The sequence below is a fragment of the Mesocricetus auratus genome, unplaced genomic scaffold (assembly GCF_017639785.1).
Source record: "Mesocricetus auratus isolate SY011 unplaced genomic scaffold, BCM_Maur_2.0 Super-Scaffold_6730, whole genome shotgun sequence".
NCBI classification, from domain to species: Eukaryota; Metazoa; Chordata; class Mammalia; order Rodentia; family Cricetidae; genus Mesocricetus; species Mesocricetus auratus.
The window spans coordinates 49,114,309-49,238,349 of record NW_024429184.1 but is presented as its reverse complement, the minus strand read 5'-3'; the positions used below and the strand labels follow the sequence as shown (position 1 = coordinate 49,238,349).

Here is a 124,041-nt window from a genome sequence, read left to right as displayed (position 1 = left end):
CCAATGTCCAGGGTTTTTCATTGGATAGTTCTGTCTTAAGTACTAACTACTAATCTATATATTTTTACAAGGACTTATCTTTCCAAGGATGCTAGCCTCATGTGTCTATTCTTCCCAGGATCACATGGCAACTCTGGTAGAATTTTGCAATGAAATCATCTTGCTCTGGGCTTTTATTGTTTGGGAAACTTTTAATACCTGCTTCTATTTCAATAGGGGTTATATATATAGATTTAATTTTTCTCTGTTCTTGATTTAATTTTGGTAAATTATATCTCCAGAAAATTGTCCATTTCCTTTAAAGTTTTGAATTTTGTGGAGTACAGGTTTTCAAAGTATGACCTGATATTTCTCTGGATTTCGTCAGTGTCCAGTGATATGTTTCCCTTTTCATTTCTGATTTTGTTAATTTGCATGTTCTATCTCTGCTTTTTTGTTAGTTTGGATAAAGGTTTGTATATCTTGAATTTCTTGAAGAACCCACACTGCATTTGATCAATTCTTTGTGTTGTTTCTTCTGTTTCTACTTTATTGAGTTCACCCAGAAATTTGATAATTTCTTTGCATTTTCCCTTCTGTGGTGAATTTTTTTCTTTTTGTCCTAGAGCTTTTAGTTGTGCTTTATTCTGTAGTATGACTCTTCTCCAGTTTCTTCATGCATGCATTCAGTGCTATTAAGTTTCCTCTTAATATGGCTTTTAAAGTGTCCTGTAATTTTGGATATGGTGTGTCTTCATTCTCATTGAATTCTAGGAAGTCTTTAATTTCTTTTTTTATATCTGCCTTGACCCAGAAATGGCACAATTGCACATTTTTCAATTTCCATGAGTTTGTAGTGTTTCTGCAATTTGTGTTGTTGTTGACCTCTAACTTTAAATCATGGTGATCCCATAAGAAGCAGGGAGTTATTCCATTTCTTTAAAAAAATCTGTTTAGGTTTGCTTTGTTACTGAGTATGTGGTCAACTTTAGAGAATGTTCCATGTGGCACTGAGAAGAATGTATATTCTCTTGTGTTTGGATCGAAAGTTCTATAGATAACTGTTAAACCCAATTGAGTCATAACTTCCATAGTTCCTTTGTTTCTTCTTTGAGTTTCTGTCTGGAGGTCCTGTATAGAGATGAGAGTGGGGTGTTGAACTCTCCTACTGTAAATGTGTGAAGTTTTATGTGTGATTTTAATTTTAGTAATGTTTTTTTACGAATGTGAAAGCCTTTGCTTTTGGGGCATAGATGGTCAGAATTGAGAACACATCTTGAAGAATTTTTGCTATGATGAATATGAAATGAACTTCTTTATCTCTTTTGAGAGCCTTTGGGAAATGTCATTAAATAGATGATATCAAGAGTTAATGGTAACTCTAGAGGGACAAGAAATAACTGTTACAATACCTTTATAAATTAGGGAAAATAAATATAATAAAATGGGTTATTTAGTGCTAAGTATTAAGTATAAATTTCCAAGTTATATTGCCTAGAAGATAAATGGAAAAACCTGGAATATTCCTAGAGAAGTCAGAGTAGTACAGAATGTAGAATGGACTTATTGATTTTGACTGGTGAGATAATCATGATAACTCAGACCTTAACAGATGTAAATATTAACTACAAGAGACAAAATTGTCTCTTACCTTGCATGACTTTATAACAGTATATGCTGACAACTGGGCACACTGTACTCCTGTAAGTGTTCCTAATCAGAAAAGTTCCCTTGTAGCATGAAAAACTTCTGATGCTTCTGATGATAAGAGATATAGATAAAAAAGTAATGATTACTGCTAGGAGAGTTGGGGGACTGAGGGAGCAAAAGCCAAGGAACAAACTGATAATTATTGTAACCTTTTTTTTAAAAACAAGATTAGCAAGTAAAAACTAATTTTAAAACTGTTCATGCAAGTCATTGAAACTGTATAAATAAAGACACCCCAGGCTATCTGGAGCCACTTGTTTGAACAACAGGTGGTCACAGTCTCTTCTAAGCTCTGACTTCACACCTCTATCCCAGGTCATTGAACCCACCAGAAGCTGTGGTAAGATTGCTGGCATTTAGTAGAGACATACTGCCCTGGATGTGATTGATTGTGTTTTTACAATGGTGTCTATGCATCTTAGATTGGAGAGATTATATATCTAAGTTCTGGTATTTGGTCTACTTTTTGTGGGGTGGCTGTTTTGTTCCTGGGTTTTTGTTTTCCCTCTGGTTCTTAGGAGAGTACAATGACTGTATATTGCCTACAGGAAAATCACATGGGGGTCATGAGAGGTGTGTGCACTTGGTGTTCCATGAAAAAAATAAGTTTCTGGGTATTAGGACCTAAGATCTAGAAATGAGGAAAGGGCTGAATGTGATATATTGGGCATCACAAGAAGGAGGAAATAAAAAATTTCCACCAGAAACTTCTCAGTTAATTTCCTGAGTATTGGGGCAGAGCATTAAGAGAGGTTACAGCAGGAAATTTGATAATGAGAGATGAGTATGAGGGATCAGATTTGGAGTAGCAGCAGAAGAGATCTGTTCCTTACCTTCTTCCCTGGCAGGTGTGTCTCGTGACTTCCTGTGGAATGCCTGTTGTAGATATAATTTGGGCAAAACAGTGTGGTGAGGGAGATAAGGAGTGGAGGATAAGTGAGCTCTACTGGACATGTGAGAGCACACTTGAAGAGGAGAGTTCAGCTTGTGGTCTGATGCAGAGCTATAGATGAGCCTGGGGAATTGGATTTGGAGAAGTAGAATGGAATAGTAGGATTTGGAGAATAGTGAATGTCTGGAGTTAGCCTACCTGCATCCCTGACCAAGGACAATCTTCCATTTTATTTTCAGTCTCTAAAATTCACAATGTCTCTTGAAAAATCAATGCTACTATATGCTCATTTTACCAAAATGAGAACCATCTGCAATCTGTGTAGAATCACATGTATAAAATGTGTCAATAACTGAGTGGACAGCATTATATTTTTCATACTTAAAAAGCAAATCATCATTAAATTGGTACCCATTTTGACTCACAGGTATCAGCTGTTGAAGTTGAGCATGTTTAGACATTCCTCTTTCTTGCTCCTTTCTCCTCTTTTCATCTTATTCCTCCTCCCCTCTTCTTCTCTTCTTCCTTTTCTTCCTTTCTTGGTACTCCTCCTTCTCATTTTCTCTTCTTCATCCTCTTCCTTTTATCTTCTTCTGACTGCTGTTCATCTTCTTTCTCTCCTTTCTTCTTTCTTGGATTTGGTCTCACTATGATGCATAGGGTACCCCCAAAGTTTGGGATAATTACCCTTCATCAGCTTCTGAACTGGGCCTGTAGGTGACTGCCACCATGCATAGCATGTGATGGTTAATTTTACTAAGCTTTTGCGTAGGTCACAGTGCTCAGATATTTTAAAACTTTATTCTGGATGTTTTCAAAATGGTGTGTGTGTGTGTGTGTGTGTGTATGTGTGTGTGTGCATTTGGCTTAAATAGGTGGACTTCATATAAACTAATACATCTCTCTAGTATGGTTGGAATCCATCTTGTCAGAGGATTCCTTTGTCTCTATTAAAGGAAGTATTATATCCAAAACCATCTACCTGAATAGGAGGGAAATGTCAGTGGTTGGCCATAGAAATCTTCCTGGATCTTCAGCCAGCCCACTGTAGGTTTACTTGGGAGTCATTTTCTTGAGAGAAATCTCCCCTTTCCTATGAATAAATGTTAAAAAGCAATGAATAAATTCCATAAGGAAAAAACATAAAAATAAAGCAAATTTATCTCAACATATCATTTCTTTTTTCAAAAAGTATGCAGAAGAAATCCAAGCAGAATGGCAACACACAGGCTAACATGAATCTTGTCTTATAGATCTGATATAGGTGGTGACTGCCTTCTCATCCCATTCTTGAAAACTCAACTTCAAAATATGAACTTATTGACTAGTTGCAAGAAGGGGAAGCAGAGGGTTCAGCAAATATTAGTTCTTTCTAGGGTAAGATTCTATAATTAGAAAAAATCTTACATTATTCATCCATTGTTTCTATTTTCTTTGGGGAGCCCTGAATAATATGCAGTGTTCCCAGTTAAAGTAGATTTTCTTTTATTGCATACTAATTAAAACATTTTTGTCAAACACTACTCAAATATAACCAGTTATATATTGAAGATATCTCAAAATAACTAGTATCATTCCTAATTCACCATAAAACTGTCACATCTATTATGCAGAATAAGGCACAGTACTTCTTGTCTCTGCAGATTAGAATCTGAGATCTCACCAGCACAGACATTGGGCTGAGCAAGCTCCTTAGCCCTCATGATGTTTGACCTTGACCCATGGCCACACACCAGTCACAGTGCCTTGCTGCTGACACTACTGTTGGGTCTCACAGGTAAGCATGTTCCAGGAGTACAGTCTTCTCTCTGCCTCTATCTACCCCTGCCAATTGACATCAAGGAATCCAGGTAAACACATGAACTGCCACAAGAGTGGTCAGATAATGTCTGAGGGGCTAGAGATGGTCCTGAGAACTGCTCTGAGAGTCCATCAGTTAGAAAAAGTGGCTGTAAACAATTTATCAGATATTTCTTCAAAAATATTTAAAGTGTCTAATTTTTCAGAAGAATCCCACTTAAAATCAATAAGCAGCTAATGGTTTGGCTCCATGCTCCATATTCTCTGCTCACTTCCAGAGACACTTAGGCTATCATGCAGGCCAGTAACATGCTTAGAGGTGAAGAGTCTCTGTTAATGCTCAGCCACTGTCCTTCTCACTTAGGTTCCTCCAATTACTTCCTCTGAACACACTCTTCTCACTGAGTGCTGCTGTTTTAAGACTATGCTATCATTTTGTGTTCCGATGCCTGGGTTCTATTGTTAGGGTTGCTATGACATGGTGCCACTGGCAAGAGGCCAAAACTATAGACATTCATTCACTCATTTCTGAACAATTTCCCAAAATTGATATGTTAAAGTCTTTCTTCTCAAATAATGGCATGACTGTGAGATAGTTTGAGTGTTCACATGGTAAGGTGGAGATTAACAACACTGTTCTATTACACACTGTCCCCATAATAAGAGTCTGCCTCACCTGAGACCACAAAAATGGCATTGGTCAACTCATTGATCCCTGAACTCTATGAAACAATGAGCCAGAAGAAATGTTTATCCTTTTGAACTGCTGTTCCCAGGTAGTTTTCAAATCAATAAGAAGCTAATTTAGTGACCTTCAACAATATCCATATCCACGTTCATGTCTAGAGCTAGTTCCAGCTACATAATCTGGACCCAACTCCATGAAACTCTGCTGACTATCCAGTGTCAGTTGAAGCCTCCATGACTCAGAAAATCAGCTGAGAAATTAATTTTCAGTGTTGTGAGACCTTATCATGTTCCAGATATTATGGGACGTACTCAGTGGTTCTGCCTCTTATGGACTTAAAGCTCAGGTTAATGCTCTTATCATTCTGCCACAGATATAGAAAATGAAGTAGACACATTAACAACCATAATGGCAATATGTGGTTTGAACTCAGACTGTTTGGTTGAGTCATGGACTTAACAATCACTGTTCCCAGAAGCTTACATTTATCCAGTGATTTTTGTCCTGATAAAGTGTGGACAAGTTCTATGGTTTTGTTCTCCTTGACTCTTAACCTTCTCTTTACAGGAAAGCAGTGGTATTTTGATTTTTGGGTTTTCTAAAGTTTTTTCACATGGAAAACTGTATTTGTATTTCTAGATAAATTTCCTATTTATCATGGGTTTCGGTGACATGGGAAGATGTAACACTGATCAAATCATGTGTAGGGAAGAATTTGTTGAATACTGACTATGAACTAGAGTGTGTTGTAGGAACATGTGTTGCCCTACAGAATAGAAATGGCAAGACAGTCATCCATGTAGAGCTAGATTCTACTAGAGAAGTAACAATAATTAAGGAAAAGGAGAACTATGATATATTAAAAAGTGATTCATGGGAATATGTCCAGCTGTCTAGAGAAATGAGGATCTTTTGGGAGTTACTTATTGAAAACAGTGTGTTGCATCACTGATAAGGGTCAATATGAACAAAGATGAAAAGAAAATGTGAGAGTGAGGCACACAACTCAACATTATAGAAGAAGAATTTCACCCAAGTCTGTAAGTGGAGATTTCTGCTATGTTTCTTCTAGGTGAACCGGAGCCACTGCAAGCTTGGCCTGATATGAGTTTTAAACTGATTTTCTATCTAATGGATGCAAATGCCATTCAGTAGAAACAGCAAGCATCTTAGGAAATCATGGAATATTGCCTAGTATTCAGAACAATCACACTGGGTGAGCCATGGGGAGGCACAGCACTTGTGGTCACTAAGGCCCTCATAATCTATGAATTGTATGTAAACCCCAAGAGAGTTCTAGGTCCTCACTGAGCACTGTTCCTAGCACTTAGAGTATTAGTGATGGGCTTTTTCTCAGTATTGCCGAGGGAGCAGATTAAGGATTCAACCATCATCTTTAAATACATTTCAAAAACTTAAATTGTTAGTAAATTTAGGTTCAGATATTTTTGTTAATGGCTTTGGTGTAGAAAACCTTGGTAATGATTTAAACTCTAGAAGGGCACACTTTTGATATCTGAGGAAGGGACTCCTTGATTTCAAGAAAATGAACAAGGGCAGACTGATTATTATTAGCTGACATGACTTTCTTGGTAAAGATGGACTGGTGACCAAAGGCGATGATTAATTACTTGTGCTCATTTTTTTGCACTCAGATTCCTAATATGCTTTAATAAAAATTGTTGATGAGTGGGTTTATATTCTGAACACTTAAATTAGAAATGATTGACATGTGTGTGATTATATTAAGATTTTTATATGATTATCTTTTGAAATAGATAATAAAATGATTTTTCCTTTTTTTGTAACTACAAAGTACAGCCTGACAGTAAAAACACTAACTGAGAAGACTCCCTTGCTTGTTTCCTCTTTATTAATCTACAAGTTTCTTAGACATAAATTTATGGGAGTTCTTGGGAATAATATGATTTTCATGTGTTGTACATAAAAAGTTTAATCATGCAAGAGTATTTGAGAACATGCTGATTTTTGCTTGTATTCATTATAATCATTCACCTAAAAAGTAGAATCTAACTACATTGTACTTTTTAAATTGCTTGAAAGATTTTGCTGAGTTATCCAAGCCATAATGAAAAAAAAAGTTATAGGAATACAGCAGAAAAGAGATAAATAGCAAACATCAGGAAAGCCGTAAGGGAAAAAATAAAGATGAGATACCCTGACATGCTGAAGATGTGCCTGGGGTGGTGGGGTGAGTATGTTCATGGGCAGTCACCTTATTTGCTGGAGCCAACATATTATGGTTTTGATTGCTCAGAGAAAAAAGTACATTGTGTGCTTAGATACCAACTTCATATCACCTCTTCAGTTACTAACATGCTAAACGCTGCCTTTCAGCAGCAATGACTGAACACCTACTCCCTCAGGACAGACAGAAGACAGTTATTGTGTTTGGGCAAATGAGAGATGGTGGCTTGTACAGGACAGTGGCAGGAGAGATACAAGAAAATGGTAAGAGTTTGGATGCAAGCTTAAGTCCAGCCTACACTGTTTCCTGAAGGCTCAGACTTGAAATGGGAGTATAGACATTTTGGCTAGGGGCCTGAGCATCTAGAAGAAGAAAAGAGCATCATCTGAAATGCATAGGTCATTCATGAGCTTGCTTTTGGACTTCTTCACACTGAGATATCCACTTATCTTTTGAAACACCTCAAGCACATCACTGGACAAACGTGTTCAGAATCACAGAGTATGGGACTCAGATCCAGTTATTCCTTCCAAGATTATTCTGATTTCTATATTAACTTTCCTATCTTTCCCAGACTTTAAAACTCAGACAACCCAAAGACAATGTAATACCAGTCCCTGCCCTGTAAAGCTACATGCTCCCTTGGGGAAGGCCTATCTGGAATAAGATTCATGTACACTTCTAGTGTTCTTGAAACATTGAGACCATATATTTTTTCTTAAAGTTCTTTGAGAATACTTGAATGAATATGATGTCCTTCAGGATCTGTTGTGTTGTTCTCTAGAAAGCATCATGCAGTCATGACATCTTTGAACTTGAACTTGAGATGTATGTACTGGGTGGTCATTTTTTCTCTGCTACACTGATGAAAGACATTTATAGTAAGGACTTTTTCTTCTGAAGATTATCAGTTAATCAATGTTATCTTTGTTTCCAGCCTGGCACTATACCACAATACCCCTGCACCTTTTTTTAATTTCAAGCTTGCTTCACATGAAATCCCAGTTCCCTCTTCCTCCCTTCCTCCCCTGACTACCCTCTAGCTCCTCCAAGTCCCTACCCAATCCCAACTCTATTCCCCAGGGAGGCCAAGACCCTCCGTGAGGGATTCCCAGAGTCTGTCATTTCATTCAGGGCAGGGCCCAGGTCCTTTCCCCAAGAGATGAGGCTGAGAGAGCATTCCTCACTGTGTGAGGGAAACCCAAAGTCCATCTGTATGCCAGGGATAAACAACAATTCACTGCTCAAGGCCCCATAGAATGTCCAGGTGTCCACACTAGCACCCACATTCAGGGAGTCTGGATCAATCCCATGCTGGTCTCCCAGCCATCAGGCAGGGGTCCAAGAGCTCCCCTGTGTTCAGTAAGCTGTCTGTGGGTTTCAACAGCCCAGTCATGACCCCTATGCTTATCACTCCTCCCTCTCTGTCACTGGGTTTCAGGAGTTCAGTTCAGTGTTTAGCTGTGGGTGTCTGCCTCTGCTTCCATCAGTCACTGGATGAAGGTTCTAGGATGGCATATAAAGTAGTTGTCAAACTCATTATCAGGGACAGGCAGTTAAGGTAGTCTCTCCATTATTGCTTAGTTTGCCAGTTAGTGTCATCCTTGTAGATCACTGGAAATCTTACTAGTGCCAGGTCTGTCCCCTAACCTATAAAGACTCCCTCTATTATGGTACCTCTTATCTTGTACTCCTCTATTCTTTCCCTGACTTATCTTCCTGCTCCCCCATGTCCTCCTTTCCTCTTTTCCTCTCCCCATTTCTTCTTTCCGGCTTCCCTTCTCTCATGCTTCCAGTCTTTTCAGGAGATCTTTGCTCATTCTCCTTATCTGGGGCACCATGGATATCTCTCTTACTGTCCTACCTGATTCCCAGATGGTGGGATTGTAGGCTGGTACTCCTCTGAGCCATGTCTAAAACCTATATATGAGTGAGTACATACTATTTTGTTCTTTGTGTAACTGGGTTACCTCACTCAGGATGGTGTCTTCTAGTGCCATCCATTTGCCTGCAAATTTTCCCACTGAATAATACTGCATTGTGTAAATGAACCACATTTTCTTAATCCACTCTTCAGTTGAGGAGCATCTACGTTGCATCCAGTTTCTGGCTATTACAAATAATGCTGCTATGAACACAGTGGAACAGACATCCTTGTTGTATGAATGGGCGTCTTTTGGATACATGCCTAAGAGTGGAATCACTGGGTCTTGTGGCAGATTGATTCCCGTTTTCCTGAGGAATCTCCATACTGATTTCCAACATGGGTGTATGAGTTGGCACTCCCACCATCAGTGGAGTGCTCCCTCTCTCCACATCCTCTCCAGCAAAAATTGTCATTGGTGTTTTTTATTTTAATCATTCTAACAGGAGTGAGATGGTATCTCAGAGTTGTTTTGATTTGCATTACCCTAATGACTAAAAATGTTGAGCACTTTCTCAAGTGTCTCTCAGCTATTTTAGACTCCTCTATTGAGAGTTATATATATATATATATATATATATATTTCTGTACCCCACTTTTTAATTTGATCTTTTGGTGTTTTGGAGACTTGCCTTTTGCATTTTTGTAAATTTGGACATCTACCCTCTGTCAGATATGGGGTTTATGGCCAGGCAGTGGTGGCACACGCCTTTAATCCCAGCACTCGGGAGGCAGAGGCAAGTGGATCTCTGTGAGTTCGAGGCCGGGCTGGACCGACAGCCTCCAAAACAATACAGAGAAACCCTATCTTGTAAAACCAAAAAAAAAAAAGATATGGGGTTTATGAATATCTTTTTCCATTCTTTGGGCTGTCTTTTTGTCTTGTTGATTGTGTCCTTTGCCTTACAGAAGCTTCTTCTCAGTTTCAGGCAGTCCCATTTGTTAAGTGTTGATCTCAATGTCTGTGCCACTGGTGTATGTTCAGAAAGTGATCTCCTGTACCAATTCATTCAAGAGTACCTTCTACTTTCTCTTCTAAGAGGTTCAGAGTGGCTGCATTTATGTGGAAGTCTCTCATCCATTTGGACTTAAGTTTTTCCATGGTGATAGACATGGATCTATCTGCAGTCTTCTACATGTCAATATCCAGTTATGCCAGCACCATTTGTTGAAGATAATTTTTTCCATTATATAACTTTAGCTTCTTTACTAAATATCAATTGTTCATAGGTGTGTGGGAAAATATCAGAGTTTTTGATTCCATTGGTCTACCTGTCTATTTTTATGCCAAGACCAAGCAGTTTTCAGGACAACACCCCTATAATAGAGCTTAAAATCAGGGATGGTAATGCCTCCAGAAGTTCCTTTATTGGACAGGATTGATTTGGCTATCCTGGGTCTTTTGTTTTTCCATATATAGTTTATTATTGTTCTTTCAAGGTTTGTGAAGAATTGTGCTGGTATTTTGATGGGGATTGTGTTGAATCTGTAGATTGCTTTTGGCAAAATTGCCATTTTTACTATATAGATCCTACCTATCTAAGACCATGGAAGATCTTCTTTAATTTCTTTCTTTAAGGACACAAAGTTCTTGCTATACAGTTCTTTCACTTGTTTGGTTAAAGTTATTCCCAGATATTTAATGTTGTTTGGGGCTATTGTAAAGGGTGATGTTTCTCTGATTTCTTTCTCACCCATTTATCATATATATATGGGTTACTGATTTTTTTAATTGATATTGTATCCTGCCACTTTGCTGAAGGTGTTTATCAGCTGTAGGAGGTCCCCTTGTAGAGTTTTTCAGGTCCCTTATATAAACTATCAGATGCAAATAGTGAAATTTTGACTTCTTCCTTTTCTTTCCAATTTGTATTCCTTTGATCTCCTTTGTTGTGTTATTGCTCTAGCTAGAACTTCAAGTACAATGTTGAAGAGATATGGAGAGAGTGGACAGCTTTGTATTGTTCCTAATTTTAAAGGAATTGTATTTTCTCTCCATTTAGTTTGATGTTAACTGTTGGTTTATTGTACATTGCTTTTATTATGTTCAGGTATGTTCCTGTTATTCAAGATCTCTCTAGGACCTTTATCATGAAGTGGTGTTGGATTTTGTCAGAGGCTTTTTCACATCCAGTGTGATGATCATGTGGCTTTTCTTTTTTAGTTTGTTCATATGATGAATTACATTGACAGATTTTCGTATGTTGAACCATCCCTGCATCCCTGGGATGCACTGCACTTGATCATGGTGGATGATTTTTCGGGTGCTTTCTTGAATTCAATTTGCCACTGTTTTGTTGAGTATTTTTGCATCAATGTTCATGTGGAACATTGGTCTGTAATTCTCTCTCCAATTGTTTCTTTATGTGGCTTGGGTACCAAGTAATTGCAGCCTCGTTAAAAGAATGTGGAAATGACCCTTCTTGTTCTATTGTGTGGAAACCTTTGAGGAATATTGGTCTTAGCTCTTCTTTGAAGTTCTGGTAGAATTCTGAAGTGAAATAGTCTGGCCCTGAGCCTTAATTTTTTTTTGGTCTGGAGACTTTTGATGACTGCTTCTATTTCTTTAGGGGTTATGGGTCTATTTAAATTGCTTATCTGTTCTTTATTTAATTTTGGTAAGTGATATCTAAACAGAAAATTTTCCATTTTCTTTAAATTTTCAAATTTTTTGGAGTACAGGTTGTCAAAGTATGACCTGAAGATACTCTGAATTTCCCCAGGTCTGTTGTTGTGTCCCCTTTTCATTTCTGATTTTCTTATTGTGCAGGTTCTCTCTCTGTCTTTAGGTGAGTTTACATAATGGTTTGTCTATCTTGTTGATTTTTTTCAAAGAACCAAGTCTCTGTTTCATTGATTCTGTGCATTATTTTATTTGTTACTACTTTACTGATTTCAGCCCTAAATTTGACTATTACCTGGCATTACCTCTAGGATGAGTATGCTTTTTTTCTAGTGCTTTCAGCTGTGCTGTTATTTCTGTAGTGTGACTATTCCCCAGTTTCTACTTGTGAGCACTTAGTGCTATGAATTTTACTCTAGCACTGCTTTCAAAGCATCTCATAAGTTTGGGTATGTTGTGTCTTCATTCTCGTTGAATTCTAGCAAGTCTTTAATTTCTTATTTTATTTCTTCCTTGACCAATGGAGGGTACAATTGCATATTTTTCAATTTCCATGAGTTGGTACTGTTTCTGCAATTTGTGATGTTGTTGAATTTTAACTATAAACCACAAAGATTTTATAAGATACAGGAGGTTATTCCAATTTTTTGTATCAGTTGAGGTTTGTTAAATTCCCTTAGAAAATGTACCATGTGACACTGAGAAGGTCTATTCCTTTGTGTTTAGATAGTAGGTTCTATAGATGTCTGTTAAACCCAATTGAGTCAAAACTTCTGTTAGTTCATTTGTTTCTTTGTTAAGTGTCTGGCTCATGGTCCTGTCTAGTGGTGAGAGTGGTGTGTTGAATTCTCCCTCTGTAAGTGTATGATAGTTTATGTGTGATTTGAGTTTAAGTAATATTTATTTTATGAATGTGGATGCCTTTGCATTTGAGGCATAGATGTTCTTATTTGAGACTTCATCTTGATGAACTTTCCTGTTATGAATGTGAAATGGCCTTCATCTCTTTTGATTGATTTTATTTTGAAGTCTTATTTGTTAAATGTTAGGATTACTATATCAGCTTGTGTCTTTGGTTCATTGGGTTGAAAAACCTTTTCCCAACCCTTAACTCTGAGCTAATCTCTGTCTTTGAAGTTGAGGTGTGTTTCTTGTATGCAACAAAAGGATGGAATCTGTCTTCATACCCATTCTGTTAACCTGTGTCCTTTTATAGGGGAGTTAAGAACATTGATATTGAGGGACATTAATGACCATTGTCTGTTAATTCTTGTTTGTTTAGGGTTTGTTGTTGGTGGCAGTATAGTGTGTGGAATTCTACACCCCCTTTTTTCTTTAGGCTTTTGGTAATGAGTGATTATCTATTGCCTATGTTTTTTCGAGTGTACTTAACTTGTTTGGGTTAGTGTTTTCCTTCCATTACTTTCTGTAAGGCTGGATTTCTGGACATGTATTTTTTATATCTGTTTGGGTCTTGGAATATCTTGTTTTCCCATCTATAGTTATTGAAAACTTTGCTGGATATTGTAGTCATGTTGGCATCCATGGTCTCTTACCCTTTGTGGAACATATATATATCTTGGTTAAAGGATATCTATCTAGGGTAAAGACTTCAATGTCTGCAACTCTACATGGTCAGAGTTCCCTTGAAGTTCTTAAGCAGAGAGTGTAGGTGGCCAAGACTGTAAAGAGGGCAACTCTGGATGATGTGGCATACTGGGGCAGATCCACTCAAGCAGAGGGCGTGGGGGGGCAAGACTCAAGCAGAGGGAGTGGAGGGGCAAGACTGTGCTCAGTGCAGTCTCTGGATGGTCTGGCGTGGTGGGGCAGGTCCACTACAAAGAGTGCCAACCCAGGAAGTTCCAACGAGAGGATGAGAGATGCTGGACCTGAGCAGGCCGCACACTCACTTCAAGTGGAGGGAACTGGGGGAGTAAAATTACAAGGTGGGCAATCTCTAGGTGGTCCAGCATGCTAGGGCAGGTCCACTACTCATGGAGCCGAGCTAGGAAGTTTGAAGAAAAGGAGGTGGCAGTTGGATCTGAGCAGACCCACACTCACCTCAAGCTGAGAACAAAGATGGGACTAAGACAAGAGATCATGTTTACCCACTAGCGTTGTACCTAAAGTTTCACCATTTGTAGAATCTTCGTTTTTTTTTTAAATTCCAAATGTATTTTTTTTTTGGTTTTTACGAGACAGAGTTTCTGTGTATTGTTTCGGAGGCTATCGGTCCAGCCCGGCCTCGAACTCACAGAGATCCGCCTGCCTCTGCCTCCCGAGTGCTGGGATTAAAGGCGTGCGCCACCACCGCCCGGGCCAAATGTATTTTTTTTAACATTCAGCATCTCACTCTCTTCTGCATGTTGACATTTCTGATATAAGCTGTGTTCATAGCATTTTGCTGCTGAATGAGATGACTAATGCTGTAGGCTGCTCTCTGAATTCTCTCACTACATTTGTCACATGAATTATGGTGTGTACTGGTATGGTTCTCTCTGAGATAATCACAAATTAAATTAAGTCAGTATGGTAGATTTATAGTTCTTACATTTTATCAATCCAGGAAGGCGAGACAACACTTTTTTCCCAATAATCTTACCCCTCACAACAAATTCTTCAACTTCTCTTCTTTATTGTACCTCTGGGCTTCAGTGATGACTGAGTAATGTTATTGAATCCATTTCCATCATTTTATCTCATTATTTTAGAATTTGCTAAATCTTATGTGGTCCCTGTCCATGGCACTTCTAAGTTTTTTACTTCTCCACTCACCAATGCTATTTTTTTTATCATTTTTTATTTTAATTTTAAATAGCTTGTTTTACATGTCAATCCCAGTTCCCTCTCCCTCCCCTCCTCCCGTACTCCCCTTCCCCCCCAGTCTCCCACCCTATTGCCAAATCCTTCCACATAGGGGATATCTAGAGTCTGTCATTTCACTCTGGGTAGGGTCCAGGCACTCCCCTAAGAGTCCAGGCTGAGAGAGTATCCCTCTTTGTGCTATGGGCACATGAAGACTGTTTGTATTCCAGGGATAGACACTGACCCACAGCTCAGGGCCCCATAGGTTGCCCAGGCCTTCTCACTGACACTCACATTTGGGGAGTGCAGATCAGTCCCATGCTGGCCTCCCCGCTGTCAGTCTGGGGTTCAAGAGCTCTCCCCTGTTCAGATCAGCTGTCTCTGCTGGTTTTGCCAGCCCATTCTTTGCCAATTTGCTCATCACTCCTCTCTCTGTCACTGGGTTCCTTGGGTTCAGTTCAGTGATTAATTGTGTGTTTTCCTCTGCTTCCATTAATTACTGGATGAAGGCTCCCGGATGGTTATAGACATCAAGTTCATTATCAGGAATGGGCATTCGAGGTGGTCTCTCCACTGTTGCTTAGCTTGCCAATTGGTGTTATCCCTTTAGATCACTCGAGGTCACTCTGGTGCCTGATCTGTCTTCTAACCTATGATTCCCTCTTCCCCCTATTCTACCCCCACCCAATCAACTTCCTGTTCCCCCATGACCTACTCTCTTTTCCTCTTCTATTTTATTCCTTCTTAGTTTATCTCCATTAGCTATTCTTATTTGGCTATCCAGACTCTTGACTTTTTTAGTACTTTTCCATAGATTTTATTGATCTTTTCATGTTTCCTATAAATGCTGTAGTCTTGCTCCTTTAGAATAATACAGGGAAGTGTAGTCCAGTCATACTAGCTCACCAAATTCCTGGCAAAAAGAGGAAAGAAGTGTCACAATTGTGGGAGTGAAGGTACTGAGGATATAACATTGGAAAGACAGGTAACAAGGAAAAAGACATCCAGATGACCACATCATATACAAAGAAATAAACAGGCCCTCTTGTAGAGTGGGGTGCTATCACAACATGCTAATTACCTTGTCATAGCAAACTAGAACTTCTGACCTCCAAAACATGAAAAAGAAATCTGTTTCTGTTGTTTTTAAAAACTAACTTTATAACAATATCTTACTTCAGCCTTCAAGTGTATAATGTTGGATCTGGAGAGCTGGCTCAAGAATTAAGAGCACTTTCTACTTTTCTAGAGAACCAATGTTTGATATTCAGCATGCACATGGTGGCTCAAAACCATCTGTAACTTCAGTTGGAGGGCATCTTGGATACCTTAATGCCTTACTTGAGCATCAGGAATGCATTTGATGCAACAATATACCTGCAGGCAAAACATCCATAAACATAAAATTAATTAATTAATCAATTACTTAATGCGATTATAGTACACATTTTAAAATGAGTAACTTAGACTGAGGCTTTATTTCTCTAATTAAGGTGTATGTTCTTTTATATTGGGAGCTATCTATATGGTATTATCACTAAATCAACACTATCCTGATCCTGGCACTTGACCCCGAGAATCTTGTAATCAAATACACATCTCAGTAACCATACAAAGCACTTGAATTCATGTCTCACTAGTCAACAACAGTCAAGCAATCACATCTGACTAATACTACTACACAAGTAGTGTCTCATGCCATGTGAGCAGAGAACTGAAATCAAAACAGATACTGGAAGAAGCATGAGCATTTGAAACAGAATTGGGACTTCAATCAGGATACTGCCAAGTTCTTAGTGTCTCTGTGATTCATTATCTCATCTTTGCAATATTTCATTAAGGAACCCAGGTGATGTGAACAATGACCACATGCATGTTATGCTCTAGTAAGTAGCAGCGATCATAAACTTGAAGAGCTTACAGGTTCCCTTTAAGATGAGTACTAATGGATGTTTCCTGCAGGAGCAGCCACGGAAGAGCTGAAGGTGATTCAACCTGAGAAGTCAGTTTCTGTCTCTGCAGGAGAGTCAGCCACTCTGAACTGCACTGTGACCTCCCTGCTCACTGTGGGACACATTGTGTGGTACAAGCATGTAGGACAACATCAGCAGATTTTCTATAGGTTCACAGGAGAGCAGTTCCCCAGAGTCCAAAATGTTACAGATGTTTCAATGGGAAATAATATGGACTTTTCCATCCTCATCAGTAATGTCACATTTGGGGATTCTGGCAACTACTACTGTGTGAAGCACAACACATCAGGAAATGACACTGAGCCTCAGTCTGAGGGAGGCACAGTGTTGTATGTTCATGGTGAGTACTGCCTTGTCCTCTTCATCTTCCTATCTCCAACAGATCAAAATGTGTCCAAGATTCTGTGAGCAAAAAGGTAGAAGCAAGTCTATAAGTGACCCTCATTTTCATAGGGTGATGTTACCCTAACTGTGGACCAAGGAAGCAGGGGCTTATGCATGTTATTGGCTAGAGGTCCTCCTTCTGGTAAATGTGAGTAAATTCACACCACTGTATGTCTGCCCACTTGTGCTTACCTTTCTCAATCTCTCCTGGCCTAGTGTCTGCATGAAGACCCTGAATGCTGCCTGTCTTGTCCAGTGAGAGGGTCAGACCTGTCCTACCATCTCCAGAGTGGACTTCTTCATATGAGAAAGTCTTCTCTTTCTGCCCTAAAGTCTTAGGGTCTAGTTGTGCCAGGTTCCACTCTAGATGTCAATGGAGATGCCAGGAAGCATGCAAGCAGGAGATCTTTATCCAATATGTGTTTCTTCTCCCTCATAAAAGGAAAGCACATCATCACAGAAAATCACAGGGGCATGTCTAGGTGTGCATTTCTAATTTATCCTTCATCCACAGAACACTGAGAATTTTCAGAGTGTGCCAGCTTTTACTGTGGAATCTCTCAGCCCTGGTTTAGACTTCAGCACTAAGCTAGGCATTTGTCATTGGTATGTCTGAAGTTGTTTTTTTTTTTTTGTCAGAGACAAGTTCTGACAGGCACTGAAGCTCAGAGCAATGCAGGCAGATACCCTGGACAGTGTGACCAAGTAGACAACCTCTAATCACTAACTGAGACATCAGGACACTCACTTGGACTTTCCTGACAGAGGCATGGATTCTGTCTTACTAGCTCGTGATTTTTGGAAAATGCAGCAAAAAGGACAATAAGATTATTAATTTCAACCCTGTTAAGATATAAAACTTTGTGTTCCAGTGTCTTGTCCATAATCCCATAGCCAGTAAGTGCTGGTATCTGGCCTTGAGCCCACACCTGAATCCACATCAGCTTCTTGCTGTCTAATCCAGAGATGTAATTTCTACATAGGAGCCACTTGCATAAAAGACTCAGAAGTAGAGTTTTCTGAAATCACCTGGTAGCATTTTGATTCATCATGTCCCCCATGTTTCAAGATGTTGCTCACACAGATGCTAATATTCAATAGTGATAAGAAAGTAACCCCAATGTAACTCATACTCACAGCCCACACTGGAACTGAGAATTGTTTCCTGTGAAAAGATAGAGTATAATATTCACACAGTTAGAGACACTCTAAATCAAATTTTAGATCATCAATGTTTTCATTTGTTTGTTTTGTGGGTGCTATTGTAGTATTAATGTGGATAAACTCATGTAGCCACCATCCTGGATGTAAGGCACATTCCCTCTGGAAGAGGGCTAATTAATTAATAAGGATATTACAAATTTCCCACATTGGTGTAGCAGTTCAAGTCTTCTCACAACCCCTCAACAAAGAGATATATGGAGATTGACTTCATACTGACTTTATAGACATCATAAATCAGTACACAGAAATTCTAGGTAATACAATGTTTAGGCAATCAGAATCATCAGGTGATTCAGGTAAGATGGAATCCCTAGCCTTCCAGGGATTCAAGCTTCAACTGCCATATTATTTGACCTAAGAATGCCCTTGATGCCCAAGTAGGTAGAAGAAGGGGAAGAAAGCAGCAATGTGCTATGTGTGACATCTATGTTATTGCATTTTTCACCCTAAGCATGTGATATAGGAGTGAGGTCATTTGTTCCCCTTAGAGAATAAAACCCCCAGGTTCACAAGGGCAGTAGGTGAGAAAGAATCAATATTTGACTATACCATTCTGCCCTATAGAGTAGCACAGCATAGATGCTACACTAACGAAAACTTATTCTCAGCAGCAGACACAGACTAGAATTACCTTCTGTGAAGTCTTGAAATGTGATCTGTCTATGGGGAAGGAGAAAGATGGATCTGCAGGAGCATCAGAGCTCTAGATCTAGAGCCTACTGTCCTGAGACATTGGAGCAGAGATCTGGTTTAGAATACTTCAATTCAAATCATTAGAGAAGAAGCACCAGAGTCAGTAGCAGAGTAAATGAAAGTGAGGGCACAGGAGATGGCCTCTGAGACCCAGAAGGGAAGAGGAGACAGAGTTTCTGCTTCAGCCTCAGTGTCCTCTTCTGTGACATGGTGATAACCACACATCCTTTAGAGGGAAGGTTTCATCCACTGTATAACATCTGACACAGCAACATTCCCAAACCCGGTGGAATGATAGTTGCCCAACATTAGGTAACTTATTGAATATGAACCTCAGTTTCCCCTTCTGTAGAATGTGGATACCTTCACCCAACTTTCCAGTATGCAATGAATTCCTAGGTAATTGCTTAGAGATGATCATTTAGTAAGCCATGATGAGAAAACCTTGCAGTGTGTGGAGTCCTCAGTTTCCCTTTTTGTAATGATGACAGTCATGTTTCCTGGTCAATGTTATGGACACATCCTAGATGGTGATTTTACAATTATTTCAGGGAATCCTTAGTTCAGTGCTTTGCAGGAGAGAGGATTGTGACTATGCTTCTTGATATGCATCCCAACACCATATTCTGATGTTTGCTCAGGGCAGTCCTTGACAGAAGGGTCTCATATGATAGCCTCTCCCTGCTAACACAATATATACACAGACAATATGGAAGGAGTTCAGTCATATATCACACTTAGAGAAACTACTGACATGTAGGAAGTATTTCAGCAATGTTAGTTGTGTTACTCAGAGATTATGTGACCTTGAACATTAAACTTTTCCTATCTAGTCCTTAGTTATCAATGAAGATATGGTGGGGTTGGCTCTTCTCCATCTAGACGCTCTTTGGAATAACCTTGGATATAAAGAGAAATTCCAGATCCATGTTCCTTTAAATGGTCTGTTATGACTTTTGGCATCTGAAATATCTAATGACTCAAAAAGTTCAAACAAACAGCCAGAGTTAAAAATCCACTCATACATTTTGTGAAGCATCAGGAGATATTTGTGATTAATCCCTTGACTGCTCTTCAGGTAACCAAGTTGTAGCATGACAGCCCCATATGTTTCAGAATAGTAGGTCCAAGCCTGCTATACACAACCCCTGGAAGCACAAGTAGTATGCCTGTTATATTATCCAGAGAGGAACAAATAGACCCTAAGGTTCAGCCAAGACAGAGGCCCATTCAGTTCAAATCTCAGGTCACAACTTTTCTTTTTTCTTTTCTTAAAAGATGTATTTTTTTTAAAGAAAAGAGCTTACTTCACAAGTTAATCCAAGCTCCCTCTCCCTCCTCCCGCATCCCTCCACCAACTCCCCCAGCTCTCACCCCATCCCCACCTCCCTCCAGACAGGGGATATCCAGAGGCAGTCAACTTGCTCAGGGCAGGGTCCAGACCCTCTACCAAGAGTCCAGGCTGAGAGAGCATCCCTCCCCATGTAATGGACATACGAAGTCCATCTGCATGCCAGGGACAAATACTGATCAACTGCCCAGGGCCCCACAGATTGCCCAGGCCTCCCCACCTACTCATACACTCAGGGGGTCCAGAACAGTCCCATGCTGGCTTCCCAGATGTAGGCCCAGGGTCCAATAGCACCCCTTGATCAGGCCATGTATCACTGCTGGCTTCACCAGCCCATTATTTACCCATTTGCTCATATTTCCACTCTCTCTGTCCCTGGATTTCAGGGGTTCAGGTAGTGTTTCACTATGGGAGTTTGCCTATGCTACAATCAGTCACTGGATGAAGATTATAGAGGACATATAAGGTAATCGTCAAGTTCATTATCAAGAATAGGCATTTAGGGTAGTCTCTCCACTAGTGATTATCTTGCTCATTGAGTGTTATCCTTGTAGATCGCTAGAGGTTTCACTGGTGCCAGATCTCCCTTCTAACCCATGACTCCCTCTATTATGGTACTTCTCATGCTGTTCTCCCACTAATCTACCCCAACTATAATTGTGCAGTTCTCCATTAGAATAATTTCTCTTTTAGACATTTCCCTTTCCTTCAGAACTCTATGTAAATGACACAGTAGGTCAATGAGCTCTGTCATTTTTCCTTCTCATGGTCATCAACTCTCTATAATCACCCCCTGTGGAGGAAGCGCTTGTGGTTCTGATTGTATTGTAAAAGCCACTGGCCAAGTGAGTGAAAGGATCACTAGGAAAACAGAGGATGCCAGGGCATAGAACAACAATTCACAACCTATGGGTCAGGACCCCTTTAGAAGATAGACTACAATTCAGGTTTTATTGTATGATTCATAACAATAACAAAATTAGAGTATGACAAAGCAACAAAAATAATTAAACATCTGTGTCACCATACTTTATGTAGTATAATTTGTCCACACATGTAGTCTGATCTTCATGTAATCAACAATTTGTTCATTGGAATCTGGGTAGTATTACCATTCCCAAATGCTGACTGAATAAAGTTCATCAAACCTGTAGGGACATAAGGTGCTCTAATATTTAGTTAGATTGATTAACACTTGTTTACACACCTTGTTTGATGCACATTTGATAAGGAGTCACATATGTACAACATCAAAATGGGTCTGAAGTTGCCAAATACAACATAGTAACATCAGCATGAGGCATTTACAGAGCACACTGACTTCCTTCCACTAGTCCCTCCTTATGTGTGCTTTCACCTATGGTGTGATTCTGTCTGCTCAACAGGCTGCTGTCTGTATCTGCTGTGATTAAACATCATAAAATGCACAACCGTTATATTAATCATAAGAGTATAATCACTGTTTTAAAGTCCAAACTAAATTCAACTGAAACCATTTAAAGATGCAGACCAGGTGGCTCTCAATTTTAAATTCAGACTTGGCACACATGGTACCTACTAGCACATAGGGAAGAGAAAAGAGGTCAAACAACTGGGAGAAGCATGAAGCGTTCCAGCTTTGTGACCCTACTATGATATCATTTATTTCCTGGGTGACAATGTATGTATATCTATAAACATATTTCCTGAATTTACAAGGATTCCAGAGGAAGCCAGCAGGAACAGATGGCAGAAAATATAAAACATACGGAAACTTGCTTTCCTTTGCCCAGGCTGAGAGCAAAACCTAGCTTTGTCCTTCCTCATTTTACCCTTCCCATGGATGCAATACTGTAGACACAACAGAGGAAGGGATACCACAGAAGGACATGGAAAAAAGCACATAAAATACTAAAAACCAAACAAAACAAAAGAAGCCTTGAAGAGTATGAAGTGTTAAGGACTGTAGCTAGAACACAGCTATAGCCTTGGATTAGACCAGGTCCTCATGTGGCTGAGGCTCTGGTGTTTTTCCCAAGCACCACAATAAACATTGATGATGGCAGTTGTGTCTAGGAAGGTTCTTCACAACATTATGTTATGAGTGGTGGCTATCACAATCACATCCTTGTCTATATGCTCATTTTTAGCTAAACCATCTGTTCCTGTGGTCTTGAGTCCTGGAGCCAAAGGTGCACCTCAGGAGATTCTGAACTTCACATGCACTTCTCATGGCTTCTCGCCTAGCAACATCACAGTGAAGTGGTTCAAAGATGGAAATGAGCTCTCTGACATCCAAACTACTGTGAAGCCTGAAGAGAATAACAACACCTACAGCGTCTTAAGCACAGTCCACGTGGTGGTGAATACTTCAGAAGTAAAGTCTGAGATTATCTGTGAGGTGGCCCATGTCACGTTGCAAGGAGGCCCTCTTCGTCGGTCTGCCATTTTGTCTCATACCACACAAGGTAAATAACTCAGAGGCCAAGCATAAGCTCATATCTGTTCAGAATGTTCTAGTACGTAGCATCCAGCAAGAATTTATGCATATCACAACCAGTGGAGATCATAGACTGTGAAAAGCACATAAATCAAATTTTATATATCTTAGCAAAAAAACCACAGTTATTTAGATTAGGGTTACCCAAGGTATCCAGCAGTTTCATGTGTTTTACTGGTGGTGTTGTTGTTTTCCCAGTACACAGGGGAGTTGTGCTTATTGGTTTCACTTACTATAGCAATACTGACCACAACACTGCCTCTGATCCTCTTTCTTAGGGGTTATGTAGTGGCCTCGCCCAGCATAAATGTCCTTCCTGTCCGAAAATGGAATCGCAACAGTCTTGTATCCTCCTCACTCCAGTACCCAATTGGGGGTCTGGCCATCTATATTCTGTCTGTCTCAGTTTCTGCTTCTGCTTTTTCCGTTTCACCTAACCTGGATATGAGTCAACAGCCATCAGAGGTTACATATCTGACATATGTTGCCTGCCACACGAAGAAGTTCTATCCTTCTCTTCTAACATTCAGTTGTGTGTCATCCTTATAGATTGCTAGAGGTGTCACTAGTGCCAGATGTCTCTTCCAACCTATGAATCCCTCTGTTATGGCATTTCTCATGCTGTTCTACCCCTATATTATCCCCCACTATATTGGACTGTTCTCCATTAGTAATGTCTCTTTTAGATATTTCCCTTTCCTTCAGATCTCTATAAAATGACACAGTAGGTCAATGAGCTGTGTCATTTTCGTTCTCATGATCAACAACTCTCTATAATCACCCCCTGTGGAGGAAGAGCTTATGGTCCTGATTGTATTGTAATAGCAACAGGCCAAGTTAGTGAAAATATGTCTAGGAAAGCAGAGGATGCCAGGGGATAGAACAGCATTTCTCAACCGGGATGTCAGGACCCCTTTAGAAGATAGACTAGAATTCAGGTTTTATTGTATGATTCATAGCTGTAGCCAAATTAGTGTATAGGAAAGAAAAAAATAATTTTATAATCGGGGTGATCATACTTTATCCACTAACTTGTCCACACATGTCCTCTGGTCTTCATGCAACCAACAATTTGTTCACTGGAATCTAGGTAGTGTCACCATGCCCAGAATCTCCTAATGAATGCTGATTAACTATAGTTCATCAAACCTGTAGGGACAAAAAGTGCACAAAGTTTTAGTTAGCTTAATTAACACGTGTTTACATGCCTTATTTGATGGCAATTTAAGAAGGAGTTGCATATGTATAAAATCAAAACGAGACTGAAGTTGCCAAATATAAGAAAGTAATATCAGCATTAGTCATTTACACTTCTATCCACTAGTCCTCTGATATGTGTCCTTTCAACTAAGGCTTGAATCTGTCTGCTTATCTCTGTGTCTGTTATGGTTAAAAATTATGAAATGTTCTCTCTCTGTATCAATCAGAAGAGTATAATCACTGCTTTAAACTTTAAACTAAGTTCAAATGAAGGCATTTAAAGATGCAGACCAGGGGGGCTCTCAATTTTAAATTCAGGCTTGGCACATATGGTACCTACTAGCACACAGGTAATAAAAAAGAATTCAAACAACTGGGAGAAGCAGGAAACTTTCCAGTTATGTGACCCTTCTATGATGTCATTTATCTCCTGGGTAACTCTGTATGCATATCTATAAACATTTTCCCTGCATTTGCAAGGTTTCCAGAGGGAGCCAGCAGGAACAGAAGATAGAAAATATAAAACATATTGACAGTAGCTCCCCTTTGCCCAGGCTAAGAACTAAACCTAGCTTTGTCCTTCCTCATTTTCACCTTGTCATGTGTGCAATACTGTAGACACAACAGAGCAAGGGATACCACAGAAGGACATGGAAAAAAGCACGTAAAATACTAAAAACCAAACAAAACAAAAGAAGCCTTGAGGAGTATGAAGTGTTAAGGACTGTAGCTAGAACACAGCTATAGCCTTGGATTAGACCAGGTCCTCATGTGATAGAGGCTCTGGTGTTTTTCCCAAGCACCACAATAAACATTGATGATGGCAGTTGTGTCTAGGAAGGTTCTTCATACATTATGTTATGAGTGGTGGCTATCACAATCACATCCTTGTCTATATGCTCATTTTTAGCTAAACCATCTGTTCCTGTGGTCTTGAGTCCTGGAGCCAAAGGTGCACCTCAGGAGATTCTGAACTTCACATGCACTTCTCATGGCTTCTCGCCTAGCAACATCACAGTGAAGTGGTTCAAAGACGGAAATGAGCTCTCTGACATCCAAACTACTGTGAAGCCTGAAGAGAATAACAACACCTACAGCGTCTTAAGCACAGTCCAGGTGGTGGTAAATAATTCAGATATCAACTCTGAGATTATCTGTGAGGTGGCCCATGTCACGTTGCAAGGAGGCTCTCTTCGTGGGTCTGTCATTTTGTCTCATGCCATACAAGGTAAATAACTCAGAGTTCCAGCACAGCCCCTTATCTGTTCAGAATGCTCTAGTTCACAACGTCCAGCAAGGACTTGTTGATCACCCAACCAGAGGAGATCAAAGACTGTGACAAGGACGTAAATCAAGGTTTATTTGTCTTAGTAAAAGCAACCACATCTATTTTGATTAGGAGTTACCCAAGATACCCAGCAGTTTCATGTGTTTTACTTTTGTTGTTGTGTTTCCAGTACACAGGGGAGTATTGATTATTGGTTTCACTTATTATGGCACATACTGACCCCAACACAGCCTCTGGTCCTCTTTGTTAGGTGTTATGTTAGTGGTTCTACCCCAGCATAAATGTTCCTCCTGTCCCACAAGGCAATTGCAGCAGTCTTGCATCCCCCTCACTGCAGTGCCCGATTGGGGGTCTGGCCTTCTAAATTCTGTCTGTCTCAGCTTCTAGAAGCTTATGCTTTTTCAGTTCCACCTACAGTTGAGATGAGTCAACAGCCTTCAGAGGTTAGGAATCTTTCATGCATTGCCTGTCACGGGAAGAAGTTCTATCCTTTTAACATTCAATTGAGTGTCATTCTTACGGATCTCTAGAGGTATCACTAGTGCCTGATGTGTCTGCCAACCTATGACTCCCTGTGTTGTGGTATTTTTCTTGCTGTTCTACCCCTACATTACTCCCAACTTTATTGGACTGTTGTCCTTTAGAATGGTGTCTCTTTTAGACATTTCCATTTCCTTCAGAACGCTATGTAATTGATACAGTAGGTCAAAGAGCTCTGTCATTTTTCCTTCTCATGATCATGAACAGTCTTTAATCACCCCCTTTGGAGGAAGTGTTTGTGGTCCTGATTGGATTGTAAAAGCCACTAGCCAAGTGAGTGAAAGGATCACTAGGAAAGCAGAGGATGCCAGGGCATAGAACAACAGTTCTTAACCTGAGGGTCAGGACTACTCTAGAAGATAGACTACAATTCGGGTTTTATTCTTTGATTCATGACAGTAGAAAAATTAGAGTATGACAAAGCAACAAGAATAATTTTATCATCGTGGTCACCGTACTTTATCCAGTATGTCCTCTCCTCACATGTACCCTGATCTTCATGCAATCAACAATTTGTTCACTGGAATCTGAGTAATGTAACCATGCCTAGAAATTCTTTATAATTGCTGACCAACTATAGTTCATCAATCCCGTAGGGACATAAGGTGCTCTACTATTTAGTTAGCTTGATTAACACTTGTTTATACTACTTGTTTGATGAACATTTGAGAAGGAGTCACATATGTAAAACATCAAGATGCAGCTGAGGTAGCCAAATACAACATAGTAACATCAGGTGAGGCATTTAGAGAGCACATTGCCTTCTTTCCACTAGTACACCCATTTGTGTGCTTTCAACTAGGTTGTGATTCTGCCTGTTTACAGGCTTTTCCCTGTGTCTGCTATGTTTAAAAATTATGAAATGTTCTCTCTCTGTATCAATCAGAAGAGTATAATCACTACTTTAAACTTTAAACTAAGTTCAAATGAAGGCATTTAAAGATGCAGACCAGGGGGCTCTCAATTTTAAATTCAGGCTTGGCACATATGGTACCTACTAGCACACAGGTAACAAAACAGAATTCAAACAACTGGGAGAAGCAGGAAACTTTCCAGTTATGTGACCCTTCTATGATGTCATTTATCTCCTGGGTAACTCTGTATGCATATCTATAAACATTTTCCCTACATTTGCAAGGTTTCCAGAGGGAACGAGCAGGAACAGAAGATAGAAAATATAAAACATATTGACAGTAACTCCCCTTTGCCCAGGCTGAGAACTAAACCTAGCTTTGTCCTTCCTCATTTTCACCTTGTCATGTGTGCAATACAGTAGACACAACATAGGAAGGGATACCACAGAAGGACATGGAAAAAAGCACGTAAAATACTAAAAACCAAACAAAACAAAAGAAGCCTTGAGGAGTATGAAGTGTTAAGGACTGTAGCTAGAACACAGCTATAGCCTTGGATTAGACCAGGTCCTCATGTGGCTGAGGCTCTGGTGTTTTTCCCAAGCACCACAATAAACATTGATGATGGCAGTTGTGTCTAGGAAGGTTCTTCATACATTATGTTATGAGTGGTGGCTATGACAATCACATCCTTGTCTATATGCTCATTTTTAGCTAAACCATCTGTTCCTGTGGTCTTGAGTCCTGGAGCCAAAGGTGCACCTCAGGAGATACTGAACTTCACATGCACTTCTCATGGCTTCTCGCCTAGCAACATCACAGTGAAGTGGTTCAAAGATGGAAATGAGCTCTCTGACATCCAAACTACTGTGAAGCCTGAAGAGAATAACAACACCTACAGCGTCTTAAGCACAGTCCAGGTGGTGGTAAATAATTCAGATATCAACTCTGCGATTATCTGTGAGGTGGCCCATGTCACGTTGCAAGGAGGCTCTCTTCGTGGGTCTGTCATTTTGTCTCATGCCATACAAGGTAAATAACTCAGAGTTCCAGCACAGCCCCTTATCTGTTCAGAATGCTCTAGTTCACAACGTCCAGCAAGGATTTGTTGATCACCCAACCAGAGGAGATCAAAGACTGTGACAAGGACGTAAATCAAGGTTTATTTGTCTTAGTAAAAGCAACCACATCTATTTTGATTAGGAGTTACCCAAGATACCCAGCAGTTTCATGTGTTTTACTTTTGTTGTTGTGTTTCCAGTACACAGGGGAGTATTGCTTATTGGTTTCACTTATTATAGCACATACTGACCCCAACACAGCCTCTGGGCCTCTTTGTTAGGTGTTATATAGTGGCTCTACCCCAGCATAAATGTTCTTCCTGTCCCACAAGGCAATTGCAGCAGTCTTGCATCCCCCTCACTGCAGTGCCCGATTGGGGGTCTGGCCTTCTAAATTCTGTCTGTCTCAGCTTCTAGAAGCTTATGCTTTTTCAGTTCCACCTACAGTTGAGATGAGTCAACAGCCTTCAGAGGTTAGGAATCTTTCATGTATTGCCTGTCACGTGAAGAAGTTCTATCCTATTAACATTCAATTGAGTGTCATTCTTACAGATCTCTAGAGGTGTCACTAGTGCCTGATGTATCTGCCAACCTATGACTCCCTGTGTTGTGGTATTTTTCTTGCTGTTCTACCCCTATATTACTCCCAACTTTATTGGACTGTTCTCCTTTAGAATGGTGTCTCTTTTAGACATTTCCATTTCCTTCAGAACGCTATGTAATTGATACAGTAGTTCAATGAACTCTGTCATTTTTCCTTCTCATGATCATGAACAGTCTTTAATCACCCCCTTTGGAGGAAGTGCTTGTGGTCCTGATTGTATTGTAAAAGCCACCAGCCAAGTGAGTGAAAGGATCACTAGGAAAGCAGAGGATGCCAGGGCATAGAACAACAGTTCTTAACCTGTGGGTGAGGACCACTGTAGAATATAGACTACAATTCGGGTTTTATTCTTTGATTCATGACAGTATCAAATTAGTGTATGACAAAGCAACAAAAATAATTTTATCATCGTGGTCACCGTACTTTATCCAGTATATCATCTCCTCACATGTACCCTGATCTTCATGCAATCAACAATTTGTTCACTGGAATCTGAGTAATGTAACCATGCCTGGATATTCTTTATAAGTGCTGACCAACTATAGTTCATCTTCCCGTAGGGACATAAGATGCTCCAATATTTAGTTAGCTTGATTAACACTTGTTTATACTCCTTGTGTGATGAACATTTGAGAAGGAGTCACATATGTAAAACATCAAGATGCAGCTGAGGTAGCCAAATACAACATAGTAACATCAGCTGAGGCATTTAAAGAGCACATTGCCTTCTTTCCACTAGTACACCCATTTGTGTGCTTTCAACTAGGTTGTGATTCTGCCTGTTTACAGGCATTTCTCTGTGTCTGTTATGCTTGAAAATTATGAAATGTTCTCTCTCTGTATCAATCAGAAGAGTATAATCACTGCTTTAAACTTTAAACTAAGTTCAAATGAAGGCATTTAAAGATGCAGACCAGGGGGCTCTCAATTTTAAATTCAGGCTTGGCATATATGGTACCTACTAGCACACAAGTAATAAAAATGAATTCAAACAACTGGGAGAAGCAGGAAACTTTCTAGTTATGTGACCCTTCTATGATGTCATTTATCTCCTGGGTAACTCTGTATGCATATCTATAAACATTTTCCCTGCATTTGCAAGGTTTCCAGAGGGAACCAGCAGGAACAGAAGATAGAAAATATAAAACATATTGACAGTAGCTCCCCTTTGCCCAGGCTGAGAACTAAACCTAGCTTTGTCCTTCCTCATTTTCACCTTGTCATGTGTGCAATAGTGTAGACACAACAGAGCAAGGGATACCACAGAAGGACATGGAAAAAAGCACGTAAAATACTAAAAACCAAACAAAACAAAAGAAGCCTTGAGGAATATGAAGTGTTAAGGACTGTAGCTAGAACACAGCTATAGCCTTGGATTAGACCAGGTCCTCATGTGACTGAGGCTCTGGTGTTTTTCCCAAGCACCACAATAAACAGTGATGATGGCAGTTGTGTCTAGGAAGGTTCTTCACAACATTATGTCATGAGTGGTGGCTATCACAATCACATCCTTGTCTATATGCTCATTTTTAGCTAAACCATCTGTTCCTGTGGTCTTGAGTCCTGGAGCCAAAGGTGCACCTCAGGAGATACTGAACTTCACATGCACTTCTCATGGCTTCTCGCCTAGCAACATCACAGTAAAGTGGTTCAAAGATGGAAATGAACTCTCTGACATCCAAACTACTGTGAAGCCTGAAGAGAATAACAACACCTACAGCGTCTTAAGCACAGTCCAGGTGGTGGTGAATACTTCAGAAGTAAAGTCTGAGATTATCTGTGAGGTGGCCCATGTCACGTTGCAAGGAGGCCCTCTTCGTGGGTCTGTCATTTTGTCTCATGCCACACAAGGTAAATAACTCAGAGGCCAAGCATAAGCTCATATCTGTTCAGAATGTTCTAGTACGTAGCATCCAGCAAGAATTTATGCATATCACAACCAGTGGAGATCATAGACTGTGAAAAGCAAATAAATCAAATTTTATATATCTTAGCAAAAAAACCACAGTTGTTTAGATTAGGGTTACCCAAGGTATCCAGCAGTTTCATGTGTTTTACTGTTGGTGTTGTTGTTTTCCCAGTACACAGGGGAGTATTGCTTATTGGTTTCACTTACTATGGCACATACTGACCACAACACTGCCTCTGATCCTCTTTCTTAGGGGTTATCTAGTGGCCTCCCCCAGCATAAATGTCCTTCCTGTCCGACAATGGAATCGCAACAGTCTTGTATCCTCCTCACTCCAGTGCCCAATTGGGAGTCTGGCCATCTATATTCTGTCTGTCTCAGTTTCTGCTTCTGCTTTTTCCGTTCCACCTAACCTGGATATGAGTCAACAGCCTTCAGAGGTTACATATCTGACATATGTTGCCTGCCACACGAAGAAGTTCTATCCTTCTCTTCTAACATTCAGTTGTGTGTCATCCTTATAGATTGCTAGAGGTGTCACTAGTGCCAGATGTCTCTTCCAACCTATGAATCCCTCTGTTATGGCATTTCTCATGCTGTTCTACCCCTATATTATCCCCCACTATATTGGACTGTTCTCCATTAGTAATGTCTCTTTTAGATATTTCCCTTTCCTTCAGATCTCTATAAAATGACACAGTAGGTCAATGAGCTGTGTCATTTTCGTTCTCATGATCAACAACTCTCTATAATCACCCCCTGTGGAGGAAGAGCTTATGGTCCTGATTGTATTGTAATAGCAAAGGCCAAGTTAGTGAAAATATGTCTAGGAAAGCAGAGGATGCCAGGGGATAGAACAGCATTTCTCAACCTGGATGTCAGGACCCCTTTAGAAGATAGACTAGAATTCAGGTTTTATTGTATGATTCATAGCTGTAGCCAAATTAGTGTATAGGGAAGAAGAAAATAATTTTATAATCGGGGTGATCATACTTTATCCAGTAACTTGTCCACACATGTCCTCTGGTCTTCATGCAACCAACAATTTGTTCACTGGAATCTAGGTAGTGTCACCATGCCCAGAATCTCCTAATGAATGCTGATTAACTATAGTTCATCAAACCTGTAGGGACAAAAAGTGCACAAAGTTTTAGTTAGCTTGATTAACACGTGTTTACACGCCTTATTTGATGGCAATTTAAGAAGGAGTTGCATATGTATAAAATCAAAACGAGACTGAAGTTGCCAAATATAAGAAAGTAATATCAGCATTAGTCATTTACACTTCTATCCACTAGTCCTCTGATATGAGTCCTTTCAACTAAGGCTTGAATCTGTCTGCTTATCTCTGTGTCTGTTATGGTTAAAAATTATGAAATGTTCTCTCTCTGTATCAATCAGAAGAGTATAATCACTGCTTTAAACTTTAAACTAAGTTCAAATGAAGGCATTTAAAGATGCAGACCAGGGGGGCTCTCAATTTTAAATTCAGGCTTGGCACATATGGTACCTACTAGCACACAGGTAATAAAAATGAATTCAAACAACTGGGAGAAGCAGGAAACTTTCCAGTTATGTGACCCTTCTATGATGTCATTTATCTCCTGGGTAACTCTGTATGCATATCTATAAACATTTTCCCTACATTTGCAAGGTTTCCAGAGGGAGCCAGCAGGAACAGAAGATAGAAAATATAAAACATATTGACAGTAGCTCCCCTTTGCCCAGGCTGAGAACTAAACCTAGCTTTGTCCTTCCTCATTTTACCCTTCCCATGGATGCAATACTGTAGACACAACATAGGAAGGGATACCACAGAAGGACATGGAAAAAAGCACGTAAAATACTAAAAACCAAACAAAACAAAAGAAGCCTTGAAGAGTATGAAGTGTTAAGGACTGTAGCTAGAACACAGCTATAGCCTTGGATTAGACCAGGTCCTCATGTGGCTGAGGCTCTGGTGTTTTTCCCAAGCACCACAATAAACATTGATGATGGCAGTTGTGTCTAGGAAGGTTCTTCACAACATTATGTTATGAGTGGTGGCTATCACAATCACATCCTTGTCTATATGCTCATTTTTAGCTAAACCATCTGTTCCTGTGGTCTTGAGTCCTGGAGCCAAAGGTGCACCTCAGGAGATACTGAACTTCACATGCACTTCTCATGGCTTCTCGCCTAGCAACATCACAGTGAAGTGGTTCAAAGATGGAAATGAGCTCTCTGACATCCAAACTACTGTGAAGCCTGAAGAGAATAACAACACCTACAGCGTCTTAAGCACAGTCCAGGTGGTGGTAAATAATTCAGATATCAACTCTGAGATTATCTGTGAGGTGGCCCATGTCACGTTGCAAGGAGGCTCTCTTCGTGGGTCTGTCATTTTGTCTCATGCCATACAAGGTAAATAACTCAGAGTTCCAGCACAGCCCCTTATCTGTTCAGAATGCTCTAGTTCACAACGTCCAGCAAGGATTTGTTGATCACCCAACCAGAGGAGATCAAAGACTGTGACAAGCACATAAATCAAGGTTTATTTGTCTTAGTAAAAGCAACCACATCTATTTTGATTAGGAGTTACCCAAGATACCCAGCAGTTTCATGTGTTTTACTTTTGTTGTTGTGTTTCCAATACACAGGGGAGTATTGCTTATTGGTTTCACTTATTATGGCACATACTGACCCCAACACAGCCTCTGGTCCTCTTTGTTAGGTGTTATGTAGTGGTTCTACCCCAGCATAAATGTTCTTCCTGTCCCACAAGGCAATTGCAGCAGCCTTGCACCCCCCTCACTGCAGTGCCCGATTGGGGGTCTGGCCTTCTAAATTCTGTCTGTCTCAGCTTCTAGAAGCTTATGCTTTTTCAGTTCCACCTACAGTTGAGATGAGTCAACAGCCTTCAGAGGTTAGGAATCTTTCATGTATTGCCTGTCACGTGAAGAAGTTCTATCCTTTTAACATTCAATTGAGTGTCATTCTTACAGATCTCTAGAGGTATCACTAGTGCCTGATGTGTCTGCCAACCTATGACTCCCTGTGTTGTGGTATTTTTCTTGCTGTTCTACCCCTACATTACTCCCAACTTTATTGGACTGTTCTCCTTTAGAATGGTGTCTCTTTTAGACATTTCCATTTCCTTCAGAACGCTATGTAATTGATACAGTAGGTCAAAGAGCTCTGTCATTTTTCCTTCTCATGATCATGAACAGTCTTTAATCACCCCCTTTGGAGGAAGTGCTTGTGGTCCTGATTGTATTGTAAAAGCCACTAGCCAAGTGAGTGAAAGGATCACTAGGAAAGCAGAGGATGCCAGGGCATAGAACAACAGTTCTTAACCTGTGGGTCAGGACTAGTCTAGAAGATAGACGACAATTCGGGTTTTATTCTTTGATTCATGACAGTAGAAAAATTAGAGTATGACAAAGCAACAAGAATAATTTTATCATCGTGGTCACCGTACTTTATCCAGTATGTCCTCTCCTCACATGTACCCTGATCTTCATGATATCAACAATTTGTTCACTGGAATCTGAGTAATGTAACCATGCCTAGAAATTCTTTTAATTGCTGACCAACTATAGTTCATCAATCCCGTAGGGACATAAGGTGCTTTAATATTTAGTTAGCTTGATTAACACTTGTTTATACTACTTGTTTGATGAACATTTGAGAAGGAGTCACATATGTAAAACATCAAGATGCAGCTGAGGTAGCCAAATACAACATAGTAACATCATCTGAGGCATTTAAAGAGCACATTGCCTTCTTTCCACTAGTACACCCATTTGTGTAATTTCAACTATGTTGTGTTTCTGCCTGTTTACAGGCTTTTCCCTGTGTCTGCTATGTTTAAAAATTATGAAATGTTCTCTCTCTGTATCAATCAGAAGAGTATAATCACTACTTTAAACTTTAAACTAAGTTCAAATGAAGGCATTTAAAGATGCAGACCAGGGGGCTCTCAATTTTAAATTCAGGCTTGGCACATATGGTACCTACTAGCACACAGGTAATAAAAAAGAATTCAAACAACTGGGAGAAGCAGGAAACTTTCCAGTTATGTGACCCTTCTATGATGTCATTTATCTCCTGGGTAACTCTGTATGCATATCTATAAACATTTTCCCTACATTTGCAAGGTTTCCAGAGGGAGCCAGCAGGAACAGAAAGAAAGATAGAAAATATAAAACATATTGACAGTAGCTCCCCTTTGCCCAGGCTGAGAACTAAACCTAGCTTTGTCCTTCCTCATTTTCACCTTGTCATGTGTGCAATACTGTAGACACAACATAGGAAGGGATACCACAGAAGGACATGGAAAAAAGCACGTAAAATACTAAAAACCAAACAAAACAAAAGAAGCCTTGAGGAGTATGAAGTGTTAAGGACTGTAGCTAGAACACAGCTATAGCCTTGGATTAGACCAGGTCCTCATGTGGCTGAGGCTCTGGTGTTTTTCCCAAGCACCACAATAAACATTGATGATGGCAGTTGTGTCTAGGAAGGTTCTTCACAACATTATGTCATGAGTGGTGGCTATCACAATCACATCCTTGTCTATATGCTCATTTTTAGCTAAACCATCTGTTCCTGTGGTCTTGACTCCTGGAGCCAAAGGTGCACCTCAGGAGATACTGAACTTCACATGCACTTCTCATGGCTTCTCGCCTAGCAACATCACAGTAAAGTGGTTCAAAGATGGAAATGAGCTCTCTGACATCCAAACTACTGTGAAGCCTGAAGAGAATAACAACACCTACAGCGTCTTAAGCACAGTCCAGGTGGTGGTAAATAATTCAGATATCAACTCTGAGATTATCTGTGAGGTGGCCCATGTCACGTTGCAAGGAGGCTCTCTTCGTGGGTCTGTCATTTTGTCTCATGCCATACAAGGTAAATAACTCAGAGTTCCAGCACAGCCCCTTATCTGTTCAGAATGCTCTAGTTCACAACGTCCAGCAAGGATTTGTTGATCACCCAACCAGAGGAGATCAAAGACTGTGACAAGCACATAAATCAAGGTTTATTTGTCTTAGTAAAAGCAACCACATCTATTTTGATTAGGAGTTACCCAAGATACCCAGCAGTTTCATGTGTTTTACTTTTGTTGTTGTGTTTCCAGTACACAGGGGAGTATTGCTTATTGGTTTCACTTATTATGGCACATACTGACCCCAACACAGCCTCTGGTCCTCTTGTTAGGTGTTATGTAGTGGTTCTACCCCAGCATAAATGTTCTTCCTGTCCCACAAGGCAATTGCAGCAGCCTTGCACCCCCCTCACTGCAGTGCCCGATTGGGGGTCTGGCCTTCTAAATTCTGTCTGTCTCAGCTTCTAGAAGCTTATGCTTTTTCAGTTCCACCTACAGTTGAGATGAGTCAACAGCCTTCAGAGGTTAGGAATCTTTCATGTATTGCCTGTCACGTGAAGAAGTTCTATCCTTTTAACATTCAATTAAGTGTCATTCTTACAGATCTCTAGAGGTATCACTAGTGCCTGATGTGTCTGCCAACCTATGACTCCCTGTGTTGTGGTATTTTTCTTGCTGTTCTACCCCTACATTACTCCCAACTTTATTGGACTGTTCTCCTTTAGAATGGTGTCTCTTTTAGACATTTCCATTTCCTTCAGAACGCTATGTAATTGATACAGTAGGTCAAAGAGCTCTGTCATTTTTCCTTCTCATGATCATGAACAGTCTTTAATCACCCCCTTTGGAGGAAGTGCTTGTGGTCCTGATTGTATTGTAAAAGCCACTAGCCAAGTGAGTGAAAGGATCACTAGGAAAGCAGAGGATGCCAGGGCATAGAACAACAGTTCTTAACCTGTGGGTCAGGACCACTGTAGAATATAGACTACAATTCGGGTTTTATTCTTTGATTCATGACAGTAGCAAAATTAGTGTATGACAAAGCAACAAAAATAATTTTATCATCATGGTCACCGTACTTTATCCAGTATATCATCTCCTCACATGTACCCTGATCTTCATGCAATCAACAATTTGTTCACTGGAATCTGAGTAATGTAACCATGCCTGGATATTCCTTATAAGTGCTGACCAACTATAGTTCATCTTCCCGTAGGAACATAAGATGCTCCAATATTTAGTTAGCTTGATTAACACTTGTTTATACTCCTTGTGTGATGAACATTTGAGAAGGAGTCACATATGTAAAACATCAAGATGCAGCTGAGGTAGCCAAATACAACATAGTAACATCAGGTGAGGCATTTAAAGAGCACATTGCCTTCTTTCCACTAGTACACCCATTTGTGTGCTTTCAACTAGGTTGTGATTCTGCCTGTTTACAGGCATTTTTCTGTGTCTGTTATGCTTAAAAATTATGAAATGTTCTCTCTCTGTATCAATCAGAAGAGTATAATCACTGCTTTAAACTTTAAACTAAGTTCAAATGAAGGCATTTAAAGATGCAGACCAGGGGGCTCTCAATTTTAAATTCAGGCTTGGCACATATGGTACCTACTAGCACACAGGTAATAAAAAAGAATTCAAACAACTGGGAGAAGCAGGAAACTTTCTAGTTATGTGACCCTTCTATGATGTCATTTATCTCCTGGGTAACTCTGTATGCATATCTATAAACATTTTCCCTGCATTTGCAAGGTTTCCAGAGGAAGCCAGCAGGAACAGAAGATAGAAAATATAAAACATATTGACAGTAGCTCCCCTTTGCCCAGGCTGAGAACTAAACCTAGCTTTGTCCTTCCTCATTTTCACAATGTCATGTGTGCAATAGTGTAGACACAACAGAGCAAGGGATACCACAGAAGGACATGGAAAAAAGCACGTAAAATACTAAAAACCAAACAAAACAAAAGAAGCCTTGAGGAATATGAAGTGTTAAGGACTGTAGCTAGAACACAACTATAGCCTTGGATTAGACCAGGTCCTCATGTGGCTGAGGCTCTGGTGTTTTCCCAAGCACCACAATAAACATTGATGATGGCAGTTGTGTCTAGGAAGGTTCTTCATACATTATGTTATGAGTGGTGACTATCACAATCACATCCTTGTCTATATGCTCATTTTTAGCTAAACCATCTGTTCCTGTGGTGTTGAGTCCTGGAGCCAAAGGTGCACCTCAGGAGATACTGAACTTCACATGCACTTCTCATGGCTTCTCGCCTAGCAACATCACAGTGAAGTGGTTCAAAGATGGAAATGAGCTCTCTGACATCCAAACTACTGTGAAGCCTGAAGAGAATAACAACACCTACAGCGTCTTAAGCACAGTCCAGGTGGTGGTGAATACTTCAGAAGTAAAGTCTGAGATTATCTGTGAGGTGGCCCATGTCACGTTGCAAGGAGGCCCTCTTCGTCGGTCTGCCATTTTGTCTCATACCATACAAGGTAAATAACTCAGAGGCCAAGCATAAGCTCATATCTGTTCAGAATGTTCTAGTACGTAGCATCCAGCAAGAATTTATGCATATCACAACCAGTGGAGATCATAGACTGTGAAAAGCACATAAATCAAATTTTATATATCTTAGCAAAAAAACCACAGTTATTTAGATTAGGGTTACCCAAGGTATCCAGCAGTTTCATGTGTTTTACTGGTGGTGTTGTTGTTTTCCCAGTACACAGGGGAGTTGTGCTTATTGGTTTCACTTACTATGGCAATACTGACCACAACACTGCCTCTGATCCTCTTTCTTAGGGGTTATGTAGTGGCCTCCCCCAGCATAAATGTCCTTCCTGTCCGACAATGAAATCGCAACAGTCTTGTATCCTCCTCACTCCAGTGCACAATTGGGTGTCTGGCCATCTATATTCTGTCTGTCTCAGTTTCTGCTTCTGCTTTTTCCGTTCCACCTACCCTGGATATGAGTCAACAGCCATCAGAGGTTACATATCTGACATATGTTGCCTGCCACACGAAGAAGTTCTATCCTTCTCTTCTAACATTCAGTTGTGTGTCATCCTTATAGATTGCTAGAGGTGTCACTAGTGCCAGATGTCTCTTCCAACCTATGAATCCCTCTGTTATGGCATTTCTCATGCTGTTCTACCCCTATATTATCCCCCACTATATTGGACTGTTCTCCATTAGTAATTTTAGATATTTCCCTTTCCTTCAGATCTCTGTAAAATGACACAGTAGGTCAATGAGCTGTGTCATTTTCGTTCTCATGATCAACAACTCTCTATAATCACCCCCTGTGGAGGAAGAGCTTATGGTCCTGATTGTATTGTAATAGCAACAGGCCAAGTTAGTAAAAATATGTCTAGGAAAGCAGAGGATGCCAGGGGATAGAACAGCATTTCTCAACCTGGATGTCAGGACCCCTTTAGAAGATAGACTAGAATTCAGGTTTTATTGTATGATTCATAGCTGTAGCCAAATTAGTGTATAGGGAAGAAAAAAATAATTTTATAATCGGGGTGATCATACTTTATCCAGTAACTTGTCCACACATGTCCTCTGGTCTTCATGCAACCAACAATTTGTTCACTGGAATCTAGGTAGTGTCACCATGCCCAGAATCTCCTAATGAATGCTGATTAACTATAGTTCATCAAACCTGTAGGGACAAAAAGTGCACAAAGTTTTAGTTAGCTTGATTAAAATGTGTTTACACGCCTTATTTGATGGCAATTTAAGAAGGAGTTGTATATGTATAAAATCAAAAAGAGACTGAAGTTGCCAAATACAAGAAAGTAACATCAGCATTAGTCATTTACACTTTTACCCACTAGTCCACTGATATGTGCCCTTTCAATTAAGGCGTGAATCTGTCTGCTTATCTCTGTGTCTGTTATGGTTAAAAATTATGAAATGTACTATCTCTGTAACAATCAAAGGAGTATAATCACTGTTTTAATTTTTAAATTAAGTTCATATGAAGCCATTTAAAGATGCAGACCAGGGGGGTCTCAATTTTAAATTCAGGCTTGGCACATATGGTACCTACTAGCACACAGGTAATAAAAAAGAATTCAAACAACTGGGAGAAGCAGGAAACTTTCCAGTTATGTGACCCTTCTATGATGTCATTTATCTCCTGGGTAACTCTGTATGCATATCTATAAACATTTTCCCTACATTTGCAAGGTTTCCAGAGGGAGCCAGCAGGAACAGAAGATAGAAAATATAAAACATATTGACAGTAGCTCCCCTTGGCCCAGGCTGAGAACTAAACCTAGCTTTGTCCTTCCTCATTTTCACCTTGTCATGTGTGCAATACAGTAGACACAACAGAGCAAGGGATACCACAGAAGGACATGGAAAAAAGCACGTAAAATACTAAAAACCAAACAAAACAAAAGAATCCTTGATGAGTATGAAGTGTTAAGGACTGTAGCTAGAACACAGCTATAGCCTTGGATTAGACCAGGTCCTCATGTGGCTGAGGCTCTGGTGTTTTTCCCAAGCACCACAATAAACACTGATGATGGCAGTTGTGTCTGGGAAGGTTCTTCACAACATTATGTTATGAGTGGTGGCTATCACAATCACATCCTTGTCTATATGCTCACTTTTAGCTAAACCATCTGTTCCTGTGGTCTTGAGTCCTGGAGCCAAAGGTGCACCTCAGGAGATACTGAACTTCACATGCACTTCTCATGGCTTCTCGCCTAGCAACATCACAGTAAAGTGGTTCAAAGATGGAAATGAGCTCTCTGACATCCAAACTACTGTGAAGCCTGAAGAGAATAACAACACCTACAGCGTCTTAAGCACAGTCCAGGTGGTGGTAAATAATTCAGATATCAACTCTGAGATTATCTGTGAGGTGGCCCATGTCACGTTGCAAGGAGGCTCTCTTCGTGGGTCTGTCATTTTGTCTCATGCCATACAAGGTAAATAACTCAGAGTTCCAGCACAGCCCCTTATCTGTTCAGAATGCTCTAGTTCACAACGTCCAGCAAGGATTTGTTGATCACCCAACCAGAGGAGATCAAAGACTGTGACAAGCACATAAATCAAGGTTTATTTGTCTTAGTAAAAGCAACCACATCTATTTTGATTAGGAGTTACCCAAGATACCCAGCAGTTTCATGTGTTTTACTTTTGTTGTTGTGTTTCCAGTACACAGGGGAGTATTGCTTATTGGTTTCACTTATTATGGCACATACTGACCCCAACACAGCCTCTGGTCCTCTTTGTTAGATGTTATGTTAGTGGTTCTACCCCAGCATAAATGTTCCTCCTGTCCCACAAGGCAATTGCAGCAGTCTTGCATCCCCCTCACTGCAGTGCCCGATTGGGGGTCTGGCCTTCTAAATTCTGTCTGTCTCAGCTTCTAGAAGCTTATGCTTTTTCAGTTCCACCTACAGTTGAGATGAGTCAACAGCCTTCAGAGGTTAGGAATCTTTCGTGTATTGCCTGTCACGGGAAGAAGTTCTATCCTTTTAACATTCAATTGAGTATCATTCTTACAGATCTCTAGATGTGTCACTAGTGCCTGATCTGTCTGCCAACCTATGACTCCCTGTGTTGTGGTATTTTTCTTGGTGTTCAACCCCTATATTACTCCCAACTTTATTGGACTGTTCTCCTTTAGAATGATGTCTCTTTTAGACATTTCCATTTCCTTCAGAACGCTATGTAATTGATACAGTAGTTCAATGAGCTCTGTCATTTTTCCTTCTCATGATCATGAACAATCTTTAATCACCCCCTTTGGAGGAAGTGCTTGTGGTCCTGATTGTATTGTAAAAGCCACTAGCCAAGTGAGTGAAAGGATCACTAGGAAAGCAGAGGATGCCAGGGCATAGAACAGCAGTTCTTAACCTGTGGGTCAGGACCACTATAGAAGATAGACTACAATTCGGGTTTTATTCTTTGATTCATGACAGTAGCAAAATTAGTGTATGACAAAGCAACAACAATAATTTTATCATCGTGGTCACCGTACTTTATCCAGTATATCATCTCCTCACATGTACCCTGATCTTCATGCAATCAACAATTTGTTCACTGGAATCTGAGTAATGTAACCATGCCTGGATATTCTTTATAAGTGCTGACCAACTATAGTTCATCTTCCCGTAGGGACATAAGGTGCTCTAATATTTAGTTAGCTTGATTAACACTTGTTTATACTACTTGTGTGATGAATATTTGAGAAGGAGTCACATATGTAAAACATCAAGATGCAGCTGAGGTAGCCAAATACAACATAGTAACATCAGGTGAGGCATTTAAAGAGCACATTGCCTTCTTTCCACTAGTACACCCATTTGTGTGCTTTCAACTAGGTTGTGATTTTGCCTGTTTACAGGCTTTTCTCTGTGTCTGTTATGTTTAAAAATTATGAAATGTTCTCTCTCTGTATCAATCAGAAGAGTATAATCACTGCTTTAAACTTTAAACTAAGTTCAAATGAAGGCATTTAAAGATGCAGACCAGGGAGCTCTCAATTTTAAATTCAGGCTTGGCACATATGGTACCTACTAGCACACAGGTAACAAAACAGAATTCAAACAACTGGGAGAAGCAGAGCAGGAAACTTTCCAGTTATGTGACCCTTCTATGATGTCATTTATCTCCTGGGTAACTCTGTATGCATATCTATAAACATTTTCCCTGCATTTGCAAGGTTTCCAGAGGGAACCAGCAGGAACAGATGATAGAAAATATAAAACATATTGACCCTTTGCCCATGCTGAGAACAAAACGTAGCTTTGTCCTTCCTCATTTTCACCATGTTATGTGAGCAATACTGTAGACACAGCAGAGCAAGGGATACCACAGAAGGACATGGAAAAAAGCACGTAAAATACTAAAAACCAAAGAAAACAAAAGAAGCCTTGAGGATATGAACAGTTAAGGACTGTAGCTAGAACACAGCTATAGCCTTGGATTAGAGCAGGTCCTCATGTAGATCAGGCTCTGGTATTTTTCACAAGCACCACAATAAACATTGATGATGGCAGTTGTGTCTAGGAAGGTTCTTCACAACATTATGTTATGAGTGGTGGCTATTACAATCACATCCTTGTATATGCTCATTTTTAGCTAAACCATCTGTTCCTGTGGTCTTGAGTCCTGGAGCCAAAGGTGCACCTCAGGATATACAGAACTTCACATGTACTTCTCATGGCTTCTCGAATAGGAATATCACAGTGAAGTGGTTCAAAGATGGAAATGAGCTCTCTGACATCCAAACTGCTGTGAAGCCTGAAGAGAATAACAACACCTACAGTGTCTTAAGCACAGCCCAAGTGGTGGTAAATAATTCAGATATCAACTCTGAGATTATCTGTGAGGTGGCCCATGTCACATTGCAAGGAAGTCCTCTTCGTGGGTCTGCCATTTTGTCTCATGCCATCCAAGGTGAATAATACATAGTCCCAGCACAGCCCCTTATATGTTCAGATTGGTCTAGTCCTTAGCATCCAGCAAGAATTTATGCATATAAAAACCAGTGGAGATCATACACTGTTTCAAGGACATAAATCAAGTTTTATTTATCTTAGCAAAAGAAACATCTTCTTTGATTAGGAGTTACCAAGATACCCAGCAGTTTCATGTGTTTTACTGTTGTTTTTGTTTTCTCAATGCACAGGGGAGTTGTGCTTATTGGTTTCGCTTATTATGGCAATACTGACCCCAACACTGCCTCTGATCCTCTTTGTTAGGGGTTATGAAGTGGATCTACACCAGCATAAATGTTCATCCTGTACCACAATGCAATTGCAATATTAATGTATCCTCCTCACTGAACAGCCCAATTTGGGGTCTGGCTATTTACATTCTGTCTGTCTCAGCTTCTACTTCTGCTTGCTTAGTTCGAACTTTCCTGGAGATGAGTCAACAGCCATCAGAGTTTACGAATTGACATATATTGCCTGTCACGTGAAGAAGTTCTATACATTTAACATACAATTGACTGTCATTCATACAGATCTCTAGAGGTGTCACTAGTGCCTGATGTGTCTGCCAACCTCTGACTCCCTGTGTTGTGGTATTTCTCTTGCTGTTCTACCCCTATATTACTCTCAAATTCATTGGACTGTTCTCCTTTAGAATGGTGTCTCTTTTAGATATTTCCCTTTCCTTCTGAACTCTATGTAATTGAATCAGTAGATCAATGAGCTCTGTCATTTTTCCTTCTCATGATCATGAACAGTCTTTAATCACCCCTTTGGAGGAAGTGCTTGTGGTCCTGATTGTATTGTAAAAGCCACTGGCCAAGAGAGTGAATAGATCACTAGGAAAGCAGAGGATGCCAGGGCATAGAACAGCAGTTCTCAACCTATGAGTCAGGACCACTTTAGAAGATAGACTACAATTCGGGTTTTATTCTTTGATTCATAACAGTAGCAAAATTAGAGTATGACAAATCAAAAAATTAATTTTATGATTGGGGTCACCAGTCACCATGCTTTATCCAGTATAACTTGTCCACACACGTACTCTGTTCTTCATGCAATCAACAATTTTTCACTGGAATCTGGGTAGTGTCACCATGCCCAGAAACTCCTGATAAATCCTGACTGAATACAGTTCATTAAATCTGTAGGGACATAATGTGCTCTAATATTTACACTCGTTTATACTCCTTGTTTGATGAACATTTGAGAAGTGTTGCATATGTACAACATCAAAATCTGTCTCAAGTTGCCAAATACAACATAGTAACATCAGCATTTACAGAGCACACTGGCTTCATTTCAGTAGCCCACCCATATGTTTGCTTTCAACTAGATTGTGAATCTGCCTGCTCAAGAGGCTTCTCTCTGTGTCTGTTATAGTTAAAATTATGAAATATATTATCTCTGTATCAATCAGAGAGTATAATAACTGTTTTAAACTTCAAACTAAGTTCAACAGAAGCCATTTAAAGATGCAGACCAGGGGACTCTCAATTTTAAATTCAGGCTTGGCACAGATGACACCTACTAACATATAGGTAAAATAAAAGATTTCAAACAACTGGGAGAAGCAGGAATTGTTTGATGCTTGTGATTCCTCTATGATGTCATTTATTTCCTGGGTGACTATGTGTGTAAATCTATAAACATTTTCAAATGAATTTATTATGTTTCCAGAGGAATCAACCGTAATAGCTGACAGAAAATATAAAACATATTGATAGTTGTTTAACTTTTCCAAGATGAGAACTCCACCTAGCTTTGTCCTTGCTCTTTTTACCCTTGCCATTGTCCTATACTCTAGACACAACAGTACAAAGTATTTCACAGAAGGTTATGGAAAATAGCTTGTAAAAAATTAAAAAACAAACAAAACAAAGCAAAAGCCTTGAGGAGTATGAACAATTAATTTCTAAAGCTAGAACAGTGCTATAGCCTTTGATAGAGCAGGTCCTCATGTGGCTGAAGCTCTGGTACTTTTCCCAAGTACCACAATAAACACTGATGATGCCAGTTGTGTCTAGGAAGGTTCTTCACAACGTTATGCTATGAGTGATGGCTATCACAATCACATCCTTGTCTATATGCTCATTTTTAGCTAAACCATCTCTTCCTGTGGTCTTGCGTCCTGAAGAAAAAGGTTCACCTCAGGAAATGGTGAACTACACATGCACATCTCATGGCTTCTCCCCTAGCAACATCACAGTGAGGTGGTTCAAAAATGGAAATGAACTCTCTGACATCGAAACTACTGTGAAGCCTGATGTAAATAACACCTACAGTGTCTTAAGCATGGTCAAGGTGATGCTGCATGCCTCAGATATCTACTCTGAGATTATCTGTGAGGTGACCCATGTCACATTGCAAGGAAGTTTTCTTGGTGTGTCTGCCAATTTGTCTGATATCTTACAAGGTAAATGACTTGGAGATCCAGCACAAGCTCATATCTCTTCAGAATGATCTAGTCCATAGCATCCACCAAGTGTATAGTCATATCATAACAAGTGGAGATCCTAGACAGGTGATCAGCATATAAATCAAGTTGTATTTATTTTATCAGAAGAAACCACAGCTATTTTGATTAGGAGTTAACCATCAAAGCCAGCAGTTTCATGTGTTTTACTCTTGTTGTTGTTTTCCCAATACACAGGGGAGTCGTGCTGATTGGCTTCACTTATTATGGCACATACTGACCCTTACACTGCCTCTGATCCTGTTTGTTAGGGGTTATGTAGTGGTTCTACTCCAGCACAAATATTCTTCCTGTCCCACAATGCACTTGCAACAGGCTTGTTTCCTCTTCACTTCAGTCCCTGTTTTGGGGTCTGTCTGTCTACATTCTGTCTGTTTCAGCTTCTGCTTGTGCTTTTTCAGTTCCACCAATCCTGGAGATGACTCAAGAGCCATCAGAGATTACAAATATGACATATATTGCCTGCCACGTGAAGAAGTTCTACCCTCTTAACATTCGGTTGAGTTGGTTAGAGAATGGAATTGTATCCCGGGTAGAAGAGCCTTCTATATTTACACTAAACAAAGATGGAACCTACAGCTGGACCACTTGGCTCTTGGTGAAGGTATCTGCTCAGGAGAAAGACCAGGAAGTCCATTGCCAGGTTGATCATGATGGAGATCCACCAGTCACTAAAACCCATGTTGTGTTGCCCAATGAACAGCAGAATGATGAGGACGATGATGACAAGATATCTGATCAATATCACACTGTTCCTGGATGTTACTAAGTTTTGCCTCTTTTATTTTCAATGTCAATGTAGCACTTATGTTTGTTTTGTAATAATCCTAATACCTTCAAAATAAGTAGAATGTTTTAAGTCAATTTTTATTGGTTCTGTATGGAAGGTATACAGTGTTGACATTCATAGATATTAACTAAGAGAGACAGGATAGCAACGTAGTCTATGATTGGTATATGAAGGCATGCCCTTCCAGAACACTGTCGATATCAACTAAGGTATCAACCGACTGTGTTGCTGACAGAGGCATGGAATTACAATTCAATGACAAAAAAAAACCCAAAAAACACATCAGCTCCTTAAATATCTGTAGCAGGGGATGGACATTGAGAATTGTTTCAGACTGAAAAGGAGGAAAGAAGGCAACAGCATTTATATTCTCAGCTCTGCTGCATACATTTAGGTGTCTTCTTTCTCCTAAGGCCCCACAGAGACCATTTCTCATTTGTGTATTATTATTTGTTTTTCTGTTTATATTTGTCTGGCTGGTGGCTACTGGTTTGTGATTTCAGGAAATGTTATAGTATCTTTGGAAACTCATGAAAAGAATGGTATTGTTTAGCTTGCAATTGGGGGATACACAGGAAATTCAAAAGAGGAACACAAAATATCAATCCATCATCAAGAGCAAAGAGAAATAAATACCTTGTTGCACAAATAATAAAAACCCAGAGACAGATATTGGAGTTAAAGTTGAAAAAGTAGAGAAGCAGAGCTGACAGACACTTGAGAGTTCTTACTGCTATCAATGCTCAGACTAAAGAGGTGATCTAGTCTAGCGGTGACCTCACAACACTGTCCATGCCCAAAGGGGTGGGGACAGGGGATGGACACAGGTGAGATATTTAAGGAAAGGAAAAGGAAAAGCTCTCTCTCTTGGAAGACTGCCATGCTTCTTCTGGCCTTTCAGCTTTTGTGTAAGTTCTTTCTCAGGTAAATAAATATATTGTGTTACATATGGCATTGACCTCTCTCATCAATCAAGTCCTCAGACTGCATCTCCTTACTGCACTGATTACCACCAAATCTCAGATTGCAATGACTTTATGTCTCCTCCATCCTTATATGCCCCTCTAGTTCTGGGATTAAGGGCATTGTACCCAAATGCTGAGATCACCTTTTTGTGAGGTCTGTTTCTCTTTTACACTGAAACAATTTCATGTAGCTCACAGTGGCCTTGAAGGAACAGAGATCAGTCTACCTCTGTCTCCCAAGTGCTGGAAATAAAGGTGTGTGTCACTACTTCCAGGCCTCAATGGATACCTAGTGTGGTGAGCTTTGCAATCTGCTCTTCAGGCAAACTTTATTCATTATATCATAAGCAAAATATCATCAATCTTCTTACTATGTGATATTCACCAAATTTGCTTCACATTTCTTACACAGTGTGGGGCCCAGTGTCTAATAAAATAGTGCCACTGACATTCAGGGTGCTGCTTTTCTGTTTCAGTTAACAACCAACCCAATCCTCCATAGACCCATCAAAAGGTCAACCATGTCTCCACAATTCCTTAGTTGAAATGCTCTTCCTATAATTCTAGGTTGTGGACTTGGACATTTAAAACTAAGTATGACAGACAGTGTCTAAGAAAACCTGGGCTATTAAAAACATGTTTGATCTTGTTTCCACCTTCCAAGTGTTAAGATTATCATCATGGATTTCCAACTTCTTTATTCATAGTGGTCATTGTGTGCTGGGGATGAACCCAGGAAAATTACCTATTGTTATGTGTTGCTTGAACACTGCACCTAATGAACAGCCTATCCAACCGGTTTCTCTTCTTGAAAGGTAATTTTAATTACTGACTAACTTCAACATTAAAACTTCCCCTTCCTGAATAGCAGAAAGATTTCAGATGGTATCTATACTGCAATAGACATGGGCTGTATGACATTGGATGCTGTAAACCATGACATCTATTCTCCATTCGTCTCCTACATGTTTTCCAGCAAGTGGTTTTATCAGGTTGTTTGAAACTTCGTCTGTCTCCCTTCATCCTCCAAGACTCTGGAGTTGTACACAATGCCTTTTACCTAAACAAAGCAGTATGTCAATTCTTTCTTTCCATCAACCATGTTCATTCCTGTACCGGCTCTGTTCACAACATTCTTGTGCCTTTGAGAGGCAGATTCTGTCAGTGTCCAAAGATACTGTTTCATGGATTATCATAAACTCCACCAAGGAGGATCTTCCCTGGAACCCACTTACTTCGTACCCCTCACTAGGGCTCCGTTTCCCCAAGAGAGTGGGAATAACAATCCCAGAACCAAATTATATGGAAGTTACACATTTAACTGTTGACATAACACTACTACTCCATCCTCAAAGGATGAAGAAATGGATCATTCTGGAACCAATCATCAGTGGTCATGTCCCAGAAACACAGATCTGCATCACTCCAAAACCACTATTGAAACAGTTCACTAAGTTTTCATACTAAAAGAACAAAGGAAGTCATAAATTAAGACATGTTTGTAATACCTTGGTGGAAACATGGAAGAGGTGGTTTACAACACAGCACAGAAACCTGTTAGAGGCTTCAGATGCAGTGTAATTACATGCTTAACATCTAGGTAGGTTGAAGCTAATGGTCTCCTTCAAAGGAAAGCTAGTGTTCTGCTAATACATTCCATGTGATTGACTTAATGGCTATGGCACTGTTAGGTCAGTTACAGAAAAAGAAAACATTATAACAGTTATGAGGAGAGTTAAGTATGGTTTAAGATAATTTGGCTCTGGACGTGCAACATGCCAAACTCTTCAATTCACTAAAATTCAAAACATTGGTATTCATTACAAAAGATTCAGTTTGAAGGTTCCGCTTAACTGGGGTAACTTTTCTTCATAATACTAAGGGTTATATAGTATTAAGGATGACTTCTTACTCAGTCTCTCTAAAAGGGAAACTTTGTGACCTATAGGAGGGTAAACAGGGAACTAGAAATCTCTTTATCATGTATTCTGCATTGAAGTATTGGATTTGGGATATGTTCCAGATTCAAAGTCCTCAGAACTTTGATTGGCTTGGGTATACACAGCTGGGTCAAGAAAAGATACCTGATGATAAACTCCTTGATTCCTCTGTAATTGTTCCATTTACCACTTGATTTCCAGAACTGAAAACCTCAGATACTGCTAAAAGCCTTTTAACTGTGCTCCCTGAACCTAAACTGCTACAAGTAATTGGTTCCTCTGACATCTATATGTGCAAGAAGCAGAAGCTTGACTATAAATTAGGAGGATGGTGGCTGTATTAGTTACTTTTCTGTTGTTGGGACAAAATGCCATGAAAACAATGTCCCAGGCATACTGGAACTGTACTGTTCCAGGCGTTTTTAAGTCCACCAAACCTAAGAGCCATGGAAGACAGAAAGGGGTGCTGGGCACTTACATTCTCAGTGAAAGCATGAAAGAGTGAGAACAACTAGAAAGTAGAAGACTTTTTAATCTCAAAGTTCACCCCAGGGACATACATCCCCTAGCAAACCTGTTCCATGTATACCTTCAAAAACAGTACCACCAGCTGGGAAACAAGTATTCAAATATCCTACAATGTAGAAATAATTTGTCATTCAAAGCACTGGGACATATCAGTCTATGGACTAACAGAAGTGAAAGGAGCTGTAGGAGGAACAAGGCATTTGTCAAAACAAATTTAGGATCTGTGGTGATGACATATTGCTGAGGATCCTCAGGAATCTCTTATAACCCTTTAACACATCCCAATTTCCAGGATACGTGCCTGCCCTGCAGGAATCTTTAAGTCATGGATCAATGAAGATGCCCAAAGGGCCCTAAAGGATGTGAAGGATATGGGCCCTGGAGTAGAATGTAAGGTATTAGCCTCACTGCTACTATTGGAGGTTACCAGAGGGCTCCTTGGGGGATAGCTATTTACATTGTGTGCCAATTTTTAGACGTTTCAGATGAGCTATAATAAGGACTGTTTCTGATTTGGACTCCCTGTGATTCTGAAGTATGGACTCAGAAAGAATCAGGAGCTGGGTGTTGTTGACACATGCCTTTAATCCCAGCACTCAGGAGGCAGAGGCAGGCATATCTCTGTGAGTTCAAGTCCAGCCTTGTCTACAGAGCAAGTTCCAGGACAGCCTCCAAAACAATACAGAGAAACCCTGTCTGGAAAAAAAAGAAAAAAACAAAGAATCAATGACCAGACTTAGATGACATATGACCTGGTCATCTCAGTCACTTAGGATAGGGAGAGAGAAGTACCAGGGACACTGTAGCTCTATGATACAATGTGTAAATGATGAAGAGTATTAAGTGAAAGACAATTTACACATCTCTTCATCTTATACCACAGAGGACCTTGAATATCTGATGTTACATTTATCAGACAGGTCAACCTACAAGAAGCTAGTGAGAAGTTGTAGAAGGCTTCTTTCAATCCCTCCCTGAGAAGGACACATCCAAATCAGAATTCCCTGTTGCTCCTCTGCATCAGAGCTGTGATGCTGTGGTTATTGGGTTCTATTCTTGGGTTTCATTAATAAAAGGACTTAAAAATGGACTCAAGTGAAAACTCAAAATAACTTATTCAAGTTATGACAGAAAATTCCAAGTTCAGGCACATATACAATTCAGCAACCTCACAGGTGAGGAGAATGGAGGATTAAAGGGAAAAATATAGTCATGCTTTTTTTCAGTTTCTATTTATTTATTTAATTAATTTTTTATTTAAATAAAAAACTATCTTATTTTACATACCAACCCACTTCCCTCTCCATTCTTTCCTCTCACTCCCCGTCCCTCTTCCTATCCCAACCCCATCCACTGCTCAGAGAGGGTGAGTCCTCCCAGGGGGATTATCATAGTCTGCCATATCATTTGGGGCAGGACCAAGGCTCTCTGTCCTGTATCTAGGCTTAGAGAGTATCCCTCTACAAGGAATGAACTCCAAAAAGTCAGTTCATGTACTAGAGATAAATACTGGCTCTCCTGACAGTGGTCTTGTAGATTAAATTGATGGAACTAGAAGAAGGTGTCCTGAGTGAGGTAACCCAGACACAGAGAGACAAGCAGAATCAGAGTGATGGGAGAGTCCTGTGTATATGTCAATAAAGCACTGTTGGCCAATAGGGAAGCAAGATGGGTGGGACTAGGAGTCTAGGAAGATTCTGGGAAATGTAGTGAATAGCAGTGACCATGTGACTCTCTGGAGGAATGGATGCAGCAGGAGTGTGTCCTAGCAAAGATAAATTCTTATAAAATATTTATTATGGGCTAATAATCAAGATAGAGCTAGCCGATAAGAAACCAAGCAAATGGCCAAGAAATTTATAATTAATATAGCTTCCTGTTGCGACTCAGGGACCAGGCTGGTGGGAAGGCAGAATGTGAGAGCAGAGAATCACTGCTAAGTAGTGAGCTAAACACCTGGAATCAAGTTGTAGAGAGGGAGGAATGATGAGCAAAGGGGTCAAGACCATGCTGGGCAAACCCACAGAAACAGCCGACTGTCTGTTCAGATTTGTATCCCCTTGATCTCTTTTTTGCCTCCTTTTTTATGTAAGTTCAAACAAGCTTGCTTTACATGTCAATCCCAGCTCCCTCTCCCTCCCTTCCCCCCCCCACCAAGCCATCCAGTTCCCCACTCAATCTCTACTCCATTCTCCAGGGATGGTGAGGCACTCCATGGAGGATCTCCAGAATGTTATTTCATCCAGGGCAGGGCCTAGGCCTTCCCCAAGAGTCCAAGCTGAGAGAACATCTCTCATTATGGGATGGGCAGTCAAAGTCCATTTGTATGCCAGGGATAAATACTACCCAAGGCCCCATAGATTACCTAGGCCTCCTCACTGACACCCACATTCAGGGGGTCTGGATCAGTCTCATGCTTTCCACACAGTCATCAATCTGGGGTCCAAGAGCTCCTTGTTCGGGTCAACTGTTTCTGTGGGTTAAATCAGCCCAGTCTTAACTCCTTTGCTCATCAGTTCTCTCTTTCTGACACTGGATTCCGGTTCAGTTCAGTGTTTAGCTGTGGGAGTCTGCCTCTGCTTCCATCAGTCATTGGATGAAAGTTGTTTCCCAGACTCTCTGGATTGTAGGCTGGCACTCCCCTGATTCATTTCTGAAATCCATATATGAGTAAGTACATACCATATTTCTCTTTTTGTGACTGATTTACCACACTCATGATAGTTTCTTCTAGTGGCATCCATTTGCCTGCACATTTCAAGATTCCATTGCTTTTTTCCCACTGAACAGTATTGCTCTATCTAGAAGTTCAAGGACTATATTAAATATATATGGAGAAATTGGTTGGTGTTCTCTTGTCTCTTATTTTAGCTGAATATCTTGGAATTTCTCTCCATTTAATTTGATGTTGGCAATTGTCTTTCTGTATATTCCTTTTGTAATGTTTATGTGTATCCCCTGTAGCCCTGATCTCACCAAGATTTTTATCAAAAGGGTTGTTAGGTTTTATTAACGGCTTTTCCAGCATGTAATGAGATGATCATGTGGTATTTTTTCTTTTAGTTTGATTATATGATGAACAAAATTGACAGATTTTCATATTTTGTACCACACCTGTATCTCCAGGATGAAATCTGATTGATCAAGGTGAAAGACCTTATTGATTCATTCTTGGATTCAGTTTGCAAATACTTTCTATTTTCTATTGTTTTTTTAAAATTTAAGTTAGAAAGACGATTGTTTCACATGTTAATCCTTGCTTCCTCTCCCTCCTCTCCTCCCCCACCCTCCCCCCCAAGTACCCCAGTCCCCCATCCAATCTCCACTCTAATCCCCAGGGAGAGTGAGGCCCTCCATGGTGGGGGTCTCTGTCATTTCACCCAGGGCAGGCCCTAGGCCCTCCCACAGGAGTCCAGACTGATATTTATGACAGAAATTAGTCTCTAATTCTCTTCTTTTATTGACTATTTGTGTGGTTTGGGTCTCAGGGTAACTGTGGCCTCATAGAAAGAATTGGACAATATTCCTTCTGCTTCTATTGTGTGAAGCAATTTAAGGAAAATTGGTATTCCGTTTTTGAAAGTCTAGTAGAATTCTGTGACAAAACAGCCTGGCCCTTGGCTTTATTGTCATTGTTTTTATTGTGAGAATTTTAATAACTGCTTTCATTTCCTTAGGGGTTATAAGTGTATTTAAATTCTTTTTCTGATCTTGATTTAATTTTGGTAAGTGATATCAATCAAGAAATTTGCCCATTTCTTTTAGATTTTTCCAATTTTTTTGAAGTACAGGTTTATGAAGGATGACCTAATGATTCTCAGCATTTCCTCACTGTTGTTTCATTTTTCATTATGTTTCCCTTTTTGTTTCTGATTTTGTTAACTTGGATATTCTCTCTCTGTATTTTAGCTAGTTGGTTTAAGGGGTTGTCTATCCTGTTGAGTTTTTCATAGAACAAACTCTTGGTTTCATTGACTTAACATATTCTTTTCTTTATTCCTATCATATTGATGACTTCCCTGAGTTTGATTATTTCCTGCTTTCTACTCTTCTTGTGTTTAACTGCTCTTTTTTATTCTACACTTCCAGGTATGCTGTGCACTTAGTGCTGTGAACTTTCCTCTTAGCACTACTTTCATTGTATCCCAAAGTTTTGATAGCTTGCATATTCATTTCTATTGAATTCTAGGAAATGTTTCTTTTTTTCAATATATATTTTATTTAAATTAAAAACATTCTTACTTCACATGACAATCTCAGCTCCCTCTCACACTCCTCCTCCCTTACCCCTCTAGCAGCCCCCCAGATCCCCACCAAATCTCCACACCATTCCCCAGGGAGGGTGATGCCCTTCATGGGGGATCTCAGAATCTGCCACTTCATCTGGAGCAGGGCCTAGGCTCTCCCCCATTTGTCCAGGCTTATAGAGGTTCCTTCCATATGGAAGGGGCTCCCAAAGTTCATTCCTATGCCATGGTAAACACTGATCTACGACCCAAGGCCTCAGAGATTGCTGAGGTCTCCTCACTGCCATCATATTCATAGGGGTCTGTATCAGTCCCATGTTGGCCTCTCAGCTATCAGTGTGGGGTCCAAGAGCTCCCCTTTGTCACATCCGTTGTCTCTGTGGGTTTCACCAGCATAGTCTTGACCACTTGGCTCATCACTCATCCCTCTTTGTCACTGGGTTAGGAAATGTTTTTAAGTTTTTATTTATTCATTCACCCTGTGGTAATTCAGCAGAGGGTTGTTCAGTTTCCATGAGTGTGTAGGCTTTCTCTTGTTTCTGTTGTGGGTGAAATCCATCTTTATTCCATGCTTGTCTGATAGGATGCAGAGAGTTATCTCAAATTCTTGTATCTATTGAGGTGTGCTTTGAGACTGAGTATGTGCTCAGTTTTGGAGAATGTTCAATCAGGTGCTGAAAAGTAGATATATCCTTTTAGTTTGGGTGAAATGTTCTGAAGACATCTGTTATATTCATTTGATTCATAATGTCTGTTAAATCCAATATTTTTTCCTTGAATTTTTCTCTGGATGATTTGTCCATTGATAAGAGTTGGGTATTAAGTCTATTAATTTGTGATAATCAATGTGTGATTTAAGCATTAGTAGCTTTATCTTTATATAGATCAGTGCCCTTGTGATTAGTACATGAATGTTGAGAATTGAGATGTCATCTTTGTGGATTTTTCCTTTGATAACTATGAAGTGTCCTTTACCATCTCTTTTGATTAATTTTTGCTTGAAATTATTAAAATGGTCACACCAAGTAGCATCAAGGAAGTCATGAAACTCAAACCTGGGAGTAGCGTCAGAGGCACGTTTGAGCTACAGGCTCTGAGCAGCTTCAGTGAGAGACCCAAATCCCAATGCAGATGTAGTGTTAGAAAAAGGCACAAGTGCTGGTTTAACCCCCCAGAAACAGCTGACCTGACAAGGGTTAGCTCTTGAATCCCAGACTGATGCCTGGGAATCCAGCATGGGAATGATCAAGACCCCCTGAATGTGGGTGTCAGTGAGGAGGCCTAGGTAATCTATTGAGCCTTGGGTAGTAGATCATTACTTATCCCGGGTATACAAATGGACTTTGGACTCCCATCCAACAATGAGAGATGCACTCTCACCCCGAACTCTTGGGGGAGTGTCTAGGCCCTGCCATGGATGAAATGACAGGGTATGGACACTCCCATGGAGGGCCTCTCCCTCCCTGGGGAAATGAGGGGATATTGGAGGGGGTTGGTGGAAGGGCATGGGAGGAGGGGAGGGAAACAGAGAGGGACCTGGAATTGATATGTAAAGCAAACAAGCTTCTAATTTAAATTTAAACATTATATATATATATATATATATATTTTTTTTTTTTTAAGAAAAAGGCCCAAGTTTCAGGCCCAGAGCAGTCTCAAGAGAGCCATGAGCCTCATAACTGGGAACCTCATCAGAGCCTGGAAGTCACCTCAAGCAGAGGCCCAAATCCTAGCTTGAAAGAAGCATCAGAGGAAGACCTGAGATTCAGACCCAGAGCAGCATCAAGGGAGCCATGATCCTCAGAACCAGAAGCAGTGTCAGAGGGAGGCCCAACCTCAGACTGGGTAACTGCTTCAGATGAGGATCACCAGAAACTCAACTCTACTTGTGCCTGAAGGAGAGGTCAAGGGAGCCACAGCCTCCAAGTATACTGGAGAAAGAGAAGCCCCCTGAAGCACAAGCTCTACTAGTTACCAATTAGAGGAAGAGATGCACAGATAACAATGTAAGAACACACTCAACAATATAAGGAGCAATAACACACCACTAGAAACTAGTGGTGCTACAACAAGAAGACCTGAATATCCCAAAACAGATGAAGTAGAAGAAAATGACGTAAAAATAACTTTATGAGGATGATTGAGGCCCTTAAAGGAGCAAATGAAAAATTACCTTAAAGAAATGAAGGAGCAGTCTTCAGCCACCACCAGCCCCTGCCCTGTGCTTGAAAGAGGACTTGCCCTGCCCAGAAGGATCACCCTGAGTCTGGCCACACCTCACTCTTCAGTGTCCTCTGGTCCCTGCCCTGTGCTTGATGTGAGTGGTGGGGGGCTGCTTTGAGCCCCAACTTCTGACATCTCCCTCCTTCTGTCTCCCTGGTCATTTTCTGCAGATAACGGAAACAATTCAAAGAGTTCAAGGCCTGAAAACTAAAATGGAGACAGCAAAAAGACCACAATCTGAGGTAATGCTGTAAATAGAAAGGATGAATAAATAATCAGGGAATGCATATGCAAGCATAACTAACAGAATACAAGAGATGGAAGACAGAATCTCATGCACTGAAGATAAACTAGAGGAAATATATTCATCAACAAAAGAAAGTCTTAAGTCCAACAAATACTTAATACAAAATATTCAGGAATATGGGACACCATGAAAAGACCAAACCTAAGAATAATAGTTATAGAAGAAACTCAGCTCAATGTGCTGAAAACATATACAAAAAAATCGTAGAAGAAAACTTGCCCAACCTGAAGAAGGAATGCCTCTGAAAGAACAAGAAAGAACACCAAATAGACTAGAACAGCAAAAAAGTACCCTCACCACATAATAATCAAAACACCAAACATACAGAATAAAGAAAGAATATTAAAAGCAGCAAAGGAAAAAGGCCAAGTAACATATAAAGGCAAACCTATCAGAATTACACCCGACTTCTCCAGAGAAACTATGGAAGCCAGAAAGTCATGGATAGATGTTCTAAAAACACAAAGAGACCACAGATTCCAGGCCAGAATACTATCACAGCAAAAATCTCAATCATTATAGATGGAGAAAACAAAATATTCTATGCCAAAACCAAATTTATGCAATACATATCCATAAATCCAGTTCAACCAAAAGTTCTAGAAGGAAAACACCAACCCAAGGAAGTTAAATAGACTCAAAATAACATGGGCAATAGATAATCTTACTTTACCAAAATCCAGAAATAGGGGAAAAACTGACACACAAAACCACCAAAAACAGATCCAAAGCAAACAAGAATCAACAATCAATGATCATCAATATCCCTGAGTATCAATGGTTTTAACTCGCATATAAAAATACACAGGCTAACAGAATGGATATGAAGACAGAATCCATCCTTCTGCCACATACAAGAAACACACCTCAATTTCAAAGACAGACACTACCTCAAGGCTAAGGGTTCGGATAAGACTTTCCAATCAAATGGACGTAAAGTCTTTGCACCAAAAAAAGTCTAGGGCCAGGTGGCTTCAGTGCGGAATTCTACCAAAAATTCAAGGAAGAGTTAATAATAATACTCTTCAAATTGTTCCACAAAATAGAAGCAGAAGCATCACTGCCAAAGTCTTTTTATGAGGCTACAATTACCTTAGTACCCAAACCACACAAAGACACAACCAAGATTGGGAATTACAAACCAATCTCCCTCATGAACATTGATGCAAAAATACTCAATAAAATACTGGCAAATTGAATCCAAGAACACATCACAAAAATCATACACCATGTTCAAGTAGGTTTTATCCCAGGGATGCAAGGATGATTCAAAATATGAAAATCCATCAATGTAATCCACCATATAAACAATCTGAAAAAGAAAAACCACATGATCATCTCACTAGACACTGAAAAACCTTTGACAAAATCCAACACCCCTTTAATTCCAGCATTCAGGAGGCAGAGGTCAGGGGTCTCTGAGTTTGAGAGCAGCCTGGTTTACAGAGTGAGTACTGGGACAGGCATGGCTACACAGAGAAATTCTGCTTGAAAGATCAAAACAGAAAGGAAACATCCCTTTGACCTAGATTATAATTGAAAAAATGTCTTGAGACAAAGTAGATCTAGTATAGATGCTAGAGAAGGAGAAAGGATTGCTTTTCTTAGACATTGATGAGTCACTATAAAATTGCACAATAAATGACTCCTCTCTTGCTTCTCCCTACAGCATGGTTCCTGTTTCATTGTATGCAAAATAAGATATAGCCCTCCTTTTCTCTGGAGATCAGAACCTGATATATCACCAGCAATGACATTGTGCTGAGCAAGTGCCTTAGCTCTCAATATGTTTAACTTTGACCCCTAGATAAACATTCCTCAAAGTGTCCTGCTGGTTATCCTACTGCTGGGAATCACAGGTAAGCATGTCCCAAGAGTTCAGTTATCACTCTGCCTTTGACCTATTCCTATGCAAAAGGAAAAATATTGGTTCAAGACTCCCAAGATCAAGTTCTCAGATCAAGTTCTCAGAACAAAGGGAGTTTATTCACCCCAGAGGGACAGAGGACAGGGATAAAGAATGAAGATGGGAAGTTGATGAAGAGGAAGAACAGAAAGAGAACCAGGGGAAAGGGGCAGGGATATTTATCCTGAGAGGACAAAGGACTGCCTCTAGATAGAGGGGTGACAGATGTGCACATAGGGAAATGTGATTTTATGAAGGTAAAATGGAAACACTTTGTCAGGGTGAGGTGCTTAATTTTAAGTAAACATGTTAGTTAGGTGAGTCAAACAGGGTTTTTGAATGCTGAATTTAAATACTTTGATAGCTGAAACTTGCTAATCAATATCACATGGAAGAAGTAGTAAAATAAAGGAATAGACCTTAGGGGGTTAGCTTCAAAGAGTATAAGGTGATGGTTTTTAGCAAGACAGAGGGAATTAGAGGAGAAGGACCAGGCAGGCTATGAAAATATGCTAAAGTGGGCAAGTGTCCCTTCATTCCCACCATTCTGTATTGTTATTATTGAATGGCTAGGTGTTGGGTAAGTGGGTGTTATTCTCTGTGGCTGATTCCTGCTGACATTAGGGCATCATTTTTAGGGGAACCAAGGAAGTTGGGTTGTTGGTCAAGATAATAACAAGCAGTTGCTGTCCAGGTTGTGCAGGGCCATTAGATGCTAGGGAAGTGTAATCTATGAGGCTGAACAGGGATATATATTCCTAGGAGAAAGCTGGGTCTGGCTCTGGCATTGTTAATTTATTTGAAATCTTCTGGGACAGATAGACTTGGGACAAAGGTAAAATTAATTGTTTTAGAAATTTTTTTATTTGGTTATACATTTGAATCTACAAGGTTTAAGTGTTACATCCATGGTTCTGGTAGTTGGGAAGGGGAGTCCAAGACAGGGAAAAGGGAGAGAATGTCTGGGAAAGGTGAGAAAATCCATGCTTATGATAGACAATAGGTAGGAAACCGTGGGTTATTGGTTGACAGTATTTGTTTGTAGTCTGTTTCTGAGTTTTTGAGAAGAGTCAGGAAAATTTAGATTGGCTATATAAGGCTTATTATGGAAAAACTGTTATCTGACAGCAGGGCCTGGTTGTATTGAGGAGAATATAATTTAAGATGTTTTGTCTAATAGTGAGCTGGGTGTCATGTAACAGGTTTTGGGCATTGATGTGGAAAGGATTAGAGAAGTTGGTTTTTGTTCCTAAAGCAGGATTTACGTGGTTAAGATCTCAAGTGTATGAGAGGGATGAGAAAGGAAGTCTTTAAGAGTTTGGAAAAGGAGTGTGATTTAGCTTGGGGAACACTGAGGCAAAGGGATAAATGTGGAGAAATTGAGGAGAATACAGGTATGGAATGTGAGTGATGAGTTTTTGATAAGAGAAGCATGGAGGGATGGAATCTGAGAGGCAGGAAGAGATTAAGTAGTTGAAGGAAATGTTGTTGGCAATAAATTGTGTGAGGGGATACCAGAATCTGTTAGATTTATAGGGTAGCAGAGAAACTGGCAATAACTTATAGACAATCATGGATGCTGATATCTAGAGTTTTGGAGAGGCAAATGACAGGGGATAAGGTCTGTTTTAGGAAGTGTTTTGGTGGTTAAGAAGAGTAAGGATGGCGAGGTTTGTACAGATCTGGGAGGCAGAAATAAGGAACAGAAAGGATGGCATTTTAAGCATAAGGAATTTTTGTGGATAGGAGAAAGGAGAAGGCACAGGAGGGGGTTGTTATAGAGGATTTACTAGGATTGGATATTCAGAGACGCATGAGCAGTGGAAATTGGCAATGGGGACAGAAATAAGGAGTGGTGATGGGCAAGATGGTTGAAAGTGAGGTATCTGTGGGTTGGTGTGAGAAAGAACTTACTGTAGATGACTTGGGAGAGGAGAGTTGAGCTTGGAAGGTGAGATGTGATAATTTCTGGAGCTGGGGAAATTGAGGAGTGAAGTGGTGTCAGACCAGCTGTCAGAGAGGGGAAGAGTGCAAAGGAGAGTTATCTATATCCTGAAGCAGGAAGAATGAAAAGGAGGACGGGAGAACAATTCTGAAGTGTGTGTCTGGCCAAAAAGTTGGGGAATATTGCTGAAACCCTGGGGAAGTACAATCCAAGCCATTTGTCAGGATTGCTATGTAATATGTCTATGTGAAGGTAAAATGGTCTTGGGAATTGAATTGGTTAGGGTTTATATTGCTGTGAATGGAAATCATGACCATGGCAACCCCTATAAAGAAAACTGTTAATTGGTTGGCTTGCTTACATTGTCTGAGATCATTGTATTACCATCATGTGGGGAGCATTGTAGCATGAAGGCACAAATGGTGATGGAGGACTAGCTGAAAGTCCTGTATCCTGCAGTGGGCAACAGGAAGTCAATTTATAGTCACACTGCTGTAAGCATGCATGGAAGAGACTCAAAGGCTATGCCCACAGTGTCAAACTTACTCCAGCAAGATCACTCCTCCTAATAGGGAACCTCCCTTTGGGGGTCATTTTCTTTCAAACCACCACAGTATTGGATACCCTAGAGTACTGGGAAGAAAACATCTTAAGTATTTAGGATGAAAAAGTGAGTTGTGTTACCAGGGATAATGGAGAGGATTGCCTAAGGGTTAGAGACTTAAGAGTATACAGGGACGAGACCAGGAAACCAGAGGAGCCAGGGAGACCAGGGGACCAGCTGTTCTGGTAGGACTAGGTACAACAGGCCCTACATCTGGGCCTGTGTTTAAGTGCCTGGGGATCACCTGGGAACTGCACAGAGCTTCCAATCCCAGTGGGAGGCAAACACCCCAGACTCCAGGACTTCTCTCCTACCAACGAGACCAGGAAACTAGCAGGTCCAGGGAGACCAGGGGACCATCTGTTCTGGCAGGACCATGTAAAACAGACCCTGCATCTGGGCCTGTGTTCCAGTGCCTAGGAGTCACCTGGGAACTGCACAGAGCTTCCAATCCCGGTGGGAGCCAAACAGCCCAGACTTCATGTCTTCTCTCCAACCAATGAGAACAGGAAACCAGTGGATCCAGCAAAGGGTCCAAGGGACCAGGTGGGAGGCTAAGCACCCCAAATTCCTGGTCTTCTTCTCCACCCACAGGAGAAGAAAGAGGACAAGGAATAGAAGAACTACCAGATTATTGGACTTGCTAGCACCCACCAAAAGGGAACTCTGGTCCCCTAACCACCAGACCAGTAAGGGGCTCTTTCTGCATCTACTAGAAGAAGAGATGGGAAAGAGACAATACAAAAACACACTCAGCAACAGAAAAACAAATATGAAACCACCAGATTCTAGAGACTCCACACCAGCAAGACTGCAACATTCCAATGCACATGAAGCAGAAGAGAATGACCTTAAAACCACTTTCATGAAAATGATAGAGGCCCTAAAAGAGGATATAGGAAAATCCCTCAAAGAAATGGAAGAAAAAACAAACCAAAAATGCAAGAAATGGAAGAAAAAACAAACCAAAAAAGGCAGGAAATGAAAGAAGAAATGAAGCAAAAAATGCAACAAATGGAAGAAAAAGCAAACCAAAAAATATAAGAAGTGGAAGAAGAAACATACCAAAAAAGGCAGGAAATGGAAGAAGAAACAAAGCAAAAAATGCAACAAATGGAAGAAAAAGCAAACCAAAAAATGCGAGAAATGGAAGAAAAAAGCAAACCAAAAAATGCAAGAAATGGAAGAAAGAACAAACCAAAAAATTCATAAAAGGCAACAAATAGATGAAAACATAAATCGAAAATTGCAAGAAACAATGCAAACAGTGCAAGGGTTGAAACTGAAATAGAGACAATAAAAAACACAATATGAAGAAAGGCAGGAAATAGAAAAGCTGGGCAAATGGTCAGATACTACCGATACAAGCATTACCAACAGAATACAAGAGATGGAAAAGAGAATCTCAAGTGTTGAAGATACACTACGATAAATGGATTCATCAATCAAAGAACATCTTAAGTCCAACAAATCCTTAACACAAAACAGCCAGGAAATATGGGACACCATGAAAAGACCAAACCTAAGAATAATAGGTATAGAAGGAAAAGAAAACCACCTCAAAGGGCAGAAAACATATTCAACAAAATTATAGAAGAAAACTTTCCCAACCTTAAGAAAGACATGCCAATGAAGGTACAAGAAGCTTACAGAACACCAAATAGAGTGGATCACAAAAAAAGTCCCCTTGCCACATAATAATCAAGACCCCTAATATACAGAATAAAGAAAGAATATTAAGAGCAGCTAAGGAAAAAGGCCAAATAACATATAAAGGCAGACCTATCAGAATTACACCTGATTTCTCCATGGAAACTCAGAAAGTCAGAAGGTCCTGGATAGATATTCTACCAACACTAAGAGACCATGGATGCCAGCCCAGACAAGATATTCCATGAGAAAACTAGATTCAAACAATACGTATCCACTAACCCAGCCCTATAGAAAGTTTTGGAAGGAAAATTCCAACCCAATGAAATTAACTACAACCAGAAAAACATAGGTATTAGAGAATCCCTCTCTACCAACAGCCAAAAGAACAAAGGGGTGAAATTCCACACATAATTCCAACAGCAACAAACATTGCAAATCGAAGAAGAAGGAGCAATCAATGGTCATTGATATCCCTCAACATTAATGGCCTTAACTCACCCATAAAAAGACATAGGCTAGCAGAATGGATTTGAGGACAGAACCCTTCCTTCTGCTGCATACAAGAAAGACACCTCACCCTCAAAGACAGATATTACCTCAGAGTTAAAGGTTGGGAAAAAATTTCCCAATCAAATGGACCCAAGAAACAATCAGGGGTAGCAATCCTAATATCTAACAAATTAGAATTTAAAATAAAATCAATCAAAAAAGATGAAGGAGGTCATTATATACACATCACAGGCGAAATCCACCAAGATGAAGTGCCTATCCTGAACATCTATGCCCCAAATACAAAGGCATCCACATTCGTAAAAGAAACATTACTAAAACTTAAATCAAACTTATACTGGGAGATTTCAACACACCCCACTCACCACTAGACAGGAATACCAGACAGAAACTCAACAAAGAAGCAAAGGGTCTAATAAAAGTAATGCCCCACTGGGATTAACAGATATCTATAGAACATTTCATCCACATGAAAAAGAATATCTCTTCTTCTCACCATTACATGGAACATTCTCAAAAATCGACCACATACTTGGCAACATATCAAACCTCAGCAGCTTCAAAAACATTGGAATAACTCCATGAATCTTATGGATTCATGCTTTAAAATTAGAATTCTACAACAACACAAATTGCAGAAAACCTAAAAACTCATGGAAAGTGAATAATGCACAACTGCACCATTCCTGGGTCAAAGAAGAATAAAAAAAGAAATTAAATACTTCCTAGAATTCAATGAGAATGAAGACACAACATACCCAAGCCTATGGGACACTTTGCAAGCAGTGCTACGGGGGGAAGATCATAGCACAAAGTGCCCACATGAAGAAACTGGAGAACAGTTATACCAGAGAATTAACAGCACAGCTGAAAGGTCTAGAATACAAAGAAGCAAACTCCCCCAGGAGGAGTAGACACCAGGATATAATCAAATTGAGGGCTGAAATCAATAAAGTAGAATCTAGGAAAACAATACAAAGAATCAATGCAACGAAGAGTTGGTTCTTTGAGAAAATCAACAAGATAGAAAAAAAACTTTATCCAAACTTACCAAACAGCAGAGAGTGAACATGCAAATTAACAAAATCAGAAATGAAAAGGGGCATAACAACGGAGTCTGGGGAAGTTCAGAGAATCACCAGGTCATACTTTGAAAACCTGTACTCCACAAAATTTGAAAATTTAAAGGATATGGATGACTTCCTGAATAGCTATCACTTGCCAAAATTAAATCAAGAACGGATAAGCAATTTAAATAGACCTATAACCTCTATGGAAATAGAAGAAATCATCAAAATCTCCCAATCAAAAAAAGCCCAGGTCCAGATGGCCTCAGTGCAGAATTCTACCAGAAATTCAAAGAACAGCTTATACCAATTCTTCTCAAAATATTCCACACAATAGAAGCAGAAGGGTCATTGTCAAACTCTCTATGAGGCTTCAATAACCTTGATCCCCTAGCCACACAAAGACACAACTAAGAAAGAGAACTTCAGACCAATCTCCCTCATGAACATTGATTCAAAAATACTCAAAAAAATACTGGCAAATCGGGTCCAAGAACACATCAAAACAATCATTCACCACGATCAAGTAGGTTTCATCCCAGGGATGCAGGGATGGTTCAACATATGAAAATCCATCAATGAAATCCACCATATAAACAAGCTGAAAAACAAACATCACATGATCATCTCACTAGATGCTGAAAAAGCCTTTGACAAAATCCAACATCCCTTCATAATAAAGGTCTTGGAGAGATATGGGATAAGAGGAACTGACTTAAACATAATAAAAGCTATATACAGTAAACCAACAGCCAACATCAAGCTAAATAGACAGAAACTCAACGCAATTCCTCTAAAATCAGGAACAAAACAAGGCTGTCCACTCTCTCCGTACCTTTTCAACATTCAACTTGAAGCTCTAGCCATTGCCATATGACAACAAAAGGGGATTAAGGTGGATACAAATTGGGAAGGAAGAGGTCAAACTTTCACTGTTTGCAGATGATGTGATAGTTTACATAAATGACCCAAAGAACTCTATCAGGGAACTTGTACAGCTGATTAACACTTTCAGCAATGTGGCAGGCTAGAAGATCAACTCAAGAAAATCAGTAGCCCTACTATATACAGATGATAAAAGGGCTGAAAAAGAACTCAGAGAAACATCACCATTTACAATTGCCACAAACAACATAAAATACCTTGGGGTAACGCTAACCAAACAAGGGAAAGACCTGTATCGCAAGAACTTTGAATCTTTAAAGAAAGAAATTAAAGAAGCCCTCAGAAAATGGAAAGATCTCCCATGCACTTGGATAGGTAGGATCAATGTATTAAAAATGGCAATCCTGCCAAAAGCAATCTACAGATTCAATGCAATCCCCATTAAAATCCCAGCACAATTCTTCACAGACCTTGAAAGAACAATAATCAATTTTGTATGGAAAAACAAAAGACCCAGGATAGCCAAAACAATCCTGTTCAACAAGGCAATGTCCGGAGGTATCACCATCCCTGACCTCAAGCTCTATTATAGAGCTATATTCCTGAAAACAGCTTGATATTGGCACAAAAATAGACAGGTAGACCAAGGGAATTGAATTTAAAAACCCTGATATTAACCCACAGACATATGAACATCTGATCTTTGTCAAAGAAGCTAAAAATATACAATGGAATAAAGAAAGCATCTTCAACAAATGGTGCTGGCATAATTGGAGGCTGGCATGTAGAAGAATGCGGATCGATCCATGTTTATCTCCATGCAAAAAACTTAAGTCCAAATGGATCAAAGACCTCAACATAAATCCAGCCACACTGAACCTCTTAGAAGAGAAAGTGGGTGGTACCCTTGAATGAATTGGTACAGGAGACAGCTTCCTGAACATAACACCAGTAGCACAGACTGTGAGATCAACAATTAATAAATGGGACCTCCTGAAACTGAGAAGCTTCTGTAAGGCAAAGAACACAGTCAGCTTGACAAAAAGGCAGCCCACAGAATGGGAAAAAATATTCACTAACCCCACATGTGACAGAGTGTTGATCTCCAAAATTTACAAAAAATTCAAGAAGCAAGTCTCCAAAACATCAAAGGATCCAATTAAAAAGTTGGCTGCAGAACTAAATAGAGAATTTTCAATACAGGAGTCTAAAATGGCTGAGAGACCCTTGAGAAAGTGCTCAACATCCTTAGCCATCCGAGAAATGCAAATCAAAACAACTCTGAGATATCATCTCACTCCTGTCAGAATGGCTAAAATAAAAACCACCAAAGACAATTTATGCTGGAGAGGTTGTGGTGAAAGGGGAACACTCCTCCATTGCTGGTGGGAGTGCCAACTTGTTCAGCCACTTTGGAAATCAGTATGGAGATTCCTCAGAAAAATCGGAATAAACCTACCATAAGACCCAGCAACTCCACTCTTAGGCATATATCCAAATGATGCCCATTCATACAACAAGGATGTCTGTTCCACTATGTTCATAGCAGCATTACTTATAATAGCCAGAACTTGGAAGCAACCTAGATGCCCCTCAACCGAAGAGTGCATAGAGAAAAATGTGGTACATTTACACAATGGAGTACTATTCAGCAGAAAAAAACCAATGGAATCCTGAGATTTGCAGCAAATGGATGACACTAGAATAAACCATCCTGAGTGAGGTAACGCAGTCACAAAAAGAGAAACATGGCATGTACTCTCTCATATATGGATTTTAGACATAGATCTGGGGAGTGACAGCCTACATTCCCATGGCCAGAGAGTCTGGGAAACAGAACCTTCATTCTGTGGCTGATTGAAGAAGCGGCAGACTCCCACGGCTAAGCACTGAGCTGAACTCAAGAAAGCCAGTAACAGAGAGGGAGGACTGATGACAAAAGGGTTAAGACTGGGCTGGTTTAACCCCCAATAACAGATGTCCTGACAAAGGTTAAATCTTGAATCACAGTCTGATACCTAGGAATCCAGCATGGGACTGATAAGGACCCCCTGAATCAGGGTGTCAGTGAAGAGGCCTAGGTAATCTATTGAGCCTTGGGCAGTAGATCACTATTCATCCTGAGTATACACATGAACTTTGGACTCCCATCCACTCTCACCTTGAGCTCTTGGGAGAGGGTCTAGGCCCTACCCCGGATGAAATGACAGACTATGGACACCCCCATGGAAGGCCTCACCCTCCCTGGGGAAATGAGGGGATAATGGGTGGGTTTGAGGGGCACAGGAGGAGGGGCGGGAAAAGGAGGGTGGCCTGGAACTGATTTGTGATGCAACCTTGTTTCTAATCTAAATTTCAACTTAAAAATAAATAATAAAAAAAGAGTATACAGGGACAGCAGTAGCATTAACGGAACATAGGTCCAGCACCAGGTGAAAGGGGTTGTTACATATTTTACTGTTTATATGGGAATATTGTAGGGTAATGTGGTGGTGTCTAGAAAAGATGGGTTTGAAGACTAGGGAGAGGCTGGTTAAGGAAGGGTATATTAGGGTTTGCAGATGTTGACAGAAGGGTTTTGGAGTTTATTTGAGAAGGGTTTATAGACTGTTGTTTAAGCTGCATTTGTCCATCAACATCATCAGAGACCTGAGAACAATAAATTTGTATAGGAGGTAAAATTTAAATGATTTTCATATCAATTAAAGTTATAGAGACTCACTGGCTAACTGGGTAGCACTCTAGATTCCTCCATGATTGTTAGTGTCATAAATCATGGGGCAGTCAATCTTTGGCTACCAGGCCCAGAAAAATCAAACTTGGTGGGGCTAACTACCCTAGGCAAAATGGGGCAATGAACTCCTCCATATTCTGCTTGTCCACAGTTTGAACAGGGTAATAACAGCATTGGAGGTAAAGGGACATTTTTCACCCAGTGGCCAGCTTTGTTCCTTTTAAAGGAAGCTCCAGGTGAAGGTTCTTTTGTGCTCCATCATCTTTTTTGGAGATTAGGGGTACCACCAGGAGGTGGCATGTCTGTCTGTCATTCTTGTTTTGTATGATGAAGTTTAAGCTGTAACCAGTGTTAGTACAAAAGAGGGTAATAAAGTTGGGAAAGCAGGCAGAGACTTACTGGAGGGATGTGGAAGAAAAGGAGGGCCAGAAAGTAGTTAAAACTGGAGAGTTTAACTTTAGGAAGGGAGGAGGCAGGGGGCATGATGGTTGCAAAGGTTTAATAGCAGAGGGTGAGCTAACAGAGAAGCACAGGAGAGCAAATGTGGCAGTAAACAGTTGGATAATATGGGGAATTTGATTTAAGGACAGGCATGGGGCAGCATGGAGCTGAGTTTTTGGAGTTATTGCAGTGATGTGTAGGCTGGACTGTTTGTGCTGGAGAGGATGTGGAGAAAGGGGAATACTCCTCCACTGCTGGTGGGAGTGCCAACTCTGTATAGCCACTATGGAAATCAGTATGGGGATTCCTCAGGAAAATGGGAATCAGACTACCACAAGACCCATCAATTCCTCTTTTAGGCATATACCCAAAGAAGCCCATTCATACAACAATAATGTCTGTTCCACTATGTTCATAGAAGCATTATATGTAATAGCTAGATCCTGAAAGCAACCTATATGCCCCACAACTGAAGAGTGGATAGAGAAAATGTGGTACATTTACACAATGGAGTACTACTCAGCGGACAAAAACCAATGGAATCTTGAAATTTGCAGGCAAATGGAAGGCACTAGAGGAAACCACCCTGAGTGAGGTAACCTAGACACAAAAAGACAAACATGGTATGTACTCACTCATATATGGATTTTAGATATGGATCAGGGGAGTGTCAACCTACAATCCCAGTGCCAGTGAGTCTGGGAAACAAGGAGGTTCCAAAGAGAGATGCATGATACCTCAGAGAAGTGGAATGAGGCAAGATCTCCTGAGCAGATTGGGAACATCAGGGAAGGGGAGAGGGAACCAGGAAAGAGAGGAGGATAAGAAGAGGGGATAAGAAGGCATGGGGGAGCAGGAAGGTTGAGTCTACGTAAGAATAAAGGAAGGCAGGATGAGAGATACCAAAATATATCAAGTCATTATAGGCTTGAGGAGAGAGCTGACACTAGTGAGATCTCCAGAGATCTACAAGGATAATACCAACTGGCAAACTAAGCAATAGTGGGGAGACTACATTAATAGCCTCTCCTTGATGATAATATTGATGACTACCTTATATGCCATCCTAGAACCTTCATCCAGTGACTGATGAAAGCAGAGATAGATACACAAAGCTGAACACTGAACCGAACTCCCGGAACCTAGTACCGGGATTGGAGGAGTGATGAACAAAGGGATCAAGACCATGATGTTGAAACCCACAAAGACAGCTGACTGGATAAGAGGGAGCTCTTGAATCCCAGAATGATGCCTGAGAGGCCAACAGGGGAATGACCCAGACTTCATGAATGTAGTCTCAGTGAGGAGGCTACAGAAATCACTGGGGCCTTGGATAGTAGATAAGTGTTTACCATCATGTAAACCTGGTGTCTCAGCCTGGACACATGGGGAAGGGCCTAGGTCTTTCCATGGATGAAAAGACAGACCTGGAGATGCCCCCGAAAAGTCTTCAACCTCCCTGGGGAATATTGTGGGGACTTGATGGGGGGCTGGGAGGCTGTTGGAGGGACAAGGGAGGAGGGATGGGAGAGGGGGCTGGGGTTGACATGTGAAGCATTTTTTCTAATTTAATAAAAACATATTGAGAAAAATGTATATAATATATAGTAAGAATAAAGAAGATTCTTTTAAGGTAAAAAATTAATAATTTTTTTAAAAGAAGCTGTCTTTTCTTACCAGTGTCTGTGTTCTCTTGCTTCTTTAGACTGGAGAGCAAAACACTTGGCACTCATTTCCTCATAGTTCTGGAGACTGGAGGTCCAGGATCAGATGTCCACTGAGCCACTTTCTTCCAGGATTCTTCTCCAGTTTTAAATTGCACCTTCTCCTACTCTCCATACAGGATCTTCCTCCAGCCAGTCTCTGGATCTTCTCCATTTATTGAAGTGCAACCAGTCACATTGAGTTAAGATCCCCATGAATGACCTCAACTGACCTTTAACTCTCCAATGACCCTGTTCCAAATACAGTCACATTATGAAGTACTGTGCTTATAGCTTTGATATGAAGAGCATAAGTATCTCATGTATAACAGGTCCCCACAAATCCATGATCTTCTAGGTCTTCTCAAAAGAGCTTATTTTCCATCTCCTCCTTTTAAGATGTATTTTTGACACTCTGTGTTGTCCCTGCTCATGATTCCCCCAAAAGTTTCTTTGTCCTCAGATCCTTCTTTGTCCAATGAGAAAAGTGATGTCTTCAGATCAGGGTTTAGAAGCACTCAGGCTCCCCACTTAGGTTGGGAAAATCTATTTGTCATCTAATGTCATAAAAGGCAAATTTCTAAAATGTCCTCACTACACTTTCACTGCACCTGATATTAACAATAATTGATAAATATTTTTGATGATTTTAGCATTTACTTCCTGAAACTTTTTTTAATTTTATCAAACTAACATATAATTATATCAATTACATCTTTTCCCTGCTCCATTTATCAAATTCATGAACTCTGTTTCTTGTCAGGTCCTGATTACATGGAAGTGCTAATCAGCAAATCATGCAAGCTCCAATCATCATTTTCTATCTGCCCTCCAAAAGGAGGAACAGATAAGGATTAACCTCCTGACGATGAACTCTGTTTTTTTTAACTGTTATATATGTTTATCTCTGTCTTTCAAACACACACACGCTTTTCTAAATATATAAGTACAATTTGCTCAGTCCATGTACTGATACCTGAACTAGGACAACATGCACACACATAATAACATTAAACGAGTATGTTATTGAGAGACATTGTGTATCCTTGCTCTTACTTTTTACCTATGTTACAGTCCTGCTTTGCCTGTCTCCACATCATGATCACTCCCTTTCCCATAGTCTCCACTGCAACAAGACTGCCAGCAGTTGGAAATCTCTGAACTTTGATATTTAGTGCAACTTCTGCTTTTATTGGATGACCTATTTTAGGAATTTACTGCAGTATTGGGAAGTTGCCATGAAAAAGTTAACTTTGGGTCTGAAATAGACCCAAAAATTCATGTCTTCAAGCCTTTGTTCCCAGATCCTTTCACCACTGTGGGAAATGATTGGGTGTTTAAAAGGTAAGGTGGACATGAGCAGCATTGGGCGGGTCTTCTGGATGCCAGTAGTGTCCTGGAAGATCAAGGGGATGGGTGTTGGGTGGAGGATGGGGAGTGTCCCCCCGGAGACCCAAGCTCACCTGAAGCTGGGATCGCCAGAGTTTGGGGCCTGGACGGGCTGATCAACACTGCAACACTGAGTTTTCTTAATGCTAATAAAAAAGACATAAAGACACTGGACTAAGAGAAAACCTCTGAACTGAACCAACCAGTATGTTTCAAAGATGTTATGACCTCAGTCTGGATACCAGGATATGTGTTACATGGGGAAGGGGTTTTGCCTTGTTTCCACAGGAGAAGAAAATCTTTTGATTCCATCAAAATTAATCAAGAACAAAAGAAACCTCAGGAGGAGGAAATATGACAGCTCATCTACAAGGTTATATTCTACTATGTCTAAGGATACCTCATAAAAGGAAAGAGAAGTGTTTTCTTTTTGTCTTCACAGGAATACTCAGCTCCAAATAGGAAAAAAATCATAGATGCATGGATACATGAAGAAGAATGGATAGCTACACTGACATAATTCACTGTGTGGTATCAATGTCTAAATCTCTCTATATTGTTTTATAATATCAATTTCTCTTTGCTTCTTAATATGCTTTAGTGCCAATTCATTTAACTGAAGCTGGCTTTGGAGTTGGATTTGCTCTCCTACTCTAAATCCAAGCATATTGTTAAAATAAAATTCAGAATTTCTGTATTATATCAAAGAACCATTGATATAAGACAGAAGAAAACAAAATAAGGGATTGTCATCTGTGTATACTCAGTTCCTTTTCTGAATGTCTAATCTCCTTCATGCTTACTATCTTCGTTATTGTTACTTTTCCCAGTATGCATACCTGTAAATGTTGAAATTTTCTTTGTTAACATTAATGTTCGATTTTTCCAGAGAATAAGGAATTTCCTGACAGCAATTTTCAAACTCTTCAGAAAGAAAATGGGGCCCCACTTCATCAACTCCACCTGATTTGTCTTGATGCATTAGAACTGCCCCACATCATTGACTCCACCTGACAAGTACCATTCTGAAACTGGTTTGGAACTACATCACTCAACACAACTCCAGACCAAGGATTTAATACAGTGCACCTTCTGCAATCTAGCCAGAGCTTCAGACGAGAGCTTCAATCAACACTAAAACTTCAGTCAAGAGCTACAATCAAACATCTCCTGCCAAACAGAGACTGTACAACCTACTTAAGACTCTCTTTACACTAATATTTTCCCCCCACAGGTCCCCATGAGATTGTCATTGTCCCATTTCAGCAGGAAGTGCTTTTGAGAAATCCACACCCCCTTACCCTACTGTTGATATTACAGGATAGTTTCTACCTGCTAGTATTAGTTTTCAATTATATTAGAGTTGGGATTGGAAGGAGGTGTTCTGACTTGGGCATCTCTTTCTGATAAACTTAGGTTTAGAAGGGATGGATATGCTTAGGATAAGATATGGGTAGATTATAATTTTTTATCAACTTCTACATATTTACGTTTTATACATGTTTGAGATACTTTGTTTATTGACGTAATATAGCTTTGTTTAAGTTTAAATATCTTCTTTAGACTAAAAGGTGAATTGTAGGGAGGGAATTTCAGTGACTGTGCAGCTAACAATGCCCACTTAGGGTGTAACTAGAGGCACATACGGATGTGGTAATAAAAGGCAATGCAGGAGAGATACATGTTCTCTTTTGGGCTTCCAGTCCCATATCAGAAATCTGTTGATTAACCTTGGTTGCCAGTTTCCCTTGTAAGTACTTTCCACAATAAATAGTTACCTATACCCTCATCAAGTGTGCCGTTTATTTTTACAACTTTCTCTTATAGGAGTTCAGTTTGGATGGATTTATATTCAAGTCTTTGATCAATTTTAACTTGAGTCTTGTGCATGGTGATAGATATCTATTTATTTGTTTTCTTCTACATGTTAATAGCCAGTAATATCAGCACTATTTGTTGACTATGCTTTCTTGTTTCTATCTTATATTTTTAGCTTCTTTGTCAAAAATTAGGTATTCATAGGTATGTGGGTTGATATCTGGGTCTTCATTTAAATTCCATTGAGTCACCTCTCTGTTTTTATGCTGATACCAAAACTGTGTTCATTAATATAGCTCTATAGCTGAGCTTGAAGTCAAGGATGGTGATGTCCCCAGATGATCCTTTATTGTACAAGATTGTTTTAGGTATCCTTTTTTGCTTTTCCTTATGAAGTTAAGTATTGTTCTTTCAAGATCTGTGAAAAATTGTATTGGGATATTAAAGGGGATTGCATTGAATCTGTACCATGCTTTTGGTAGGATTGCCATTTTAACTGTGTTAATCCTACCTATCCAAGAGCATGGGAGATCTTTCCATTTTCTGATATCATCTTTAATTTCTTTAAATACTTCAACTTCTTTTTACATAGGGTTTTCCCTTCTTTAGCTAGAGTTACCCTATGAAATTTTATGTTATTTGTGGCTGTTGTAAATGATGTTCTTTCTCTGATTTCATTCTAAGCTCGAGGGCTCCTGGTTTTTTCTTTTTGCAATAATCTCATATCCTGCTACATTACTGAAGGTAATTATCATTTTAAGGAGTTCTATGGTAGAATTTTTGGGGTCACTTAGGTAAACTATCATATCACCAGCAAATAGCCAGAATTTGATTACTTTTCCAATTTGTAATCCCTTGATTTCCTTTTGTCTTATTGCTCTAGCTAGAACTTTGAGTGCTATGCTATATAGATATGGAGATAGTGGACAGCCTTTTCTTGTTCCTGATTCAGTGGGATTTCTTTGAGATTCTTTCCATTTAGTTTGATGTCAGCTATTGGGCTACTGTATATTTCCTTTATAATGTTTAGGTATGTTCCTTGCATCCCTATTCTTTCCAAGACCTTTATCATGAATGGGTGCTAAATTTTGTCAAAGGATTTTTCAACACATAGTGAGATTTTCATGTGACGTTTTTTCCAGCTTGTTAATATGATGGATTACATTTATGGACTTTGAAATGTTTAACCATATCTGCATCTCTGGTATGAATTCTTCTTGGTCATGGAGGAAGATTTTTCTGGTATGTTCTTGAATTCAGTTTGCAAATATGTTTTTCAGTATTTTCACTTCAATTTTATTATGGAAATTGGTCGGTAATTCTCTTATTAGGGACTTTGTGTGGTTTGGGTATCAGGATAACTAACTGTAGCATCATAAAAAGACTTTGGCAATGTTTCTTCTGTTTCTATTGTGTGGAAACAATTTGAGGAGTATTTGGTACTATTTCTTCTTTGAAAATCTGGTAGTCAGAACCAAGACTTCTGAATGTGTGTGCCAGATATAAGGGCAGGGACATCCATTGGACCTCTTACAGTGGAGCCAATGATTATCTCTAGAGCACAAATGGGTTTTGGGAGTCCATTCCATATTGAGGGATACTATTGCAGCCCAGATATAGGAAGGAGGTCCTGGGCCCTCCCCCAAATGATGTGACAGACTTTGATGGTCCCCTGTGGAGGACCTCACTATCCCTGGGGAGTGGGTGGAGGGTAGGTTGGTGGTCAGTGGGGAGCATGGAAGGATGGGAGGGCAAGGGAATGGGGGATTGATATGTAAATAAGAGTGCTTCTAAAATAAAAAAAGTAATTAAGGAAAAAATTGTTAGAATTCTGTACTGAATAAATCTGAGCCTGCTATATTTTTGATAGGGAGACTATTGATAACTCTTTTTATTTCCTTAGAGTACATAGGTGTATTCCAATTGTTTATCTGTTCTTGGTTTAATTTTGGTATGTGGTATTTATCTAGAAAATTGTACATCCCCTTAAAGTTCTCCAATTTTGTGGAGAATAGGTTTTTGAAGCATGACTGATGATTCTCTGAATTTCCTCAGTGTCTGTTGTTATGTCCCCCTTGTCATTTCTTATTTTGTTAATTTGGATACTTTCTCTGTGTCTTTTTCTTAGTTTGTATAAAAATTGGTCTATTTTGTTGAATTTCTCAAAGATCCCACTATTTGTCTTATTGAAGTTTGCATTGCTTTCTTTGTTTCTATTTTATTGATCTCAACATTCAATTTGACTATTTCTTGCTGGGTGAGTTTGCTTCTTTTTGTTTTAGCAGTTTCAGTTGTTCAGTTAAAACACTAGTGTGGGATTTTTCCAGCTTCTTTTTGTAGACATTTATTGCTATGAACTTTCCTATTAGCACTGCTTTCATTGTGTTCCATGATTTGAGTGTGTTGTGTGTTAATTTTTGTTAAATTTTATAAAGTCTTTTCTTTCTTATTTCTTCCTTGACTCAGCAGTGGTTCAGTTGTTTGTTTTTCAATTTCCTTTTGTTTGTGGACTTTCTGAAATTAATGTTGCTGTAGCACTCCAACTTTAAGTTTTGGTTATCTGATAGAGTTCAGGGTTTTATTCAATTTTTTGTATCTTTTGATGTTTAATTTGTTAATAAGTATGTGGTTGATTTTTGAGAATGTTTCTTGAGGTGCTGAACAGAAAGTATATTCTTTTGTGTTTGGGTGGAATGTTATATAGCTGTCTATTAAGTTTATTTGAGTCACAACATCTGTTAGTTCCCTTATTTCTCTGTTAATCTTCTGACTTGCAGACCTGTCTATTGGTGAGAGTGGGGTGTTGAAGTCTTCCACTACATGTGTGGGGGGCTTGATTTGTGATTTTAGTTTTAGTAATGTTTGATTTACAAATGCAATAACCATTTTGTTTGGGGCATAGATGGTCAGAATTGAGATTTCCTCATGATGGATTTTTCCTGTGAAATGCCATTTTATATCTTTTTGATTGATTTTAGTTTGGAAGTCTAATTTGTTATATATTAGAAAGTTACACCATCCTTTTTCTTAAGTCTATTTAATTGGCATTTTTCCCATCTCTTTTCTCTGAGGTAATATCTGTCTATGAGTTTGTGGTATGTTTTTCATTTGCAGCAGAAGGGTGGATTCTATTTTCATATACAATCTATTAGCCTATGTCTTTTTATAGGTGAATTGAGACAATATATATTTATTGGATATTAATGTCCAGTGATTGGTAGTTTCTGTTATTTTTGTTTTTCTTGTTGGAGATAGCATTGTGTATTCAATTCCCTTCTTTTGGATTTGCTGCTGTAAACTTATATAATTCCTGTGTTCTTGTGGATATAGGTGATTTCCTTGGCTGGCATTATTCTTCTGGTACTTTATGAAAGCCTGGGTGTGTAGAGAGGTATTGTTTAAGTTTGCCTTTATCATGGAATATCTACATCTATGTTTATTGAAAGCTTTGCTGGTTATAGTAATCAAGGCTGGCATTCATGGTTCCTTAGTGTCTGCATAACATATGACCATGACCTTCTGTCTTTCATTGTTTCCATTGAGAAGTCAGGTGTCATTCTGACAGGTCTGCCTTCATATGTCACCTGACCTTTCTATTTTGAAGCTTATAATATTCTTTCTTAATTCTGTATGATTATTGCTTTGATTATTATGTTGTGAGTGGAGTTTTTTAATTTTTGTTCAGTCATATTTTTGTTCTGTATACCTCTTATATTTTCATAAACATGTCCTTCTTTAGGTTGGGTAAGTTTTCTTCTATGATTTTGTTGAATATATTTTCTGTGCTTTTGAGTTAGGCTTCTCCTTCTATCTCCATTATTCTTAGGTTCAGTCTTTACAGTGTTGCAGATTTTCTGCCTGTTTTGTGTTAAGCATTTATTGGATTTAAAGATTTCTTTGACCGATGAGTCTATTTCTTTTATTGTATCTTCAATGCCTGAAATTCTGTTTTCCATCTCCTATATTCTGTTGTTTCTGTTTGCATTTGTGCTTCCTAATTATTTACCCAGATTTTTCATTTCCAGAATTCCCTTCATTTGTGTTTTCTTTATTGTCTCCATCTCAGATTTCAAGTCTTGAACTGTTTCCTGCACTTGTTTGATTGCATTTTCTGTTTTCTTTAAGGGATTTGTCAATATTTTCCAATTTTTTGTTTGTCTTTTCCTCCATTTTTTAAGGAAATTTTTCATTTCCTCTTTAAGGGCCTCAATCATTCTCATAAATTTTTTTCTTGTTTTTAAGTTGTTTTCTTCTACTTCATCTGTGTTGGTATGTTCAGGGCTTCTTGTTGTAATACTATTGTTCTACGTTGTTCATATTGTTGATTGTATTCTTATCTTGTTTTCTATGGATCTCTTCCTCTAATCGGCATAGATGGAACCTGTGCTAAGGGGGTCTCTTTTTTACAATTGGTATATTTGGGAGCTGTAGATCCATTGACCACTCCTTTAGGCATAAGCAGGGCAGAGCCTCTGTGGAATGATCCTCCTGGTTGAAGTGGGCCCCACACTCAGGTGGTCAGTCCTTGAGGTGCAGGTGAGGCTTCAGCTCTGGGGGATGCTCCTCCTGTTGGAGGTGTAGATGGGGCTGAGGGTCCAGTGGTTGCTGTAGTAGTGGGCTATTTCCAACTGGGAAATGGCAGTAGATGCTGGCTGGGACACAGGTGCTCTTTCCAAGAGGAACATTTTCTGATAGTTTCTGGAAGCTACTTCTGGAAATCACTGATGTTGTCTCACCTGGCAATCACTCCTCACTGCTGGGTCAGGGGCTGGGATCTCCCTCTGACACTGCTCCTGGGTCTGAGGCTGGTGGCTCCCTTGACACTACTCTGGGCCTGAAACTTGGGACTCCCTCTGATGCTGCTTCCAGGTTGGGGTTTGGGCCTCCCACTGGCATTGCTCTGAACCTGAAATTCAGGTCTCCCTATGATGATGCTCAGGGCCTGAAACTCAAATGTGCCTGTGATGCTGTTGCTGTGGGCCTGAACTTCAGGTCTTCCTCTGACACTGTTTCTGGGTCTCCCCTATTTCTTTGAAATGATTTTGACTTGTAGTCTATTTTGTTACATATTAAAATGGCTATACCAACTTGGTTCTGTGGTTTGTTTGCTTATAATATCCTTTTTTATTCCTTTATGGTGAGGGAATAATTACCCTTGATATTGATGCATTTTTCTGGGATTAATCACAAGGATGGATCTTGCTTGTATGACCACTTGGATGCTTTTTGCCTTTTTATTAAGTTATTGAAATTATTAATTTTGAAGCAATGTCAATGACCAATAATTTTTCATTTCCAGTATTTTGTGGTAATTGTCACTGTTTGTGGTGGTGATGCTGTTGGTGGTAGTGTGCCTGTGTATATTTGTGCTTCTCTCTTTTGATGTGCTGCACTTCTGATTAATTGCTCCTGTGCTTTCACGGGTGCAATTAACCACTTTAGGTGGGATGTTTCCTTCTGGAGCCTTCTTTAGGGCTGAATATATAGTTAGGTATTAATAAAGTTGGTTTTAGCATAGAATGTCTTAGTTTCTTCATCTAGCATAATTAACAGTTTTGCTGGGTGTAGTAGTGTGGGCTGGAATTTTTGGTTTCTTAGAGTCTGAAGCATATTTTCTAATACTAAGTTGGCTGTAATTCTAGTAGGACTCCTTTTGTATGTTCCATTTTCTCTCTCTCTCTCTCTCTCTCTCTCTCTCTCTCTCTCTCTCTCTCTCTCTCTCTCTCTTCTCTCTTTGGTTTTAGGAGACAGAGTTTCTCTGTATTGTTTTGGAGGCTGTCGGTCCAGCCTAGCCTCTAACTCACAGAGATCCACCTGCCTCTGCCTCCCCAGTGCTGGGATTAAAGGCGTGCACCACCACCGCCCGGCTTCTTTTTCTCTTGTATCTTTTAATATTCTCTCCTTGTTCTGTATGTTTAGTGTTTTGATTATTAAGTGTCAAGGGGAATTTCTTCTGTGGTCCAGTCAGTTTCTGATCTATATGCTTCTTGCATTTTGGTAGGCAACACCTTCTTAAAGTTTGTGAATTTTTTTGTTCAAGCACAAATTTCTATTTATTTTGAATCCAAAAAGCAACACAAAGGTAAACCAAACTACTAAATATTAAGTCTAGCATTAATTTTTATCAGAAAACTTATGTTTGATGAAATGTAAAAACAACACATCACAATTAAGAACATCCAACTAGCAACCTGCATGGGGAAAGGGACAAGATCTTCTGAAGAAATTGGCAGCATATGGGGAGGGGAGAGGAAGCTAGGAGAAAGAGAATGGGAGAAGAGGAAGGGAGAGAAGGACATGAGGCACCAGGAATATTGAATTGGGGGAATAATAGAGGAGAGCAAGAAACAAAATATCTTAATACAGGGAGTGATTATAGGCTTAAAGAGAAATCTGGCACTAGTAAAATGTCCAGTGATATACAAGGATGACACAAACTAACAATCTAAGCAATAGTGGAGAGGCTATCTTAAATGTCCTTCCATAATTATTAGATTGCTGACTGCCTTGTATGCCATCCTAGAGCCTTCATCCAGTAACTGAGGGCAGCAGATACAGACACCCACAGCTAAACACTGAGCTGAATTCCTGAATCCAGTTGTAAAGAGGGAGGAATGATGAGCAAAGGGGTCAACACCAGGCTGGAGAAACCCACAGAAACAGCTCATCTGAGCAAGTGGGAGCTAATGGACTCCAGACTGACAGCTTGGAAGATGGCATAGAACCGGATCAGACAGCCCGAATGTGGGTATCAGTTAGGAGGCCTGGGCAGTGTATGAGGCTTCTAATAGTGGACCAGTATTTATCCCCAGTGTATGAATTGATTTGGGAGCTCCTTCCACATGGAGGGATATTCTCTCACCCTAGCCACATGCAGGAAGGCCTAGGCCATGCTCCAGTAGGTATGACAGACTTTGAAAATCACACATGGAAGGCCTCACCCTCCTTGGGAAACATAAAGGGGATGAGATAGGGTGTTAAGGGAGTAGAGGAGGAGGGGAGGGAGAGGGAACTAGGATTGACATGTAAAACAAGCTTGATTCTAATCTAAATTAAATATAGAATTTTTTTTCAAATTTAGAGAGATTACTTCTATGATTTTAAAGAAAATATTTTCTGTGAATTTGACCTGTTTCTTCTCTTTCCTCAATTCTTTTTTTTTCTCGGTAAAATTCCTTTTATTATTCCAGTACAGGAAAACATTCCCAGGTTTGTTTCCAATCTGTTGTTTCTAAACAAAGTGGCATGAATTTGCTGACTCTGATGGCTGAGGTTAGGAACAACACGATGTGTAATATAAAGAATGAGCTCTGACTGGCAGTATCAAAAACAATGCCAAACAAGCTTTTCCATCTGACACACTCTTCTGTGTCTGCAAACAGAAGCTGTGTTTGTCTGGACACCTGTGTGGTGGTGACTTCGACGTGGGCCTCTAAGGAGAATAAAAGCTTCTGTGCTTGTACTTCATTAAACACCGCCTGTTTCACGATGCTCAGTTTGTGCTTTGACCCCTACCACAGGTCAGTCAAAATGCAAAGTCAGGCAAGCAGACAGGCATTTAAGACTTCGATGCATGCAAGAGAGCAGCTGCAGTGCAGGTCTGAGGTAATTCTGACTCTGTGTATTCAAGCATCACAGACATGCCTCCCTGTAGAGCTGTTACCGGGCATGTGCTCACTAGACCCTTAGTTCAAGAGCCAGAACTAAGTTAAATAATGTTTGCTTCTTACGATAGTAAATAATCATCCTGTTTAAGGAAGAAACAAAAACAGGATTAACTAACTTAAAAAGCAGAATTCACTTTCATTTTGCATTCTTTGCAATTAAAACTGAGTTCATTAAAACTACTTGAAAGTATGCATTTAGCTTGGAATATTGATTAAAATCCCAGCACAGTGTCACTAGCTTAAAACCCTGTCTTTCCCAAATGTGGCAGTGGGGAAATTGTTCCAAAAAAGCATCATCTACAGTGTAAGGTAGCACAGGAGCTGAGAAAATGGGGCTCCCCAGGCTGCTGAAAGTCAGGACTAGATCCATGCACTGTTTTTCTGGGGCCGAGAGGAGATTAACCGGGAATTCCTGAGCAGAGTCAAAGTGGGCCATCAAACTGAAATATTACATACTTGCCCGTGGTCAGCCCATGGGGATCAGAAGCCATGAGCCGCTCAGCCTGACCCAGCTGTAGACCAACCTGAAGCCCACACTTTAATGTTCTTTTGCTACACAGAGGTGCCGGGTGGAAGCCACACAGGGCCTGATGGAACGGAATGGTAAACTCCCATTTTCTGTCACTCATCAACTTCCTATAATTCAAATCCCCCTTGAATAAAATGAGGCGTGCCTTTTGTAGTTCAGCATACAAGTCAGGGGTAACCTGGGGCATCTCGCAATACTGGTGAGGCAGAGTCCAAAATATATGATCGTGGTAAATCCATCTGCCCATTTTAACATGGTTTTCCCAGTCGGCACCACAGGTGGCCGTGGACTTCTGACTGCTACTCCTCACATGTTCAAGTATCCAATTAAAGTCACGCACAGTTACGTCAGACACAAACCATGGGATACTTTTTCCGTGAAAATGAATCTCAGTAGCTAACTCAGAGGATAACAAGAAGTCAGCGAGTACTAGATCTGTGATGAGTTCAAAGCCAGAATTATCCAGAACGATGTCTACTCTAACTACGCGCGGTTTTGCTGCTTTCTTGTGTTTACTGAGCAATGCCCAAAGAGACTCTGTGTCCTTAATCAGAATGAATGGCTTTAGGCCTTCCAAAGAGTTGATGACATTGGTCTTCTGGGAACTGCTTTTTCCGCCTGATAGAGACAAGTCACACTTATTCCCCCAGTGGGAGATCTGCAGAAGTTTAAAATGCTCGTCCTTCACCTGGTCCTTGCGGAGGTCTCTGGCTGGTTTCAGCTGCTGCATGTGCATACACAGAGCATCGATGGACTCTTGAGACTCAAAGAAGTTCTCATCTTTGCTTTCTTTAAATACATCGAAGTCATGGATTGGTGGACTCCGGATGACGGCTTCATGAATCCTCCGATACATGTAACACTCTACAAACAACCAGGGCGAGAAGAACCAGTGTGGCTCCCTATTGTCGCACCTGCTGTGCAGCCTGCATCCGAGAATGTAGCGAGGTGGTCGGGATAGATGACACAGAGACTGGTCGGTTGCTTTAAGAAAACTTTATGCTTCCCAAGTCAGCTTAGGAGGAGACCCCCAAGAAAAAAACGCTTCCCTTTTTAAGAACTTCTGCCATCCATCTACATACAATTCTCCAGCCGAGCTCTCACAGCTCTCCCAGACTTCTCACCCTCCTGGCTGGTGGTTTAATCTCTGGTCCCAGAATCCGGGAGACACAGCAGGGAGCAGGAAGAGGCATCTAGCCGTAGGGGGGATCAAGTCATGGTGTTTCAGTGAGCGAGCCCTTAAAGGAGCCCTATCAAGAGCTTTATGGCACTGAATTGTTTTCAGTAAACATGTTTTCAGTAAACATCTCACAGCTGCCTGCTCCCAGGCAGAAGGGGAAGTGGGTTTCTGCTCAAGGTCTGGTGTCCCCACACCCCATTGCTTTCATCCAACAGACTCTGCTCTTGTTCCAGGTATTGATTCCATATGTCAGTGTGAACCCATTTATCCGCCAAGCAGATAATCGGTTTATCTGTAATTCATTGCGCAATTTACAAAGAAGAGAGATGGCTTTCTTTTCAGCTTCCACTCCTTCCTGTCCATGTTTTTTCAAAAAAATTCACTTCTATGTCGATGCAATGTATCAATAGCCTTGGTTAAGATCTGTGGTAGTCTGTCCTTAAGGGTAAGATATGCAAATGACCGGCAGTGGGCATCTCTCAGTAGGCAGGCTTTGTCCTAAATTCCTGCCCCAGCAGTGCTATTCCTCTTCCCTGGTTGAGTCTGAGACAGGCTTTCCCTAACGGATCCCAGGGTGACCTTGAACTCGCGACTAGGGCAAGCTTGGCCTCAACTCGCAGCAATCCTCCTGCCTCAGGTTCCCAAACGCCGGCAACACGCAACGGCAAGGAATACGCGACACAGCAGGTGCTGATGGTACTGGCGAGCACAGCAGGCAGGCTCACCCGATCGCCCACAGCTTTCCCCACCCAGCCCCACCCAACCCGGCATTTCCTCATGAGTGCCCTAGAGGTCCTCAATTCTTATTATTTTTAAAGTTTTCATTTTGCCAGAGTTCCATGTTTCCTGGATGTTTTCAGCTAAGAATTTCTTATATTTAACATTTTCTTTGACTGGCATATCTATTTCTCTATAACATCCTCATTACCTTAGATTCTTCAATTCATTTCATGCATCATGTTGGGGAAGCTTGACTCTGTAGAATCTGTTTATGTTCTTAAGTTTTTCGTTTCCATATTTTCTTAAGATTGAATTCTCTTTATTAATTGTATTTATGGTTTCAGGTTTTGAACAGTTTTATTCATTTCCTTCCACTGTTTTGTGTTTTCATGGATTTCTTTAAGGTATTTATTCTCTTCCTCTTTAAGGACCTGGATCATATTTATAAAGGCTGTTTTAAAGTCTTTTACATATGCCTCAGGTATGTTGAAATATTCAGGGGACGGCAGCAGCCATGTGCCTTCTTTAGGGAACAAGGCCTGAGAATAACATGAATGTCTCTCCTCATGGCAAGACACTGAAGAACCTGACCCGCTTGGCAAAGACCTGGTCACTGTTTGCTGTATAATTCCTGGTGTGACCCCAGGAGCATGTGTGCTATATGGTCTCCTTGGTTTCACTATGCTAGGCATACTGGTGGCCTAAATGACTCACAGGTCACAAAGTTTAATATTACACACTTGCATAAATGTGCTTGAAACAATGGCTTTAACAATATAAGCCTTTGGGAAATGTTATTAAATAGATGATTTCAAGAGTTCATGGTAACTGTAGACGGACAACGAATAGCTGTCACAATACCTTAAGATGTTAAGGAAAATAGATATAAGAACAAGGGGATAGTCAGTGCTAAGTATTAAGTGTAAATTTCCAAGTGATATTGCCTATAGGATAAATGGAAAAACCTGGGATATCCCTAGAGGAGTCAGAGTAGCACAGAATGTAGAATGGACTTACTGACCTTCGACTGGTGAGATGATCATGACAACTCAGACCTTAACAGATGTAAATATTAACTACAAGGGACAAAACAGTCTCCTACCTTGCATGACTTTATAACACTATATTCTGACAACTGGGCACACTGTACTCCTGTAAGTGTTCCTAATCAGAAAAGTTCCCTTGTAGCATGAAAAACTTCTGATGCTTCTGATGATAGAGATATAGATAAAAAGGTAATGATTACTGTTGGGAGAGTTGGGGGACTTAGGGAGCAAAAGCCAAGGAACAAACTGATAATTATTGTAACCGTTTTTTTTAAACAAGATTAGCAAGTAAAAACTGATTTTAAAACTGATCATGCAAGTCATTGAAACTGTATAAATAAATCTGGGGTCACTTGTTTAAACAACAACAGGCTCTGACTTCACACATCAATCCCAGGTCATTGAACCCACCTGAAGCTGTGGTAAGATTGCTGGCACTTAGTGGCCACATACTGCCCTGGCTGTTATTGGTTGTGTTTTTACAATGGTGTCTATGCATATAGGACTGGAGAGATTATATATCTAACTGCTGGTATTTGGCCTACTTTTTGTGGGGTGGCTGTTTTTTTTCCTGGGTTTTTGTTTTCTCTCAGGTTCTTAGGAGAGTGTGATGACTGCCTATAGGAAAATCACATGGGGTCATGAGGGGTATGAGCACTGGGTGTTCCATAAAAACAGTAAGTGTTTCTGGGTATTCAGACATGAGATTTAGGATTGGAGAAAGGGCTGAATGTGATACATTGGGCTTCACAAGAGGGAAATGTCTGTGTATGGCATGTCTCAATATAAATACTGCAGCGTATTCTTAGTCATCAGTTTATAAAATTTACATGACATTCAGTGGTCAGAATAATGAGAATATTTCACTTTATTATATATCTGCAAATCATCTATAAGTCAAAACATCAGCCTAACACCAGGCCTCTTTGTCTTTCTGTGCCAAAGGAAAGTTCTCAGACAATCCCCCTCTCATGTAAAATCATTTTGACAAACATACCACATAGATAAGTCCACCAATAATATGGCAATCAACAGCAGTTTTCTACAATTTTAATGAAAAGTAATGAATATGTGCCCAAATATATGTTAATGTATCATATTATGCAGTCTCATTTTTGAATATAATTCAGTCCTAGTTTATGAAAAAACAAACATTGAAAATCAAAATTTCACTAGATATATTTCTACCTTCTAGAGGATCACAAGTAACACCTTTGACACTGAATTTACAATTTGACATTCCAATTGCCTATAACAAGTCATATACTAGCTAGAGTCTTTCCTTATCCTTACTAATGCACATTTTACATATTCATTTAATAGTAGCCCCAGAGTTAGACCAATTATTTGGTTAGTAATCTATTGCTACAGAAAATTACTTACAGTGGTTTAGACCCTCCTTAGTTAGGAATAGAGAAAATGCCACACAGATGTGGTCATAAGCCATTCTGAAGCAGGTAATTACTCAATTATTTTCAGGTGACATGTTCACAGACAAGCTTACCCATCACATCCACTGAAATACCAAGGGCTGCTCCTCTTTTAACTAAATTTGGGAGAAGACTGAGTCTGAAAGGTTTGCCTTTCTTTTCCTGTTTTCAAGCTCATGTCTGTGGCCAGTGAAGGTGCTTTTCCTTCTCTCTCCCTAGTTCCTAGTTGCAAACAATAGGGGATGTAATATCTACTTTCCATCCAGAACATACACTGGACATCATTGTGTCAGCCAGTTCTCACTGCCTCAGGAAGCCATCCATACTGTTCCCTTCTCTATATGATATATACTGAAATGCACCATCAAGTACACACTTACGATAATGTACTCACTTGCTGTCTGGAGGACACCAGGATCCTATGATAAAATGCCCTGGCAAAGGCAACTTAAGAGAGCAAGGATATTTTTGTCTCACATGTCCAATGTTTACTTCATCATCACAATGAATTGAAGGTGACAATATCTTGAAGTAGAGAATTACACTGTGTTCATAAACAAAAGTCAGGAACAGTAAATTTTTGTATGCATACTGCTATTCAGCTATGACCCTTTTCACTGCATAGTCCAAGATTTTCTGTCAGGAAATTATTCTGCCCAAAAATTAAGATGAGTTTTTCCATAATAATTAACTAAGGCAATCCCGAATGGACAGTCAAAGAGACTAAACCTAAACAATCTCTCGCTGATGTTTCTGGAGGTCTGCTTCACCTGTGTTAAGTTGACAATTAACTAACCATGACAGATTATAAAGAGTTTTTTTAGGCAAAAAGACTGCTAACATTCACTTAGAATACATTTACCTTTACAACAGTGAAGTATTTCTTAAGTTTTTCTAAGAGTACTACTCATTTTACTCTAGCATTAGGCTGCTCTCACAAACATCACATGTGATTAACTGAGAACTCTCAGGTGAAGATGGGAAGATAGACATGCAGGAGTCCTTAATATCCACTGACATAAGAAGCCAATGTATTTTCAGAAGAAGTGGATCCAGTATAGTGTCCAGAGAAGGAAAAAGGATAATTTTTTAGGCATATCTGTGTCCTTCCTAAAATGAATGATAAGTAACTCCTCTCATGCAGCTGCCTGCAGCACTGTGTCTATATTTCATAATAACTAGTATGCTTCCTAATTCACCAAAAAACCATCACATCTTTTATGCAAAATATGGTACTGTACTTCTTTTCACTGCAGATCAGAATCTGAGATCTCACCAGCACAGACATTGGGCTGAGCAAACTCCTTAGCACTGATCATGTCTGACCTTGACTCCTGGCCACACGCTAGTCACAGTGCCTTGCTGCTGACACTACTGTTGGGACTCACAGGTAAGCATGTTCTAAGAGTACAGTCATCTCTCTGCCTCTATCTATCCCTGCCACAGAATCCAGGTAAACACATGAATTACCACAAGAGGGGCATGTCTGAGGGGATAGAAGTAGTCCTGAGACTTGCTCTGAGAGCCCATCAATTAGAAAAAGTGGCTGAAAACATCTTATCAGATATTTCTTCAAAAACACTATTTAAAATGTCTAATTTTTGAGAATAATCCCACTTAAAATCAATATAAATCTGAGGCCATCAGCACAAGTGAGTCAGTTGCAAAGCAGCTAATGGTTTGGCTCCATGTTCCACATTCTCTGAGACACTGAGGTTGTCCTGCAGGCCAGTGACATGCTTAGAGGTGAAGAGTCTCTGTTAATGCTCAGCCACTGTCCTTCTCACTTAGGTTCCTCATTCTGTCCTCTGTCCTCCAGTTCCTTCCTCTGAACACACTCTTCTCACTGAGTGCTGCTGTTTTGAGACTATGCTATCATTTTGTGTTCCAATGCCTGGGTTCTATTGTTAGGGTTGCCATGCCATGGTGCCACAGGCTAAAGATCAAAACAATAGACATTCATTCCCTCATTTCTGAACTATTTCCCAAATTCATATGTTAAAGTCTTTCTTCCCAAATAATGGCATGACTGTGAGATAGTTTGAGTGTTTACATGGTAAGGTGGAGATTAACAACACTGTTCTATTACACACTGTCCCCATAATAAGACTCTGCCTCACCTGAGACCACAAAAATGGCATTGGTCAACTCATTGATCCCTGAACTCTCTGAAACAATGAGCCAGAAGAAATGTTTATCCTTTTGAACTGCTGTTCCCAGGTACTTTTCAAATCAATAAGAAGCTATTTTAGTGACCTTCAACAATAGCCATATCCACGTTCATGTCTAGAGCTAGTTCCTGCTACATAATCTGGACCCAACTCCATGAAACTCTGCTGACCATCCAGTGTCAGCTGAAGGCTCCATGGCTCAGAAAATCAACTGAGAAATTAATTTTCAATGTTGTGAGACCTTATCATGTTCCAGATATTATGGGACATACTCAGTGGTTCTGCCTCTTATGGATTTACAGCTCAGGTTAATGCTCTCGTCATTCTGCCACAGATATAGAAAAATAAGTAGATGCATTATCAACCCTAATGGCAATATGTGGTTTGAACTCAGACTGTTTAGCTGAGTCCTGGAATTAACAATCACTCTTCCCAGAAGCTTACATCTATCCAATGATCTTTTAACCAACTAAAGTGTGGATAAGTTCTAGAGTTTCATTCTCCTATGCTCTAAAACTTCCCCTTACAGGAAAACAGTGGTATTTAGTTTTTTGGGTGTTTTTTAAAGGTCCTTCCCATGGAAAAATGTATTTTTATTTCTAGATGAATTTCCTATTTATCATGAATTTCTATGACATGAGAAGATGTAACACTGACCAAATCATGTGTTGGGAAGAATTTGTTGAATACTGACTATGAACTAGAGTGTGTTGTAGGAACATGTGTTGCCCTGCAGAATAGAAATGGCAAGAGAGTCATCCATGTGGAGCTAGATTCTACTAGAAAAAGTGACAATAATTAAGGAAAACGAGAACTATGATATTTTTAATAGTAATTGATGGGAATATGTCCAGTTATCTAGAGAAATGAAGATCTTTTGGGAATTACTTATTGAAAACAGTGTGTTGCATCACTGATAAAGGTAAATATGAACAAAGATGAAAAGAAAATGTGAGAGTGAGGCACACAACTCAACATTAGAGAAGAAGAATTTCACCCAAGTCTGTAAGTGGAGATTTCTGCTATGTTCCTTCTAGGTGAACCGGAACCACTGCAAGCTTGGCCTGATATGAGTTTTAAACTGATTTTCTATCTAATGGATGCAAATGCCATTCAGTAGGAACAGCAACATCTTAGGAAATCAAGGAATATTGCCTAGCATTCAGAATAATCACACTGGGTGAGCCTTAGAGAGGCAGAGTCCTGAGGACTCTGTGTCATGCTGTCATTGAGCATAGCTGTGTTTATCACATTTTCGGTCACTCAGGCCTTCATATTCTGTGAGTTGTATGAAAACTCCAAGGGAGTCCTAGGCCCTCAAAGGGAAATGTTACTGGTACTTAGAGTAATAGTGATGGGCTTTTTCTCAGTATTGCCAAAGGAGCAGATTAAAGATTCAACCACCAACTTTAAAAAGATTTCAGGAATTTAGATGGTTAGTAAATTTAGGTTAAGACATTTTTGTTAATGGCTTTGGTGTAGAAAACTTGTGGAAGGATTTGAACTGTAGAAGAGCACACTTTTCATAGCTGAGCAAGGGACTCATTGATGTCAAGAAAAAGAACAAAGGCAGACTGTCTATTATTAGCTGACATGACTTTCTTGTTAAAGATGGATTGGTGATGAAAGGAGATGAATAATTATTTGTGCTCATTTTTTATGCTCTTAGCTTCCTTATATGGCTTAATAAAAAAAGTTGATGAGTTTGTTTATACTCTGAGCACTTAAATTTGAAATGATTGATATGTGTATGTGATTTTTAAATTTTTTACAAGATTATCTTTTGAAATGGATAATAACTTTCTTTGTAACTACAAAGTGCAGCCCGTCAGTAAAAGCACTGACTGAGAATACTACCTTGCTGGTTTCCTCTTTATTGATATAAAAGTTGCTTAGACATGAATTTATGTGGGTTCTTGGGAATAATATGATTTTCATCTGTTGTACACAAAAAGTTTAATTATGCAAGAGTATTTGAGAACATGCTTTTGTTTCCTTGTTTTCATTATACTCATTCATTTAAAACGTGAAATCTAACCATATTGTACTTTTTTTATTCCTTAAAGATTTTACCAAATTATATAAGCTAGAAGGGAAAAAAAGAAAGTTATAAGAATACTCCAGAAAAGAGATAAATAGCAAACATCAGGAAAGCCATAAGGGAAAAAATAAAGATGAGAGATCCTGACATGTTGAAGATGTGTCTAGGGTGGCAGGGTGAGTATGTTTGTGGGCTTTCACCTTTTTTGCTGGACCCAACATATTATGGTTTTGATTCCTCAGAGAGAAAAAAGTATATTGTGTGCTTAGATACCAAGTTCGCATCACCTCTTCAGTTACTGACATGCTGAAAGCTGCCTTTTTTTTTTTTTTACAAGACAGGGTTTCTCTGTATTGTTTTGGAGGCTATCGGTCCAGCCCAGCCTCAAACTCAGAGATCCGCCTGCCTCTGCCTCCCGAGTGCTGGGATTAAAGGCGTGTGCCACCACCGCCCGGAGAAAGCTGCCTTTCAATAGCAATGCCTTAACACAGACTCTCTCAGAACAGATAGAAGATGGTTATTTTTTGTGGGCAAATGTTCAGGGCCTGTGCCACAAGCAAACCAAGGTATCAGGAAAAGAAAGACCAGATGTCCAGCTGTTTATACTAAGAAAATGTATGTGCTGCCTTTATTGCCAGGAGAAGTGTGTGTGTGTGTGTGTGTGTGTGTGTGTGTGTGTGTGTGTGTGTGTGTCCCTATTTTGCAAGTGCTAAGAGGTCTCTCTCTTGTAGGAGGGAGCAGTCATATATATAGGCTTACAACACAGTGGAAAAACTCCAGGTGGAAGAGAGTGTGTTTTCCTCCTGCTGGATGTTGATGCCAGTGGGGCAAGGCTGGGGCATTAAGCCACGACTAGAAAACAGGATGCACCTGTGGCTATCATCTGACAAACAACTCAGAGACCCTGTGGGGGCTAGGCCCCAACATCTCCCCCCCTTTTTTTTGAAATTTTGTTTGAACTGTTTGTTACTCTATAGAATCTTCCATACAGATTTTTTGGCTCTCAGGCCATGTTGTAGAATAGGCTTTTGCTATTTTTCTCAGGGGCTACAGCCATACCCACTCCTTGTAAAACCTTTTTAAAGATGACTCACAAAATTGATCTTAAATTTGTAGCAATAACCTACCCTGTATAAATGCAGACAAACATTTTATAAACAATATTTGGGAATGTGTGTGTCATTCTTTCCAAACTACTTCCTACTGTTAAGGGGTGCTGAAATACCAGGGGGATCATGACAAAAAAAAAAAAAGAAACCTGTTGAAGTGCTTGTTTTTGTGGTCTGCAAGGCTGTAACATCTCAGGTGTTTTAGATGTTGGGTCATCTGGCCACTGCTTCAGGTGGTCTTGCTTCATCAAACCATACTAGTCTGGAAGATATCCACAGCTTTCCATTTTCTATAGAAACAAAAGCAGAAATTCTTTTCCCAAGTAACCTGTCCTTATATTTAAATTTAAAAGTCAAAGCATTTGCAAAATATATAAGTTGGATTAATTCAGCAGCATTGATAATCAAATGTCTTTTAGCAGTTTTTGTTCCTTTCCTAGCAATTAAACAGTTTAAAGGCAACACAACAGCACACAGTGTCCAGACTCTCCGTGTATTTTCCTTTCCATATACTTTTAACTTTTTCTTTTCTTTCACTTAATACCAGTACCTTGTTTACTAAATGTTACCAATTTTCAATTCACCCATTTTCAATCCATCCTCCAACCGAGGATCATCCCTCAGGCAAAAGCCTTAAGAGTTAGTCAATCCACTCTACAACTGAGGGTGATCTCTCAGGTTCCCCTTTCTTTCCCAACCTTGCGGGCAAAGGCCTGGAGATTTAACCTGGTACCCCTAACTTGGTACCCCTTTCCAATACACCCCCATAGTCTTACTTGCTGTCCAGCCTTCAAGGGTGATCTCTCAGTTTTCCCTTACTTTCCAACCTCAGTGGATTGGGCAAAGGCTGAGATTAATTCAGTATACCCTTCTCCTTAGAAGGTGATCTCTCAAGCAAAAGCCTGGAGATCTGACCATTCAATTTTACTGTTAGAAGTTGAAGTACCTGTTTTCAATTCTTTCTTGAGTCTCTCCTGAGTATTCTTTCTGGCAGATCATTTCCAGTCTTTCCAAGTCTCTCTGGATCTCGGTGGAACCGCTAATTGTGGTGCCCATGCCACAAGCAAGTCCAAGGTGTCTTGTATCCTATCACTTTGCTGAAGGTGTTCATCAACTGTAGGAGTTCACTTGTAGAATTTTTCAGGTCCCTTATGTAAAAGAGTAAAAGTTTCACTTCTTCATTTCCAATTTGTATCTCTTTGATCTACTTTTGTTGTGTTATTGCTGTGGCTAGAAGTTCAAGAACAATGTTGAAGAGATATGGAGAGTGTGTACAGCCTTGTCTTATTCCTGATTTTAGAGGAATTGGGTTGAGTTTCTTTCATTTAGTTTGTTGCTAGCTTTGGTTTATTTTATATTGCTTTGATTATGTTCATATGTGTTCCTGTTATTTCCAATGTCTCCAAGACCTTTATCATGAAGGGTGTTAGATTTTGTCAAAGGCTTTTTCAGCATTGAGTGAGATGATCAAGTTGGTTTTCTTTTTCAGTTTGTTTATATGATGGATTGCATTGATGGATTTTCACATTTTGAACCATCCCTGAATCCCTGGGATGAACCCTGCTGATCAGGGTAAATGATTTTTCTTGTATTCTTGGATTTGATTTGCCACTATTTTGTTGCATATTTTGCACCAATGTTCATGAGGAATATTGGTTTGTAATTCTCTTTCTTAGCTGTTTCCTTGTCTGGCTTGTGTAACAAGTAATTGCAGCCTCATAAAAAGAGTTTGGCGCTGACCCTTTTGCTTCTATTGTGTGGAAAACTTTGAGGAGTATTGGTCTTAGCTTTTCCTTCTGGTAGAATTCTGCAGTGAAATTGTCAGGCCCTGAGGGTGTTTTTTTTGGAGACTTGAAGACTGCTTCTATTTCATTAGAAGTTATAGGTCTATTTAAATTGTTTATCTGTTCTTTATTTAATTTGTGTAAATGATATCTATCCAGAAAATTGTCCATTTCGTTTAGATTTTCAAATTTTGTGGAGTACCGTTTTTCAAAGTATGATGTGAGGATTCTCTGGATTTCCCTGGTGTCTGTTGTTATGTCCCCAATTCATTTCTGATTTTGTTAATCTTCATGTTCTCTCTCTGTCTTAAGGTGAGTTTGCATAATGGTTTGTCTATCTTGTTGATTTTCTCAAAGAACCAGCTCTCTGTTCCTTTATATTGCTTTATTTGTTCCTACTTTATTGATTTCAGCCCCCGCTTTGATTATTACCTGGCATCTACGCTTCCAGGGTGAGTGTGCTTCTTTTTTTCTACTACTTTCAGTTGTGCTGTTAATTCTCTAGTGTGACTATTCTCCAGTTTCTTCACTTGAGCAATTAGTGCTATGAACTTTCCTCTAGCACTGCTTTCAATGTGTCTCATAAGTTTGGGTATGTTGTGTCTTCATTCTCTTTGAATTCTAGGAAGTCTTTAATTTCTTTTCTTTCTTCCTTGAGTGAGGAATGGTACATTTGCACATTGTTCAATTTCCATGAGTGTGTAGTGTTTCTGCAATTTGTGTTGTTGTTGAATTTTGACTATAACAATGGCAGTCTGATAAGATACAGGGGTTATTCCAATTTTTTTGTACCTGCTGAGGTTGTTAAGTTGCCGAGTATGTGGTGAATTTTAGAAAAGGAACCATGTGGTACTGAGGAGAAGGTCTATTCATTTTTGTTTGGATAGAATGTTCTATAGATGTCTGTTAAACGAAATTGGGTCAAACTTCTATTTGTTTCTTTGTTAAGTTTCTTGCTCATGGTCCTGTCTAGTGGTGAGAGTGCTATGTTGAAGTCTCCCACTATAAGTGTATGAGGTTTTATGTGTGATTTGAGCTTAAGTAATGTTACTTTAATGAATGTGGATGTTTTTATATTTGGGGCATAGATGTTCAGAATTGAGACTTCATCTTGATAAACTTTTCTGTAATGAATATGAAATGACCTTCATCATCTCTTTTGATTGATTTTAGTTTGAAGTCTTATTGGTTAAATATTAGGATTAATATATCAGCTTGTGTCTTGGGTTCATTTGATTGGAAAATCTTTTCCCAGACCTTAACTCTGATTTAATATATGTCTTTGAACTTGAGGTCTGTTTCTTGTATGCAACAAAAGGATAGAATTTGTCTTCTTATCCACTCTGCTAGCCTAAGTTCATTTATAGGGGAGTGAAAACCAATTTTATTGACTATTAATTCTTGTTTGTTTAAGATTTGTTGTTGGTGGCAGTATTGTGTGTGGAATTCCTCCCCCCTTTTTTCTTTAGGCTTTTGGTGAAGTGAGACTATCTGTTTCCTATGTTTTAGTGAGTGTACTTTACTTTTCAGGTTTTCCTTCCAGTACCTTCTCTAAGGCTGTATTTGTGGATATGTATTTTTTAAATCTGTTTGGGTCATGGAATATCTTGTTTTCTCATCTATAATGATTGAAAGATTTGCTGGGTATTGTAGTCAGGTTGGCATATATGTTCTCATAGCATTTGTAGAACAATAAACAAGGACCTTCTGGTTTTCAGAGTTACCATTGAGAAGTAGGGTGTAATTCCTGATAGGTCAGCCTTTATATGTTAATTAGGCATTTTCATTTGCAGCTCATTCTTGCAGAATCCTACCTAGGTCTCAGAGCCACACCAACCCAAATGAACAGACAGGAGGCTATATTAATTATGAAGCTGTTGGCTGTTTGCTTGTTTCTTATTGGCTAGATGTGGCTTAATTATTAACCCATAATTACTAACATATATTTCTATAAGGGCTCATCTTTCATAGAACCCCAGACTTGCATTCTTTCTTCCATTGATCACATGGTACAACTCTCTTCCTACATTTCCCAGAATTCTCCTAGACTCCTAGTCCCTCCTCTCTTGCTTCCCTATTGGCCAACAGTGCTTTATTCAAATCAGACACTTATTTGCCAAATGACATCTCCCAACAGCTCCTAATATTTGTCCTTTATGCTGTTAGTGTGGTCTATTGATTATTATGTGGCCAGGGAATTTTTTGTTGTTGTTGAGTCTATTTGGTGTTCTGTAAGCTTCTTGTACTTTCATAGGCATGTCCTTCTTTAGGTTGGAAAGTTTTCTTCTATGATTTTCTTGAATATATTTTCTGTACAATTGAGCTATATTTCTTTGCCTTCTTCTATACCTATAATTCTTAGGTTTGACCTTTTACATTCTTTCATATTTCCTACATATTTTGTGTGAGGGATTTGTTGGACTTTAAATTTTCTTTACTTGATGTCTCTATTTCCCCTAGTGAGTCTTCAATACCTGAGATTCTCTCTTCCATATCTTGTATTCTATTGGTTATGCCTACATTTGTAGTTCCTGATGATTTATCCAGCTGTTCTATTTCTAGTATGCCCTCATTCTGTGTTTTCTTTATTGTTTCTATTTCAGGTTTCAAGCCTTGTTGTAATGTTTCAATTGTTTCCTTCATTGGTTTGATTGTTTTATCTTGGCTTTTCTTGCTTTCTTAAAGAGATTTGTTTATTTCTTGAACTTTCTCTTTTTTCTTTTTCTCCAATTTCTGTATTTTTTCCTCCATTTCTTTTAGGGATTCTCTGATTTCCTTGTTTAGGAACTCTATCACCGTCATAAAATTATTTTTAAGGTTCTTCTCTTCAGCTTCATCTGTGTTGGATTGTTTAATTCTTGCTGGTGTAGAGTCCCTAGATTCTGGTGGTATCATATTGGTCTTTCTATTGCTGATTGTCTTCATATATTGTCATCTTCCTATCACTTCTTCCAGTGTGTACAGATGGGGTCTCTCTCTCCTCTCATTTGCAGGTGCATGTAGATGGGTAAAGACTTCAATGTCAGCAACACTTCATGGTCAGAGGTCTCTTGAAGTTCTTAAGCAGAGAGTGTAGTGGGTCAAGACTGCAAAGAAGACAACTTTGAATGATTTGGCTTGCTGGGGTGACTCCACTCATGTAGAGGGCATAAGAGGGGTCAAGACTCATGCAGAGAGAGTAGGGGGAGGGAAGACTGTGATAAGGTTCTGGCATGATGGAGCAGGTCCACTACACAGAGAGCCAACCCATGAAGTTCCAAGGAGAGGATGGGGGAAGTTGGACCTGAGCAGGCCCCACACTCATATCAAGTGGAGGGCATTGGGAGAGTAAGAATGCAATGTGGGCAATCTCCATGTGGTCCAGCATGCCAGGGTGGGTCCACTACTCATGGAGCTGACCTAGGAAGTTTAAAGGAGGTGAGGGTGGCTGTTGGACCTGAGTGAACCCACACTCACCTCAAGCAGAGGACATGGTGGAGGGCAAGACAGAAAGAGTATGTTTACTCCCTAGCACTGTACATATAGTTCCACCATTTGTAGAATCTTGGTTTTATTTAAATTCCAAATGTATTTTTTTAGCACTCACATCTCAGTTTCTTCTGAATGTTGACATTTCTGATATAAGCTGTGTTCATAGCATTTTGGGGCTGAATGAGATGACTCATGCTCTAGGCTGCTCTCAGCATTCTCTGACTACTCTACATTTGTCAGGTGGATTATGGTGTGTACTGGTATGGGTCTCTCTGAGATAAACACAAATTAAATTAAGTCAGTGTGGTGGATTTATAGTTATTATATTTTATCAATCCAGGAGGGTGAGACAACACTTTTTCCCAATAACTTACTCCGCTCACCAAATTCTTCAACTTCTTTTCTTTATTGTACTCCAACCATTCAGTGTTGATTGAGTAATGTTATTGAATCCATTTCCATTATTTTATCTCATTATGTTAGAATCAGCTAAATCCTACGTGGACCCTATCCATGGCACTTCTTAGTTTTATACTTCTCCACACACCAATATCATTTTATTCCTTCTCAGTTTAACTCCATTTGCTATTCTTATTTTGCTATCCAGACTCTTGACTTTCTTTACTACTTTTCCACACATTCTATTGATCTTTTCATGCTTCATATAAATTCTGTAGTCTTGTTCTTTTAGAATAATATAGGGAAGTAGTGTCCAATCATACTAGCTCACCAAATTCCTCTCAACAAAAAGAGGAAAGCAGAGTTATAATTGTGGGAGTGAAGTTACTGAGGGTATAAGACTGGGAAGACATGTAACAAGGGAGAAGCCATCCAGATGACCACATCATATGCAAGGAAATAAACAGGGCCTCTTATAGAGTGGGGTGCTATGACAACATGCTTATTACCTTGTCATAGCAAATTAGAACTTCTGACCTCCAAAACATGAAAAAACTGTTTCGATTATGCTAAAAAACTAACGTTATTATAATATGTAGCATTGTCCTTGAAGTATATAATGCTGGGTCTGCAGATATGAGTCAAGATTTAAGAGCACTTTCTAATTTTCTAGAGAACTAATGTTTCATATTCAATAAGCACATGATGTCTCAAAACCATCTGTAATATTAGTTGGAATGAATCTGGCACACCTTCCTGCCTTTCTTGAGCATCAGGAATGCATGTGATGCAGCAATATAACTGCAGGCAAAACATCCATATATATAAAATTAATTAATCTATTAATCAATCACTTAATGTGATTATAATGCATAATTTAAAATGATTAACTTAGACTGAGGCTTTATTTCCCCCAATTAAGCTGTATGTTATTGTATATTGGGAGCTATCTATGTTGTTATCACTAAATCAACCCTATCCTGAACCTGGGAATAAACCTGAGAATCTTGTAATAAAACACACATCTCACTAACAATACAAAACACTTAAATTCATGCCAAGTAATCACACCTAATAGTATTACACAAGTAGTGTCTCATGCCATGTGAACAGAAAATGAAAACAAAACAGATACTGGAAGAATCATGAGTATTTCTTATATTGGAAGAAGCATGAGAATTTGAAACAGAATTGGGCCATCTATCAGAATACTGCCAAGTTTTTAGGGTCTCTGTGATTCATTTCCTCAACTTTACAATATTTTATTAAGAGACCCAGGTGAGATGAACAATGACTACATGCATGTTGTGTTCTAGTAAGTAGCAGTGATTACAAAATTGATGCGCTTACAGGTTCCTTTTAATATGAGGACTAATAGATGTTTCCTGCAGGAGCAGCCAGGGAAGAGTTGAAAATCACTCAGCCTGAGAAGTCGATTTCTGTTTCTCCAGGAGAGTCAGCCACTCTGAACTGCACTGTGAACTCCCTGCTTCCTGTGGGACCCATTGTGTGGTACAAGGGTGTAGGGAAACATCGACAGTTTTTCTATAGGTTCACAGGAGAGCAGTTCCCCAGAGTCAAAAATATTACAGATACTTCACAGAGAAAAAACATGGACTTTTCCATCAGCATCAGTAATGTCATACCTGGGGACTCTGGTACCTACTATTGTGTGAAACTCCGCAAATCAGAAGATGACAAGGAGTTTCAGTCTGGGGGAGGCACAACGTTGTATGTTCATGGTGAGTACTGCATTATCCTCTTCATCTTCATATCTCCAAGAAATCAAAATGTATCCAAGATTCTGTGATCAACAAGGTAGAAGCAAGTCTATAAGTGACTCTCATGTTCATAGGGTGATGTTACCCCAAATGTGGACCAAGGAAGCAAGGGCTTGTGCATGTTATTGGATAGAGGTCCTCCTTCTGGTAAATGTGAGTAAATTCATACCACTGACTGCCTGCCCACACAGTGCTTACCTTTCTCAATCTCTCCCAGCCTAGTGTCTGTATGAAGATCCTGAAAGCTGCCTGTCTTGTTCAATGAGAAGTTCAGACCCGGCCTTCCATTTCCAGAGTGGACTTCTTCACATGACAAGTCTTCTCTTTCTGCTCCAAAGCCCTAGGGCCTAGTTGTGCCAGGTTCCACTCTAGACACCAATGGAGATGGCAGGAAGCAGGAGTTCCTTACCCAATATGTGTTTCTCCTCCTTCATAAGAGGAAAGCACGTATCACAGAAAATCAAAGGGGCATGTCAAGGTGTGCTTTTCTAATTTGTCCTTCATCCACAGAACACTGAGAATGTTCAGAGTATGACTACATTTGCTGTGGAATCTCTCAGCCCTGGTTTAGATGTCAGCATGAAGCTAGGTTTTTGTCATGGGTCTGTCTGATGTAGTTATTTTTTTTTAAATCAAGGACAAGTTCTGACAGGCATTGAAGGTTTAGAGCATTGTAGGCAGATCATGGAGAGTGTGCCCAAGCAGAAAACCTTTAATCACTAGCTGAGACAACAGGATATTAACTTGGAATTTCCTGTCAGAGGCATGGATTCTGTCTTACTAGCTCTTGATTTTTGGAATTTTGCAGCACAAAGAACAATCAGATTCTTGATTTCAACCCTATTGAGATATAAATCTTTGTGTTCCAATAATAATCCCATAGCCAGTAAGTGTTAAAATGTAGCCTTGAGGCCATAGCTGAATTCACATCAGCTTCTTGATGTCAAGTCCAGAGATATCATTTCTACACAGGATCCAGTTACAGAAGAGATTCAGAAGTAGAATTTTCTGAAATCAGCTGCCAGCATTTTGATTCATCATCATGTCACCCATGTTTCAAGGTGTTGTTCACACAGATGCTAATATTCAGTAGGGATAAGAAAGTTACCTGAATGTAAGTCATACTCACAGCCCATATTGAAACTGAGAATTATGTAAAGATAAAGCATAATATCCCCACATTTAGAGATGCTCTATATCAAATTCCAGGTCACCAATGTATCATGTGTTTGTTTTTGTGGGTGCTGTTGTACTGTAAATGTGGACAAACTCATGTAGCCACCATCCTGGGCAAACCTCTGGAAGAGGCCTGGTGGGTTTGAAGGTTAATTAATTTATAAGAATGTTATCATTTTCCCACATTGGTGTAGTAATTCAAATCTTCTCACAACCCCTCAACAAAGAGAGATATGGAGATTGACTTCATACTGACTTTGTAGACATCATAAATCGGTACACTGAAATTCTAGGTAATACAATGCTTAGGCAATCACAATCATCAAGTGACTCAGGTAAGATGCAATCCCTAGCCTTCCAGGGATACAAGATTCACCTGCCATGTAATTTGCCCTAAGGATGCCCTTGATGAGCAAGTAAGTAGAAGAAGGGAAAAGAAGCAGCAATGTGCTACATGTGACTTCTCTTTTACTACATTTTTCAGCCTAAGTATGTGCTATAGGGGACTGGTCATTTGTTCCCTTTAGAGAAGACCCCAAGTTTCATAAAGGAAGCAGGCAAGAAAGACGCAATATTTGACTATACCGTCATGCCATATAGAGTAACACAGCATACATGCTATACTGACTACAACTTATTCTGAGCAGCAGACACAGAATGTAGCTGCCTTCTGTAAGGTCTTGAAAATGTGATCTGTCCATGGGAAAGGAGAAAGATGGGTCTGCAGGAACCTCAGAGCTCTAGATCTAGAGCCTCCTGTCCTGAGTCATTGAAGCAGAGATTTGGTTTAGAATACTTCAATTCAAATTATTAGAGAAGAAGCACCAGAGTCAGTGGCAGAGTAAATGAAAGTGAGGGCACAGGAGATGGCCTCTGAGATCCAGAAGGGAAGAGGAGACAGAGTTTCTGTTTCAGCCTCAGTGTCCTTGTCTGTGGCATGGTGATAGTCACACATCCTTTAGAGGGAAAGTTTAATTCACTGTATAACATCTGACACAGCAACTTCACCAAATCCAGGTGGAATGATAGTTGTACAACATTAAGTAACTTATTGAAATTGAACCTCAGTTTTCCTTTCTGTAGAATGTGGATACTTTCACCAAATTTTCCAGTGTTCAATGAATTCCCAGGGAATTGTGGAGAGATGGGCATTAAGTAAGCCATGAGTGAGAAAACCTTGCTGTCTGCGGAGTCCTCTGTTTCCCTTTCCATAATGATGACAGTCATGTTTCCTGGTGAATATTATGGACACATCCTATATAGTGATTTCCGAATTATGTCAGGGCATCCTTAGTTCAGTGCTTTACAGGAGAGAGGATTGTGACTACATTTCTTGATATGCATCCCAGTACCACATTCTGATGTTTGCCCAGGACAGCTTTTCACACAAGGTCTCATATGATAGCCTCTCACTGCTAACAAAATATATACACAGACTATACTAATGGAGTGCAGTCATATATCACACTTAGAGAAACTACTGATTTTTAAGAAGCATTTCAGCAATGTCAGCTGTGTTACTCAAAGATTATGTGACCTTGAACATTTGAATTTTCCTCTCCAGTCAGTCCTTAGTTAGCAATGAAGTTATGGTTAGATTGGCTGTTCTCCACCGGGATGCTCTTTGGAATAACCTTGTATGTTAAGAGGAATTCCAGATCTTCGTTAATTTAAATGGTCTGATATGACTTTTGGCATCTTAAAAATCTAATGACTCCAGAAGGTTCTAATACACAGCCAGGGTTAAAACCTACTCATGTACATTGGTGAAGCAACAGGAGATATTTAGGATTACTACCATTATTGAGCTTCAGGTCACTAAGTTGAGCCAAGACAGACCCATATGCTTCATAATAGGTCCCAGCCTGCTGAACATATCCCCCTGAAGCACAAGTAATATGCCTTTTTTATTTCCCAGAGAGAAAATCCCAGATATCGTAAGGTTCACCCAAGACAGAGGCCCATTCAATTGGAATCACAGGGCAAACCTTTTCTATATTGCACAGTTCCTTATTAGAACATTTTCTCTTTTAGACCTTTCCCTTTTCTTCAGTACTCCATGTAAATGGAAAAGTAGGTCACTAAGCTTTGTTAATTTTCCTTCTCATGGTCATCAACTCTCTATGACACCCCCTGTGGAGGAAGTCCTTGTTTTTCTGATTATATAGCAAAAGCCACTGGCCAAGTTAGTAAAAGGATCACTAGGAAAGAGAAGGATGCCAGGATATAAAAGAGCAGTTCTCAACCTGTGGGTCATGACTCATTTAGAAGATAGACTACAATTCAGATTTTATTTTATGATTCATAACAGTAGCAAAATTACAGTAAGACTAAGCAACAAAGATAATTTATCAATGGTGTCACCGTACTTTATCCAGCATAACTTGGACACACATGTACTCTGATCTTCATGCAATCAACAATTTGGTCACTGGAAACTGGGTAGTGTCACGATGTCCGGAAACTGCTGACACATGCTGATTGACTATAGTTCCTCAAACCTGTAGGGACATAAGGTGCTTTAGCATTTATTTATCTTGATTAACACTTGTTTACACAAGGGATACCACAGATTGATATAAAAAACCCTGAAAACAAATTTAAAAAACAAAACAAAACCAAAAAAGCCTTGAGGAGTATGAACAGTTAAGGACTGTAGCTATAACACACCTATGGCCTTAGATTAGAGCAGGTCCTTAGTGTGGCTAAGGCTCTGGTATTTTTCCCAATAAATACTGATGATGGCAATAGTGTCCAGGAAGGTTCTTCACAATGTTATTTTATCAGTGGTGGCTATCACAATCACATCCTTGTCTATATGCTCATTTTTAGCTACACCATCTGTTCCTGAAGTCTTGGGTCCTGCACCCAAAGCTGCACCTGAGGAGAAAGTGAACTTCATATGCAGGTCTCAGGGCTTCTCTCCTAGCAACATCAGCGTGAAGTGGTTCAAAGATGGAAATGAGCTCTCTGACATCCAAACTACTGTGAAGCCAGAATTAAAAAGCCACACCTACAGTGTCTTCAGTACAGCACCGCTGGTGCTTCATATTGCGGATATCAACTCTGAGATTATCTGTGATGTGGTCCATGTCGCATTGCAAAAAACCACTCTCCGTGGGTCTGCCCGTTTGTCTGATATCATACAAGGTAAATGACACAGAGTCGCAGCACAAACTAATATCTGTTCAGAATGGTCTAGTCCATAGCATCCAACAAGCATTTATACATATCACAACCAGTGGGGATCATAGACTGTGATCAGCATATAAAGAAAATTATATTTACTTTAGCAGAATAAACCACATCTATATTGATTATGAGTTACCCATCATACCTAGCAGTTTCATGTGTTTTACTGTTGGTGGTGGTGTTTTCCCAGTACACAGGGGAGTTGTACTTATTGGTTTCACTTACTATGGCACACACTGACCCCACCACTGCCTGTTATACTGTGTGTTAGGAGTTATGGTAGTGGTTCTACTGCAGCACAAATATTCATCCTGCCCCATAATGCACTTGCAAAAGGGTTGGATCCTACTTACTTCAGTCCCTGATTTGGAATCTGTCTGCTTAGGTTCTGTCTTTCTCAGCTTCTGCTTGTGCTTTTTCAGTTCCACCCACCCTGGAGATGAGTCAACAACCATCAGAGGTTAGGAATCTGACATATATTGCCTGCCATGTGAAGAAGTTCTACCCTTTGCGCCTTCGATTGAGTTGGTTTGAGAATGGAAATATATCCCGGATAGAAGAGCCTTCTACATTTACAGTAAACAAAGATGGAACCTACAGTTGGAACACTTGGCTCTTGTTGAAGACATCTGCTCAGGAGGGCAACCTGGTAGTCACCTGCCAGGTTGAACATGATGGGCAGCCACCAATCATTAAAACCCATACTGTAGTGGTCAATGAAAAGCAGAAGGAGGAAGGTACTGACACCACATCTGGTGAATCTCTGCCTCTTCCTTACTATTAGTATATTTTTTGCCTCTTTTATTTTGAATGTCAAAGGTAGCATTTATGTTTGTTTTATCATAATCCTTTTATCTGCAAAACAAGTAGAATGTTAAAAGTCAATTTTTATCAACTATCTCACAGGTGTCATATATTGTTGACATTCACAGATATTAGATAAGGGAGACATGAAAGCATCATCCTACCCTAGCACCCCATCTCTTCCTATTTTTACCTTACCTTTGTTATGACCTCATGTTTATTTTCTTTCTTTTGAACATCTTCCCTGTTTCCATTTCAATACAGTTTTCTATGAATATCCGTGTCATCACCCTGTGTCTTATACAATCACCTGAATATAATTTCAACAGGTCTCCTGAGGACCTGTAGTTTTCCTGTAGATGAAGAATAAAACTAACTATGTGGTCATTATAGTGGCTTCATTTTCTCATGCTTTGTTGTAAGGGGGAATCTATGTATCCAGACCCTGACTGATCTCCTTTTGCATGCAAATTTCAGTTTGGCTGTGTTTTGCGCCTTTCATCAGTGACCTTATGATTCATCAGTTTTACAAATGGGAATCTAAGCTGGTGGTGGTGACACATGCTTTTAATCCTAGCACTCAGGAGGCAGAGGCAGGCAGGTCTTCGTGAGTTAGAGAACAGTTCAGTCTACAAAATATACTGAGAAACTCTGTCTCAAAAAGCAAAAACAAACAAAAAGACAGGAAATACAGGGGTGGTGAAGCAGGAGAAATGTTAAGTTCTTTTATTTATTTTTTTTAATTTATTTTTCAGTTTAAATTTAGATAAGAAACAAGGTTGCTTCACAAGTCAGTTCCAGGTCCCTGTCCCTTTCCCTCCCCTCCTCCCGTGCCCTCCCCCCAGCCCTCCCCCATTATCCCCTCATTTCCCCAGGGAGGGTGAGGCTCTCCATGGGGGTGTCCATAGTCTGTCATTTCATATATGGCAGGGCCTAGACCCTTCCCCAAGAGTTCAGGGTGAGAGTGCACCTCACATTGTTGGAGTCCAAAGTCCGTGTGTATACTCGGGATGGGTACTGATCTGATGCCCAAGGCTCAATAGATTACCTAGGCCTCCTCACTGACACTCACATTCAGGGGGTCTTGATCAGTCCCATGCTGGATTCCCAGGCTGATGCCTGGGATTCAAGAGTTAACCTTTGTCAGGTCAGCTGTTTCTGGGGGTTAAACCAGCCCAGTCTTAATCCCTTTGGTCATCAGTCCTCCCTCTCTGTTACTGGCTTTCTTGAGTTCAGTATGATCAAATTAATATACAAAAGGGAAATCTAAGGTCCCTGGAAGCAAGGACATTAAGAGCATCCAAGCCAAATTTTTCTAGTAATGTATTTCCCCTTGACTTGTTACTATCTTAGGACTTATATAGAGATAATTAGAGCCCCCTTCATATGAATATTAGTTATTCCCCTCTCATGAAATACTAGGAATGGCCCTTAACTCCCATGTCATTTTAAAACTCAGGTTCCATGTCATTCATATAGATTTTGTTGTGAGCATCATCTGCTGGATTAACATTACATCACCATCAAAACAGTAAATTCAGAAAGTACTGGCTCATTAGTGCATGACTTATGTAGATGCTGTGTGTATGCATTTATACCCCCATGATGGCTCTGTCATGTGTAGTCATACAATGAAACTCAATCCACAGTATGTGCTCAGGTTAATAATAACATTTTTATTCAGAAACAATACAATAATCACATTCAATAAAATAAACCATAATTACCAACAACGATCTCAAATTCACTATATTTTATAAATTGCTTTATGACTTTTGTGTATGACAAAACCTTATATAGTTTGCCAAATAACAAATAAATTTAGAAACTTTTGTACATTTTATCTGAGTTTTCAAGCTTCTTGCATAAATTTTATCTGATGATAATATTGTCTACTTTAAATGTAAGTATATGTGTATGTGTAATTATATAGTGATGTTCCCCCTGGTATTGAGGTGGAAAACTTGGTATCTTTTCCTTCATTCAGTCAGTCTTTCTGAGAGATTTCCAATATTTTCTTTTTCTAAAACAAACTCAGTTTGGGCATCATATTTACTTTTTCATTTTCTATTTCATTAATTATCCATGTTTGCTCTTCAGTAATATTATAAGAATTTGACGAAAATACTTATGGTACATTAGATGATTGATATAAAGGAAACTGAGGTCCTATCTTGGAAATCTTAGTGAAATTCATAGAAGACTTTTTAAAATCAACACAAATGGAAATAAACTGTATTAGAAATTTTGTTAGAGTTTGAGAGTAAAAAGTCCCTTGAATTAGCTAGCTTTTAATCTCAGCGTGTTCCCAGAGTTTGATAATGTAGCAGAGAAGGTGAAAAAAAGTAAACAAACAAACAAATGAAAAACCTATGCTATGTAATGGAACACAGAAGTCAGATACATGTTGGTTATCTGGTAGAGATGGGGCCTTGAAGACACAGTAGTGCAGCCCATAGAACAAGAGAAAACAAGCTTTAGAAATAGACAGCATTCAAAATATATAGCAAAATAGGACTCAGAAAGGTGAGAAGAAATTGCTATACTTCATTACAGCTCACCTAACAAGAACTGTACTGGAAGGAGGATTTTTGAGAGCAAAAGGAGCAGTATCTCATTAAAGGAATAATTATTCCACCTCTTTATATAGCATGGCTTATATTTATTTTTTCTTCCTAGGGACCAAATTGAGAATCGATTCTCTTGATCTGATATTTACTTAGGCTTTTGATGCTACTCTAAAGATAATATTCCCTTCATTCTGCTTCCTCCTTAATTTACTTTGGTCTTCTTGTTTTCCTTGAGGTGTGGTGGTAATTCCTGTCAATGCATCATGAAAAAGAATTTCGTTTCTATGAATAACTATTGTTGGCAGCTTTAATATAACATGTAATGTTTAGTCTTCCTGTCCACCGCCTTGGTCCTGTTGCTATTTTCAGCCTCTAAATAATCCACAAGACTCTATATTAATTATGAAGCTGTTGGCTGTTTTCTTGGTTTTGTATCAGCTAGCTCTGACTTGATTATTAACCCATAATTACCTATATATTGTAAAAATTTTATCTTTTTTAGTATGTACTCCTGAGTGTAAGTTCTTCCTGGGAGGTCACATGGTGACAACTCTCTTCACTATACTTCCCAGAATCCTCCTAGAATCCTAGTCCCACGTAGCTTGCTTCCTTATTGGCCAACGGTGCTTTATTGACATAAACACAGAACAAATTCTCCATCGTCTCCTCTTTTCTGTCTCAACTGAAGAATGGATAGAGAAAATGTGATACATTTACACAATAGAGTACTATTCAGAGGAAAAGAACAGTGGAATCTTGAAATTTGCTGGCAAATGGACATCACTACAAGAAACCATCCTAAGTGAGGTAACCCAGTCAAAAAAGACACACATGGTATGTACTCACTTGTATATGGAATTTAGACATGGATCAGTAGAATGCCAGCCTACAATTCCACTGACAAACAGTCTTGGAAATAGAACCTTTAACCAATGACTGATGGAAGCAGAGGCAGACACCCACAGCTAAACAGTGAGCTGAACTCAAGAAACCCAGTGACAGACAGGGAGGACTGATGAGCACAGAGGTCAAGACTGGGCTTGTTTAACCCACAGAAACAGCTGACCTGAACAAGAGGTAGCTCATGAACACCAGACTGATGGATAGAAATCCGGCATGGGACTGATCAAGACCCCCTGAATGTGGGAAGCTTAGGCAATCTGTGGGACCTTGGGTAGTAGATCAGTATTTATCCCATTTATCCCTGGCATACAAATAGACTTTGGGTGCCAATCCCACAATGAGAGATGCACTCTCAGCCTGGACTCATGGGGGAGGGCCTAGGCCCTGCCTTGAAAGAAATGACAGACTATGGACACCCTCCATGGAGAGCCTCACCCTCCCTGAGGAAAGGAATGTAGACTGGGGGCGGAGGGATGGGTGCTTGGTGGGAGGGCATGAGAGGAGGGGAGGGAGAGGGAGAGAGTGAGGGAGCTGGGATTGACATGTGAAGCAACCTTGTTTCTAATTTAAATTTAAAAATAAAGAAAATTTAAAAACAAAATAAAGTTGAGTATTGTTCTTTAATGGTCTGGAAAGAAATGAGCTGCGATTTTGATGGAGACTGCATTGAATCTCTAGATTGCTATTGGCAAGATTGCCATTTTTAGTACATTGTTCCTACATATACCAGAACATTGGAGCTCTTTCCATTTTCTGGTAACTTCTTTAATATCTTCTTTAAAGACTCAACATTCTTGTTATACAAGTCTTTCACTTGTTTGTTTAGAGCTACTTCAAGATATTTTATGATGCTTGTGGCTATTTTAAAGGATGATGTTACTCTGAGTTCTTACTCAGTCCATTTTTCATCTATATATAGTAGGGCTACAGAATTTTTGAGTTAAACTTTTATCCTGCCACTTTGTTGAAGGTGTTTATCAGCTTTAGGAGTTCTCTGGTAGAATTTTGGGGTCACTTATGTAAACTATCATATCATCTGCAAATAGTGAAAGTTTGACTTCTTTTCCATTTTATATCCCCTTGGTCTTCATTGTTGTCTTACTGCTCTAGCTAGAAATTCAAGTACAATATTGAAGAGATGTATTGAGAGTGGACAATCTTGTTTTGTTACTGATTTCATAGGAGCTGAGTTCAGTTTCTCACCACTAAAACTGATGATGTCTTTTGGCTTACTGTATGTTGTCTTTATCATGTTTAGTCATATTCCTGTTCTCCCTGATCTCTCCAAGTCCTTTACCATGAAGGGGTGCTTGATTGTGTCCAAGGATTTTTCAGCATCTAGTGAGATAAGCATGTAGGTTTTCTTTTCCAGTTTGTATGGATTTTTGTATGTTGAAGCATCCTTGCATCACTGGGATGAAGCATAGTGGATGATTTTTCTGATGTGTTCTTGGATTTGATTTGCCAGTATTTTAGTTGAGTATTTTTGCATCAATATTCAAGATGGAGGTTGCTCTCTAGTTCTCTATCTTAATTGTGTCTTTGTGTGGATTGGGTACCAAGGTAATTGTAGCTTCCACAAAAGAGTTTGGCAATGACACCTTTGCTCCTGTTCTATGGACCAGTTTGAGGAGTGTCGGTATTACCTGTTCTTAGAATTTCTGGTAGAATTTTGCAGTGAAATCATCTCACCCTGAGTTTCTATTGTTTGGGAAACTTTTCATGCCTGCTTCTATTTCATTAGAGGATATAGACATATTTAAATTGTTTTTCTGTTCTTGATTTAATTTTGGTAAGTTATATCTCCAGAAAATGGCCATTTCCTTTAAACTTTTGAATTTTGTGGAATACATGTTTTCAAAGTATGACCTGATATTTCTCTGGATTTCCACAGAGTCTGCTGATATGTGTCCCTTTTCATTTCTGATTTTGTTAATTTGCATTTTCTCTCTCTGCCTTTTGGTTAGTTTGGATAAAGGTTTGTCTATCTTGAATTTCTTGAAGAAGCAACTCTATGTTTGATTAATTCTTTGTTTTGATTTTTCTGTTTCTACTTTATTGAGTTCATCCATCAATTTGATTATTTCTTGGCATCTACTCCTCTAGGGTGAGCTTGCTACTTTTTGTTCTAGAGCTTTCAGTTGTACTTTATTCTGTAGTGTGACTCTTCTCCAATTTCTTCATGCGTGCATTCAGTGCTATTAAATTTCCTCTTAATATGGCTTTTAAAGTGTCCCGTAAATGTGGATATGGTATGTCTTCATTCTCATTGAATTCTAGGAAGTCTTTAATTTCTTTTATTATTTCTGCCTTGACCCAGGAATGGTGCAATTGCACATTGTTCAATTTCCATGAGTCTGTAGTGTTTCTGCATTTTGTGTTGTTGTTGACCTTTAACATTAAATCATGGTGATCCCATAAGATACAGGGAATTATTCTATTTTTTAAAAAGTCTTTTGAGGTTTGCTTTGTTACTGAGTTTGTGTTCGATTATAGAGAAGGTTCCGTGTGGCACTGAGAAGAAGGTATATTCTATTTTGTTTGGATGGAAAGTTCTATAGATACCTGTTAAACCAAATTGGGTCATAACTTCTTTTAGTTTCTTTGTTTCTTCTTTGATTTTCTGTCTGGTGGTCCTGTATAGTGGTGAGAGTGGGTTGTTGAAGTATTCCATTATAAATGTGTGAGGTTTTATGTATGATTTGAGTTTTAGTAATGTTCTTTCAGGAATGTGGACACCTTAGTATTTGGGGCATAGATGTTCAGAATTGAGACTATATCTTGATGGATTTTTTGTGGTGAATATGAAATTACTTCCTTTATCTGTTTTGACATATTTTAGTTGAAAGTCTAATTTCTTAGATTTTAGTATTGCTACCCCTGCTTATTTCTTGTGTCCATTTGATTGGAAAATCTTTTCCAATTCTCCTCAAAGTATTCCACACAATGGAAATAGAAGCATTTTTGCAAACTGTTTTTATGAGTCTTCAATTACCTTGGTATGAAAGGTACAGAAAGGCACAACTTTAAAAGAGAACTACATGCCAATATCCCTTCTGAACACTGATGGAAAAACACTCAACAAAATAAGTAAAAACCAAGAACACATAAGAAAAATCATGCACCATGATCAAGTAGGTTTCATCACAGGGATGCATGGATGGGTCAACAAAGGAAAATCTCTCAATGTAATTCATCATATAAACAAACTGAGAAAGAAAAATGACATCATTGTCTCACTAGATGCTGAAAAATCCTTTGACAAAATCCAACAACCATTCAAGATAAAGGTCTTAGAGAGATCATTGATAACAGGAACATACCTGAACATAATAAAAGCAATGTAAAACAAACTCACAATCAACAAATAACTAAATGGACAGAAACTCAATGCAATTCCTGTAAAATCAGGACAAAGACAGTGCTGTCAGTTCTCACCATACCTCTTCACATGAAGTTCTAGGTAGAACAATTAGACAACGAAAGTAGATCAAGGGGTACAAATTGGAAAAGAAGAATTGAAACTTTCAGTATGTGCAGATGATATGATAGTTTACATAAGTGACCCAAAATCTGTACCAGGGAACTCCTACAGCTGATAAATACATTCAGCAAAGTGGCAGGTTACAAGATTTAAAAAAATCAGTAACCCTATTATATACCTCAGTCAGGATTTTTTTTCTAATTTTGTCTACTTTTGAATTTTAGGATGTCAAATTTTCTTACTGCTGAGTAGTATTCCATTGTGTATATGTACCACATTTTGTTTATCCATTCTTCAGACAAACGGCATCTAGGTTGTTTCCGATGGACTCTCTATTATGAATAATGTTGCTATGAATATAACTGAGCAAATGTTCTTATGGTGTGAATGTGTCTCCTTTGGCTGTGTTCCCAAAAGAGTTACTGCAAGGTCTTGAGGGAAGTTGATCCCTAGTTTTCTGAGAAATCACAGTACAAATTTTCACAGCAGCTGCACTCCCACCAGCAATGAATGAGTGTTCCTCTTTTCTCTACACCCTCTTCAGGATAAGCTGTCATTGTTGGTTTTGATATTAGCCATTCTGGTCAGTGTAAGATGGAATCTCAAAGTGGTTTTTATTTGATGAGTAAGGATGTTGAGCATTTCCTTATATGTCTTTTCACCACTTGAGATTGTTGTGTTGAAAATTGTGTTTAGATCTTTACCCCATTTTTTTAATTGGGTGACTTTATAGTTTGGTGATTAGTTTCTTGAGTTTGTTTTATATTTTGGAGATCAGACCTCTGTCAGATGTGGGGTTGCTGAAGATCTTTTCCCATTATGTAGGGAGCCATTTTATCCTGTTGATCATGTTGTTTGCTTTACAGTAGTTTCTCAGTTTAAGGAGGTACCATTTATTAATTGTTGCTCTCAATGTCTTTCTTTTTTTTATTTTATTTTCCAGTTTAAATTTAGATAAGAAACAAGGTTGCTTCACAAGTCAGTTGCAGGTCCCTCTCCCATTCCCTCCAGCCCTCCCGAGCCCTCCCCCCCCCCCCCGTTATCCCCTCATTTCCCCAGGGAGGGTGAGGCCCTCCATGGGGGTGTGCATAGTCTGTCATTTCATATAGGGCAGGGCCTAGACCCTTCCCCAAGAGTTCAGGGTGAGAGTGCACCTCACATTGTTCTATGGGAGTCCAAAGTCCGTGTGTATACTCGGGATGGGTACTGATCTGATGCCCAAGGCTCAATAGATTCCCTAGGCCTCCCCACTGACACCCACATTCAGGGGGTCTTGATCAGTCCCATGCTGGCTTCCCAGGCTGATGCCTGGGATTCAAGAGTTAACCTTTGTCTGGTCAGCTGTTTCTGGGGGTTAAACCAGCCCAGTCTTAATCCCTTTGATCATCAGTCCTCCCTCTCTGTTACTGGCTTTCTTGAGTTCAGCTCAGTACTTAACCAAGGGAGTCTGCCTCTTCTTCGATCAGCCACTAATTAAAGTTTCTGTTTCCCAGACTCTCTGGCCATAGGATTGTAGGCTGGCACTCCCCAGATCTATGTCTAAAATCCATATATGAGAGAGTACATGCCATGTTTCTCTTTTTGTGACTGGGTTACCTCACTCAGGATGGTTTCTTCTAGTGTCATCCATTTGCCTGCGAATCTCATGATTCCATTATTTTTTTCTGCTGAATAGTACTCCATTGTGTAGATGTACCACATTTTCTCTATCCACTCTTCAGGTGAGGGACATCTAGGTTGCTTCCAAGTTCTGGCAATTACAAATAAAGCTGCTATGAACATAGTGGAACAGACATCTTTGTTGTATGAATGGGCATCTTTTGGATATATGCCTAAGAGTGGAGTTGCTGGGTCTTGTGGTAGGTTTATTCCCATTTTTCTGAGGAATCTCCATACTGATTTCCAAAGTGGCTGAACCAATTGGCACTCCCACCAGCAATGGAGGAGTGTCCCCCTTTCACCACATCCTCTCCAGCATAAATTGTCATTGGTGTTTTTGATTTTAGCCATTCTGACAGGAGTGAGATGGTATCTCAGAGTTGTTTTTATTTGTATTTCCTGGATGGCTAAGGATGTTGAGCACTTTCTCAAGTGCCTCTCAGCCATTTTAGACTCCTCTATTGAAAACTCTCTATTTAGTTCTGCAGCCCACTTTTTAATAGGGTCCTTTGGTGTTTTGGAGACTTGCTTCTTGAGTTCTTTGTAAATTTTGGAGATCAACCCTCTGTCAGATGTGGGATTAGTGAATATTTTTTCCCATTCTGTGGGCTGCCTTTTTGTCTTGCTGACTGTGTCCTTTGCCTTACAGAAGCTTCTCAGTTTCAGTAGGTCCCATTTATTAATTGTTGATCTCACTGTCTGTGCTACTGGTGTTATGTTCAGGAAGCTGTCTCCTGTACCAATTCGTTCAAGGGTACCACCCACTTTCTCTTCTAAGAGGTTCAGTGTGGCTGGATTTATGTTGAGATCTTTGATCCATTTGGACTTAAGTTTTGTGCATGGCAATAAACATGGATCGATCTGCATTCTTCTACATGCCAGTCTCCAATTATGCCAGCACCATTTGTTGAAGATGCTTCCTTTATTCCATTGTATATTTTTAGCTTCTTTGTCAAAGATCAGATGTTCGTACGTGTGTGGGTTAATACCCGGATTTTCAATTCGATTCCATTGGTCTACCTGTCTATTTTTGTGCCAATACCAAGCTGATTTCAGGACTATAGCTCTATAATAGAGCTTGAGGTCAGGGATGGTGATGCCTCCGGACATTGCCTTGTTGAACAGGGTTGCTTTGGCTATCCTGGGTCTTTTGTTTTTCCATACAAAATTGATTATTGTTCTTTCAAGGTCTGTGAAGAATTGTGCTGGGATTTTAATGGGGATTGCATTGAATCTGTAGATTGCTTTTGGCAGGATTGCCATTTTTACTACATTGATTCTACCTATCCAAGAGCATGGGAGATCTTTCCATTTTCTGAGGGCTTCTTTAATTTCTTTCTTTAAAGATTCAAAGTTCTTGCGATACAGATCTTTCACTTGTTTGGTTAGTGTTACCCCAAGGTATTTTATGTTGCTCGTGGCAATTGTAAAGGGTGATGTTTCTCTGATTTCTCTTTCAGCCCTTTTATCATCTGTATATAGTAGGGCTACTGATTTTCTTGAGTTGATCTTGTAGCCTGCCACTTTGCTGAAGGTGTTAATCAGCTGTAAGAGTTCCCTGGTAGAGTTCTTTGGGTCATTGATGTAAACTATCATATCGTCTGCAAACAGTGAAAGTTCGACCTCTTCCTTCCCAATTTGTATCCCCTTGATCCCCCTTTGTTGTCGTATGGCAATAGCTAGAACTTCAAGTACCATGTTGAAAAGGTATGGAGAGAGTGGACAGCCTTGTTTTGTTCTTGATTTTAGAGGAATTGCGTTGAGTTTCTGTCCATTTAGTTTGATGTTGGCTGTTGGTTTGCTGTATATAGCTTTTATTATGTTTAAGTATGTCCCTGTTATCCCAGATCTCTCCAAGACCTTTATCATGAAGGGGTGTTGGATTTTGTCAAAGGCTTTTTCAGCATCTAGTGAGATGATCATGTGATTTTTGTTTTTCAGCTTGTTCATATGGTGGATTACATTGATGGATTTTCGTATGTTGAACCATCCCTGCATCCCTGGGATGAAACCTAATTGATCGTGGTGAATGATTGTTTTGATGTGTTCTTGGATCCGATTTGCTAGTATTTTATTGAGTATTTTTGCATCAATGTTCATGAGAGATATTGGTCTGAAGTTCTCTTTCTTAGTTGTATCTTTGTGTGGCTTGGGGATCAAGGTTATTGAAGCCTCATAGAAAGAGTTTGGCAAAGACCCTTCTGCTTCTATTGTGTGGAACACTTTGAGAAGAATTGGTATAAGCTGTTCTTTGAATTTCTGGTAGAATTCTGCAGTGAGGCCATCTGGACCTGGGCTTTTTTTGGTTGGGAGACTTTTGATGACAGCTTCTATTTCCATAGGGGTTATAGGTCTATTTAAATTGCTTATCTGTTCTTGATTTAATTTTGGCAATTGATAGCTGTCCAGGAGGTCATCCATTTCTTTTAAATTTTCGAATTTTGTGGAGTACAGGTTTTCAAAGTATGACCTAATGATTCTCTGGATTTCCTCAGAGTCTGTTGTTATGTCCCCCTTTTCATTTCTAATTTTGTTAATTTGCATGTTCACTCTGCTGTTTGGTGAGTTTGGACAAAGGTTTATCTATCTTGTTGATTTTCTCAAAGAACCAACTCTTCATTGCATTGATTCTTTGTATTGTTTTCCTGGTTTCTACTTTATTGATTTCAGCCCTCAATTTGATTATTTCCTGGCGTCTACTCCTCCTGGGGGAGTGTGCTTCTTTGTGTTCTAGAGCTTTCAGCTGTGATGTTAATTCTCTGGTATAACTGTTCTCCTGTTTCTTCATGTGAGCACTTAGCGCTATGAATTTCCCCCGTAGCACTGCTTTCAAAGTGTCCCATAGGTTTGGGTATGTTGTGTCTTCATTCTCATTGAATTCGAGGAAGTCTTTAATTTCTTTTTTTATTTCCTCTTTGACCCAGGGATGGTGCAGTTGAGCATTATCCAATTTCCATGAGTTTGTAGGTTTTCTGCAATTTGTGTTGTTGTTGAATTCTAATTTTAAAGCATGGTGGTCTGATAAGATGCATGGAGTTATTCCAATTTTTTTGTAGCTGCTGAGGTTTGATATGTTGCCAAGTATGTGGTCTATTTTTGAGAAGGTTCCATGTGGTGGTGAGAAGAAGGTATATTCTTTTTTATGTGGATGAAATGTTCTATAGATATCTGTTAATCCCAGTTGGGTCATTACTTCTATTAGACCTTTTGCTTCTTTGTTGAGTTTCTGTTTGGTATTCCTGTCTAGTGGTGAGAGTGGTGTGTTGAAATCTCCCACTATAACTGTGTGGGGCTTTAGATGAGATTTAAGTTCTAATAATGTTTCTTTAACGAATGTGGATGCCTTTTTATTTGGGGCATAGATGTTCAGGATAGACACTTCATCTTGGTGGGTTTCACCTGTGATGAGTATGTAATGACCTCCTTCATCTCTTTTGATTGATTTTATTTTAAAGTCTAGTTTGTTAGATATTAGGATTGCTACCCCTGCTTGTTTCTTGGGTCCATTTGATTGAAAAATTTTTTCCCAACCCTTAACTCTCAGGTAATGTCTGTCTTTAAGGGTGAGGTGTGTTTCTTGTATGCAGCAGAAGGAAGGGTTCTGTCTTCGAATCCAATCTGCCAGTCTGTGTCTTTTTATGGGTGAGTTAAGGCCATTAACATTGAGGGATATTAATGACCAATGCTTGCTCATCCTTCTTCGATTTGCGATGGTTTTTTTGGTGGAATTATGTGTGGAATTTCACCCCTTTGTTCTTTTGGCTGTTGGTAGAGAGGGATTCTCTAATGCTTATGTTTTTCTGGTTGTAGTTAGCTTCCTTGGGTTGGAGTTTTCCTTCCAAAATTTTCTGTAGGGCTGGGTTAGTGGACACATATTGCTTGAATCTAGTTTTGTCATGGAATATCTTGTTTTCTCCTTCTATAGTGATTGAGAGCTTTGCCGGGTATAGTAGTCTGGGCTGGCATCCATGGTCTCTTAGTGTAGGTAGAATATCTATCCAGGACCTTCTGGCTTTCAGAGTTTCCATGGAGAAATCAGGTGTAATTCTGATAGGTCTGCCTTTATATGTTACTTGGCCTTTTCCTTAGCTGCTCTTAATATTCTTTCTTTATTCTGTATGTTTGGGGTCTTGATTATTATGTGGCGAGGGGACTTTTTTTTTGTGGTCCACTCTATTTGGTGTTCTGTAGGCTTCTTGTACCTTCATTGGCATGTCTTGCTTAAGGTTGGGGAAGTTTTCTTCTATGATTTTGTTGAATATGCCTTCTGCCCCTTTGAGGTGGATTTCTTCTCCTTCTTCTATACCTATTATTCTTAGGTTTGGTCTTTTCATGGTGTCCCATATTTCCTGGATGTTTTGTGTTAAGGATTTGTTGGATTTAAGGTTTTCTTTGGTTGATAAGTCCATTTCTCCTAGCGTATCTTCAACACTTGAGATTCTCTCTTCCATCTCTTCTATTCTTTTGGTAATGCTTGTATTGGTAGTGCCTGACTGTTTGTCCAGCTTTTCTATTTTCTGCCTTTCTTCAGATTGTGTTTTTTTAATGACTCTATTTCAGTTTTCAACCCTTGCAGTGTTTGCATTGCTTCTTGCAATTTTCTGTTTATCTGTTCGTCCGTTTGTTGCCTTTTATGAATTTTTTGGTTTGTTCTTTCTCCCATTTCTTGCATTTTTTGGTTTGGTTTTTGTTCAATTTCTCACATTTTGTGCTTTGTTTCTTCTTCCATTTCCTGCCTTTTTTGGTTTGTTTCTTCTTCCATTTTTTTCATTTTTTGCTTTGTTTTTTCTTCCATTTCTTGCATTTTTTGCTTTGTTTCTTATGATTTTTCTTCCATTTCTTGCATTTTTTGCTTTATTTCTTCTTCCATTTCCTGCCTTTTTTGGTTTGTTTTTTCTTCCAATTCTTGCATGTTTTGGTTTGTTTTTTCTTCCATTTCCTGCATTTTTTGGTTTGTTTTTTCTTCCATTTCTTTGAGGGATTTTCCAATATCCTCTTTTAGGGCCTCTATAATTTTCATGAAAGTGCTTTTAAGGTCATTCTCTTCTGCTTCGTTCGCATTGGAATGTTGGGTTCTTGCTGGTGTGGAGTCTCTAGAATCTGGCGGTGTCATATTTGTTTTTCTGTTGCTGACTGTGTTTTTGTATTGTCTCTTTCCCATCTCTTCTTCTAGTGGGTGCAGAAAGAGCCCCTTACTGGTCTGGGGACCAGAGTTCCCTTTGGTGGGTGCTAGCAAGTCCAATAATCTGGTGGTTCTTCTATTCCTTGTCCGAATGCTTGTCCTGGTCTCCCTGGGTCCTCTGGTTTCCTGGTCTCGTTGGTGGGAGAGAAGACTTGGGGTCTGGGTGCTTGGCTCCCGCCGGGATTGGGAGCTCTGTGCAGGTCCCAGGTGATCTTCAGGCACTGGAGCACAGGCCGGGAAGCCGGCCTGTTTACCTGATGCTGCCCGAGGAACAGCTGCTTCCCTGGACTCCCAGCCTCCTCTCCTTTCATGGTCTCGTTGGTGGGAGAGAAGATCTGGAGTCTGGGGTGCTTGGCTCCCACCGGGATTGGGAGCTCTGTGCAGTTCCCAGGCGATCTGCAGGCACTGGAGCACAGGCCGGGAAGCTGGCCTGTTTACCTGATGCTGCCCGAGGAACCCTCAATGTCTGTCTTACTGTGGCTTTATTTAAGACATGGTATCCTGTGGCTTTGCATTTAAGTACATTTTCCACTTTCTGTAGGGAAAAATTCAGGTGGCTGTGCCGCTAACCATGCCCACTTTGGTCTCCTGAGATTTCTCTTGCAGCCACGTGCTCCTTTAGTGGTGGCCTGCTGAACTTAGTCAGTTCTTCTCAGTGGGTACCTGAAATATATGCGAGGCTCTTTTCCCTTCCCTTTAATAACAGCCTGCTCACTAAATTTCAGTAAAAAAAAATAGCTGTTTAGAATATTTTTTCAGATTCCACTGGAAAAACACAGAGATTGCAACAGAACTGTGCTTGGCAGTACGCCTGTGCCACCTACTGGCTGAACACAGTTACCACAAATAAAAATCCACACCCCATCCTGAATTAGCCGAAGGTAAGCTTTGAATTTTGGTAGCATATAAAATGATAATAAGATTAACCGCTCTATACGTATGGCAAGTAACATTGCAATGCAGGACGTTAGGACTTTTCTTGTTTCTTGTATGGATGAGATGTTGGAAGGAGTTGAGGACCTACCTGCAATATACTTTCTACCTGCTGTAGTGGTTATCAGTTTGGCAATTAATATAATTTCGTTAAAGAAATGGTTTGAGAATGGGACAAAAAATAAAAAATTATACAAATCATACGGTCATCACAGGATGGTTATGAATACCTAATACAAAGAATTCAGACAATAGAAAATTGATAATGAAGATCTGAGAAACAGGTTGAACAATACATAACATAAAATTTAACTACTTTCAGGAAAAATGTGTTCCATATCTATTGATTCAAAAGACAGAATAGAAAGATTGGAACATAATGTTGAAACACTTAAACAAAAAAACTTTTCCACATCTGATGATTTCACTAGCAAAATACAAAGACTGGAACATAAGACTGAAATGCTAACAGAAAAGATTTGTTCCATGTCCGAGAGTAATGACAAATTAGCTGATAGAACACTATTTCTGGAAGGCAGCTTACATGCCATTCAAACAATTTCTAAAGATGAGAATATTAAATGCTTGGAATCACATAAAATAATGAATGCAAAAAAATGAACACTTCATGACGTCTTAGGAAATTTATTTGACCCAAGAATTTCAAGAGCTTAGACAATCAATGATAAATAGATTGCAGGTCTCAGAAGACATCTAATCTGATATTTCAGAATCCGACATAAAAGCAACAGGTCATGACAGAGGTTTACCTACATCTCTCTGATGCTTGGAAGACATCCCTAGTGTTGTTGTACCCTCTTCTATGGTCTTCCCAGTATCTATAACTGAAATACCAGCAACAAAGAAACACCCAAATGATTTCGTTGCTTATCAATGGGAACCTATACAGATGACAGACCTAAAGGGAATCAAGAGGGCATCGTTTCATATGGTTTTCATTCTGCTATGTCAGGGAGCTCTGGAACTCATGGGCCACTGCATATAGAGTGACCCTAGAGATTGGAGCCAATTGGCCTCAGCGGTACTCAAAAATTCATGTCAAATACAATGGAGAGCTTTATGAAGGCAACAAGCAAAAGCCCTAGGGCTTCAAGGATTAAAGAAAGGCTATTAAGAATCCCAAGACAAGATTCTTGGTGAGAGTGCTTATGCTGACTCACATGCTCAAGCTTCGTATGATGAACACATATTGTCGTCATGCCATACAGCTGCTTTGAATGTTTTGGATAAGGTTTATTAAACAGGAGAGACAAGGCAATCCTATATCAAAGTGGTAAAGGGTCCAATAGAAAGATACACTGCATTTTTAGAAAGATTGTCCAGAGCAGCAGAAGTACAGGTAACAGATTCAGAATCTATGTGACTCTTCATAGAATATTTTACATACAAGAATGCAAATCCACAATGCAAGCAGGTACTTTGGCCATTAAGAATAAGATCAGAACCATTGGAGGAATGGTTCCTATATACAGCTAACCTTGAATATAAGTCAGTATATGTAAGCTTGTGTAGTGAAGCCATTTCTACAGGTTTGAAGAGGCACCAAGATGCCAAATGCCTTACCATGATGATATAAAATCCTGTATAGGGGAGGCAATCCCCAGAGGTTTCAAAAGACATGGAAATACTAAATGCTTTAACTGTAGTAGAATAGGACATCTGAGTATGAAGTGTAGACAAAGTATTCCTAGAAACAATGCTTCTAGCAAAAATGCTTGAAACAGAAGGCCTCAGACTTCTGGTTTTTGCAGGAGGTGTGGCAAAGTCAGATACTAGACCAAGGAATGCAGATTGACCACAAACAAGGTAATGCTTTACAGCCAGGAAACTGTTTGAGGGGCCTCTCAAAGGCCCCCAGGTCAAGAGTGGTCCGGTCATTCCCAGTAAGGGTTGAGGACAACCACTCCCAGGACAATTAGAAGATCCCACTGCTAATGTAAATAATACAGTACTGTATGATACATTAGCTATGGAGGATGAAACAATTGTAACTGAAGGAAATAAATAACTTATATTTTGGCAAACCCTGTACAGAAAAAGAATTAGAATGCATAGAAGAAAGAATATTGGAAGCACATGTGGACCATGTGGATCCAAAACTGAACTACCTTCTGGTATTTTACCATCTAGAGAATACCCCTCAGGAACATTAATGCAGAGGGAAAACATACTAGAATGAGTATTTCTGCCACATAAACAGAATAAAAAATTGAAAACATATATAGAAATGATCTCTGATTTGATATTCAAAGGTTAGTTAAGGCTTCGTCAAATGACTGGAAGAGACCCAGAAGAAATGATCGTACGTTTAACAAATGAGGAAATTTCCTCCTTATGGAAAGATGATGAATATTGGCAAATGGCTTGCAGTAAGTTTTTGGGAACGATTAGTAACAATTATCCCAAAACAGAGTGAATCAAATTCATAAAGAAAACAATTTGGATCCTGTATTATAAGAAAAACGCCTATCTCTGGAGATCATATTTTCTATACTGATGCAAACAAATCAGGTAAGGCAGGTTCTAAATCAGGAAATATAAGTAAAGTAGTTCAAAGCCCTTACAACTCTGTAAAAAAGACAGAGTTGTACACCATTCTCATGGTACTTAAAGACTTTACAGAGCCTCTCAATATAGTTGACTCTCAGTATACATAGAGAGTTGTCTTACACATCGAGACTGCAGAATTTTTTCATGATTATACAGAATTAACCTCATTATTTTTAAAATTACAGGAAACCATCAGAAATAGAACTCATCCTATATGCATAAAACAATCAGATCCCATACATGTCTGCCAGGTCCTCTAGTGCAAGGCAATGATGAAATAGATCATTTATTAATAGAAAGTGTGTTGGGAAGCTTCAGAATTTTATAACACCATGTCAACAGCACAGGTTTAAAGAAGGATTTTTCTATCACTTGGCAACAAGCCAAGGAAATAGTAAGAAACTGCCCCACCTGTTCATTCCACAATCAAGCTCCATTACCAACAGGCAGTAATCCCAAAGGTATTCACAGAAATGAAGTTTGACAAATGGATGCATTTCACTTTCCAGAATTTGGCAGTTTGAAATATGTACACCATACCATAGACAGGTTCTCGGCTTCCAATGGCCTACTGCCCTCAGGTATGAAAAGGCTGATTCTGTTATCATACACCTCTTAGAAGTGACGGCTGTTATGGGTATACCTGAACAAATAAAAACTGGCAATGCTTCAGTATATGTCTCCAGCATATTGGAACAGTTTTTCAAATATTATAGTATAAAACATGTAACTGGTATACCTTACAATCCCACAGTACAAGCAGTGGTTGAGAGATCTAACCAAACTTTAAAAGGAATGCTTCATAAACTGCTTGGGGGAACAAAGACCCCCCCAAACACAGATTACATAATGCTTTACTAATGTTAAATTTTCTTAATGCTAATGAAAAAAGGACAAACTGCTGCAGAAAGACACTGGGATACACATACAAAACTTTTGAACTGAACCAACCAGTGTATTTCATTTGCAACAGAAGGGTGGATTCTATTTTCATATACAATCTATTAGCCTATGTCTTTTTATAGATGAATTGAGACCATTCATATTAATGGATATTAATATCCAGTGATTGCTAGTTTCTGTTATTTTTGTTTTTGTTGTTGGAATTGGCATTGTGTATTCAATTCCCTTCTTTTGGATTTGCTGTTGTAAACTTATATACTTCCTGTGTTCTGGGTATAGGTGATTTCCTTGGTTGGCATTTTCCTTCTGGTACTTTATGAAAGCCTGGGTGTGTTAAATTTGCCTTTATCGAGGGATATCTTGTTTTCTAAATCTATGTTTATTGAAAGCTTTGATGGATATAGTAGTCTGGGCTGGCATTCATGGTTCCTTAGTGTCTGCATAACATCTGACCATGACCTTCTGTCTTTCATTGTTATATAGAGAAGGCAGGTGTCATTCTGACAGTTCTGCCTTCATATGTCATCCGGTCTTTCTCTTTTGAAGCTCATAATAATCTTTCTTTATTCTGGATGTTTATTGTTTTGATTACTATGTTGTGAGTAGAGTTTAATTTTTGTTTGTCCAGTTTATTTTTTGTTCTGTATGCCTATTGTATTTTCATAAACATGTCCTTCTTTAGGTTGCATAAGTTTTCTTCAATTATTTTGTTGAATATATTATCTGTGCTTTTGAGTTGAGCTTCTTCTTCTTCTATATTCATTATTCTTAGTTTCAGTCTTTCATGGTCTCCCATATTTCCTACATGTTTTGTGTTAAGCATTTATTGGATTTAAAAATTTCTTTGTGAAATAAAGCTGTTTCTTCTATCATGTCATCAATGACTGAAATTCTGTTTTCCATCTCCTATATTCTGTTGTTTCTGTTTACATTTGTGCTTCCTAATCTTTTACCCAGATTTTTCACTTCCAGAATTCCCTTAATTTGTGTTTTCTTTATTGCCTCCATTTCAGATTTCAAGTCTTGAATTTTTTCTTGCACTTGTTTGATTGCTTTTTCTTTGTTTTCTTTAAGTGATTTGTTAATATCTTCCATTTTTGTTTGTCTTTTCCTTTATTTTTAAAGGGAATTTTTCATTTACTCTTTAAGGGTCTCAATAATTCTCATAAGGGGTCAACCCCAGGCTGGAGGAACTCACAGAAACAGCTCACCTGAACAAATGGGAGCTAATGGACCACAGACTGACAGCTTGGAAGATAACATAGGACTGAATCAGACCCCCTGAATGAGGGTGTCAGTTAGGAGGCCTGGGCAGTATATGAGGCCTCAAATAGTGGACCACTATTTATTCCTAGTGTATGAATTGCTTTGGGAGCTCATTCCACATTTAGGGATATTCTCTTAGCCTAGACATATTTGGGAGGCCTAGGCCATGCTCCAAATGATATGACAGACTTTGAAGATCACACATGGAAGGCCTCACCCTCCCTGGGAAATATAAAGGGGATGGGATAGGGGTTTGGGGGAGTAGAGGAGGAGGGGAGGGAGAGGGAACTTGAATAGACATGTAAAACAAGCTTAATTCTAATTTAATTTAAAAAATAGAAAACATTTTTTAATTTAGGGAGATTTACTTCTATGATTTTAAAGACATTTTCTGTGGGTTTGACCTCTGTGTCTTCTCTTTCCTCAATTCCTATTGTTTTCCAATTTGTTATTGTCCTAGTTTTCCATATTTCCTGCATGCTTTGTGCTAAGAATTTCTTATATTTAACATTTTCTTTGACTGCCATATCTATTTCTTTATTACATCCTCCTTATCTTAGGTTCTTCAATTCATCTCTTGCATCCTTTTGTGGAAGCTTGACTCTGTGGTTTCTGTTTGTGTTCTTAAATTTTCATTTCCATATTTTCTTAAGATTGAGTTCTCTTTATTAATTGTATTTATGGTTTCAAATTTTGAACAGTTTTATTCATTTCCTTCCACTGTTTTGTGTTTTCACAGATTTCTTTAAGGTATTTATTCTCTTCCTCTTTAAGAACATGGATCATATATATATAAGGCTGTTTTAAGGTATTTTACATGTGCCTCAGGTATGTTGAAATACTCATGAACTGGTAACAGCCATGTGCCTTCTTTAGGGAACAAGGCCTGAGAATAACATGAATGTCTCTCCTTGTGGCAAGACACTGGAGAACCTGACCCCCTTGGCAAAGACTTGGTCACAGTTTGCTGTACAATTCCTGGCGTGACCCCAGGAGCATGTGTGCTATATGGTCTCCTTGGTTTCACTATACTAGACATACAGGTGGCCTAAATGACTCATGGGTAACTAAATTTAATGTTACACATTTCCATAAATGTGCTTGAAACAATGGCTTTAACAATATGAGCCTTTGGGAAATGTTATTAAATAGATGATTTCAAGAGTTCATAGTAACTGTAGAGGGTCAACGAACAGCTGTTACAATACCTTAAGAAGTTAAGGAAAATAGATATAAGAACAAGGGATAGTCAGTGCTAAGTATTAAGTGCAAATTTCAAAGTTATGTTGCCTATAAGATAAATGGAAAAGCCTGGAATATCCCTAGAGGAGTCAGAGTTGTACAGAATGTAAAATGGACTTATTGAGCTTTGACTGGTGAGATAATCATGACAAGTCAGACCT

General features: G+C 39.5%; 2 protein-coding genes and 1 non-coding gene across 3 annotated transcripts; 1 reads left to right on the top strand and 2 right to left on the bottom strand.

Annotated features, from left to right (window-relative positions):
* Window positions 1-16,579: 16,579 nt before the first annotated feature.
* Window positions 16,580-103,467, top strand: LOC110340336 (signal-regulatory protein beta-1-like). Its single transcript, XM_021225221.2, has 4 exons — window positions 16,580-16,943; window positions 97,606-97,956; window positions 102,004-102,321; window positions 102,786-103,467. The coding sequence occupies exons 1-4, from the start codon at window positions 16,580-16,582 to the stop codon at window positions 103,145-103,147; spliced, it is 1,395 nt and encodes a 464-aa protein (XP_021080880.2). The 3' UTR covers window positions 103,148-103,467.
* LOC121139045 lies at window positions 70,194-70,329 on the bottom strand. Its single transcript, XR_005875900.1, has one exon. It is a non-coding gene; the product is annotated as a U8 small nucleolar RNA (small nucleolar RNA).
* LOC106020851 (damage-control phosphatase ARMT1-like) lies at window positions 80,625-82,822 on the bottom strand. The gene is given in 5 exon segments (XM_040741956.1): window positions 80,625-81,765; window positions 82,236-82,341; window positions 82,344-82,413; window positions 82,416-82,541; window positions 82,634-82,822. Coding segments are annotated over 5 exon segments (1,500 nt in total). The 3' UTR covers window positions 80,625-80,756.
* Window positions 103,468-124,041: the final 20,574 nt, after the last annotated feature.

What these genes read in the sequence shown, in the direction of transcription:
- LOC110340336 (XM_021225221.2), top strand. Translation starts at nt 16,580, where the DNA reads ATGTTTCCTGCAGGAGCAGCCACGGAAGAGCTGAAGGTGATTCAACCT. An exon ending in CACAGTGTTGTATGTTCATG is followed by an intron (nt 16,944 to 97,605) that starts GTGAGTACTGCC and finishes TGTTTCCTGCAG; the next exon opens with GAGCAGCCAGGGAAGAGTTG. An exon ending in CACAACGTTGTATGTTCATG is followed by an intron (nt 97,957 to 102,003) that starts GTGAGTACTGCA and finishes GCTCATTTTTAG; the next exon opens with CTACACCATCTGTTCCTGAA.